Source organism: Calonectris borealis, chromosome 7 (genome assembly GCF_964195595.1).
Source record: "Calonectris borealis chromosome 7, bCalBor7.hap1.2, whole genome shotgun sequence".
Taxonomy (NCBI): Eukaryota; Metazoa; Chordata; class Aves; order Procellariiformes; family Procellariidae; genus Calonectris; species Calonectris borealis.
In genome coordinates this window covers 22,176,881-22,321,059 of record NC_134318.1, presented here as the reverse complement: position 1 = coordinate 22,321,059, position 144,179 = coordinate 22,176,881, and the positions used below count along the sequence as shown (strand labels likewise).

Here is a 144,179-nt window from a genome sequence, read left to right as displayed (position 1 = left end):
CAACATCCAAAATCCTCCGTGCCCCGTGCAGCACGACAGCCGATTACAGCAGTAGGGCCTGTTTTGCCTGGATGAGCAGTGCCTGCTCACACTCTCTCCCCTTTCGTACCCTGTGCTCGCTTTCCTGGCCGCACACCTCTGTGCCGCCAGCTCCCAGGCAAACACACCCAGCCTTCCTCTCCAGACTCACCAGCGGGCACCCGGTTCTCACCAGCCTCCACAGAGAGCGACGGCGCGGTGCAGGCAGACCTGTGCAAGCGCCGAAACCAGCAGCAGCGCAGCCGTGACAATGCGAAGCTCAGTACGAGCTGTGAAACCCTCCCGAGAAGTGAAGCAGGTATTCAGCACAGAGTCCAGCTTGGACTAATTATGGACTACGAACAATACCCAAATTAGCAAGTTTAAAGTGAGACCAGGCACATCCACATGACATAATGCTCTCTGACACACATTTACATCGCCAACACAATCACTGATGTGAATTTGAATTTTCACCTGCTTAGAAGTATGTTTTCTCTCTCCAAAGCTGCTAGTTCCTCAGTTCTGATCTTTCCAATGGGAATTTTTCATACCATTTTTGAAAATAAATTTTCTTCAGAAGTCAGTGATCTGCTAGTAGTGGAAAAACTACATGTATGAACATATTTGTTTCAGAATTACATCTTTTCTTTCCCTAACCCTGTCCCTGAGAAGTGTGAGACACTATCTAAGTCCAAAACTGCTGGAACTTGCACAGAACACACTTCGGCAGATCTGCCTCAAAATCGCTTCAGCAGGCATGGGCTCACTTCAAACTGAGTGTGAACGTTTTCATAACAGAAGCAGTGGGTTTGAGGAAAAAGAAAATAATTAAGTGGAAAAACTCCCCACTGTAGTTCACTTGTTAAAATGAAGGAATTCAAGTTAACGTTGCATTGCACGCCAATAGCAAATGCGTGGGGGCTACTGTCCCAGGCTAAGAGAACACTACATTTAGAGACAAGCAAATTTTCATACAGGGTTGTGGGCACGAGGGCTTACAAGAGAGCAAGCGTGGTTGTACAAGAAAAGCATCCAGCAATGCATTCTCAGAGTATTCTCCCAGGCTGCAGGAATAAATGGTGCTGGCACTAAGAGATCCTAACATATATGTTAAATGGGAGAGGAGAGAGTAAAAAGAAGTTTAAGGCCTCTATAAGGAATAAACAGAGACTACAAAGGTTTTGACTGAAAAAAAAGCATAGTAGCTGAAGAGGGAAGGAGCAGGTGAAAGGAACTGTTCTTAATGTCACCATCTGGTTTTGTCTGATCTAGAAGCCTCCACGGACCCTAGAAAATGGTTTTGAAATATTGATTTCACAGACAGCAGAAGTTAAGAGGGACAGGTGCCCACCACCACCTCACAAAACATTAAACTCTTACCTTGCGAGTATTTGTTGAGCTCTGATGGTGAGCAAACACTGAGCAGTACGGGCTTTTGGCTAATCCTTTGACTTCTTGACTGCAGCCGAGGCATGAATAAAGAGCAGAAAGAACCCCAAATAACACCTCAACAGTGCCTTCAGACCTCTGTTTGCAAGATCACCTCTCAAGAACAAGAGTAAACCTGAACAGGAAGCGCAAAGCGCTGCAGCAGCTCTGTCGGACAAGCGGAAGCGTCTGTCGGGGAACAACACGGGCCAGCTGCCCCCTCGGGGAGGACAAGCCAGGGGTCGAGGGCAGCCCCAGCGCAGGCAGGCGGTGGTGGGGCAGGGTCGCACAGTGCCTGAGCCCAGCAGGCCCCACCAACAGACCCAAGTAAAGCAAGCAATGAGCCAGCTCCAGGGTCCATCCAGGGGAGCCCAGTCAGGAGCAAAAGGAGACAGGATCAGACAGGACTGAAGAACACACTGTAAAATGCACGGGTCCAGAGACCATGCAAAAGTCACAGCTAAAAGACGTGACTGGAGACAAACTGCAACATAGGTACGAAGCGGGCATCCAGGAGGCAAGCTACCTACAATGCAAGCCCAAAGCCCATCCAAAGGGCCAAGGGGAGAGGTACACCTACAGCATAGCCAAAGCAAGGCGCAGGTCTGAGCTTAAATGGAGCTCCTGGGCCCCAGCCCATGGGCCAGTGGGTGTGGGGTGTGTGGAGGCTTCAGGTGAGGCTGGTCGAGGCCATTAAGGCCTATTGGGGCTTTCAGGGCCATTTCCTTGGGAGAAGGTAATTTGTCCAAAAAGGATGAGACCAGCATAACACCCAAGCTCCGCTCAAAACAGAGCGCTGCGTAGCCCATGCTGCTCCAGAGACATCCCGAGGAAGAGTATCCAGAGACCACCGGAGCACTTCTGCAAAGAGGAGCTGAAGAAGACTCTGGGTGGGATTCAGGAAGGCTGATGCAACCTCCTGGTCTTTGGACAAGAAGATCAAATCTGCTCTTGATTTTGTCCAGGCCTCAGGGGACAGCTTAGACATTTTGTTTAATAGTCCTTCACTATGACCTGGTTCCCAGCTCTGCTGCTGTTTTTCTTTGTGTCTTCCATCTACTTTTGCCTTTGCTCCTCACCAGTAACATGGAAATACTATTATCCGTTTTTCCTACTTATCTGCTCTGTACTAACTCTGAAAAACATTTCTGAAAAGCATCCCATGAGGTTCTCAGATAGGTGCTTTGAAGAATAATAATTCTTTCCTAAATCAAGATTTTAGAGAAAAGACTAGTTTGTATTATGTCTTTGCTTTACAAGATGACACCAGAGTATTAACTAATTAAATAATAACATTTCTATTAAAATAATTTAACTCCCCTGCATCATTTCACTTTTTTTTAGAGAAACTTGTGCCTATTGGACCTGTTCACCTTACAAAAAAAAAAAAACAACAACATGGGGAAGCAATACCAGTGAAGTTATAGTACTTGTTTTAAATAGCATTAGTGAAAAATAAAAAATTCTGTTGCTTTGTGTCTGTATGTTTTAGTTTCAGATTATTCTTTAACCCTGGACCGTATGATTTAATATGATTGCCCAGTTGTAGACTTCTAAGGGAGGAAAATGATCTTTATACTCTGAAATTACTCTGAAAGCTTGTGTGTGTTTTTAAAGAAGGAAGCTGTTTTGATTCATAAAATATACAAGAATCCCATTGTCATCCCCAAACATTGTATCAATGATGAATCAGTTACAGTTTGAGATATGAGCAAATTAACAATTAACTTTACATCCTTCTCATTTGATGGCTGAGGTTTGAGCTAAACTTTTCCTTCCAACTATATTAGGCTAAAAAGACACTTTTTTAAACACATGAAAGCTGAGGGTTGCATAAAATCACTTGACTCCAGGAGCTGAGACCGAGAGAAACTGCTGTTAGGATAATCTTGGGACAATATCTCAAGAGCTGTCCGGGCAGCTTCCGGGAGGTAGCTGGTAGATGAGGTTGAGGCAGCCCTCGCCCATGCCCTGCAAGGAATACACAACCCCCTCCAATATTTCATTCACGCAACACTCAGGCTGAGCCTGAGAACAAAGTTCTTAAATGCTAACAACGACCAAGGGAAATAACAACATCCAATCCATGTTCAAAACACACTCCCTCGGCTAAAGGGCACTCAGTTCATTACTGCCATATGATTCCTTTTGCTGCTGGGTGTTGATCATTTGTGCTTGCAAGTCTAATTCATTTGTAAGGGCATCTAGAGGTTGGGGAGTTTGGCGGGGGCAGGGGGCTGATTTCCAGACTTATTTACATCTACAGGGATATATTTTATTAAAGGTCCACCTGAGTACATCTCCTGCATATGTACCTCTTTGAGATCCACCTCAGAGCACCCAGCAAAACAAACTGCTAGGACCTAGGCCCCTCCAGCCCAGCTGAGGTCAACAGAAACCAGAGGGCGAGCCGAGCTCGGCCGAATGACGCCGGCAGGACTTGCTCTAAGGGTGCTGCCCTGTGGAGCATCTCAGTCAACCCACAGACAGAATTAGAGAAGAAAGAAAATAAGTGCCTAACTTTCCCTTCTGGTGGGCACTGAGAAGGCTGCCGGCTCATGTCCGCAGCACAGCCAGCTTCCAGGCTGTCAGCAGAAAGCAGCAGCAAAGGCTGGGGGGGCAGAGGGACTAGGCTGTGCCCCCCATCCCCAGTGGAGTGACCAGGGCTGGGCAAGCCCCATCCCTGGCCCACTTCTGGCTCTGCCAGAGGCACACACACCCCAGGGGTGCAGCATGGGGCAGGGGGCTGGAGACTCCAGGGGTGTCACCCCCTCCCCAAAAAGGGAAGCTGAAATAAAAGGCAGAGGGAGCCTGTGTGTGTTTTTATTATTATTATTTCTGATTAAAGAGGAATTCATTTCATCTTTGCCTCCTGCCAGGGGCTGAGGTGCCGCCATTGAGGTTAACGGTGCGGAAGAATACAAAAAAATTTCATTGAGGAGGATTATAAAAGTTACTAGCTGGAACATTAACAGAAGAGTAACTTGTAAAAAATGCAATATTACAATATTCACAAGGACGGTAGAGCGTGGTAAAGCTATAAAATTCAACATTAAAATCTTCTACAGCCTAGATAACCTAGTTAACAAACATTGTATTGGAACTACTTTTTTCCGCGGTGCTGAAGGGTGCGCGGGGCCGGGGGGCGGCGGGGCCGGAGCCGGGGGCGGCGGGGGGGGCAGAGCCCCTCTGCGGCTGGTGGTCCCTCCCCGGGAGAAGCGCGATCTTAAAAGGGGATAAATAAAGGCGTGGAGCCGGCGCCGCTCCAGCCCCTGATTCAGCGCTGATGAACTTTTTGTCATTAGCAAAGCGTGGGAAGCGATTTGTCTCATCCAAACCCGCAAACAGGAAGCACCGATTCGTGTCATTTGTCACCAGCACCAAGTGCCCATATAAATAACAGCCAATATATTTCGCTGCGCCGGTTGAATTCTGCAAGGCAAAACACCGGCAGCGGTTTCAAAAAAAAAAGATGGAACGGAATCAGACATTACTATTACTATTACTATTATTATTATCATTATCATTATTATTGTTATTATTATTATTATTACCATTATCGCTGCTCCTAATAATAATGTTCTCACGCAAAGACGTCAGCCCTAAAGACAAACCGGTGCCACCCTTCCAAAACCGGCACGGAGAGCCGGTTGGCTTTAAAGTCTCGCTGCACCCGGCGAAACTTACTCCCCTTGCAAGAGGTGGGGATGGCATTTCGCCTTGCTGTGTGTTATTTTAATGTTGTTTGTCGCCGCATTCCCCCCCCCCCCCCCCCCCCGCGGCCTCGCTCCCTCTGTTCTGGGGGCTGCGGAGCCGCAGGAAGCAGGGAGTGTGAAAGGGCCGGGAGAGAGGAGAGGGAGCGAGAATTGCTCTGAGCGACTGCGGAGTGGAATTCAGTTCCCTGGGGAGTTAGCAGACAGTTTGTGGAGATGTTACTCCAGAGTTTCAGACTATGATAAATATGATAATTTGTATAAAATTTGAATGGGTTCTTGTTTTCAGGGAGAATGCCTCCGATGATGAATGTTCATGATTTTCAGATAGATGGCTGATAAAAAGTGTATTGAATTGTTGAAAGCGATTTTAATTTTAATTCTCTACCTGCAGATGTCTGATAATAATAATGTCTCCTAATAAAATAGGAAGGTGTCAGTTTAAGCAGCAGTATTTCGCTTCACTTCATCCTTCCCATCCCCAGACTGTGGCAACATTAACCTCTTCTTATAAAAAGGCACATAAAATTATTATAATTACAGAGTTATTAATTTTAAAAAGAGGGTTAGCAGGATTTTTTATTATTATTAATAGAGCTCGCACAGTACCCCTGCAAGTAAATCCCCGTGTGAAATGATGGATCCGATTGCTAATTCTATTATTAGATATTGCCTAGGAATTGCCTTTCGGGTTTTTAATTAGAGTAATTGAAACTAGAAGAGGCGGGGCTAATTATTTTTATTTTCCCCCTTTGTTATTATTTAAAAGTCATTGATAATGCTCCCTGCATTCAGATCTCGGCTTCAGAAGGAGACTTACAACAAAGCAACAAAGGGAAAAGAGACACATCCCCGGGTCTGGAGGTTGAAACTCCCCAGCCAGCAGTGTGCGTGTATTAGGTTAACTGGGTTTTGTGGGTTTGGGGGATCTCATAGGAGACCATTCTCAACCCAGCTCCCACTGCCTCTGATCTGGGTTGATATTTCATGTCACAAAAAAAAAAAAAAAAAAAAAAAGGAAAAAAAAAAACCCAACAACAACAACTCTGGTAACATGAAATCAATGACCTGGCAGTTACACTCTAATTAGCGCCTCCTGCGAAGCAGCCCAAAGCCAGCCCAGGAAAATCACGCACACGCACACCCGGGGGGAGCGGCAGGCAGATGAGGCGCGGAGGCACACGCACCCTCGGCGGGCTGCGCGGCTCCCCTCGCCGGGGGAAGCTCTCCGATGCCTCTCCCACCCGCGGCCGCATCTCAGCGACCCGCGGCGGGGAACCGCGGGGAGAAACACGGGGGGCGACTCGGCCGCTGCCCCCGCGCCCGGCAAAGGGGGGACCGGACCCGCTCGGCTCCCTGCGGGGCAGCCACCGAGCAGCCCCCGGCTTCGGTCGCGTTTGCCTGAGCTATTTTTCTCTCGCCCTGAAAGGAGCAGACAATATTGTCCATTCATCAGAAAGGCAGGAATTTGGTGCTTCTGGTTGACTCCGAGCCGCGTAATTCAGGGAGAAAAGCAAGCTGGATAAATGACTCGGTAGTGTAAATTAGTGTGGAGGGTGCAAACCGCCTCGCAGAGAAGTGTGATTTTATAAACAACAGCATCATCTGGCAAAAGGGGAAAGAACTGTGCAGAGCTCGCAGCTTTTCTAAAGCATCACGTTGATATTTTATACATGCACAAGAGGGGGGAGAGAGAGATACATATGATGTACGTGCATAAACACAGGCTATGCAAGCACACAGGAGCGTTCCCTTTCAAATCTCTGCACAGGTGCATCTCTCCACATATTAAATGTTCCCTAGCTGTCTCCAAAAGAAATGGTTATATACAATAAAATATATATAAATTAAAGTCCCTTCATTTTGATATAGAGATTCGGTTTTATATTATACCTTTCGTATATATTGCCACGTATTCTTCTCCACAGACGAATGTATTTCGGGTATATGCGCGTAGTTGTGAATATAACCTATATACTTAGAGTTACGCAGGGAATCTGAGAATTGGCAATACGTCGAGCAATAAGAGAACTCGTTAGATATATAGTTGCATAAAGGACCATGTACAGTTACATTAAGTCCCATTAAGAGAGTGAATGCCGGTCTGCGCCGTTTCGCACACGAAATTACAATTATAAGTTCCTGACTACAGAGCAGGAAGAAATTGCCAGAACCTGGGGTGGTCCGATCCCCCCGCCTGGTGCCTGCGACCTCCTTCCCACCGGGGTGCTGAGGAATTTAGGAAGCCGGAGATGGGGAAAAGGCATTTATTCAGGGCAATTAGAAAGCAGGTACCGCTTCAAAAAATGGATTTATTAAGGGGGAAAGGAGTTGAAATTATTGTTAAAAAAAATTGCGCATAAACGAGTTTAACAAAGTAGGGAAGCAGAAGCAGCTTGGCGTGTAAGGTATCACACTGGAACTGCTTCTGCTTCAGACCTCGGGATTAATCAAAGAAATCGGTGCGGCTGATGAGGAGTTATTCAGCAGCTGAGCTCTGGAAAACTGCATCCCTGCTTTCTTTATACATTTTATTATTTTCAATTGGGTTGAAAAATTAGGAGTGTTTAGAGAAAAGAAATACACATTTCTTCTTCCAGCGGGCTGGAAAGCTGTGATTTTATTTTTCCCCCTCTCCTCTTATCTTTCCTTCCCTTTCTATTTTTCCTTCCTCCGAAGTTTGCGGTGGGGCCGCCGGGAAGGATGCGTTTGAGAAAGTCAGAAATTGAAGCGCTTTTTTGGAGGGGACTGTTCTCCTTCGCCCCTCCCTCGACATTCATGACTCTTGTTTCCACCGACGATCCCAGCCCTGGAAGCCAGCAGTCCGGGCGTTTTGCACCCTCCGATGCCAGGCAGGGAAAAGGGACAGATCTGGGCTCTTCCTGGCAGTTCTCCTTCATTGTGCCTTTAAACCTCTCCCTGGCAGGGCTCCGCCAATGCTCCTTTGTCCGCTCACGGGTGGCCGTGGCGGGGGGCGGCGGGTGCCCCCCCTTTACATGAGACATTCGTCGACGACAAAACTTTCTTGGGAAACTTGCGGAAAGACGCAACTCCTGGCAATCGGGAAAGATGGCAGCTGCCGGAGACGCCCGTTGCCAGCAGCCCTCCGCAACTGTCCCCGCTTCCAAAATAAACGTGAATACGCCTGGTTCCAGGCTGGCCATCTCCTCCCGCAGTTATTTTTAAGTGCAGATCTTTAATGCTGTTGAATCTCCGACCCTCGGCCGGCTCGGAGGCAAAGCTGATAACCTAAGGGGATGGTGAGGAGGGAAAGTTACTGACACGCGTGGGACAAGGCAGGAGTGGCCGCAGCCCTCCGCACGCACTCGCTGGAGTGTCACGGCCGGCCGTGTCCACGCACACAGGGACCGCTGGGGAAATAATCCCCCGAGAGCGTTTCCTATTGATCGCCGGACGACAAGCAGCGGATTGCATCTCTCCCCTGACGGCCGGCGGTGTGTGATGGTGGAACGGGCAGGGCGGGGGGGAAGGAGTTCTTGGGCCAATTTATCAGTTATTAAAGGACCCTTCCTGGACCTACAGAGCTCAGGGGCATTTCTCATCTCAACTCCAAATAGGAAAAAAAAATGTAGTCAGCTATCTTTAATCATTGACTCGAGGGCACATTTCACATCATCTCTCAAATCTGCATTTTTTATGAAGTGGCCAAAACGTGTGCTGTGTGCCTAATTTTCTCTCCCTTATAGGCGTTAAGAAGAGTAATGAGAAATCGGCTGGAAATTAACTTGCTTCTGCCCCTGCAGCCTTCTCCCCTCATGAGAGACTGGAACTTTTATCCCCCTCGCATACACTTTTATATCAACTGGTTCAGAGCCCGGGGGCTGCCGGGGGTGGCGGGGCAGGCTGGGGGAGGCGGGGGGGAGCTGGCCGCAGCGGAGTTAGGAGACAGACCTGCAAACTTCCCTTTTCTCTGCAGCTCCCAGACCATAACAGAGATTCTTGTCACAAGGACAATGGTTGTGTTCCCGGGATAAGGTGAAAGAAAGGCACACGAGTTACATCTCCCCCGGCTTTTACTCTTCCCGTCAATATTCCTCTCCCAAACCTACCCCAGTCCCCGAAACACTCTGAAAACTCCGCGCGTCCCAGAGATCCGGGGACCGGGGAGGCAGCGAGTGTAGGAGGACATTTATTTCCTAGGTTTTAATATACGGAAACGCATTATCATTGTTGTCATTATTGTTCCTCTTATCATTATTAATGCCTGGGGTATTGGCGTTTTCCACCGAGGTTTGGAGTTTTCCACCGACGTGGAAGCGGCGTGTACGGCCAGGCTGCATGGGAAGGGAGAGCCACTTCGTTTCCTCACTTCTCCGCACCTTGAGGTCTTTCTTTTGTTGTTCCCGTAGCCGTTCCCCAAACCTCGCCCCTCCGCCCGGCAAAACCTCCCCCGTGCCGCCGCCCCGCCGCGGGGCCGGCTTTCGCCCTCCCCAGCCCTGGGAAAGCCGTGCCCCGGGGGGAAGAACCGGTCCTTCCCCTCCCTCGACGTGCCGGGGAACTGTTGATTCTGCCCACCGGCCCACCCCGGCCCCTGCGGGGCCTCCGGGAGCCACCCCTGCTGCTGCCCCGCGGGACCCCCGGGCTGCCGAGGGACGCCGGGGAGGGAGGGCCGGGAGCTCCGTGTTCGCCCCCGGGCGCGAAGGGGCGAGCGCCCGCTGCCCGCCGGCCCGGCGGGAGGCACTTGCTCTCGGGGCGGGGTGCGGAGCGCCGGGGTGCGCCTGCTCCCCCTGCTCCGGGAGCCCGGAGCCCCGCGATGGAAGCTGGAAGTGAACCTAAAAAGAAAAGTGCGGGGGGGGGGGGGATAATTCTTACAGCTCAAAACTGCGTTAAGCTGAGATTTAGGAGTTCCATAAAATGCCAATGGGGAAATCGCCTCAGCGCGGGCTGCCATAAACGTTTCTACTTTTCTGTTCTACCGCTGTCTACCAACTGTTTGACGGCTCCTAAAAACCTCTTTTCTCTTCTCTTTACTCTTTTCTTTTCTTTTTTTCTTTTCTTTTTTTCTTTTCTTACTTCTTTTTCTCTCTTCTTCCCTTTCCTTTCCTCTCTTATCCTTTCTCTTCCTCTGCCCCCTCACTCCCTTCTTTCTGTCCACAAACGCTAGAAGGGTTTTTTTCCTCTCATTTTCTGTTTCCCTCTTCTCATATTTTCTATTCTTCGCATTAAAATTTTATATCTATTATATTTATCCATCCATCCTCCTTTCATCTTCAAATTAAACGTCCCCTTCTTTTATTCAGCCCTTTTTTCTCTAATAGTAGTAAAAATCAATGTCTGTCTCTCTGTCTATCCATCCATCCTGATTTCCATCTTCTCACTTAGTTCCATCCTTCTTTTATTTCCCCTTCTTTTGCACATTAATACAGGGAGAGCTCTATGTCTCCAGCCTCCCAGGTTTTTTTACGTGATCTTCCAGTTTTCCCTTCCTTTTCTTCAGCTCTGGCAACGGCGAGCGGGTGTCCCCCGGCTGCGTGTCCCTCTCCCTCGTTCCTCCCCTAATCCACGCAGCGACTCCCCACGCTCCCCGAGCCCTGGGGCAGCCCCTGCTAGCCCAGGCTGTCCCTAAGCGCAGGGCACCCGCAGACCACCGGGCTGCCGAGTCACTCTCCTCGGCCTAGAAACTTGTGTTGAGCTACCTGGGGAAGGAAGAACCGATCACACCGACATCTCCCAAAACCCCGGGAGAGCGCTCCCGCCCGCCCACGGCCCCGAGCCGGCCCCGCGCGGGGGAGGCGGTAGCCCGGAGCCCGGCAGACTTCGCTCGGTGTCACCAGCCGCCGCCTCCGGCCGGGGGGGGACGGGATGGGACGGGAGCGTGGAAACATTTCGGGAAGCGCTCTTGAATCTGAGCCTCACCACAGCGCAGCGAGGGGTTAAAGCTCCCCCTCCCCCGCCGGGGCTGGGGCAGAAGCCCCCTCCCCTGCCCGGGCCGAGGCCGGACCCCCGTGCCCGGCGGGGGCCGGAGCGGGGCCCGGCACCGCCGATCTGCACTGCCCCCTCTGGCGGGACGTGCGGCCCGGCCGCCCCGCCGGGGAACGGTGCGCGGGGCCGCCCCGCCGCGGGGGCGCCGGGAGCCCCGGGCCAGCGGGGGTGCCCCCCGCCCGGCTCCCTCCGGGCCAGTACCGGAGCTCCCGGCCTGACCCCGGCCCGGGAGTCGGCTTCCCGCAGCCGGCCAGGTTTGGTGCCCTGGGGCGGCACTAGGACGCCCGCCCGCCCGCCCCGCTCCTCCCCGCGCCACGTCCCGGCTCCGGTCTCAGCCGGCAACTTCACGTCAAGGCCGCGGTACTGCCGTCGCCTGCCGTAGCTCCGCCGGCTCCCACCCGTCCGTCCTCCCCGCAGCACCCCGACACCCCGCCGGAGACACCCGAAGGCAGCGGGTGCGTCCCGCGGGCAGGCGGGCGGGTCCCAGCCCACGGCAGCCCCAACCCGCCGCCTCCCCAGGTGCTCACCCCCGCCCCGCACCTCTCGCAAACCCCTTCCCACTCCACTGCTGTGCCACCAGCCCAGCCCCCAGCAGGGCAGCCTCTCTCCGCGCCAGCACCATCCCTCCAACTTTGGTAGCTCAAAGTGTTCCTGCACATCCCACAGCCTCTACAGAGAGTCCCGAACCGGAGCGGAGGCCGATTCCGTCCTCTGCTCCTCTCCCCTTTCCTTGTGTCCTCCCAGCACCACCATCACGGCCAAAAGGTACCAGGTGGCCCAGCACTAAGGCAACCGTGCGGGGCACAGCGCCAGCGACACGGACATCCCCGCACCTCTGAAGTCACACCGAAACTCTCGGGGAGGGGCCGGCTCTGCCTGGGCTCGGCTGCCGCCCGGGCGGACCCCAGGCAGCGGCCTCCGAGCGCCGCAGCCCCCCGGCCGGGGTCGAGCCTCGCCTCTGCCCCTGCTCCTCCCTCGCAGGTTCCCCAGCAGGTTCCCTCCTTAATACCCTCTCTATCCTTCAGAGCACACCCTGCCTCAGAGAAAGGGAGAGGAGAGGCCAGACAAAGGGAAAGGCACCCATTTCCTTACGATGCTCTCAAGCCAAACAGGCAAGCAGTGTGCATCTCCCCTCGCCACTGAAAAGCCCCCCGGCTCCCCGTGTCGCTGGTGCCTGCTCTATTACCTGTTGCAGTCACTTTATGTCTCGGTCTATGGGGAAAGAGACTGCTCCCCTCCCGCATCCCATACCCTCATCAGGAGTTTACTCCCTAAAACACTCAGTCCCGGTTTCTTTCCTAAAATGCGCGGGCAGCCGGAGCCCCGAGCCCGCGGCGGAGGAGCCGGGAGATCTTCCCGGGGGGGTGATGAACAGCCGCGCACCGCGGCCGGGGGCAAGAGCCGACCGGTGCTCGCTGAGAGCCCGGAGAGCCGCTCTCCCTCTGCCTCCGCATTTCCCTGGGAACTTTCTATTCCGGAGTTAACTATTAACCGCAGGAAAGCAGGCAATTTTCTTCGGAATGTGAACTATTTCCTTTATCCAGCAGATAGATGGGGTGATTGATTAATATGGAAATTGATATTAAAATATGGGTCGTAGGCAGGAACCCTTTCCCTGTAGTCACAGCCGCACGGCTACAGCCGCACGGAGGAACAGGCGTCCAGGGCAGGCAGTGCACCAAGCTATTGCCGAGGGTTTTCCTGGTTCGCCAAGAAATGCTTTAATTGTGAAATACAGGCGGATATAATTATAATAGCTCACATTAATGCATTCTGAACGGTGCTGAGTGAAAGAGCACACGGAGGGGGCACAGGAGCACTCACACGGGGGGAGAAGCGCCGGGGGTCCCGCCGCAGAAGAGGGAGGTGTTGGAATAATGCACGGTGGTCACCTCAGGAGAAAAGGCGCGGGGGGGTCCCACGTGCTGGCAGGGCCGGTGGGTAAAGAGCAGAGATTCACGTATATAAAGATGGCGTATAGCCAAACAGGTACCCTATACCCATTTGTAGGGTACCAGCAAGGAAGAAATGAGAGATTACAGCAGGGAAGTCTGTAATTCTAGACTCGAGTTAGGTGATACTTCAGCACGGCTTTAAGGTAGGAAGAGACGTGTGTCCGTAAACGTACCCGCGAGTCTCCCGTCCTTAATCGTTCGCTCCTTTTATTTGCAGTAGCACGTGTGCTCTTCGGTTAAGGGTCGCAGTTTGATACCAAGGGGAACCGTTACACCCCGGAAAGCCGGGACAAGCCCGGTCCCCGTCTATCCCGGCCCCACCATGTGTTGCTGTTCTTCCCCGGCCAGCCCCGTACTAATTAACTGGTGCCTCTTTTAATTAAGAGGAGGACTCGCTCGGCGGCGACCCCCGCTCTGCGCGGCGGCGCGCAGCCCCACGCCGCCCCTGCCGCCCCCCGGCCGGGCGGGACCCTCGGGCGGCTCCGGGCAGCCCCGGCCCGGTTGCCCAGCCCGGCCCGCGCCTCCGGGCCGCCCGCCTGTCCCCCCGCCCCGCAGGGGTGCCTGGCACGGGCACCTTCTCCTCCCGGCCCGCTCGGCTCAGCCTCCTGCCGATGTTTTTCATCCTCCTTTCCCCCCTCCCTCTCTCTGCCGAGTCACATTCCCTCCCCCCCCCTTCCCCTCTCTTTATGCCGGGGAGGGAGGAATTTTCCAGCCTCCTTTGCTGCTTTTTCCTCTTTCCCGGGTTTGCCCCTCTCCCCCTCGCCCCCTTCCCCTCCGTTTCCCTGCCCCTCGCCCCCCCGCCGTTTGTTTGTCCCGGTGCCCGGACGATCATCGCGGTGTATGAAGTTCTAACTGGTTTGTGTCAGGCAGCTCTCTCTAAGCAGCCTGGCGTGACGGATTAAACATCAACTAGTTAAATAAAAATTAATATCAACTGCCTCCTAACTTCTAATGTCATGTTGTTTATAACTAATGAACTGATTAGGGGATAAACACATCAGGAAGACATTTCTGCTTCCCTGCTCTTTCGAGAGAGATTTGCAGAATTCAAAGTAAATCTCCCAGAGTCCCTCCTGGGTTTTCCCCACACCAGTTTGGGGAGGGAGGAGGGGGATTCCGTGGGGTTTGTTGGGGCTAGGTCGGAGGAATCTGGTGCGTGTGTGAGGGTTAGCTGGACTTATTTAAACATCTCTCCGTGGAAGCACGTTTCAGAGCGGCAGGAGCGTGCGAGCAGGGCTCAGGCTGCAGCGAGGTGAGGAACCGCTCCAGACAGATCTGGCGGCTTCTGCAAACCGGGCTGGAGACGACGTCTTAGAAAAATACTCATTGCTGCCATTATTGACTTTTGGCGTCCCATTTTAATATTTAAAATGAAACTTTTTTTTCCTTGCTTGAAGCGACAATCGATGTTTTTTAAGTGTTATGAAGGAAAGCGCTCCCTCCACCTTCTTTATTTTGACAATGATCCAGTGGTCTGGGGCATGCCTTTCGCCAGTCCGCGTTGTTAACATTTTCCTAAACACTTTAGAAAAAGAAACACATGCACACACAAAACCCCCAACAGCCTCATCTTGGAGAGGTCCCAAGCTTTTAAATACTGTTTGCCCAGCACTGCCGGCTCTGACAAGACAATAATAACAGGGGAAGCTTTTTAAAACCAATTTAGCAAATGCAGAAATGTAATTTTAATGAAGAATCGATAGCAGAATGGTTCATTTTTCCTGGGACTCCTTGTTGGAGCTGAGAGAGACTTTCAATCAATGGGGAGATGGAAGAGGGGGGGCAGAAAGAGAGAAAGAAAAATATTCGCTCAGTGATGTCTTTAGCACTGGGAATTTTTCTTCTTTTCTTTGGAGCTTTGTTTTATTTATGATTTATTTTCAGTCGCGAAGCCTTTACCAAAACGCGGCCGTAGCAGCAAGAAAGACACGAGTGGACAGATAAATGGATGGACGGGCAAACAGATAATCTCTCAGAAGCACAAAGCCAGGCGCTCACAAGGGCAGACTTCACAGGACTGCCTTCCGCCGCCTCCAAAGCAAACGGCGGAGTCCCCGGCCCCGTCCCCCGCCACCCCACCTGGAGGCTGCCCGGGCCCCTGAGCTGAGCGCTGCCAGCTCCCAGGGGGGCTGCGCCGCTGCACGGATCCCCCCTCCTGCCCCGGCCCCGGCGCGCTCCCCCCGCCCCCCCTGCAGCCAGAGCCCACCGCCTTCCTTTTCAACTTGGAGGAAGTTCCTCCTCTGTCCCGCGTCCCCCGCTCCCTGCCAGTCCCTCTCCGAGCACATTTTTATGGTAATAAGACAACAAATTAATCTGCTGTTGCAACAAGACTTCCCTACAGGTAGCCAGTTTGCGGGAGGGGGGCAAGGGGAAGCAGATTCAAAGTCCAGGCGCTGCCTCCCCGCAGGACCCCCCCCAGCCCCTTTCCTCCCCGGCTGCACAGCCCTGCTACACTGGAGCAGGTGAGTCCCTCTCCACTTTTATAAGGAGCAGCGCTGCGTTTGCTTTGATTGTTATTTATTTTCCCCTCCTTTTAGCCTGTCCCGGCTCAGTAGAGCGGCGTTTCTTTCTCTGTGGCTGGCTATTTTTTTTTTTTTTTTTTTGTGGTGGTGGTGGTGGTGCTCTGGTGTGTGTGTGTGTGTGTTGTTATCTAAACCGTTTAGTTTTGGGTGGTTGCGCCTAGATCTCGAAAGTCAGCGGGGGAAAGCAAGACACCCAAGCGGGGAGGAGAGAAGCGAAGAAAAGGCCGCGGCGGATCTACTGGTTTGCAGCCGTCCCGGGGAGACGGGCCATTAGGCAGAGGAGCCATGGCTCAGAGCTCAGGGAGAGCAGGTAAGGGGGGGGGGGGGCGCTGAATATTCAGCAGGGAGGGATGAGACCGTCACCCCCAACTCCCTCCTTTGGCAGGAGGCAGCCTGCCTCTGCTCTCCTCCACACACACCCTCCTTGCCTCGCCAGATTCCCCCCTAACACTTGCCATCGCACCTGCTAAATGCCCCCTTTTCCTAATGGGTTCCCGCTCCGGCCCCCCTCGAAGGGCTGCTTTCCCACCGTATTTACCGCGCGAGCTTTGCCAGGACCCGCAGCGGAGCCTCCAGACGCGAGAGAGAGCCGGGCCATGCCCCGTGCCCCCCCGCCCGGCCCGGCCCGGCCGCCAGCGGCCCCCGCCGGCCGCTCTGCCCCGCCGGCCCCCCCGGCGCCCAGGCCGGCCGTGCAAGCCCCCGCCACCCGCTCTCAGCCCCCGGCCTATTTTACACTCCGGTTTTGGCGACTTGTCCCAGCCCGGAGTTTCCTCCCGTCCGCAGAAAGTTCAGGGCATCGCCTAAACTCTTTCCCCACCGACTCTCTCCCACCCCGTGAAACTGCCCGCTGTGCCGGCTCTTTTGCTTCTGGACCTGCACTGCCCGCGCCTCGGGGCTCTCCGGCAGCCCAGCGCCTCGCCGGTCCCTGTGGAGCCGGGGCGCGGAGCAGCTGCGCCCCGGGAGCGGGGCCGGGGCCGGGGCAGCATAGCCCCCGCGCGGGGCTGGGGTGGGGGCCGCGACGACGGCTCTGCGCCCCCCGAAACCTACCCCGCCGACGCACGGGTCTCCGGATCGCCCCCCCTTTCCCCGTCGTCAATTTTATGATTTGCAAACAAAGCTTCAAACAAACCCCGCCGGAGAGGAGAGGTTTTCCTCGGCGCTGCCGCTCGCCGTAAAAGCACAATTACGCGGCTTGCTTCTCTCAAAGCACGTATATAAACGGAGCTTTCAATTTAAGGGTTTTGGGGGAAAAAAAGGACAGAAACCTAAACGGAGGTTTGAAACGCAAACCTCGCCGACTGTCAGCACCGAGCCGCGCTGCTGCCCCGGCTGCCAGCCCCTTGCTGCAGGGGAGGCTCGGGAAGAACGGCTGCGGCGGGCACGGGGAACCGGGACTCGCAGCTCCGGTTTCCTTTTGTCGTTTCTGGTGGAGTTGCCGGGTGGAATATCCCCCGTCTAGAGAGTGATTCAAGTGCACAAAGAGAGAGACAGATACGGGAGGCAAATAAAAACGCTCGCCCTTCAGAAAACCACATCTCTTTTCTGTCGATAGATTCCCCGTATATAAATGTATGTACACCACCTCTGTAAATCTTAATATTAAATACGTTGTATGTATGTATATATGCATACATACACACATACACGTGCGAGCATGTATTTTCATAATCGAACCAATTAAATCTATTATGTGTTGTATATTACATGTAAATATGACAAAGATTCACCAAAACATAAAGGAAAAATATAAAGGCAACGAAAAAGGCCTCCTAAAAGAAAAGGCCACAGCGGCTTTTTTTCGCTGTTCTGCACCGAAAATCCTCTAAGTCGAAACCGAAAAAATCTTCAGAAAGTTTGCATCCTCCTCTATTCCTTTTCCCTTCTGTGTTTTTAAAGGATCTGCCGAAGTCCCTTTGCATCTGAGGTTTAAATAGGGAGATCAATAGAAAACAGTTGTAATGATCTAATTAATTATGGCAAAATTAAAAGCGAGTAGAAAATCAATCTCTGATGGTGTTGAAGATGGAATTAAATTGATAGTCCATCTGTTCACCTCCTAGACCGTATAAATATGCAACCCAAGGACGGAGCTAATGGGATCAAGCTGCCTGGGAGACTCTCTCTCAATCTCTCCCTCTTCTTTTTACTTCTTTCCTCCCCGAAGTTCAGCCCTGCAAACCCAGCCTGCCCGTGCTCCCACCCGCAGCCCCGTGTTTGCCCAGGGTTACTCCGCTCGCCGGAGACATTCACAAGACGTTTGTGCCGAGCAACTCAAACCGACAACGGCAGCCCGCAAATCTGGGGGTAAAAAGCCGTATGGTTGGGGGGGGCAAAAAAAGGGAAGCTGAGGAGATAGCGCTCAGTGACAGCGTGTTCCCTATCGTGCTGTTTTTAAATCAAACGGACAGGCTTGATGATGATGACGATGATGATGATGGCTACGGAGTAGTTTGAGGGTGCTCTCCCTCCCTCTCAGCGTCTTTTTTACATCGGTCGGGGTTTCAGAAAAGTCATCCGTTTCTTTAGCCGGATTTCTATAAAATACCGTGCGTGCGCTGGCCGGGAGAGGCGACACATTGAATTAGTTTTGTTTGTCGGGGTTTTCTGACCCTGTGAAGCTCTAAGGGCAGAGACCCAACGGGAGGACCTCGGTGCCGCCCTGTCCCAACGCCGGTCCCCTCCACATACCTGCCTGTCCCCGCTGGGCCAGCGCCGGGCTTTCCTCGGGGTTCCCATAGCCACCCGCCTGCCCACCGCCGTGGTACTCTCCTGAACTACCAGCGCCACTTAAAAAGAAAGGAGAAGTGGTGTCATTGCTAAATTAGAGAGCGACCACGGAATTCCTATATTTGCCCGTTAAAAAAAAATAATACTAATAAAGAAATACCCTTTTCCCCCCATTTCCCCGCTGATTTGTAGGTGCGGAGCTAACAGCAGAGAGAGCTAGGACGAGCTGTCAGGCTGGAGGAGTTCCCTACCATCCCGGCCCCTTTTTAATTGTGAAAAATGAAAGCTAGGTGCTGCGGTTCCGCTGGAAAACAACCGAACAAAACGATGATGTTTATTGCCCGGGTTAGAGCTGCGTGGGGTGGGACGGAGCGCGGGGAGGGGGTGTCGTTTAGATAAGCGAAGTCTAAATATAAATCAGCTAAGACGGGGGGGTCCCAGGCCCAGCTCTTACCGCGTGTGCACACCCCCACTGCCGCGCCGTGTCTCTGGCGCGCGTGGGGGGGGGGGGCGAAAAAAATCGACCGTGTCTCACCAGGTTGTGCTAATTTAGCTCTGCCAGACCCCGAGAGCCGACGGGGAGAGTCCCGCCGGCTTCGCCCGCCGTCCACAGCGCCGCGCCGGGCCGGGCCGGGCCGGGCCGGGCCGCCGGGGCTGGAGCCGGTCCCGGAGCCCAGCGCAGGGCCGGAGGCGAGGGGGGGCAGGGCCGGGCCGGGCCGGGCGCTGCCTGCGGGGACAACCCTGCCAAAGTTTGCCTTCTCCTCACACTTCCCCATCCGGCCAGAAAGAGGGCCTGGGGGGAGCAGCCCTCAGCACCAATCGGATTTATTAATTGATGTATTGAAAAGAAGGATTGATTGACATCTCCTAATGGAAATTACAGCCCCGCTTTCCTGCTGCACGCTGCCCTCCCGGCTATCCCTTCATAAAGAAACCCTTGAGGCGAAAGGTAGATTTTCATTTAAAGTGCCCCCGTCCTCAATTTCACAGATTAGATACATTTTAAACACAGACACACATATTGCAAATTAGAAGCTAATTTAATTATAAATCAAAACTGGGCATAAATCTGCACTCACCACAAAGGATCCATTTAGCAGAATGCAACCACCTCCCCTAACCCTGGAAAACTGCCTTGCAGAAATAACACTGTATATACATTGCCAAAGTTATGGATTGTGCATAGTTCAAAGAGATCCACGGGAGATATTTTTTCCCCACGCTGGGGGAGGGGTAAAGCCCCCTGTGTCAGAAATTAGCCGATCACATGGTGACAATTTCTTTTTCTCCTAGAGAAACGAATTCTCCGATAAATAAAAGTTTGCATAGATGTAGAAGGTTGTAATTCTGAACTTACAGGCTGGGAGGGAGTCGGAAGCGGCAGATTTTTGAAGTCCAGCAGGTCGGGATCAACAAACGCGCTCACACACGCACACACACGCACACACGCACCCACAGAGCCGGGGTTCGTATTGATTGGTGACGTTTGGTTTGCAAACCTCAGAGAGGAGAGGAAGGAGGGAAGGGATCAGGGTGCAAGAGAGGAGAAGGCAAGACAGGCAGCTAAGAAAAGCGCTCCGCGGCTCGAAGAGCTCCATCGCTCCATCCCTCCATCCCGGATCCGCTCGTCCCCTCTCCTCTGCTGCGCGCCGCTCTCCCTCGCCTGCACATTTGCTCCCTGACTCCGTTCCTCTCCGGAGCCTGCCCAGCTGAGGCAGCCAGGGGAGCTGGAGGGGAGATTTGGTGTCGGCTCACAGTTCAGTCCTTCCCCGCCCCCTCCACCTTCCAGGTCCTCTTTTTAAGTTAAAATTCTCCCTTTCTCTCCTTCTTTTATTCTCCCCTTCTCTTCCTCCACCACGCTTAGAGATCTCCCTTCTTTCAGCCCCTCTGTTTTCCCCGCATACTCCATCCCGCTGCCTCTCGCCCTGTGTCTTCCTCCTCAGATGCGCTAAACTCCGAGGCCATTAACAGCTGATGTTAAAGAGGAATGACTCTTCCTGCCACTCTTTTTAATTAGGCGCCGAACTTGGGCTTTCGCGGCTCGCAGTCAGGGGAAGGGAAGGAGCGAGCCCCCCTATGCGAACGGGACAGGCGGAGAGAGAACTGAAATCGCCCGGTGTCCCGGCTTTCCCAGAAAGAGGGGAGGGGGGGAAAGTTTCCCCACCAACTTACGACCAGTTTCTCCTTAAGCCCTGCAGACCCCCGCCTTCCCCCCCCGCCGATTTAAGCCCTGCTTCGCAAGTAGGACCCCCCGCGCCCGGCTGGGCAAGCCCCAGCCCTCACCTGCGGCTCTCGCACCGGGCGGAGGGGCCGCGCCAGGTCCTTTGTTGGTGCGTTTCCAGCCTTTGTTTAGCGGTGGAAACCAGCCTGCCTTCCCCTCGGACCAGAGAGGGGTCCGTCCGTGGCGGAGGGAAGCGGGGGCAGAGGCAGGGCGCACAACGGGGCTTGGGAAGCGCTGCCAGAAAGGCGACCGGGGCAACTTTCTCTGGGGAGGTGGATTCGTGTGTGTATAGAAATTGTCCGGGCTCAGCTTGGCTGGGAAGGAAAAGAAGACGGGAAGGGAAGAGGGAAAGGAAGAAAGACGGTGAGAGAAAGGGAGAGAAAGGGGGAGAAAGGAAGGAAGGAAGAAAGAGAAAGAAAGAAAGAGAGCGCGAAAGAGCGAAAGAGAAAGAGATGGAAGGAAAGAAAGAAAGAAAAAGAGAGATTGAAAGAAAGAGGGAAAGAAATAGGGAAAGGGAGGAGGAGGGGAGAGAGAAGGAAAGAAAGAGAGGAAGAAGGAAAGAAGAAATAAAGTCTGGAGCGATATCTATCACTTTTTAATGCATGTGGGAAGAAGTCTGCTTCCAACTTCCCCCGCCGGCCCTGCGGAGGGAGCGGAGCGCAGCGGCCGCCCCTCTCCCCGGCAGGTCTCTTTGTGCGATCGTTTTTGGAGATGTGAATCCCAGGCAGTCATTACCACACTTTGGCCCCTCTGACTGCTGGAATTACCCTTTCCGGGGACTTTAATGGGCAAGCCATAGGGTTTTTCGCTGATCCGCAGCAGTTTTCGCTCCCTCCCCGTTTTTATGGGTGTATTATAGTTAGGGGTTATATAAATGTTTTTGCGTGTGATAACTGTAAATCCTAACATTTGCAAATGGCCCGGAGGCAAACTAACCTTGGACGCGCAGAGAGAGGGAGGGAGGGAGGGTCTCCCATTACTGCTGATTAAAAGGAGACTTTAATAAGCGTCTAATTCACTCATCGGGAGTTTTATGGAGAAATTAGAGGAGGACAAAAAAAAAGACATCTCCAGCGTGGGGGAAGGAGGTAGCAGAGGGGGGCTCCCACGCCTCTACCCCAGCGGCAGCCCGGGGCAAAGGGAAGAGGCAGCTGGGCCTCGACGGTGCCACAGCCTCCCACCACGAGAGAGGCAGGAGGGTTCACATCTGGGCCAGCTCCTTTGGGTCGGAGGAGCAGCACGGACACCCCTGCCCCCCACCCCCACCCCCGCTCCGCCGCTCGGGGGCAAAGAAATGAGCAGGCAGAGGAGCGCAGGGGCTCCGGGACAAAAGGAGAGATACGTGGCAGGGGTTTTGTGGCGAGCGGGCCATGCCGGCCCGCGGAGGCCCCCTCGCTGGGACCCGGGTCCGGGGACCCCGCTTGCAAACGAGGGCTCCCCCAGCCCGGGGCCGGGTGCGAGGCTCGGGGGGGCAGGGGATGGACCGAGGCCCAAGCCCGGCGCCGGGAGCCGTGCGCCCGCTCCCCGCCTACCTGCCTGGGGAGGGAGGGGGCAGGCTCGGGCGGTCAGCGCCGAGGCTGTCCCCGACCCCATATGTCTGTGGCCCGGGAGGCTTGGACACTCGCCCCAGCTCCGGCCGGCCCGGTGCGCTAAGAGGCGGCTTTGTTGCAGAAGTGTCTCTTCACATTGTTGGCTTTTTTCCCCCCTCTTTCTTTCTTTCTTTTTTTTGTCCCCCCTCAATGAGGCTGTAAAAGGTCTCCGGCTTGTCTCGTTTTTGTGGCAAACGCTCTCTTGTAAAGAGGAGAGGTTAAAGTGTCGGTGACTGAATAAAGAGCAGCACACGTGGGCTATTACCATTCAGGGCAAACAAATGCAGAGAAGGGAAAAGCCAGCAGCAGGCAGGGCGAGGGGGGAGCGCAGCCCCCCCCCGGCGCACACACGCACCCGCCCCGCTGGCAGGGCCCGTCCGCCGGCCTCCTCGCGGCCCCGGCGTCCCCCAGACATGCAACCCACCCATGGCTCACAAAAGAGCGAGAGAAAGAGAGAGGGGGAGACATGAGGGGGTCTTAGATGGGAAAAAAAGAAAGTAGCTTTAGGGGGAATGTGCTGTGGAGTGTGAAATTGCAGCCCGTGGTGCTCCATATTGTACCAGAAGCTCTCCAAAAACTCATCCTCCAACGTGACCAGAGGTGCTTAGAGGGGGAGAGAGAGAGAAAGAGGGAGAGGGGGAGAGGGCTCGGAGACACAGGGGGAGGGGAAGGATGGGGGTCTTTTATTCTTTTCGCGCTCTCTTTCTTATTAATTGTTCGTTTAAAACCTAACTTTGTGTTTATTTGTTAAACTCGGCCACCAAGAGCAATATCGGTTCTCCTGGGCAGAGCGGCTGGGGGGGCGGGGCGGCAGGGCCCTGTCTGCCTCCCCTCGTCTGGCCCGGCCCGGCCCGGTCCGGGGAAAACCTCCCAGGCAGCTTTGATCCTTCTCCCACATCTCCATGCTGCTGCCCGGCACCTCGGCCTTGCCCCATCACCCTCTCCCCCCCGGGGAAGATCAGACCCCCAGCACCCCTGCAGCGATCCCTGGTCTGGACACCCCTTTCTCCTGGGTGCTGGCTGGGGAGAAGGCCAGAAATCACTCTGTCCTCAGACAAAGCACCCCAAAAGTCGCCCGGGGAGGTTTTCTCAAAACGCCCCCTTCCCTGAAGACCCCTCTCACACTCACGCTGACTCCTTCCCTTAAACGCTCACATCCCTGGGCTGGTTTTTTTCTTTATCGTTTCACAGCCAGGGATTTCGCCCCCGACTTTCCCACGCGCGGTTAAATTAGTTGTCGCAGGTTAGAAAAATACATATAGACGGTCAGCGCAGATTTATCCTGTAAATTCGTAAATACGGTGCTGGAGACTATTAAGGATAGAGCTAAACCACCTCCAAACTACCCACATTTAGGCTGGAAGCGCTCGCACACTTGGCAAGGGGAAGAAGACAGGCGGTGTGTTGAGCCGAGGAGTTGGCGGCATCTCGAGGTGGTACAAATACAAAACTTCTGCCCCCGCAGCACGCCGTCCCGCTCGCCATAGGTCGCGTTTAACTGGTTTCCAGCGTAATCAGCGACAGACAACGCGTAGAAAAACGGGAGCCAACGTGGGCGCAAGTCCTGGCTCTGGAGACAATGACGATGGCAGACACGACAATTTTGCCCCAGGCCCGACTTTTCCAAGGGGCTCCCCCCGCCGCCCGACCCCTATTGTTCCCGGGCGGAGCGCCCTTCCCGGCGGGCAGCGGAGGAGAGGAGGCAATTGCCGAGAAGAGCGTTTGTTTAACCCGCTTCCCAGGGACAAGGCGAGCTCGGCAAGTTGGCGAAGCCAAGGCAGCACAGGGGAACTAAAAGGGCTTCGGAGGGGAGCTGGCAGGGCCCTCGCAGGGCCCTCGCGGTTATGTGTATTGGGGCCGGGGTGGGAAATAGGATCAATGGAGAAGATTTCGGCTTGATCAGCTGGAGAAAGCCGGCTAATGAAGCAGATCGAAAGATAGCTATCGCCGCAACTCCCCCCAAAAGTTTATTTTTCTTGAAATTTCCGCAGAGAGGCGGGCGCCTCTTTTGAAGTGTAAATGTTTCTAGCTGGGGGGGGGAGGGGGGGTTAGCGAAGAAGGGGGAGATCCTCAGATCCTCTTTGAGAAAGAGTAAAAGAAATAAAAGGGAGGGGAGGAAGGAAAAGAAAGAAAAGAGGAAAAGAAAAAAGAAAAGAGAAAGGAAAAAGAAAAGAAAAAAGAAAGAAAATAAAAAATAAAAGAAAAGAAAGAAAAGAAAAGAAAAGAAAAGAAAAGAAAAGAAAAGAAAAGAAAAGAAAAAAGAAAAGAAAAGAAAAGAAAAGAAAAGAAAAGAAAAGAAAAGAAAAGAAAAGAAAAGAAAAGAAAAGAAAAGAAAAGAAAAGAAAAGAGGAAAGGAAAGGAAAGGAAAGAAAAAAGAAAAGGAAAGGAAAGGAAAGGGAAAAAAAAAGAGAAAAAAGAGGCGGAAACGTTCATTTAAAGTGGGACGGGGAAAAAAGCACCCAGGGCTGGGGAAGTGGGAATAGGTTGGGGAGATGCGTGCGGAGCCGTGGGAGTGGGAAGAGGCCCGTGGTCCCGGCCTCGCCCGGTCCCGCAGGGCACACGGCCGTGCCCGGGGCCGCGGGGACAGGCCGTATTTTTAATCTGGGCAGACAGAAATTGTTCGGTGGATTTAAATGTTGACAAAGCAATTCGTCCAGGAAGTCTGGTGTGGGAAGGGGCACCAGGTGATATTGTGGTATGTGTGGTGGGGGAAGGAGACAGCGAGCGGGGGAGCTTTTTCCTTCTTCTTTTCCCTTTTCTTTTCTTTTCTTTTTTTCTTTCTTTTCCTTCTCCTTTCCTTTCTTTTCCCCTTTCCTTTCTTCTTTCCTTTCCCTTCTCCTTCCCTTTTTTTCTCGAGAAAGCGGTCTTGTTCTACCAGGCTCGGGGCTCCCCCGTTTACACGGGTTACCTCCACGCTGTGGGACTCAAGCTTCGTCTCGCAGAACGCTCACGTTGTGTATTTCTCGAGTCTCTTATTCCTGCCTTTCTCCTCACCGAGATAGGGAAACAGTAACAGGGAGTGAGGAAACTATGGCAAAATACATTCTGGAGGGATGCAGATTTGAGGTCCGCCAGCTCCCCCCGCCCTGGCCCACCACCAGGCTGTTATCTCCTCACCCTACAATCAACAGTTATAAAGGTCCAGAGCATCTCTGTGACAGACAAAATGAACTCCCCAAGAGTTAATGACGGCACAGGGCGGGAGGCGATGAGGAAGGTCCCTGAAAGCAGAGGCCCTGGGGATGGGGCGGTTAGGTGGGGCAGATACATCGCCGGAGGATGTGCCCTTCTACCCGGCATCGCTGGGGGCTCCTACCCTCGCCTCCCAGCCGCTGCCTTCGGGCTTGGCCGCATGCCTGAGCCCGGCCTGAAGGGCGCGGGGCGATGGCGGCTGGTTAGGGTGGAAGGGAGGAAGGGAGGGGGAGCTGCGGGAAGACGAGAAGCGACCTAGACCGCTCGGCGGAGGAGAGCGAAACAAGGGCCGTTTCCAGCCACAGACAGCGCGGGAGCAGCTGGGTGGCGGAAGGGGTTAACGGCAGCGGCGATGAGCGCACTCCCAGCCCCGCCGCGAACGGCAGTCGTTGTTGTTGGGGCAGCCAGTGACCGCCGGGCCCGCGCCACCCCGCCGCAGGTGCGTGTGCGGAGCCGGGGGTCGCGGCGGCCCCGCTGCTGGCCCGCGCCCGCTGCCACCGCCCCTTCCCGCGCCGCCAAGCCGACCGGAGGGCGCCATCTAGGGGCCGCGGCGGGGAGCGCCGCCGCCGCCCCGCACCTGCGCCCGGCCGCCGCCGCCCGGCTGCCCCCTCCGCCCCCGCGCGGGGGCGGCCCCGCCGCGGGCCGTGGACCCGGCTGCCGGCGGGGAGCGGCTGATAAAGGGAGCCCGCGGGCAGGCGGGGGGCGCTGTGGGCCGGGCGCGGTCGCGGGTGGGCGAGCTGCGGCCGGCGGGGCAGAGCCGGGGGCGCCCGGCCCGGCCCGGCCCGGCCCGGCGGCGGGGCTGCCCGCGGAGCGCAGCGGCCGCTCGCAAACTTGGCGCCCGGCGGGAGTTCCCCGGGCGGGGCGGAGAGGCGCCTTCTCCAGCCGGGCGGCAGCGAACACCGCTCCCGACCGGGCAGCGGAGAGCCCCCACGCCTGTGGAAAATTCACGCTGCGTGGGGGTGCTGCCAGGGTCTGGCACTTGCGTTTCAGCTGTGCCCGCCGTGCCTCCCCGCAGCGCAGACCGGGAGCTGAGCGCTGTCCTACGTTACATTTAACCGTCGGTGGTGTCAAAAACAAAAAAAAAAATTTTTTTTTTTTCAAATCATCCTCTTTGCACACAAGGGGAAGAGAGAAGGGAGTGGGGGGAGAGAAAGATAAAACATCAGCTGAAGTGCCAAAATGATTTATGAGACGGTGGAAAATATTTCATAAAGATCTCCCAGAGATTCTTTACTTAAACCAGTTAGAAAACAAAGGGACTGTTTCGTAACAAATAAGCAGAGGGATGGGGAAGGATGAAGGAGGAAAAGAGGAGGAGAAGAAAGTACATTTCAGGTGATGATAAACTCGCCGTCTGAAAATAAAAATTGAGCTCCCAGCAATTTCTACCTTGTCTTTTTACCCCTGGTTATTACCCTAGGAAGGCATTTCTCCTTGCTCTCTGCTGCTCTGCTAGGTCAAAGCCACGTCTATTTTAGCCATAGACTTATTTGTGAAATAATTTTTAAATCCCACTCTAGCATTAAAAAATGTAAAAACGTGGCAGAGGTCTGGAAAGTGGGTTTGCTGTTATTTTCGCAAATGCCCGTGGGGGGAAACTTTGCAATGACTAAAGTGGGCCCAATCTATTGATTCAAAGAAGTGTAAGAAGCTCGCTCCTTCCTTCCTTCTTTCCTTCCTTCTTTCTTTCGTTCTCTCTTTCTCGCTCTTTCTTTCTTGCTTTCTCTCGTTCCCTCTCTCTACCCCCCTTCTCTCGTTCTTTCTCCCCCTCTCTCTCTCGGTGTCTCTCTAGCTTCTATTTAGTTTTCTTTCTTTTTCTTCTTTATGTCTTTCTCTCTTGAGCTCCCTCTTCTCTCCGTGTCTCTCTCTTTCCCCCTTTCCGCTCTCTCTCCCCTCCACCTCCTTTCTCCCTTTCTCTCCCCGTCCGTCTCCCACTCCCAGCCGCACACCACGGAAGCCTTCTTGTGTATCGAATCCCCGTCTCCCCTTTCCCCCCGAGTAAAGTCTCCGGTAAAAAAGAGCGGGCGGCGAGGAGGGAGATGAAACTACCAAGCCGTGTGTGCGTGCGTGTGCGCCTGTGTTAAACAAGGGAGTTAAAGACCCAGAGCCGCAAGTGACAACAAAGCGGGTCTCAAGCCCCTTCCCGCGGGCCGGGCAGGGGCGCCGCCGCCCCGCACACGCGTGGCCCGGGGCGCTCGGAGCGCGCGGCCGGGGCTCCCCCGCTGCCGGGTCCCGAAGGCGGCGGCCCCCCCGCGCCGAGCGCCGCCGGCCCGGCCCTCCTCTCTCCGCTCCCCTCTCCTCTCCTCTCCCCTCCTGGCCGCGCTCGGCTCGGCGCGCTGGCGAATCAGAGAGTGTCGGAATCTATTGCCTTTGTCTGACAAGTCATCCATCTCCGGGGAGGCGGGCGGGGGGCTGAGGGCGCTGCGGCTTTTAGAGAGACACACACCGGGAGCGGAGGCTCCAGTCTCCGGCCCCGGCTCCTCGCAAGCACTTCCCACCTCGGGCGAAAGTCCGCCGGGCGCCGGATCCTCCGCCCGGCCGAGAGGAGGGGGCGCGCCCGCCCGCCCGCCCGCCGCTCGCAGCTTTCCCGGGGATTGCTACTCCGCTTTGAACTTAAATGAACTAGCCCCGGACCGCGGGAGGAGGAGGAGGAGGAGGAGGAGGAGGGAGAGCCGCGTCCTCCTGCGCCTTCTGCCGCCCGGTCGCCGGCCGCACCTTGCTCCGGCACCCCCTCCCCGCCGCCGGGGATGCTCTGAGCCCTCCCAGCCATGACACCCACCTGCCCCCCGGCGCCGCTAGCCCCTCACTCCCACGGACTCTGCTGACTCCGCCGGCCTCGCCGCCCGGGCCCCCCAGAGCCGGCGCAGCCCTCCCGCCCCCCGGAAAGTACTTCGCTCCCCGCTCCGCCGGGCAGGGGGGCCAGCGCATCCCGCCGCTCCCCTCCTCTCCTCCCCTTGTGTGTTTTTTTGTTTTGGTTTGGTTTGTTTTTTTGTTATTTTTTTTCTCCCCTAAGTCTTGAAGTTGAGTTTTAGAGGCGACACGGCGGCTTCAGCCGATTTCTTCCCCTTCCTTTGCCTCCCCATGGATATGCACTGCAAGGCAGACCCCTTCTCAGCAATGCACCGTGAGTACTGGAGCCCGGCTCCTTCCGCTGCTCTCCCTCTTTCTCATCCCTCCATTCCTCCTTCCCCAACCATTCTTCCTCACCTGATCCTCCTCCGGGTCCATCCGTTCACCGCCAGCCTCTCCTCCCCTGGCCGAACCCAGGCTTAGAGAGCCGTTCAGAAGGCAGGACGGGCACCGCCGGCCCCGGCGGCAGAACGGGGGTCCCGGGCAGCCCTGGGCCCGGGAGGAGCAGGGCTCCGTGCCGGCGGCGGGGCGGGGGCCAGGACCCCCAGCCCAGGGGGGCAGGGGGCTGTGTGCGGCTGTGCCTGTGCTGCGTGCCGTGTGTGTGCGAAAGAAAACAACCCCCGAACCAGACCTTTCCTCCGCAAAGGCACTTTCCCCATCGCCCCGCAGACAGCACGAGTTTATTCCGACTCATGTCAGCCCCCGGGCTGGACCCTGTCCCTGCCCCGCCGGGCCAGGGCTCCCCGCAACCCTGCGTGGCTCTAAACCCCCAGTTTCCCCCGCGATCTGTTGCTGTTTGCTTTGATTTCGGATTTCAGTGGCAGAGAGGGGAGACGCCAGTTTCAAATTAATGGCGGGTTGGTCGCTGGCTGTTCCGTGCTTCGGTTTGGTGAAGGGTTGGACTGCGGGAAAAATAGGACAATTGTATGGCTGGGAGATCTGGCGGCTTCGGAGGTTCCCAAGAAGTCACGATCCCTCCTGGTTTATTTACCAGATCCCCGGTGTGCATTTTGAATGCATTCCTGGCACAGAGAAAAGTGCATTCGTGATATATTTTCACTTTAAAGAACCTTTCTATAAGAGGGGGACGAAGGAAAGCGAAAAGACCCCTTTGCCAGGGACTGTAACACGGAATTTTCAGGGATTTTAATTTCACCGCACGGACACAAAATAATTCCGAGATCTAAATTAAAGAAAGAAAGACAAATAGGAAGCCGAGATTGAGAGCATCTTGAGTCAGGAAATGAATAATTAAGAACAATTTGTAACTTTTGACACCGAAACTTTTGAGGACACGCCCTGCCCGCTGCATAAAAACAAACCGAAAAGATATAAAATGGAAATGCTTGAAGTTTAAAAAATCCCAATTTTTCCGTGAGAAGGAAGGCGCAGAAATACAAACCCATGATCAGATCCCCAAATGTGGATGTAGGTAACTGTCTTCCTGTTTCTGAATTAATGATTTCCAGGATACATTGCTTAAAATGTGGGTTTTAATTTTCGAAGACCTTTAACAGAAAATAGTCCGTGCATTAGACATTATTTTTAGTTTTCAGCCGTGCGACCTGCTTTCAGACGCGATTGCAGTAATTCTGCCTCCGGTACATGTAGGCAGCCGAAAGAGGCATTTTACCATCTCTGATTTTTAAAGAACTCCAATAAGATTCGTGAACAATTTTGGCTTCCGATTAAAAAAATAAATAAATAAAATCAACACTTGATTTGTTCCCTAAAATGTATTTCCAGATCTGCAGACCTAGATATTAGTAACCAATTAAAACACATACGGGCGCGGGCTTCTGACACACAGACAGAGACAGCAAAACACGATACGCACGAAAGCGGTACCGCTGGCTGGGTGTATGTATATACAGACGCCGGCACTTACAGGCAGATAAATACATGTAAATACCTTACTGCTCTGATAGAAATAACCTTAGAAAAGCACGGGCAGAGCAAAACAAACTCGTGTGAAAAATATCCGGGCTGCAATAATTTGAATTATTAATTTTTAATCTTTTTTGCATCTGTTGCCTTTTAATACTTTGTAATGCGAGTTATAAAAGGTGCTGTGAATTATTTATCATGGAGTTGCCGAGGAAATTGCTGTCTTGTAACTTTAGAGGCAACATGTGCAGAAGGGCTTCTGCACAAATGAAGAAAACACACAGCAACATATACCCGCGGGTTTTAGTGGGAAAAGATAAATATCCCCCCTCCCCTCTGAAAGCCTAAATATGTTTTAAGAAAGACTAACAAAAGAATGCAACAAATAACCCCGGCTCATCGGGGAAGGGACGGGGAAGCCAGCCGGCGCCCTGGCCGAGGCGGCTGGGAGGGGATATGTGGAGGTGTTACTGAAAGGGTGGGGGAGATGGAAAAAACTCTATTTGTGCGAAAGGACTTGGATCGATCGCAGGGCAATGAGAGTTTCCACTAAGTTCAGAGCCAATAAGTCAGTGTCAGAAGCAGGGGAGAAAAAAACCTCAGCGAAAATACAAACAGATCATTTTTCAGCAAACTGCAAAACGAACTAAGATCTCTTGGCGAGGAAGATACAGAAGGTTAGGGTTGTGTGAAAGGAAAGCTTTAATACAGTGTGCACTCCACAGCTATATCAGCTGGGTATTCCGGAGATAGAGACACCCAGGTAGCAGCGCCCGCGAAGCTGCACCGCCTGCGAGCCTGCATCTCCCCAGACGCCCGGGCAAAGGCGAACTGCTCCCGTCGCTAATGCAGACCACCCCAGGTGCAAGCGGCTCACAACCGCCTGTCTTGCCGAGTCCCAAAAGGAGATATTTCGCTTTATTCCCGTCACTCCGTTCCTCCTGCCCATGCTTAGCAGGTGCATACTTATTTTTTCCCCAAGTTATTTCTGGAAATGGAGAAAGATCGGGTAAAAAAGCGATCCTAGCAGTCCTATCTGAGAGAGAGCGGTGTTTTGCCTGCAAAGGGGGGAACAGAGGAAATCGGAGCATTTTAAATTCTCCCTGAATTAGATTGGGGGGGGGGGGGGGGAAGACGAAACCGTGCGAGTCTCTTCGATTTTTTTTTTTTACTGGACGATTTTTCCTTTAAAGATCGAAAGCTGAGGAGAGAGAGGGTCTGTCTGTAAACGAACACCGGCCGCGGGACACAAAATATTTTCTTTCTCTTTCCTTCCCTCTCCCTACATTTCTTTCCCTTTCTCTTTTTCTCTCTGAACCCCTTCAACTCGCATCCGAAAATAACGGGAGAGGACGCGTTGCATGGGGGACATGCCGCGGGGTGAGGAGGGCGGGGTTCGCGAGTAACTGTAATCGACAGTGTGATAGAAAATCGTGTACAGAAAATGAAAGGAGAGAGGAAAAGCCCGAGAGTAGAGAGAAGGGGGACTGCGGCAGGGTCCGCCCGGAGTCGCGAAGCAGCTGAGCTCCGGAGTTTGGGAGCGCATCTCTCCCCAACTCTTGGGAGAGGAGCCGAAGCAGACACTGCCTCCATCCTCGCCCCGCCACAATGACCCTGAGGAGCCGCCGCTCCGGCGTCCCGGGCGGGGACCGCGGGAGGGAGAGGTGCTCCCCGGCCCAGGGAGGGGAGACGGCGAATGGGGGGGACAGTCCTCGGCTAGCCTCCGGCTCGGGAAAATTCACTCTGCCTTCTCTTTCCTTCACATCTTCTCTCCTCTCTCTTTCTTTCTTCCTTTCTCTTTTCTTTCTTTCTCTTTCTTTCTCTCTTGCTCTTTCCCCCCTTCCTTCCTTTTTCTTTTCTTTATCTTTCCTTCTCTTTTTATCTTTCTTTCTCTCATTCTTTTTCTCTCATTCTCCCTGTTTTTTCCTCTTACTTTTTCTCTTTCTCCCTTTTTCTCTTCTTCTCTCTCTCCCCCACGTGTTGTTCCCCCCTCTCGACCCCCCGCCATCACCTCCATCCATCTGTAGTGATTGGAGATTTTGCAGTACGAGTGGCGAAGAATCCACGACTAACGGTGTATTTCTGGTGTGCGTGGGTTGTTGTGTTTTTTTTATTTCTCTTTCCCCAGCAGGGCACGGGGGTGTGAACCAGCTCGGGGGGGTGTTTGTGAACGGCAGGCCCCTACCTGACGTGGTGAGACAAAGGATAGTGGAGCTGGCTCACCAGGGTGTGCGACCCTGTGACATTTCCAGGCAGCTGCGGGTCAGCCACGGTTGTGTCAGCAAGATCCTGGGCAGGTAAGGAAAGAGGCAGCTCCTTCCCCTCCCCTGGGACGGCGCCGGTGCATCCCTTCCCCGCTCCGGTGTGACCTCGCGCCCTTCCCGCGGCTCCGGGCTCTCTCCGCCACCTCCCCGCGCGGCCCCGGCACCTCCGCGCCGTGGGAGCCCGAGGCTGAGCAGGGCCCCCTCCTCCAGCCGGGAAGGGCGTGCTCCCCGCCCCTCCGGCGGTGTTTGGAAACTCCTGGGAAGACAAACAATTTGCGAGGGGTGGGCGGGAGGGCGGGAAAGAGAAGGGACGGGGGGAGAAAAAACGAAGGAACGACAAAAAAACCCCAAAACAACAACAAAAATCCCCCAACTCACAACAATCCGTGAGCGGTCTTCGGACATACACGGATAAATAAATAAACAACGGGGCAAATAAATAAATACCCGCCGCCAAATGTGGTGTGAAATATCGCCAGAGGCAAGCCGGGGGGCCCGGCACCCCCGGACCCGGCCGCTCGGGTGCGGAGCGGTGTCAGCGGGCGGCAGAGCCCCGCACGCCGGTGCGGGTGGTGCGTGTGCGCTGCCGTGCCTTCTGCAAGGGACGGGTCAGAGCCGCTGCCGCCCGCAGAGCTAACCGCCAGCGGGGAGACGGGCTGGAGCTGCCCCGTACGAGCACCCGCTTCCGAGGGACCCGGGGGCGGGGGGAAGAATAAACCGCGTTCCCGCACCCACAGCCCTGCCAGCACTCCGAGCGCGGCGAGCCGAGCGCGCTGGCGGGGAGAAGCCGGCCGGGAGAGCCGGGGGCGGGGGTGTGAGCCCGGCACTGCCCGCTCCCCGCGCCCCCTCCCCGGCCGCCCGGCCCGGCCCTGCGGTCGGCGGGCTTCGCCTCCGGCCGGCCGCATCAGGGCGAGGGTTTCTGTTTTGTTTCCCGATCCCCGGGCCTGAAACGAGTGTGTGCGTGCAAGGTGGGGGAAGGGGGAGGCAGCGAGCAGCGCCCCTCGCTTCTCACACACAAAAAAAAAGGGAAAAAAAAAAGGCAAAAAAAAAAAAAAACAACCCGAGAGCGGGAGCGAGCCCTGGAGAGGAGAAGGGACTCCCCCAGCCCCAGCCCCAGCCCCAGGCGGCCCGGCGCCCCACGGAGGCCCGCCATGCGGCACCCGGGCCGCCGCGGCCCGACGCCGCGCACCGGCGGGCCGAAGCCGAGGTGGGGCGCGGGGCCGGGAGCGGGGCCGGGGGCTGCGGGGCGACCCGACTGGCAGCCGGGCACCGGGTGCTCGGGGACGGCGGGGCTGTGCCGGGCACGGCCCGTCACTGACCGTCCTCTGTGCAGGTATTACGAGACGGGGAGCATCAAGCCCGGCGTGATCGGCGGCTCCAAACCCAAAGTGGCAACCCCCAAAGTAGTGGATAAAATCGCCGAGTACAAGAGACAAAACCCGACAATGTTCGCCTGGGAGATCCGGGACAGGCTACTGGCCGAGGGCATCTGCGACAACGACACGGTCCCCAGCGTCTCCTCCATAAACAGGTAAGAGCAACCCTGCAGCCCTGCCCGCGGCCCAGTCGCCTCTTTACGGCCCGCTAAAACCCCTCTCAGCAGCGCGGACGGCCAAATCCTTCCTCGGTCAGGTTAGATCCAGCCTGCTCCAGCCCCCCGCCCGCAGCGGGACCCCTGGGCATGGCCCGCCAGTCGCCGGCCCCGCGGACGCCCCCCGGCCCCACCGTGACCCCCGAGCCCAGTCCTGGGCAGCGGGGCCGGAGCCGGCTGCCCCCCCCAGGGCCGGGCAGCGGGGGAGCGGGTCTGCCCCGGGGCTCGCTGCTGCACGCCGCAGGGCTGCAGCTTGCGCCTGCCGCCTGGCCCGGGGCGGGCAGCGCTGCTGCGAGAGGAGATGCGCTCCCCGCCGAGCAGCCCGGCGGTGCTGTTCGGGCTGGCGGGGCGACGGGCGGCCGAACCGGGTTCTCCCCTGTCCCTCCAGCACCCCTCGCGGGGTGTAAATGACCGCCAGCCTTGCCAGGGTATTAGGGCTCTGAGCCGAAAAGCTGCCGTTACCCGCTGCCAAGCCGGGCTCACAGCCCCGAGCCACCGAGCGCTGGAGGAAGGCTTCCCTTGCACCCACTGCCCCCGGTTCGCTCCCCATCGCTAGCCCGAGGGAACGGCTAAACTTGCAAGGCGGTCCCTTCCCCCGGCTGGGGAGCGCTGCGCCCTGCGGCGCCCGGCTGGGGCTGATCCCTGCCCTGGCAGGAGGCTGGAAAGCAGCAGGATCGGTTCAGCACTAGCGAACGATTTCCCTCATCTCCTTCCCCAGCTGTTAGGGTGCGACTTCTGTTGGTGGAGGGACTCGGATTTGGTCTCAGGTTTGAGGTGACAAAAATAACCATATGACAAGCAAAAAAAAGAATCGATGCAGGAGAGAAAGGCCAGTGATAGATGTAATCAAGTACTAACACACTGCAGAGCGCTCAGGCTGTTCACATGCCTGCACATTGAAACGCAACATACATCAGGTCTTCACACTTTGGCAACACACAACACGCTTACACACACAGTAAAAGTAATTACGCTGTTTTACTGTAATGTATGTACAGACACCTTGACTATGCCCACAGAAATACAACCTCTAGAAACAGAGTAACACAGGGATATTTGCAAAGGGTACATACATAGGCACAAAATACCTCACTGAGAGTAAGAATACATGAAATTTTGCACGCAATCCCAAATATACGGCACTTCCCACTCAAATAAATGTATATAGGGTATATGTAAATATGCATGCAGGCTTTTGTAGTGTCCGCATAGATAAAAACACACAAGTCAGTGAATTGGCCCTTTTGATATATAACAAGTTTAGCCAGATCTTTTTTTTTTTAAAACCTGGTGTATTTATAGCAAGGGAAGCAAAAAATAAATAGCAGGGAAAATGCAGTGCTATTTTTTGTCTTGCGCTTTTCATGGCAGATTTATCAAAATATGTCTAATAACTCAGACCGTGTATTTCTAAATCTGGCATCCTATATAAATGGGTTTTAATATTTTGCAAATGATATGGAATTATCCCAAATCATCTTGAAAACAGCAGGTAGAATTAGCTAGTGGAATGTACCTTGGCTAAGAAAGATTCCCTCAGACACACTGTCTCTGTAATATACTGCTAGGCTACCCTAGGAAATTATCCCTGTGTGTGCCATCTGTATTAAAATGGTTATTAAGTTATGAACAGGGTAACATAATACTGATCGGCTAATTATACACCCTCCTAAAAAACCTCCAGGTCTCTGTTACTCTCTCAGTCAGGTATTGAAATAATAACAGTTTGACATTCAGACACCTTACAAAGGCAGCTGCGGAAGGACAGCCAGCTATCCCTGGGAGGAATTAAGCTGGTGGTACAGAAGTCCAGAGGAACGGCTGTGGGCTTTTTGGAGGAACAGCACATACAGACCCAACACACATGTATACTTCGGCTAGCTCAAGGGATGTTAGCATCCAAATGTCACTGAAGTCTCAGCCTTATGCCTGCTGGACCTGACGCCTCGTGTCTGGGTTGCGATGTCCCGGGCAGAAGGCCGAGCGCCAGGTTTTGCTCCCACCTTTGCTACCAGTTTGCAGCAGGGCTTTGGGGGTTTTGTACCTCAGTTTCCCCACCCTGGAAATGAAAACTGATCCTTCTCAGAAGGAGGTGGGAACAGATGTCAGTCAGATTGCGCTTACAAAATGCTTTGAGAAGGACAAGTGCTTTGTAGCTGCTAAGTATTATATTAAAGAGGCTCAGCTGGGACCCACCATGTTTGATTCACACTGTGATGGCATTTGAGTGTGTAGTCACCAAGGCACAAGAGCATTTTGGCTTCATGTGATTAAGTCTTTCCCCATTCCTTTTAAAAATTCAGGCCCGACTTCCCACTGTTCACCTTTGTATGAGGCTCCCCAAAACGCACATCTGTGAGGAAGTGAGCCCTTCATATCACAGGTCATAAAATTTGCAAGTCTGTGCTAGGCAAGAACAGGACAGCGAACCGGGAAAAAATTGCAGCGGAGTAGGAAATAGCGAGTATATTAGGGCCCGATCCTGGTGCCGTGGAGAGTAGCGTGAGCTTCATCACTCCAGTGACTTTTGTGACTCCAGCTCACAAAACTCACAAAACGCAAAGAGGGGACTAAGTTCACAATTTAAATATATATTTTTCTCCCTCCCATTGTCAAAATACACATATAGAATCGGGTCAATCCTTTGTAACAGCACATCCCTTACCCGCGGTATGATCACAAATTGAAGTTAATGTAACACTCCGACTCTCTGAGCAGCTTCAGATAGATGACAATTTTAAAAACCAACCGTCTAGAAATATCTGTCTTCTTATTTTCACAAAATGTGGAGTTTCCAAAGCAAAATCTGCATTGGCCCAGTGTCGAGAACTGTTAGACCTACATCCATGAGCAGTTTAACATCTTGAGACTATAAGCAAGGCATTTACAGAAATAGAAGTTACCTATGTCCCTAGATAGACTGTGAATACTTCATTTCAAAATGGAGATCTCCTTGTACATGGAAAAAATTACTTTTGGTTATTAAAAGATTTTCTGAAAATGTATTAATTACATTTTATTTTCTTTCTTTCTGGGGATTAGTCTAACATTAATAAAGGCTTTCAGGTGAGAGACTCCAAAACAACGCAGTTTCAATTCCATTTCTAAAGTCTCCCTAAAACATTTTAAAAATCTATTTTCCATTAATTATTTTTTGTGGTAAATGAAATCTATGTGCCTACATTGCACTGATCTGTCAGTATTGTACTGAGAATATCAGGACGCGTTTGGGATGACATGTAATTCAGTATTGAGATTTATCAGAAACTTGTTCATACCAAACTCATGCAGATAAAGGCTAGATACAAACTCTGGTGAAAAACATGACTTAATGTCATGACTTTTCCTGTCAAGATTCAGGAAAAAAATTAGTGTCTTCTGCTATGCAGTAGTTTTCCTTTAATTATGGCAAAAAAGTCTAGAGAGTATACTAGTTGATAAGCAAAGTGCACCAGAACTGACAGGATCAAGACAGAGCAGTTATCTCTGCACTGTTCCCACTTCATACATTAGGTACTATACAGTATAAACCTATTGTGTATGTGTAGGTATACACGCACATATATACATATGTATATATATACATGCATATATGTAAACACACACATATACGCAGTGCATGTAATTGAGAAGCAGGCAAGTGACAGAAGCTCTTAATTCTTTGGTAAGCCATTAATGCTTACTTTAAATCACTTGAGCACCTTGCTTCTTGAGCGCCCTGCCAGCCCAAACTTTTCCGTCTATCATATGACTATAAACGACTGATCTTTGATCACTTCAGGTTAGAATATTTCAACTGGATTTAGGCACTGCTGTAAGCCTTGCAGCGATCTCCTAAGTATGAACTTAGAGGCAGATGTTAATGAGAATTTTACCTTTGTTTTGTGGCATGTACAGTCAGCCTAAGAACACAGGTTTCATGAGATAATAATCACCCCAGAAAAATCTTTTGAATTAGACAGCGTACTTCAGTAGGAACAGGACAGAACACATCACGGACACACGTTCACGGTTATGCAGCAAGTGACGCAATGGACACTGTAGTTCAAGCATTATTTCCTGCTTCTCTTAAATTAATAAATTCCTTACAGGTCCAGAAAGGCAAAGCAAAACACCCCTCCCCCCCAATTTGTTCCTCTATCCCAGCTCTCCCGTGGCTTGGGACTCCTAGTTTAGTCCTTATCCAAGGAATGCCGAAGCCAAAGCATTACAGAGTTCAGTCAGCCTTCTGGATACACTTTGGACCCTGAGTTCCTGAGAGTAGACGGAACTAATACCCCATGGCAGAGAACAGAGTTTAGTGGATATATTATCTCAGTCAAGCCATCAGATGTTTTTTCAATCTTCTCTTACGTATTGGGTATACATTAATTTCTACTGTGAAGCGCTTGGTTTGGGGAGATGTTGCCTGTTTCATTATATAATGATTGGCTAATGATTCCTAGTTAAAGTCTCCAATAATTATGTGCTTTTTAAAAATACATATGGAAAGACACACACATTAATTCAGGTTATAATGACCAGTGAAATATACTTGTACATTGAAATATTGTTGAGCATGTGGCCAATTTTAGTGGCCGTGGGCAGGCCTGTAGTTTAAAGCAAAGAATGGCATATTAGAAGATCAGATTTCTCTTACCAGTTCTGCCATTAACTTTCTGGTTGATCTTGGGCAGGTCACACGGACTCCTTATGAGGCTGCTTTGCCATCTGTAACGTGAAAATAACAGTATTCAGCTACCTTTGTAAAACTTTCACTAAAAATGCCCATGGAGTCCAACATGTAATGAGAAAAGGTTCAAAACTGGAGCTAGGTTGTTTTACATCAGCTGAAGCTTTAGCCCACGCAAGGGAGATAGAATTGAACAGAATCTCGATTGAGGTAAACGTAACGTCTCAAGACAAACAATCGAGTCTGGCAAAAGGCAGGCGTATTAGGGCAGGGGCTGTGTCATATGCGGAAGAAATCAGTGGTATGCAAACAGAGCTTTCTGAGTCACTCTCGCTAGCCTCGCTTGAGAATTTCCCCAAAGGACACCCTGGCCAAAGTCACTGCCGAATCTCTCCCTGTCTTTCCCACCGAACAAATCTGGAATTCTTGGAGGACAGGTAATGAGTCTAGGGAGAAGCTGGAAGAGTACAGAGTATCTCTAATGGCAGCTTGTTCAGAGCGACCAAAAGTAGTGACAACTGCATGTCTGCAGTGGACTCGGGGTGAATTGCACAGTTCTAACTGGCAAGCATGTGCGTCACAAACCTACCACCAGCATCAGTATTTAGTAGCCACATGTGAGTTTTCTCAACAGAGAGGCCAAGGATTAGACTGGCCACATAGACTGGATTAGCCTCTGACTGACAACGGGTTGGTGCAAAGCAGAGGTGAAGAAAACTTGTCTGACAGTACCCAACAGAGTTTACCAGGTCTCATAATCTGGCACTTCTAGCGCACACAGATCCTAGCAGGGATCCTCTCACTTAGCTGATGCTGAGTCTGAGGTTCCCATGCAATGTCTTGCATCAGGGGATGCTCTCAAGGTAGAAGACTTCTACAGCCAGTTGCTTTCAGCTGAGCAAAGAATGCAGTCAGGTCACACAGGGCTTCATTACAAGGAATATACTCCTTTAAATTCAGATTCTTTTCCATCAGACACGAACCTGGTATTATCTTCTTTTTATCATTGCAAATAAAGGACAGTCTCATAAAGCAGAGGTTACAGACAATGTTACTGCAGCTGAAAGAGTAAATGAATGCTCACAGCATTTCTCTTTGTCTTATTCGTCGTATCTGGCCACTGGAAGGTTGTATGGTGGGAACTACAATAAGCTTGCTGTATTTTTCCTAATTTTCATATTGCAGAGATACTAGCCCAAGAGAAGCAGTTAGCAAGTAAAATTGGTTGTGCCTAGGAAGTTTTGAGCTCCCTGTTCTGTGAACCTCGAAGTTCAGAACCACATCGGTCTCTCTATCATCCCAAAATCCCAACCCTTCCTTTTTGTATACATGTACAGAAAGCTTGATTTTTGTTGGAAGTTAAACATTTTCAAGCTTTTGCATCTAGTGAATAATTGCTGCATTCTGCCATAGAGGTAGCTGCATTTTGGCGCTGGGTGAATGAGTCTTATGGAGCTAAACCTCATTTACCAGAATCACTATTATGTGAAAAACTCATTTGACTTTGGGAGAAAAGAGGAGAAAGTATAAGTGGCTTGGCCAAGCAATGACGAAGTGGTGAGAACAATATAGTGATCTGAAGGGCACAATCCATCCAACAGGAAAGGAATTATTCACGTTTAAACAAAGCAGCATAGCCAGGAATGAAGGGAGGGAAATAAGAAAGGAAACATTTAAATGGTAGCAGAAAGAATCTCCTGATAGGGAGTTCCATTAAGTTGTGGAATTGCATCCCACAGGAATTCCCAATTTCTTGGAATATATATAATATATATAATATATATATTCTTGGAATATAATATAGATGGTATTCATAACAAGCAAACATACAATAAGAAATAATCTTGGCGTTGGCTAAAGAGAGAGATAATGCTGTAGCAGGCCAGCTGGACCCTTTATGATATGATGACATGATGCATACAAAACAAAGTCGTGTTTTCAGCGGTGTATCAAATATCCCAAAAAACCCATCTCTTGATTCTAAAACCCATTCAAATAAAAGATTTCCGTATTACTTGAATAAAAAGATATGACTTCAAAACAGTTGAACAAGGCTGAGCTTCACTTAGATTAACTTGCCATGGTCTTTAATTAAGGCATGTTGAAATTCAAATGGAATTTAGGCTCACTACTTACAATCAGCAAAATATTTAGGGATCCCACTTTTGGGGAAGGTCTCTATGAATGGAAAGGTAGAGGCTTTCAAAAGCATTTGTCATTGGCCTGACATCCGTGCAGCTAACTAGGGCTGTAGGAAATCCCATCTGTGTGTAGATGGCTCTGATGATGATTACTACTCCTGAAAGCATCAGAAAGGTTTGAGTTTTTCTCCCAAACAGTCATTTGTTAAACTGAGAGCTAACAGGAATGAGGATTTTTCCACTGTAATCCCAATTAATCTACTGACGCCTATATACGCACGGCCATATTTACCAGTCCCAATTGTTTAAAAATGCCAAGGCAGAGCCTAAATCATGCAACTGGCATAAAAATCATGAATAATTGTAATTCAATGCAGGTTTGTTTTTACTTGTTTTCTCTTTTCTACCCTAAATTTTTAAAGGGATTTGGATATCTGACTCCCATTAAATGACTTTAAAAACACCTTAACAATGCAGTCCTTTGAGACTTCAGAGAGTCGACAGGCCCTTTTCAAGCCCACCACAAACACTGGAAACATACTTTATTAAATGAGAACTGAAATTCTCATGCTATCACTTGACTAGAAGAGCTGGAAAACCCACAGCAAACACCGTTAGGCTTGTGATGAAATACTAGACAGTATGATATTCAGCACTAGCCTCAATTTTCTCTAGTGCCAGTAACTGAGAGCTGATTTTGTAGCACTTACATGGCTATCTACCCAGCTGAAAATCACAAATCTAATCACTTGGTTTCCAAACTCCTCAGAGTGCACTTACAAATATTCATTTCCAATCAATTTGCACCTGCTAATATTTCTCAACGCTCACATGTGATGACAGAGTCAGAAGCAATGCCGGTGCTTACTATTTCTACTGCAATAGCATAAAGAGGCTCTGTGCATAGATCACAGCCCATTGTCCAAAACAGGCACAGCGTAAATAGGAATTTCTTTCGAGAGGTTCTTTTAGAAAATCAGTACATACATGCATCTTTCTTTACGCCATCCTCTTAGTTTCTACTAGGTTTATAATTCAAGACAGTCGTCAAGGTTTCAGGGATCCTGAAACAAACATCTTTGTCTGTTATAGGAAATGAGGTATCTGGCCAGGGCTCACCCGCCAAGCCCAAGTCTAGGTAAAAGGCAGAGCAAAACCGGAGAGCCCACTTCTTTGGGCTTATAACAGACAAGACGGAGGCTGAACACTAGCTAGTCTGCGATAGCCTCCCCCCTCTTCCCCGATAAGTAGGCATATAAATAAATAAATAAACGGCATCCTAACTGCACTGAGAACTCAATAAAACAATCACATCAAATATGAGGAGGTATAAATCTCATGTCTGCACAGGTAACCCACTCAATTGCTTTTATTATGGCTCAGCCTGACTCCATTTATTACCATCCGTGGCCTGGGTGAAGGATGTTTGCATGGAGGGTGGTCTCCTGGTGAAATCCTATCCCTGGAGCAGTGACAATCAGCCCATACAGAGGTGGATTTTGGTGGGGAGACCAAAGGCAGATCCATCTGTCTGCATGAAAACCAATCAATAACCCTGTAACTAGACCCCTTGTCGCTGGGAAATGGACAACGCAATAGTTCAATCCTGGAGCCATAGGAGAGGAATAGATGTGGTTGGGGTGTGAAGAATGACAGGATGTATGCATGAAGTGGTTGAGACATATGGACAGAATATGTCTGTCCATGTAGATATTGAGGAGCAGTGATGGGATAGGAGAAGCGTAGAGGGTACATTTATATATATAGTAGGCAAATTTGAAAGGTTGATGTGTGTTCAGAGGTGGCTATGGGGAAGGAAAAAGCAGAATTATACCGCGTTTTTTTATAGGACATTTATATGGGGACTGTGAGTGCAATGCAGATAGGTCCCTTTGGGGAAATGTGCCTGCTGGTTGGATGCTACATATGAGTATAACGGTGTATGGCAGGGAACATGTATCTCCAGGCAGGCACATAGACGGTGACACAAAATGCTGGTAGGCAAAAGGAAGCCTATGTGGGAGTTCGATGTGGTCGGGGAAGGATATTCCTTTGTCCTCTGTCTGGCTTGGGATTTATGTGTGTACCAGTTTTGACAGAGAGGAGAAAGAGTGATGTGCCAAAAGCCTGAGCTAACAGACTGTGAGTTCACAGATATGCTTCCCAGAAAATGCTATGTATGAAACATTTACCCAAACCTCACTGTTAAGTCAGGAAGGGAGATTCTGGTGGCTTGTCTCTGCCTGTATGAAAAATAGAAGTAGGACATTTCTTGCTGCTGTCATCCCTTAGCTCTGCAGTTCCTGTAGTGTTTCTAAAATCTGCACAGCATATTGTTCCCCTGGCTTCTAGCAACTCCCCCCATACATGCGCACATGCATACACACACAGATATGCTGGAGTTTGCCTCTATTAATTGTTCTCTCCTGGGGGCCAATTTAGTTTTTATTCCTTTGGCTCCATTTTGAACAGTTCCTCTTCCTTCCAAGGTAAGCATCCTCCCCTCTTTGCAGCATCCAAGGCACAGGGTTAAACTTCCATCTCTGATTGGGAGGCAAATTGCATCAAGAATAGCTATCAGCTCTGCTCAAAATGCCCATCACTGTATTTCAGTTGAGAGGGGTGGTATCCATGTTTTGCAAGGCAGATTGATGTCTGTTCGTTAATTTATAAAAGGAAAAACAGAGACTGCGACCAGACGACAAAGTCACAAAAGAAACCCTCACGTATCTGTCAGACAGGGTGCCCTGCATCACCTCTAGTTTCAGCGTAGTTTGGATGGTTCTGGCAAAAATAACAGTACCCATTTCTTTGGCCAGGGAGTGTTAATATCCCAACCCTTTGATTCCTGGAACTAGTCCTCATTTTCTTCAAGCTGGGCTGAAATACGAGGGCAACCTCATTACCCCACTGCCCATTTTCAAGCTCTCACTTTAAAATTGTGATAGAGTCTTTGGGCACTAACATTTGGGCACTTCTTAAAGGGCCTATTGCCTTTCAACATACTCATGTTTCTTTAAAAACTCTTTTAAGAACAATTTTTGGTCATCTGTCTTTAGAAAGTAAGACCACAGCACAATGTAGCTATGTAACAGTGCCTGCTGTTAGTATTTGCCTAAATTTAGGCGCTTTCTCAGTTGTTTAAATTTAGACTTTTGAGCTTGAAAAATTATACATTTATACATAAATCATACATACACAAAAAATATATACACATTTATTTATAAAATCCATAGGGAAGGGAGGAGACGTAGAAGAGAAGAGGAAAGGAAGGAATAATATTTCTGAAGAAAAGGAGATCATGTCTGCATACTGAGTGCATAGGGGAAGTGTATTTCTGGGACGTGCTATGTACAAATGGGCCAAGGCTGCGCAAGCAGAGGCAGAGTGGAAAATGAATAATGTCACAAATTCCCTCTCCCTACAGAACAAACAGCAAATTTAGAGTTTTAAAGAGAGAATGTTTGTGGTGCTGTCTCTGGCAGACAAGACAGCCACAACACAAAGCTTCCAGAGCGGGTGGAGAGCACAGCTGGGTGGCGTTGGGGGAGGAAAGGGCAAGAGATAAGGATGGAGTGAAAGGCTAAGGCAGATTTGACTGGGATAGTGTCAAAACCAGACCTGCTGTGGTTTTGCAGAAGGCAGTCTTGGCCACTGTGCCAAACAAGATGCAGAGAGTCATCCAGTATTGACATCCAACTCCCTTACATGGCTTTAACAATTTCAGGCTACGTGTGTGCATATGGAGGCAGCAAGGACGGGGACAGAGGCAGTGTATCTGACCGCGTGTGGATTCTTGTGCGGTGCACAAGCTGGAGAGCAGGGAGGAACTGCATGGGTGCGTTTGTGTGCTTGCACATGAGAGAGCATGTGTAAATTTGTAAAAAGATGACTGCCATGATTCTAACCCCCTTTTGTGGATTACACGAATTTTTGTGACCTGCAAATACTTAAAGAAAAATACATGCCCATGGGTGACCCCTCTATGGGTCTTGGTGCCCGGCAGGCAAAACTGGCAGAGCTGGTGGCACAGGGAGACATGAAATGGAAGGGAGTGTGGCCCATTTCAGGTGGATGTATATACGAGGAAATGCCCCTGGCACAGTGAAAGGCAGGGGATAAAGTGATCCTGGGGAATACAGTTTTTAGAAGAGTGCAAGAGGAGGGTGCTAGCCCTGTAAATGAAGCCTTTGTACTGCTTAGAGCACCACCTTTCCAAAATGAAAGCACCTTCTGCACCATTTGAATGTGCTCCTGGATCATTCTGTGCACAGGGAAGTAATTTAAGCATGGAAACCCGGGTGCATTTGTGCAGATAGGCCACTGAGTCTCTATTGTTCCACCAGACAATCTTCTCTGTAACAGATATTTGGGTGAGACATGCCCTATACCCCATGACATGTGTATGAGGAGGAGCGTGGGCATATCACTAGGGCAACATGTCCAGCTGGGAGTATAGACTTATAGCAAGTAGGTATTACTGGTCTGTGTGAGAACTAAGAATAGTCTTATCCGTGGAAATAACATCATTAACTCCGCAGTTACATGCACAGAGTCATAGGGGCGAGCAAAGACACGGCAATACACGTCTTGGGAAGCCTGTCTAGTTTTGTGGGGCTCTGCACAGGATTCTGCGTGACTGCTTCCCAATGGCAAGGCAGCGGTGTGAATGCACTGATGAACTGTGGCTGTGAACAGATGCATGGGGGGGGCCTAGCAGTGCTCATATCGTTGTCAGCAGTTCTTTTGGGTAGACCTGGGGATAAGGTGCTATGGCAGCCATACCACCAATGCGCTGAGGAGAATGCAGCTGGTGAGATGGGCAGCGTCAGTAACACAAACAAGTGTACGAGCACGTGTACGACAGAGTGCATCTGCTGAGATGTGTGAACACAGAAGGTGTACGGCAGGGCGGGTACACATATGCATGGAGATGCCACGTACAAATGTGGGGACATGTGCCTGTTGGGGGTCCTAGTGCATCTGAGGGAATGAGGGGTGTATATGGCATGGTATATTTGTCAAGGATGTGCGCTAGTTCATCTGACACATGATGCAAGAAGGGGATACCTGGGGATAGCGGGGGCAGAGGGGGTTACGCTAACGGAGTGATTTCTAATGATAGCCATAGTTTAATGCAGTGGACTCTGCCCTCCGCTCCTCTCCCCTCCCCTCCCGGCACACTCTTCTCCTCATTACCCAGGTTATCTTGTTTGGGTTAAGAGGCCAATTTCAACAGACTATAATTGAAGAGTGAAGAGAATCTGATAAGATAAGGAAGGGACATCATTCCTCAAGGGATCAATAGAGGTTTCATGTTCCTCCTTCCCCTGCTGTGTCCCTAACACGCTAACACTCTGTGTCCATGGGCCTGGTTTATTTGCTCTGCTTGTCTGCAAGCCGGGAAAGGAAGCGTGGGAGTAGGAGGGGGCTGTAGCCCCCGTCTGTCACACAGCCAGAGCAGGGGAGGGGGCACAAGGAAGGGACAATGGGGACACCAGCAGCGATACGGTCCCCTCTGGGAGCCAGGAGGAGGCAGGGAGGTGACAAGCCTGATGCCCCCCTGGCTCTGGCAGGGACACAGGCTCACAGGGGAGGTGTTCACCTTTGGCCTTTTATCTCAGCATTGTGCTTTGCCAGGGAAGGATATTGATAATTTGTCTAGATTTAGACTTCCTTTTCCTAGTGTCCCAATGCAGACAAGCTTAAAGCTTTTTATAAGCACTCACGGGGCGACCTCTCAGGGCCCCTCAGGGTGAGAGAGGTATAATTACCCCTACCACAAGGAGGGCTGGTAGCTGTTCCTGATTAGGTTTATGTTACGATCTGAGGTTCAGACTTGATGGCCTCAGTATCTCACAAACCATTCTTAGCAGTTTTTTGGACCAAACCAGCATGAGGGGATCCCCTTAAGAAACATGGAGCTGCCTCAGCAGTGAATACAGGTCCCTTCACAGCAGGGCTGCCAGGGTTCCCATGCTGCTCAGGCAAGGTTTGTTCCACTGCTGCCTCATGCCCCTTGGCAAGAAGATGCGTATCTCACGCAAGCAATGTGAGATCCACACAAATCCATGCGGCAGGGATCAGCGCTGCCTGGCGTGCGCAGGCAGCCGGGGCAGCGCGGCGAAGTCCCTCCGAGAGGCCCAGCCTCTCGCATCAGGCGAGCGCTGCAGGCGCTTCCCTGTCCCCGCAGCCGGCATAGGGATGCTCGGGCATGGGGAGATGAGCTGAGAGGTCAGCACAGGGCAGGATCCAATCCAGATCCCATACAACAGGGCTGGGCAAGTTTCTGGAGAGCTTGACAAAGAGGGGTCTGGGGCTGAGATATCTTCTTCCAGCTGATTTCTCTTTTATTTTTAACACCCAGAGAAACAGACGCTGAGAGCAAGTCAGTCATGCAGTGAGCATGTGGCAGAGTTGGGAATACAACCCAGATCCCCTGACTCCCAACCTCAGGCTTTAACCACTAGACCATGCTTCCCTCTAAGCCACCTTGAACTTTCCTCAGTGAGGATGGGGGCTACTAAGCCTCTGTGGGCTGCAGTTTACCAAGCTGTCAGGAGTGTGCTCACTGGACCGCCTCACCAGAGACAGCCTTCCTCACGCATGCTAAAAAAGTTGAAAAGAAATTCATTTCATGGCCGGTGGTTGCTTAAAAAAGGCGATTCCAGCATATGTATGTGATAAATGTTAACTGTGCATTAATCGCATTAAAGAGGACCCTATAAACTTTTCATTTCTAATTAAATTCTGGCCGGTGATTCTGGCGAAGCCAGCACACTCCGGGCCTTTGTTTATGTGGAAAATTAAAATGCAAATACAATGGAATTTATTTCCATTACTAGAGTGATATGCTGGGCTCCTCTGTTTAACAGCCTCCAATTATTTTCAAACAGGTCTCTCTCTCTCTCTCCCTCTCTCTTCCTTCCTCACTCCCTCATTTTTTCCCTCCCCCTATTACCCTGATGCTGCTACCCCAGTGTGAGGGGTGGGAGCTGGTAAAGGAGTCGGTGGGCTGAGGATGGTGTCATCTGTTCAAGGTCAAATGCAGACAGGAATACAGAGGAGGAAGGGGGAAAAAGTGAGAGAGCACAAACACGGAGGCAGGGGAAGTAACAAGGTTTGAGCTAATGCAAGGAGGAGTAAGGAGTTACCTGTTAGCAACCTCACTGAAAAATACAAGCTAAACCCACTGGCATGCTAAATCCCAGCCATATAGATGACCTGACTGACAGAGGTCACAGGTCTTTCCCTGTTGGGATATTTTGGCGAGAGGGTACAGTTGAGAGCTTTTTTCTGGAAGTTTTCTGGATCTTTCACAGCCTTTTTCACAGACTTTGTCTGGATGTGACTGCTGCTGGGCCAAATCCTGATGGCTGAGGAAGCACAGAACAGGCCCAATGCCAGACACATTGCCTGCACAGAGCAAATAAATCCACAAGGCAATGACACATAATCATCAGCTGAAAAATAACTGAACTCTCTTGTTCATTTCCAAGGGACCAAATGTAGCTACACTGTCTTAGGGCATTAGCGCACAATATCCACACAAGTCAGAAGCCATTGCACAAACCCGGAGATTCATTGTACGTTTAAAATGTCTTAGCACGTATATTTACTGCTAAATGCTGCTGATGCAGAATCCCATTCTTTCTTACATATATAAGAGATCCAGGTCAGTTCAGACACGGGAACATCGTCAGGCAGTCACACACAGATTAGAGGCACCTGCTAACTGACACGGGTGCCCTTCTATGCGTTAATATAGAAAGTCACACAAGAAGACCCTTGCAAAGGCAAATGTGCACTTTACTGAGAAGTATGTAGTCATTTATAGATCCCTTCACAGACTCAGTCAGATCTACTCGAAACTGCACAGTATAGTCTTGCATACATTTGTGAAGAAACCTATAATATGGAGACTCATCCAAAAACATAACTGAAAAGTCTTAGCAAAACCCCTGAGTGCACCAGAAGGCGCACACACCTGTAAACGTATTCACTTAGCCTTAGAAATACGCTGACGCACACACACGGTTACTCACAAGTAAGCGGCCACAGACCTTGAAGCATGCGGCTGAGAACCAGCCAGAGGTGCCACCCCGTGTGTCACACTCACGCGAGCGGCATACCCTCGACACGCCACGCTGGCAGGGAGAGCTCGGGAGGCAAAGGGATATTCTTTAGTGCATGTGAGCATCTTAAGGAATCACCTAGTGTAAATGATCCTGCCCCAGCCGAGACAGAGAAACAGGAGAAGGACACATTCACTTACAACGCTGAAAAGAGGCCATTACCCAGTCAAACAACCCAATCCCTGACATCATTATTCAATACACAGGAGCCCTGAAATGCACACTAACTCAATCACAGAGACACACGATTACAAAATAATACTGATGGAATCAATGAGACAGACATGCGGTCATACAAAGCACACCCACCCCGGTGTTAATAACAGCCGCCCAACAAACGAATACAAAACAGCCATTCACGACCACAATGGCAAAACACGGGGCCTGCATCCTCAAAGGAGACATGAAAACTCCGGCAAAACCCACCCTTGCCAAAGGGGGTTAGAGCAAAACTTAGGGTGTGGGCAAAACCTGGCTGCTAGCGAGTAACAAACAGTAAAATCATAGAATCATAGAATAGTTTGGGTTGGAAGGGACCTTTAAAGGTCATCTAGTCCAACCCCCCTGCTGTGGGCAGGGACATCAAAGCCTCAGCAAGGAGCGTGCCGAGCACGTTCATATCCTAGTGAGGCTGGTGGACCCCCAGGGCACTCAGGACCGTGCAGGACGGCACCCACAGCCATCAAAATAGACTGATCCAGTGAAGTGACACCTTTGCTCAATGACCAAAAGCATCAAGGGGTCACTCTTAATACAAGCAGGGATGCATGACATCCAAGACTCACTGTAACACAAGCCAACATAAGGAAGCAAAACCTACTGAATATCAGAAATGCAACGCATTCACACTATGAACGGATGCAAACGCTGTTCAGCACCCAAAGCCACAGAATCATCTCATAGACATGCCCCCACAAAACAGCCCAATCCTCTTCCCAAACCACAGCAGCACACCCAAATCTATCACTGCATTAGTATCCTTCCCCTTCAGAGAGGAAAAAAGTGCCCACATAAAACATGCTCATAATGCCACAAATAATCAACCTTCCTTGCGCGTTGCAGACTGTGCCAGAGCATGCTAACCCAAGTGCTTAACACAATGCCGGAACGGCTGGCTTTTGCAAATCCTGCATGATCTTCTCAGGAGGGAGGCAGGGGAACCGGGCTCTAAGTCCTTTCCCTGGCACAGCAGGCATCAGCTCATACCAGGTTGCGTGCACAAGAATATGCCGTTACTGAAAACGCCAGCAAGGCCGGGGGAAGACTGCTGTCGGTTGTGTGTGCCTGCATGCGTTGTGTGTACAGGAATTCCCCTTCCTCTACTGAGTGCCACTGCTTGTAGCCATTAAAAAGCCCAGGTCCTCATGCTGGGTGTTCAGTGAGTATTGATTCAGTCTGCAAGCAATTTTAATATTTCTTCAGGGACTTTCCAGCAACAGCACAAGTCATTAATTCACCCTCCCAAATTGCTTATTCAATAGCAGGAACATGGCTCCTGAATAAAGTCCCAGAATTTATGTGACTCGCATGAGTCAGGAGGTCAAACAACTGTTATGGAGCGAAGTTAAAAATCCAAATAAAATATTGACACTTTTTTGGGGAGTGGGAGGAGGGGGAAGGGGGGAAGGGAAAGAAAAGGTATTTAAAATAGGGTTTTGTTGCAATGCCCTCAGGATAAAGAACGGAAAGAGATTGAAGACAAGTTGGAGTTTGTAAAATCAATGGGATTTATTGCATATCCGCTTGGCATTTAATAACTCCTTCCTTTCCACCTCCCCCTGCTCTGTATGTACATGGGGGAGATAAACTCTTCAACAAAACTACAAATAGCCAGCCACAAAGTACACATTTGGATACCCAAACACAACACACGAAGGCAGGCACGTGCAGGGATGAATATTACTGTAAGGCAGAGGCATAGCATCAGAAGATCCTCTCAGGACCCATGGTCTTGACTGGGCTAGACGGAACCCATCACATATGGCATTACATATGCCCATGTAGTAGCAGACAGCTATGTCCACAGTCTTTGTAAAAAAAAGATAGGAGGGGAAACTGAAGCACAGAGTGAATTAAAAGAGCCTGCTCAGTCACAGAGCCCATCAACAGGGCGGCTGGATCAGGATCCAGGGCTCCTGTTGCCCAGTTAGTGTTTTGCTGCTGAAGGATGCTGCCTTTTGCAGGAATGAAAGCACACAGTGACTGAGATCAGACCGCAAGAAGGCATCCATCTCACAGGAGGGACACACAAACCACACAAGAGGAAATGCATCCACAGACACCACACAAGCCCATCCATATGCAGACAGATGCACACACAGATATAAATACATACATGCTTTTACTGAGCTCATTGCTATTCAAAAAGCACCGCAGCCAGATTACACACAGAAGTAGAAACATACCTGCAGACAGACATACATGCAAACGAATGTGCATGCAAATACACAAGCACACACTGATACATCAGTGTACCTTGTACAGCTGTATATCCACACCGAAAAAGTCACGCAAACTGATGTTGCTACAAACCTAGATTTTACTTACAGTGGTATCTTTTTAGCTAGCTGCACACAAATGGATGCCCACACACACTTAAATGCATTCTGCACAAGTGTATTAATATATAGGACTGTCTCCTTATCATATTATACTGGTAACTGTTTCAGTGAAACTATGCTAATTCTCTACCAGTCAAAGATCTGAGACTGTAGTAGCCGTCAAACAACATTTATTCATTAGCACTAACTTCATAAAAAACAAGCACACAAAAATACAGCCTTACCATCTAATCAAATAGTACTTGATGGCTTGGGATATTTAAGTGGGCTTTCTTTGCTTTGGTTGGTTTTTTGTTTGTCTGGTTGACTTTTTAGCAAAGATTTAGGGCAGGTGGTTTCTCTGAGTCGAGATTTTCCAAAAGGCAATTTTTCAAGGGCTTTTTTGCATTGTGATAAAAATAATGTTTGACAACATTTTCCTCCTGAGATGCCTTTTGACCAAATATACAGTGCGGTTTTAAAATTAAGCAAAGTAATGAAAAGTTTGAAATTTCCATAACGATGCTTTAAAAAGATGAATAATTTCGCATCAAAAATATGCTTCTGTGTTATTTCTAAGATTGTTTTGTTCATGATAGATTTTGCAACTGCCCTTTAAAAATGGCAAGATAGAATCTTTGGACCACCTATGCTACCTCCTGTCTTCTTAGACTACAATGTATTCAAGAAAAAATGTAAAACTAGTATAGTTTTTTAAATACCATCGCCTATGTTCCTCTGTACTCCTGTACCTATGAATCCTCATTGCATCTGATCTTGTCCAATCTAAGATAGATCAAAAAATGAAATACATGCTAAATTACAGCTGGAGGTATTCCGATTCATTAGGTGAACAAGTACTTAATTCAGACTAAGGGGACCATGTTTTGACATAATGGAACTGGATAAAATCACTAAAATTCTCTAGAATATCCTGATTTTCAGAAAGAATATCTTGTAATTTGCAATACAGTATTCCACTGCAAAAGCCTAAACGGTAAAATTTGAATAATTAAATATTCATAACTCAAGTCTTCAGATAGTATTAAACAATTGCTCCCCTTCTATGTTTACCCTAGCTAGTGCCTGGCTCAGTGTGTCAAGCTCTGGACAAATCAGTCTTAGAGATCACTAGAGCTCACGGGGAGAGAAGTTGCCTGCATGGGGATGAGGAAACACTTGTGCGTGTGGGAGGATCATTTAAGCTGCTGCTCTTGGGAGGTTGTTTGTCAATTTGGAGCTGTTGAAGGAGTCTCAGCTGAGATGGTTTCATTGACAGGGAATAGGCAACAGGCTTGTTTACACAGGGGCAAACGAGAAAATTAATCTGAATTAACTTTACAAGTGCATTGGTTAAAAGCATTAAAACATTGTTCGGATGCTCATTCAAAATTTGAGTGTCCTAAATTGAATTTAGTTTACTTCATTTCCAAAGTGAATCAAGCTAAACTAAATTAAAGCTGCCTTAATTCTAAACAAGGGAGTCAGAGGTGTAATGTAGTTTAACTAGACCACTTTAATTTCACACATTCAGTTAATTCAAATCAGTTATTTTGCATAGCCGTATGTAAGTAAATCCTTAGACTGCTGACTCCTGTGGACAGAGACTGTATTTATACAGGGGCCAGGAAAAGGGGACCCAAAAGTCCAGTGCACTCTCTGTCGGCCATCGTGACTGAAACAGAAAAGGACAGAACGAAGAGGTTGCTGAAGGCCCACAGAAACCCATAGCTCTGCAGTTAATCGGATGGATGACAGATATATGATTTAGAAATAAAGCAGATCTGCACTCACAAACTGACACAACTATGCAAATGCACACACCGGTATGGGCCTTATAATACAGCAAGGTTCCACATTAATTATATATCAGTATTCACACATGTTAGATATTACATGTATTCAGACATGTTAGATATTACATAATGGATATTATATTCTTGTTATGGATGAGTTCTAGGTGGTTATGACTGGTTATGACACAGTTATTTGTAGTAACTGTGCTTGGTGCTGTACAAAAACATCCATATATCTAGCTGTTGACGGTTACAAGCCGCAGATCTCAACAGCCTATTTGCCCGTTAAACTCTGTTAAAAACTGTATTGGTTGAATAAGTGTTTATTAACTCTTCGTGGGGTCTGAATATATAATATGTGACCCAAATGTCTAACTCCATATAGCCACACTTATAAATACAGACCTATACGCAAAGATAAACAAGTACGCACATTGTATGATAAATTAAAACATACTGAGACAAATGCTAGTGCATTTGCAAACACAGTGTAGGTACATAAACAAACATATAGCTCGTATTCTCTAAACATCAGACCTGATAGTGACTTACATGAGCCAGGCAGACTGGCTACAGATTTGTCCTTTCATTATAAAAAGATGGCTTTGTCCTATAAATATGAAAACTAGACTACCTTCTTTGGAGATGGGCACCAACTTTATGCTGAGAGCCTATGTAGCACCCACACCCTGAAGTGCTTGCCTATACCTGGCTGCTTTGGGCAGCATGATAAAGCAAGGAATAGATAATACCAAGAGCAGTGAGGACTCGAAAAGGAAAGGAAAGATTCAGGTTCTCTGTGGAAATTTTCAACTTTTCGATGTGGTTTTCATTTTGAATAAGAACTTTAATAAAATTCTACAGCTACATTTCAGTGCAGTTGGAACCTGCTGTTTCAATAAAATCTAAATCTATTATTCTAATTTTTTTTTTTAGCATAGTCTCTCATTCACCCTAAAGAAGTCATTTTAAAGGGAAAAAAACAATTTTTCCATTCTGACAAGGCTGAAATTCTTCTCACAATTTTGTTCATTTCTTTAAAACCCAAGGTAAAAATAACATTAGATCTAAAGTGACGCATTCCCAGCATTGTTTTTGTTTTGATTTTGGGCAAACATCTTCTATCGGTAAGGGCTCCACTATGAAATTTTCACCAGTTCTGACAAATGTTAAGGGAGGAATGCACAATGACACCCCTGTAAAGGGAATCATTTACTTACCCAACACATGGAAACACATACTGCGGTGGAGCACTCTACAGGATATAGGGACAATACACAGCCAATACACAATGCTGCCAAGCCCAGAAGTTAAAAAGTCCTGAGTCAATACCCTCCAAACCAAGAGACTGGCATAAAATTCACAAGGCTGTAAATAAGAATGTATTTGTTTTTTTTTCCTTTGCCTCCAGTTCTGGCCCCTTGGGAGGCAGCCAGGTCCCACTTCCACCTGGTCTTTGCAGCCATGAAAGCCAGAAATACCTTGGTATTAAATGAAAGCTGAAATAATTGCTTATCTTCAAGATCTGAGGTTTTACACAAAATACCACGTATGGCATTAACTTGCAAGAGAGTTGAGAATGTTATCTACATTTATCTGATTCTTCTCAGTTCAAGACTCCTTTCCTAGTACACACGTGTCTTCTGTTAATCAAAATGAATGTCCACAAGGAATTCAGTACAGACTCCTGAATTTTAATAACTGGAAATGGGCTCAAAGCAAAGCTTTCAATTAAAAGTTCCCATGCTCCAGATTAAGATATTTAACCTTGGCAAGCCCATGTGTTTCTGTAGGTCTTCTTAACTCACCTGCTGGCACAGCCGCTGTTCTGACAGCTCCAGCCCGTGCTGCGTGGCAGTCACCGGTGTGCTGGCAGCTCGTGGGGCTGTACCCTACGCCAGCTCCATGCTGCTGCAGCAACGCTGCTGGCAGGACCCAAGCCGGCCAGTCTGTAGGTAACAGAAGATGCCGCTTTGAACTGCAGTTATTGCAGTGTAGGTGTACTCTTAGAAAATGATTAATTCCTAAGAGCTCAAAAATTTCTGGGCATTTTCATGGCAGAAATCTCTTGCTAGTGAAGGGGACCTAGCCACTTGCAATGCTTCTCTCCTGCTCTCTTCCTGTGGCTTGTTGTCATTTTTGAAGCTTTTGGTCTTTTGTTGCAGAGATTACGAGTTTGTTGAGGAGGAGTGGTAGGCCTGTAGCTGCAGGGACGGATACTCTCGTGAGTGCTGTGAGTTGAATGTCTGGCCCATGGTTGTCTATGACATTGGAATTTGGGCTTGATGACCCAAGTGGTTCCTCCCAGGCCTGTGTTTCTATGTCCAAGACCAGCAGAACCCTTTTTGTCCTTTAAGATTTCCTTAATTCACCTTAAACCCAGGATGTCAAACATCTACACCCAGAATCAAGCTTGCTTCCAATATTTTGTAAACTGTATGACATCTTCTAGATGTTTCGATTTTAATGAATTTCTGGCTTTCCTGCCTGCAAAGAAAGCCTTCCAAACGTGAACTGAGTATAATAAAAGTAGAAACACCTGCCTGAGGACATTTCTATGCTGCAGTCACTGCTTGACTGCAGCTCATGTAGATACACTTTAGCCAGCTTTAAGCCAGCCAGCCCAGGTCCTGATGGCTCTGTAGCCACAGCTTTGCGCAACACAGCAACTATTCAAGCACACCTTCTGTCTCCCAGGTGGGTTTTGCACCCTGACACAGATCCACATGGATAAATGGGAAAATGTTTCTTAAAGCCTAATGCAGCAATTTATTCTGAGAGGTCAGGCTAGGCAACCTATACACATGGGGCTGACCGCTGTCAACCCCACCCGTTCCACTGGCATGAAGTTGTGTGTTACCGCTCAGCAGGATGAGTTGGCAGGCCGACCCCCTGCCTGGCAGATCTTCCCCCCTCCCAGAAGGCTGGCATCTTCACCTTTCTCTCCTTCCACCCCTCTTCCTTACGTCTTGTACCACGTAGCACAGCAGAACTGGAATGGGCAGAGGTCTGCTAGACGCTGAACGCTAATGCTCTGCTCAAATTAAATGAAATAAAACCATATGGTGTCATCATGGGTCACTGGTTTAAAACAACAAAAAAATCCTAGCTCCTCTCTAAGCCCTTCAGATAGTAAAACTGCTTCTATGAATTCTGCCTCTCCTCAGAGTGCAGCCAAGAAATGCAGTGAGAGAAAAGGGCAGGATTGGGCTTTCTCTTGTGTTTGGAGTGAGCAGGCTAACCTGGAACAAAGTGGCACTTTTTTCCCCATGTCTTCAGGCATGATGTCAGTGCAGCTCCAGAGAAGTTGATGGACCTACACAGATTAACAGCAGATAAGGAGTCAAATCTTCTCAGGGAGGGCTGGGATTGTGTTTTGAGATATGTAAGGCATCTCCATTTCGACCTCACATCTATTTGGAAGCTTCAGGAAAATAGATAATCTTCAGGCACCTTTTAGGATTATCAATCTATCTATCTAATCAATCTAATTAATTTGTCACACCTGTGCTTATATACTAATGTAGTACATGATCACCCTTCTTCTCTTTCCCTTTCCAAAAGGTAGGGAGAAGGAAATGTAATTTTCATGACAGGAGAGAGTTTGAATGTGTGAATATTGCTCGTGGCCCCTGAATATGGCAGAGTTTGAAGGCATTCTGCTGTCTTGGCAGGGAGCGCCAGAGCCTCAGGCCAGCTAGCAAGGAAGCCGAGTCTGCCGTTCCTGCCAATGTCAGCTGTTGTTCTGAGGGTTGCAAGTGTTGCGGTAGATTTTGAGAGCAGTAGGAGAAGCTACTGCCACCCCCACATCCTAATGGAAATTATGTTGTGGCTTTTGGGGGGCAACTGCAGCTCTGTTCTTCTCAACTACATCTGCTGCTGCAAATTCAAATGCGACCACCAAAGCCAGTGCAGCTGAAATGCAGCTCCTGTTGCCTTTGCCTACCTCCCTTCCCTTCACGTATAGCCACTGTCAGCAGGGTACATGTCACTTCTGCTTCAAGCAGGGGAATGAAGCCAATACTGTGCTACAGCTCGCTGAAGCACTTACTTGGCCCCCGTTATTAGAGAGTCTGAGCCCTTCACTCCTCCTTCCAGCTGTCCTCACTGTGCCCCAGGTGGCACGGCAATGCTCCTATCTTCACACTTCAGGCAGGAAACAGAGCACAGAGAGAAATGCCATTTGTCCAAAGTCTTGATGAGGGGTGCATGACAGGGCAAGGAACTGAAGCCCTTTCCCTAAGTCGGATTAGGCTCTAACTATCAGACTTTCTCTTTCCCTTCCTTCACCCCCCAAATCCCTTGGTTGTTTTTCCTCACCATGCTATGAAGCTTACTTTCCATTTTGAACTTTGTGCAGACAAGACTCCCCGCCCCCCTTCTTTTGCTCAACTGTTAATTCAGCTGTGTCTCGATCCATGCACAGAAACATAAGACTCTCTCCTATTCGAACCAAAGCCATGTTCAGAGCTCTTTATGCCTGCGCAGCACCAATCTGCAGGTGGGATATTGTTGGCTCCATGGGGGCTGTCACCAAGGAGCCCAGAGCTGCCTCCTCCCATCCCATGTTCTCCCTCTTTTCCTCAGGCATGCTTTGACACCAGCATCATTGGGATGGTCACGAGCCCTTTCGTAGGAAGCAATCTGACGCGGAGAAGGCATCACTGTCTCACTTAGCCCTGCACCAAGTCCCCTGCAGGCTGCCTCGTCTCTACTGCCGGCACAGCCCGTAGCTTAGCAGTCCAGCCCTGCGCTAATTAAGCAGTGCGGCACAGCAGGGTGTGTGTTCCTTGGCCATCACAGCCTCCCTTGGACACACTGCAGAGAAAAGGCTGAAGCTTTGCAATGTTAGCCTTCCAAGAACCGCTTTAATTGCCCAGTAATGCACACCCTGGGGTCTTGTAATGTGCTTCTAATATGGAGCATTTAAAATACGAATACTCCAAAACAATTACAAGGAGTTTGGTGCTCTGCTGAGTGTATCGTTCCACTCTGAAAAATAATCCATGACAAAGGAATATGATCAAAGTGAGGATACCAGTGCTTTCTGAAATCTGTCAGGGTCTCCTTGGGGCAGCAGGACACATCACTCTCCCCCTTAGTGCAACTTCACTCTGTTTTTCCAGGATTAAAAGAATTGCTAGATTGGGACTCCAGATGATTCAGACCTACCTCATCTGCCTCTGTATGATTTTTTTGTTTGAGATACTGTCTAAAGATTCTGCCAGCAAGAGTAAGAGAGGAGAAACCACGGAGTCCGTCAGGCTATAAGAGAGTTTGGATAGAAATGTCAGAGAAGCGAGGGACGTTTCCTATGATCTGTCATTCTTTTAGCAAATAATTTCTGGACAGGTTTAGAACTGATTTTTTACTTGCTTATTTACAAGGAGTGAAAAAAAGTTCTGCTTCTCAGAAAGGACTATGGCTTAGCTAATTTTAACTTCTAATATTTCTTTCTACATTCTTGACCAGATTTGATTAGTGCTTGTTACAACTGCCACACTAGGAGAGAGGATTTTTGTCCGTCCATCTGTATTCAGAATCAGCAAAAGGAATTGCATTAAAACTGCTGAAAATAACGAAACAGAAATCAAACATTGGGAATTCATGATCTAACGCTGAACGTTTAAGAAAGTCAAAGGCATTTGGAAACAGGCAGTTGGTTTCAGCTGGAGCTGTATGCAGGATTAAGTCTAGAAAGAGTTACTATAGGCCAACTATGGTAACTCATGAATTTCAGGAAGGGATATATAATTCACAGTATGATACTATGTACTATAATGACATTATATGCCATTACTTAAGATAATATCGCATATTAAATTCAGATTGTGAAATGAAGTTCAGTTGCTTTACTGCAATCAAAGATCTATAAATGTCCTGTTGCTGAAACTTCAGAAGGTTATGTATTAAATCTGTGTATATTCTCTGAAACTCAAAGTAGACTTGTGCAAAAACCTCCCACTGGAAAATGAAAAATGGGAATTTACAGTAAGTACCAGTTTTGCCCCTAATTAAACACAAATGCTGTTACTGGAGTCACTGACTGTGATGGAATTACAGCAGGGATGAATTTAGTCCAATGTGACAATTTCTTTTGGAGAAAAGAAAGACGTTTGAAAGTATTGGCATTCACTTCAAGAAATCAGCACTGCTGACTGGTGTGTCAGGATTTGTGTCCCTTCTGCTTTTGGGAAGGGCTGAGGAAGTGTTCTGCAAAAAGGCTTGTCTTTCTCCAGTGTCTAGAGGCATCAAAGGCAGCAAGAGGTGATCAAGGTTTTGCTCCCTCTTACACAGCAGTAATCCAGAAATCCTAGGTTTGAGGCAGCAGAGCTGGCTTAGTGAGTATTTCAGTCTCTGGTAAGAGTGAGAAGCTTTCAGCAATCCCGAAGTTTAAAGACAGCATTATTATGCTGCATCTGTTGCTACAGGACCAGGTCAGCTCTCTTCATCTTTCATCTGCTGTTTCATTAAGTGGTCTCATGTAGGACAGACTCACTCGAAGCCTCTTAAAGCAACAGCGGTGATGCCCTGCTATCCTGCTGTATATCACTGTCCCTAAATGAATTGACCTAGGGGGATGCACTGCCGTATTCTGTACTGAACGTTAGGGTCCTGAAATTTCTCCTCTTTCCTTACAAGACTAGAGTTTGGTCATGACTGTAGGGCAAAGGAGCACTGCTGGGGAGAGCCTCTGCATGACTTGCCTCTTCTTTTAGCCATAGGAAATACCTTCTACCTGACACCTCATTAGATTTGCTCTGCATTTGATGCCAAGAATTATTTGATCCAAGCCACTGGATGTTGCACAACCAGAACGGCTCCCCTTTGCTCACTGTTTCCAGACACTTTCTCTTGACACAAACCCAGTTTCATTCGTAGGAGGGGAACGTTTTTGAACAGAGCCTTTCACCTCTGGGTCACTAGCTGAAATCTGGCCCTGGTTGGTAGTGACCGAAAATCATTACCAGCTGACGGCTACTTGGTGAAATGAGCTGGTGAGTCTCATTCCAGTTCCTAATGGACACATCTCAGTAAACACAGTCACAACTGGCACTAACTGGCATTCTCAGCCGAGAGATCACGAACTGAACAGGGAAGGAAATTGAACCTTCCGCTTTGTCCCCTGCCTGGGTTTTTGAAGCATTATGGACAGGCATTTTATACCACCGTTTCACAGGCTGTTTTTACTCTAAATGGCTTTTCAAAACTTTACAATTTTCATGCAGCATGATTCAGCACAGCCTGATCGGCCACCTCAGTATAATTAGGCTCATCTTATGGTTCCCTCAGTAGAAGTCGAGCTGTCTGATGCCACCTCCCAGTACAAATGGCGAATCTGATGTCATATCTCAGTATGAATGGAACCGCCTGATGTCACCGCAGTGCTAACAGGACGTTTTATAATATGTCATCTAAGGCTGCAGGGGAAATCTTCTAATCCATTCACTATGCTACACTACAGTAGAACATAACACAGTATAATGTGTAGGTTAACTTAGACACCCTCAGGCAGATTTTGGGTAGACGGATGGATGGATGGATGGATAGATACATTTATACAAAGTATACATACATTATATCACTCTATTGATTTTTAAAAAGTTCCAGGTCTGCCTGGCTATAATGAGATTTTTGAACTTTGTGTTGCGATCAATGAGGGGAATATTATTGGCCTGGAGAATTGATATACCCGCTCTCTGTGGCTTGTTCTGCTCCTGGACTGCCCCTGCCCCCAAGGTGTACGATTCCATCAGACACTTAACCTCTTTTACAGTGTCATCAGGCTAAAAGGAATCTAATAGTGACACGGGACTTGTGCTCAGCACTCTGGCACTATTGCTTTCCTGTCACAAATAATTTATAGCTTTCTATTTCCATCCCTTTGCCTGCACCCCATCCCTTCTTTCTGTTTCTCTGGGCTGGGGGAAATCAATAAACTCACACAACCAGAGTGGCACTTCAGGGGGTTTTAGGGGGAATGTGAGAGAAGAGAAAAGAAAAGAAAAAAACAGAAAAGAAGAAAAAAAGTTATATTATTTGCCCTAGCACAGACTTCTCAGATCAGCTCCTCAGCTACTGCAAATCAGCATGACCTCAGAATCTGGCCCTGAGGCCCTCAGACACCTTCTGTACAGGTCCTCAGCAGCTATAGATTAGGGCCTCTGGTTCCACTGACATATATGGGGTGAGGATCTGCATCTCCACCCCCAGCTAGAACCCTGACATTCCCTGTCTCCAGCTACGTCCCAGGCAGCCTCCCTGCCGCTCCAGCTACTGCCCAGGCTTCGTCATGCGTGTATCCGAGTTTCCTAACATGCTGGGGTAATACGCTCTGAAATACCTTTCTTTTCCTAAGAAGGTTTCACTCTCAGGAGTTGTGCTTTTTCAAAAATGCCCTCTCAACGTCTCTGCCTATCTCTGTCCATGCCATCCCAGCCACTAGACACACATTTGCTCTTTGAAGTTTTGCCAACTTACTCTTTAGAACAAATCTTTAAGGGAAGCTCTCGGGTGGGCAGGAAGAATGTGTTATTTGTTTTCACTTTCCGGAGAGATTTTTGGAGAGAGGTTAAAGCTCTCAGCAGGGCTGAGAGTTCCAGAAACTCAGGCTGAAGAGCATCTGCAGCCTTCACCCTAAATTGGAGGGGCTTGTTTTAATCTCAGAAAGGAATTTGGTCTCCATGGCCTCCACAGGTCATGGCTTATTTGCCGAGTTCCTTGGTGAGACAGTCGTTCCTGAGTCACAGATACCCAGCATCTGCCAATAGGCAGGGACCCTGCCCATCACGTACTAGGTGCTAGCGATTTTCTTTCACCACTGACCTCAGCTGGATTTAAACCAGTGACCTAGAGGTGAAAGATTTCATGTAACAAGAAACGGAGCACTGACAATTACAGTTCAGTTTATTTTCATTCTGAGTGCGTTATGAGCTTTGTGGCATTTACTGAGGCATCTTTTTGACTTCCCATGCTGTGTTAATTCACCACCTGATAAACACCAATTTTCACCCTCTTTGCTGGAGCTTCTTTTTCCTAGTGATCTATATCCCATCACCACTTCCTACAGATGTGTTCTGCTCCCACCTTCTCATTTAGGAAGGGCAAGGGCTTTGGGCAAGCCTTCCATCAGTTCAAAGCATTCAGTTCTATTGCCAGAAAGGTATTTTTTCGGTACATAATAAAACTAAATCTACACCATTTGTAAATCCAGCAGTGGCTCTGTTAGCTGCAAAGACTGCCTTGTGATCATGCTGACAGATCAGGTCATAAATGATAATGCAATTGCTACCACACAGGAGACCCTAGCTCACTCCCTGAGCACCATAGTTATGCAGTGGATACCCAAATTTGGGGACAAGATGACAGAGCAGAGCAAGGACGATTCTCTGGGAACTGGACCATTAAAGCAGTAGAATCAGGACCACAAGAAGGCAGATGAAGCCACTCTGCTGCTCAGATCAGGCCTTCAGGTTCTGACAGCTGGGATCGCGGGTACACAAAGGCACAGAGAAGTTGCAGTTGAGTTCTGAACATGTTTTACTCTTTTCCAGGATCATCAGAACCAAAGTTCAGCAACCTTTTCACCCAACACCAGACGGGAGCGGGACAGGTGTGACTGCACCAGGACATACAATTGGTAAGAAGACTGGCATGAGGGTTGGTGACAGGACAAGTGGAAATGAGGATGAAGCTTAGTTGAGGGAACAGTCTGACAGGCAGATGCTAAGCAGAGCAAAAGGGAGGAGGGGGTGGGGGGAAAGAAACCTCAATGGAAATCAGAGGTTTCTGTTCTTTGTTTCCCTCATTGCATCACAGAGAAGGGAATCATGGCAGTGAAACCAGCCCAAGAGAGCGGTTTGCCCAAAGTGATTCTGCCTTAACATCCATTTCACGTTCACACTCTCTCCTTCGCCTCCCTAAAGAGAAGTATTTACCGTGATCCTATCTAAGCACCAGTCTTCACCTTTTGTCTTCTTACTCTGACTCACTTTTCCTCTCTCTCTCCCAATTTCTCTTCTTTCCCTTTGCTGGAACTGGTCCATTTCTTAGAGCTAGTAATACACAGACATGGGCAAGATATTCCTGATGCCTCACAACTGAGTTCTTCATTGTTCTAGCTCTGCCGTCAGGTATCCCATGGGTGTATTTCACTGAGAAAATGCATTTTCTGCTGGGGGAGATGGGTTTATTGAGGTGAGCAGAAGATGGAGACTGTAATAAAGTGACCAAAGTCTGTTGTGTTTAAAGGTACTGTGCTAGATGTGCTGAGGTACTTTTCACTCTGTAGGCTGGATGGTGCATATGTCTGCTGTTGCTAGCATGGCTTTATCCAGTAACAATTCAGAGCAGGAAAAAACATGCAGTATTCTGGGATACTGTGAAATACAGTGGCTTGTTCATGGCCTAAGACAATGTCTTAGATACTGTTGGTTACTGAGAATCAGCTGCTATACAAGGATTTACTTGAAAGTGCTGGTCTACATGGGACAGAGCTGGCAGATATAATCCTGTACACAAATTGTGTTCAGGAGCACAATGACATTAATGGGCCAGTATGGAAGAGCATTTCTGGATGCCCTTTTAATCTGGACTTGCTCACTGGACTGGGAACCACTGACCACAACAGATGGAGTTGGCAGATATTATTCCTTCTTGGAAAAGTAGTGCAATGTCTAGGGAATGCATTGGCTGAGCTGGGACAGTGATTGTGAGTGCTGCTACTGGAGTCTCTCATTGCTCTGGGATGTACTGGGAAGTGTGGGTCCACATCTGATAGTGTTGACAGGTTCTGCTCCATCGTGGAAGGCGTGTATTGGAGGCATTGATTGCTTCAGGTCAGTGCTTTATGAGCTGAATGATGGGTAGTGGCCTGTAAGAGAACTGGGATATTCTCCCCATTACTGGGACATGCTGGGACATAATGGGCATGCCTACTGGATGCATAGCTCTACTTCTTCTATTCTCTAAAGCCCTGATTATCATGAAGTGATCATTTCTAATCTGGATGACTTGTCATTTCTAATATATTGGAAACTCATGAGCAATCTTGGACAGCCCTGAGTGGCAAGAGGAGTCTGCCAGTTGACATTGGTCAGTGCAAAAGGAAGACACTAGATTTTTGTTAATCTGGGTTGGAGCATGTATCACCAACTCACCATTTGTTCTAGTAGGGAACTGAATTTACTGGCCCAACTGAAGTGCTTCTAACCTATGCTAAGAAGGTAATTTTTCAATGAGTGTTTTGGGTGGACACGTAAGAGGCTGGTCTGGCTAAGACAGAACATGTGCTGTCCTAGTGGGAAAATGCTTAGAGGAAATGATCTGGCAAAATACAGATAGACTAGGAAGTCACTAGAGAATGTGGTCTATGCCGCATTGCACTCAGTTACCATGGCATTCACTGGAAAGCCTGCTCTGAATTGGGATATAACAACAAGGTCTAGCTTCTTGATGGAATACACTTGCTTGTTATTAATGGCCCTGTACTGGAAGGCTGTGGAGCTACGGTATAGGAACGGACTGGCAAAGCTGGGATGCAGCAACATTAGCAGTAGAGCGAGTATGAGTCCTTCAGTGTGAGGGACTGGGGGTCTGCTTAGTGCCCAGGCTTTCCTATGAGACTGGTGGCATGCGTACTTTCCGCTGGGGGATCCCTGAGTGCTGTGCTGCTCTCCTCATGGCCCTTTTTCCCTTTTCCTTTTGTCCAGTGCCCAGCACAGCATCCCCTCCCGTCTCCAGTGCCTCCAATGATCCAGTGGGCTCTTACTCCATTAACGGGATCCTGGGGATTCCTCGGTCGAATGGCGAGAAGAGGAAACGTGATGAAGGTAGGGGGAGGGGAGAAGCTCATCCTCCCTTTTATATTCTTTGTCCCCATGTACAGGCTCCAATTTCAGGCCAAGGTTTGCAGCTGCTCCAGGGGCTAGATCAGTTTTAGCAACAGAGACCAGTTCCCCGCCACTGCCCTGCTGGCTTGGAATGCTCTTCTTCCGAGGCCCTTTCATGACAGGCTGCGTCTCCAGACATCTGCTCAGCAGGCAGAGAGCCGTCTCCATTGCTGGAGCTGATCCCAAGTTCATTCACTGCTGGAAACGGCTGGAACTGAACTCCCCAGGTGCCAGCAGGTACCCGGACTTTGAACTGCGGGTAAACATGGTTTCCCCGACTCACTCATTTTCAAACAAAATGCCATCTCGGAGAAGCACCAGCAATGTGGGAGTTATCTTTCATTCCCCTTGCAAACAAGTTCCTGCCCTGTGACGTGCCATGAGCTACATTAGGCATCATAAGGGCCCAGTTTTCAATGGCTAGCATCTACCACAGCAGAACTGCCATGCTTGCCACAGTCTGAAAGCAGAACAGGAGGTCTTCTGAGTACTGTGGCCCCAAGGTTGTTACATAAGCCTTTCGCTAGGGCTCTAAGGAATTAGGAATAATCTATTTCCTTTTCCTTCCTACCTGCTGGGAAGGACTCAGGGCAAAGTGAATCCTGAAATGAGCCAAAAGCTGGAGCCTCAGGTCTTGATAGACTGAGTCAGGAGGGGTGGGTAAGGTCTTGGTGCTCTTATGGTGGCTTTGTAAACTTTTTTCCTTAAATCTTGCTCTTTTAATTTGATGCATTCAGAAATTGAGGGCCAGGAGGTGAACTTTTCTAAGAGTAGTGCCCGACCACTTTGTTTCATTCAGCCCTGCCTTCAGTATGTTGTTTTCCACTGTTGCCTGTTGCGTGGGGAGACCTCTTAGCAGTACAGGTGGCCCAGTGTGCTGCATGTGCTGTAACCCCAAGGCGGTGCGGTGCAAGAGAACATGAGCGTTCTCTGTGATACGCGGTGAGAAGAGAAAGCTCTCCTGAGAGAAATGCAGCATTTTGGGGTTTGGCTAGTGATTTTCTCAGCATTGGTTCTGGTGAGGTTGACCTCTGTAAGTTTTTAATCCAAATAAACACAATAATCGCAAGAAAAAAAGGCAGTCATCGTGACCGCCTTTCTCCCTAATACAAAGTAAAACTAGAGGCAAGGACCAATCCATCTCCTATTAAAGCAAATGGGAAGATTTTTGCTGATGTCATTGGAAATTGGATCAGGCCCCAGAGGAAGATCCATTTCCCAGCTAGATGGCAGTAGGGCCCAGCTAAGAGAAAAGCGTAGCAATGGAAGGGCTGAGTCAATGCCTCAAAGTCAAAAAATGTCAGAGAGAGAGACTGCAAACATTGCAAACGCCTCCAGCATTTCTCATCATTACATATACAGGAAATAGTGACATTTCAAACTGAGTGACAAGTGGTTGTGCAAATCTCTTGGCAGTTATTTGGGGGTTTTGTGAACCCCTGTTCTCATACAGTCCAGCGTGGTGATCACCAGCTCTCAACATGGTGCCTCCATATCTCATGTTGAAATGAAGCAGTTCAATCTGCCTTTAGCGGCTATTCTTTCCAAATACCTGGAAAGATCATCCCACTTTAGATGCAGCCACGCAGTCACTTCCAGCCTCAGAACCTGAGCTTTTTTGGAGCAGTACGATTAAACACAGAAACAACCAAGCAGCCATCTAAGACTATGACACTTCACAATGATACACTGACAGCAAGAACAACTCTCTGTGTCTGTCCTTAATTCATTCCAGATTTGATTTATGAAGGGCAAGCAACACTCTGCAACTTCCTGCTGTTGGCCAAGAGCACGCATATCCCGCTAGGAATCAAAAAGGTACCAGACAATCCTGGAGACGTTGCTTGTCTTTAGCTCTCAGAGTTTTAGGCAGCAGTTACATGACACAGCTGCAACTGCCTTAGAGAACAGCCTTCATCCAGCCATCCCAGACATCTGCTGCAGGGAGATGTTGTGCTCCTATCCCAGAGAAACCTCGCATAGGACCCCCTGCCAGCTGCTGAACACCCCTAGCCAAGAGTTGAGTTATCTGGGCTCCCACTCGCTGCCTTGAGAAAAGCTGAAAGACATCATCACTTTGCAGGGTTGGGTCCTAAGGCTAGAAGGGCCCAAGGGGAGGTTTTGCACAGCCAGTGACCTGCACTCACTCCTGGGCAATCTCCCATGTAGCTCTGAGGGCTCTGATTGTTCCTAGCTGAGATGAGGATTAGGAAAGCCTAGCAAGAAATCCGGTGCAGGTATTTCTTTCATGCTTATGCTGGATGCATACACCTTCTCAGTATTTCCCAGAGCTGCTGAGCACTGTTTTGTTGCAGTTTCTTAACTGCAGGGTTTATTCTCGCATTGAAAAGCCCTTACAAGCTCCCAATGCACATCTACTCTCCCAGCATTTTGGGGGTGGCTCTTCCTTAAAGGAGGCAGAAAAAGCACCACTGCTCACTCTTTCTTTCTGCTCTGTTGGACCAGCTCTGCTGCAAGGATTCCTCTGTGAGGAATGCAGTTCAGCAGAAAGGGGGGGAAGTACCAAGCTGCTCCCAAATCCCCGGTTCTGAAAACCTTGTTAGCAACCTCTGTGATGGCTGGGGGGGAACAGGGTGGGAAAAAGACAGAGGAGCCTCTATCTGAGCACACCCCCTCCCCCAGGTCCTCGTTGCTGCAGCTGGTGCCTGCATTAGAGAGTAGCACAGTTGATTAAGAAGAGGAGAGATAATTATGTGTCAAGATGATGTAGCAGAACTCCTGAGTTGGACAGAAGGAGCCACTCGGATGCATGAGGTGGGCTCAGCGATGGACGCTGACAGCCAGGTGTGTCCCTCACAGGGAGTTAGAGGGAAGAGGGAAAATCCAAACCTACCAAATGTGCTGGTTGCAGCTGCAAGGGTAGTCTGGGAAGACTATGGCATTGAGAGAGAGAGCGCTAGCAGGGAGGTAGCTCTGAGTGTCTGCTAGTCACAACAAGGAACTGTCAGATCACAAGTCTTCCCTCAAAACTCAGTGTGTCTTCCTCAGGTGAGTGCCTAGGAAGGATGGTCAGGATTTGCCCTGTTAAGACCATGTATTCCTTTCGTTTCAGTTTTTGACCAGTGATTATAAACCCTCTGCCTTCTGTGACAGGTTAGACAAAGCATAGAGTTGCTCTTGATTTTTTAAATAATTTGGCTAAAAAAGTTCACCACCACTTGTGTAGCACAGCATGTGCCATTTCTTGCAGCCTATGGGCACAGCCAATGTTGCTGTAATTTCCCTCTGACCTTCCCTACCGCTTACACCCATCATCTTTCAGAGGCAGAAATGGCCCTGCAGCATGTAATGACTTTCTTAAGACCACTGAGGGTCTTGCAGTATCAAGCTGCAGCTGGAAACAGGAATTCCTGGCTCTTCACGATCCCAATGTTGTACTATGCTGTGATGGCAGGCCAAGCTCAGCAGGGTCATTGTCAGACTACGGAGCAGCAATAAGAAGTCCAGAAGGATAAAGGGGAAAAATACTATGCAAATATTTCTGTTGTTCCATAACCCCTGGATTGATAGCTAAAAGGATGAGACCCAGAGGCACTAACAAAAAATTAGTATCACTCATACTATAGTCTTGAGCACTGTATAAGGAGAAGAAGGGAGAGATGTGGAGAAAGGGAAGGACGGATAGATAGATGGATGGATAGATGGATAGATAGACAGATAATCCGATAATATGAAAACAATATTTCAAACTGTTCCCTGCATACCACAGCATCTCCAGCTGGGTGAAACTTTTGGGATCTTTACAAAACCACTCTTACTAGAGAGAGCTCTTTCTCTCCATAGCAGGCCACAAACAGACTTCCTCTGTAGACCCAAATTCTCCTTTGGGATTCGTCTTCCAGTGAGGCTGGTGCTGTAAAATTCTTAGCATTATTAATCTTGGTCCCTGACAATATCTGTAGTATTTGACAGCATTACTGGCAATAATATCTGCAGTGCCCACAATGGCAGAGATAATATCCCCCAGTATTATCAGCATTAGCAGGGATCATATCTGCAGCCCGTTATTGGCGGGAGCAGACGTAATGTGTCCAGTATTATTAGTATCAGTAGTAATAAAACCCACAGGCTTGTTAGTATGATCAGTGCTAATATCAGCAGTAGGTTTGTGGGAGAGGAGGGGCCGGAGTGATTGCTCCTGTAAATGGCAATAATACTCAGGCTGTTTGCAGTAAAGGAATCCCCAGCAGAGATGCGGGAGCAAACCTAAGAAGGCAGAAGTTCCTCCTTTCCTTTCTTCACCTGTCATTTTGATGATTAGAGTGATTTACATTGAAGTAGGCAGTGCAGGGCTGTGTCAGTGCAGGGGGACAGTAAAGGGTCATCAACATTTTGGCAGGTCTGGTGGTGTTTTCCAAAGAGTGTTAGCTGTATCAGTACAGGTGGTTCACCGTACTCTTCAAAATGGGGTTGAGCTATGCAGAACAGGGTGCTGCCTACTAGCAGCAGGAGCACTTGCACTGTTGGTCCTGCAGCTGCAGGATGGGCAGTGTCACTGCACTTCTCTTTGGTGCTGCACGCGTAATTTTCTGACTGTTATTACCACAACACCCCCTACTGAGAAGCATTGCTTTTGTTACAGGTGGTTTTCTTTTCCCTCACTCCAAATGGGAGGACTGACTGCAGAACAGGGTTTTGACAGTGTTCAGCTTGGGGGTTTTCCCACCCGGTCATGATCTCATTTTCCTACTGGGAAAATAGAAATGCCTCCTTCAGGTGGAGTGTGAGGCAGGGAGATCTGCAACAGTCCCAGTCCTGAAAGCTGTTTTTTTAGATATTGCCCCAGGACATAGCCTGTCTTGAAGAAAATTTTGAACTCAATTGTTTAAGTGGAAAGTAGTGCAGAGAGGAGAGATGTGTAATGTGTTTAAGAAGGTCTGAGTTTTTGAGCAGATACACAGCAGCTGAGTGTGGCACTGCAAGTATGATCCCATTTGTGTTGTTCAAAGTGGCAATGATAATATAATTTGGGAGACGTAGTTGTGACATTTCAGGCAACTTTGTGTCATTGTCAGTGACATCAATGTGTGTTTGCAGGCAGTGTGGCTGTGGTTATCATGTTGTTGTAACTGTATCACTATAGGTTGCGGGTTTGTGACACTAATGATGAGATTAACTGTATCACTGCTTGCTACGCTGCCCCATTACACTCAAGGCCGTTACACTCTTCACAGAAGCGGCTGTGAATTATTTCTGGTGGTATGTCTGCATCATTGCATGCAGTAAGGTTGTTTCAATGTGGTAATTGTTGGTACACTGGTGCAGGCTGTACTGTACTGTCACTGCAATTCGTATAGTTGTTACTGCAGCTGATGTAATACGTTGACTGACAACCAGACTGTCACCTGGCCATAAGAGTGAAGTCAATACGGCTGTCACTGCAGCACTGCGTTGAGAATTGTCTGTTTTCATGAAGTATGACTGTATTGTTGCACAGCATACTGGGGTTGTTTCAGGACATACAGCATGCTTATGCTGTCATCTGCAGTATGATGATGCTTTACCAGTGCTGTAGCTGTACCCAGTGCAGAGAGGTCTAGCCCTTAACTGTCCTGTAGGGAAATAATTTTCCTATGCTGCCTCCATACATTTGCAAAGAGTATGAGTGAGTCATTCCACTTGACTATGTCATGGCACCTGATGTATGTTCATCTCTGGGCATATTAGGTGTATTTCTGTTCTCCCAAACCTGTTGTATTGTTGAAGACAACAGGGTGTGTTTGGACCCCCGCAGCTGACACAACAGCACTGCTGCCTGTGGTGTGGCTGCATTGTTTCCTGCTGTGATTTCTTGTCACCACAGCTGATGTGTTTGCGTTATTTTATATGATTGCTTTATTGCAGGTCAGCAATAGTCTTAATGACATTGGAGACACATGCAGTTACATTGCCTCAGGTGCTAACCCCACGTTCCAACCATCACACACAGTTGTGGGGTGTGCACCCAGCAGTTTATGGCTGTGCATACGGAGTGAGAGTTTCTGGAGTGTTTCACACTCTCACAGGGTCTTCCTCCTACTTTCCCTGGGACTGTGTTGTTTCATGCAGTGTGGCTGAGTTTCCAGTGGCTATCAGCTTGCAGCGATGGTGTATCACTGCAAACAGCAGTGGTCACAGGGGACGTCCAGACTCATTGTGTCTATACATACAAGAATAGGTAACGCTCCCTTCCATTCTAGGTGAAAATGTACATTGAAGAGGGAGTTTATTCTCAGCAGCCACCGACTTCTCCCTCCTGAGGGTCTTTGGCTGGTGAGACACCTAGGAGGACTTAAGAAAGGCGCCTGCTACTCATCCTGCACCTCTCTAAATAAACTGCAGGAGGATGGTCAGAAAAGGGAGAGTATGTGTGGAAAAAGAAAGGAGGGGAAAACTGGATAAAGGAGAGGACAATGAATAAGCAGCACAGCACTGTCAGAAATGTGGGCTGTTGCACCATGAATCTGGAGGTCAGTCTGTAAGCAAGAGAGACAGCATATGTGTGTGCGTGTCTGTCTGTCTGTCTGCACACACCCTGAGGGTTTGGGGGGTACGCATTGCTCGGGAGGACTTCAGGTAAGGGAGAGTTAACAGCTTACATCACAGAAAGCAGTTTGGACAGAATGCTCTGCTTCTAAAGCTTATAGTGCTGCTTAGTTTGGCAGGGTTTGGTACTATCTGAAGACAAGCTGGTCTGGCTTCAGCCGTATTTGTGTGTGTCTCTGCTTGTGTATTTGTGTCTCTGGGAATGCACGCCTGTTTGGTTTTTGTATTTCTGTGTTAGGATCACTGGTTTCTACTTATCTGTGCTTATGTACTGGGGTGAGTGGCAGGTTGGACCCGTATTTTTGTGCATGCCTATGGAGACCTGGAAAATGTGTATGTTAAGCTGTGTATAATATTGCCTAGTAGGAGAATGCTTACTGTGGATCATATGGATGTCTGGGCATGTATGGCTCAGTATTAGTGCTATGTATTTCTATGAATGCCAGGTATTTGTATTCACATTTTGAACATATATGTGAATGTTGTATATTTGTATGTATATTCTGTGTGTATGTGTTGTTACATACTTGGAGTATCACTGTATCTTTGTGGTTGCTGGATATGAATATGTAGCCTGTTAGTGCTGTGCACTTCTGTATATAGTTTCTACAGATGTGTATTTGCATTGGGGTTATATATTTGTGTGTATGTTTTATATATATATCTCGGTTGTTCTTGCCTGTGTGAAGGTGGTTTATTTATGTAAATAGTTTGTATTTGTTTACATTATTTAATTTTGTATATGTGAATTTAAGGAAATTACTTTGAGTTCCAGGTTTTCATTTAGTTAGTGTATGTATATTTTTGTAAGTTATTTGTTTATTCAGAAATTACATTTAACTGACATGCACCTGCATTAGTACCTCCTTGTGTCCCAGTTTGCATTCTTGTGTCTTTAAATGTTATTGGCTATGTTTTGTGAGTCTTACTTATGCATAGATCTTTTCTTTATTTGTGAGTGCCGTGAATGTGTGCTTGTCTGACTGTTTATTTAGTTTGTGGTTAGATCTTCTCCTTCCACTTTTTGACTCATTCCTGGGAGGGGTTGTTGCAGCTGATGTGTCAGCAGGAGTCAGGCAGCTACAACTCCTCCTGGCGTCTCTGCCTGCTCTGCGTGTCCACCTGTGCAGAGGCTGCTCCCTAGCTTTGCTGGTGCCTGTCTCTCTCTGGATCTTCTTGCTCACTCTAGATGAGTTGTACACTGGGTCTGCCGGCATTCACTGACTGTTACATTTTTTTCATGGATGTAAAGACTATGGGAGTCAGACGGAGCATGGCGCCTGGATCCACGAGGATGCCAGGTTAATGCACAGTGGATGACAGAATAAACTCCAAAAGGGACTGGGAATAGCTGGCAATGTGCAGGCAAATGGTATTTTAGAGGGTTGTTGGTGACTGGTATAACAGTAGATCAGGATGCCATGACAGTGGGAGATAGGGATGACACTGTTTTGGGGTCAAGTGACATGGCAATGAGACATAAGGGCAATACTGCTATGGCATCAAGGTGACGTGGCACTGAGGCACAACAGGGATCAAGGTGACATGCCAGTGACCCAGGCTGCTCTATCAGAACAGGGAGGGCTGGGAAACCAAATCAAGAATCAGGTGAATAAGGCAAAGGAGAACAGGAGGAGCAGGGTGAAGAAGATCAGAGACAAATCAATGGACCTGTACCATAGGAGCCAGGTCACCGGCAGTGTGGGACATGCAGTGTCTCCACGACGAGATCAGTTGCATCCTTGTGTGAAGGGCTGCGGCAGTCTGTTAGCAGTGGCTGTTTGCATCACAGTGATGGAGAGCAGGGATACCACAGTGATGACATCAGGTGATGGACATATCCTGTGACGGTAGCCATGGACCATAGGGACTGTGTGGGCAGGGGCACTATTCCCAGTTGCTGGAAAAACAAAGAACCTAACGGGCAGTAAAACAAAAACAAAGGAGACTTGGAAGCACCTGACAGCCCTAATTCATCACAGCCCAAGATTTTTTTTTCCCCCTCATGTTCCCATTATATTTGTTTGTAAAAGTGGAAATCAATTTTGAAGGTAATTTTCTGGAAAGAATGGAAGGGAGGTGGGAGGGACGGATAAGGCAGAGATGGCAAGAGGAAAAAAAAATTTAGGCCAGGCACAGCCCAGGGGCAGCTCTTGGCAAGGTGAAAGAAAATTGCATATTCAATCTCCATCCATGAATCTCCCTTGCTGCTGCCCGCCTCCTGCTCGAAAACAATGAAGGCTTTCTCCCCTACGCTGCACAACGCCTGAGTATCAGCGCTCACTTTAACTTCAGGGTCATTAATTCACCTGATTATTGCAGGAGAGGAGAGGGTTGCAGAGGCATCCGTTTTAAAGAGCCCTCCCTTAGCTCATCCTTTGATTAGTTTGGGGTGGGGGGAGTTCAGATAATGTGTTGTCTTGGACTCAGTTTAAAATGGGAGGGGTTGGAAGGAGGTAGAGGTGGAAAGGGAAAGATGTGGCCCGGCTTGTTGTGGAAGGGAGGGTCGGAAAGCAGTCATTCTTGCATCCCTCTGCTGTGGTGTTATTGCAAATTAAAAGTAGCATGTTCCACTCCGTAGCTATCTTTCAGGGAGGGGAGGGGCATGGCTGTATGTCGGCATGGGGATGGGGGGGATCTTATCATTGCTTCTTCAGCAGCCCAGCGTAGTGTCACCCTGTGAGGTGACATTTGAATTTACAATTCCGCTGAGAAAAGCCATTAATTCACAAATTAACATTTCTCCCTCTCTCTCTCTAGCTCTCTCTCTTCCCCCCCCTCTCTCTCTCACATGGATGTGCAAGCAATTGAAAAGACAAAGGAAATAGCCTTAAGGAAGAGACTTTACTGCTACTCTGTCTGTGCAGAGATTGCTACTACTGCTTCTAGATAGATAAACCAATTACCTGAGCTGCTCTGTTCATGGCAGCCTGCTATTACCTCCTTTTGTAGAGCTGACTCTGTTGCTGGATTACACTGTGTGTATCTCATTAATGTAAACCAGCACGATACTGGGCACTGTCCCTGACCCTTCTTGCCAGAGCCCATTCCTCTGCAGTGGAAGAGGGAACTGGGAGAGGAGTCAAGAGCAGAGGTGATGGTAGGCACAACGTACTTCCTAATGCATAGGGACCAGGCCACACACAGAACCTGCTTAGAATACCTGCACTGAGCTTAGAGGAGACGGGGGGCTTCCCTTTTACGGGAAGAGGAGATTGCATGACATTAACCCTGATCTCTTCCATGTCTTGGTGAGCACTGAGAGTGCTGCACAAGAGGCCTCATGTATGCGCAGCAGGTAGGGGCAGCCCCTTGCAGCTCTGTTCTCAGCATTACCCTGAGTTTCCTCCAGGTGTAGAAATGTGCGTGGTAGGCAGATGCAGAGGTGTGAGTACGAAAGCTACGTATACATAACTATAGGCAGATGTAGCTGACTGCACCCAGGAGCTAACTGACTCACAGAGGTACATGACAATCCTCAGAATAAGCAGCAAAAATAAGCACTCTAGCTTATGGACTGAGAGGGCCAGATTTCTCTGTAGTGCAACTCCACTGAAAGCCAGTCAATGATGCCTGTAGAGACGTTCTTGTCAAAGACAAACACTGGACACTACTACCACACAGCCCTCAGTACTCCTCTGATTCCCTTTTGTTGCTCTCTCCTGCCATGCTCTTTCTCACGTCCTTTCTCACTGCTGCTATGGATGCTTGGACTGCACATGTGTACAGTATACACACACACACACACGTAGGCACTCAGCCACACGCTGGTGCCACCTCAGGCACACGTCTGTGACACTAGCAGCCTGCCTGTGCATACTCACACCCCTGCAGACATGACTTCTCCCCACGTGCTCTGATGAGGTCCCTTTCAGTGGCTCCAAGCCTGCCTGCTGGGGTGCACACTGGCAGGCAGCTTTCTGAGCACCTTCTGGTGCTCTCTGCAGACAACCTTGTAGGAACACACCTGGTTACCCCTGTGCTTTAGCCTGGTCACACCCTACATGCGTTTGGGGAGAAAATGTCCTAGCAGTGTGGTTTACATAAAGACTCGCACGTTAGTATTTGCTCACTAAGCATTCTACCTATATAGAATTGGACAGAAAACTTCACCGACAGGTTTTTCACCCCATAAGGGTTTGATAGGCCCCATTCAAGCCATTCTCCTAACTTTCATGAAAGGTAGAAGCTTGCAGGGGGCAGTTCTCCAGGTAAAAGAAAAACGGATCAGAACTGCTGTTTCTGGAAGCCTGGTCTCCATGTGCTTAGCGCATGGTTCGGCATTGCCTTGGCTCCTTAAATCTTCCTAAAAACTTATCCTCTTAACAAGAGCATCTGCCTCACTGACACTCCCTGTGCCCCACGCCGAGCGCAGCACATGGCCGGGGAGCAGCACCCAGCAGCCGGCGCTGGAAGACGGATCACGATCAGTGGAGGAATCGGCAGGCAGTGCCAGTAATTCAAACCATCCTGACCGTTCAGTGAACCCGAACCTGCTGACCTTGACAGCACTAGACAGCAGCGGCCTCAGGAATCCCAACCTTTAGAGAGGCGTCGGCGGAGGACGGCTCCTGCTCTCTCCCTTTCTTTCTCTCTCTCTCTCTTTCCGATCACATCCCAGCAGCCAAGGGGGCCCAACAGTCAATCCCCAGTGCACCAATTAGCTCCTAATTTGGCTATGTCTGCACTCCCAAGTCTACGTCAATGTAATGTTAAGCATCGCTTGCCGATCATAGATGGAAATCATTCCTATAGAGGGGTGTCGTCTTGTGCTAAAGGAAAACACTAAGCACCTTGTTCTCAGTCAGGGCCAGAGAGAAACCCCTCCTCCTCCCAAAATGGGGGCTGCTGCTGTTTGGAAGGAAAGGAGGAGTCCTTTGCTTCCCTAAGTGACAGCATCAGATTCTCCAGCCTTGTTTCACTGGATCCCAGGGGCAAGCAACAAGATCTCACCAAGTGATTAGCCTGTGAGAATCCTGGCAGGACAGATGAGGGGCAGGGAGGTGACTAGAGTGGAGGGGAGAGAGAGAAAAAAACCAGTGTGCTCAATTTTGCCACAAGAACTTGCATTAAAGAAAAAATGCAGCTTGTGAACATTTTAAGACCCTTTCAGGGAATATTGGATTTCCTCCAGCTACCCCTGTGGCTGCCAAGCAAGACTTGAAACGAACAGCATTTTGTGCTGGCCTGCAGAGGCTACGCTAAGCTGTAAGACCTTGCATATGGAGGACAATTCTGTTAACAGTAGATGGCCTGAAAGAAGCAGTTACAGATACCTATCTATCGAGACACAGCAGATATGTTGTCTCCTCTCCTTCTCCATCCATAATTCTTTGAAGGTGATTTTTCCATGCATTAATCAGATAAAATAAAGGACATTTTGAATAGGTGTCAAATGCAATACATGCCCATTTTAAGGCCCTTTAAAATGTCAGAATTTTGTCAAGGGGCCTAAAAATAATGCCTAGGTCCACATTTCTTCTTTGCTTTTCCTTCATCCATCCAAGCACCCTACTGCTTACATCCCATCAGGTTCAAAGAACAAAGTCCTCTTCCCACAACTCCACTTCCTTCCTTCCTACAAAGTCCTCTTCCCCCACTACTCTTCCTGTAGTCAACAGCTACAGGAAAACACACAGGAGCACAGTGCCAGAACAGGAGCCAGGTCATGGGTATCACTGTTTCCATTTGGATGTGGAGTAGGTCAAGATTTCTTTCTCTCACTGGCTCTGCCTTTTTGAGGAGCTTAGAGGTGTTATTCTGCTTTTAAGCTAGGTGATCTGCATCGGAACAGGTCTGTAGTCATCTGATTAAGCCTTAATGAGATTGTTATTGTGTATAAAATGTCCATCAAGTCTTGAGTGCCTTCTAGTCCTCTCTTAGATGCTTTAGAAAAGGCTGTTATAAAGGACAGGTACACTTCCATGCTTAGTTTCCCAAAGGAGCTGTTGTTTTTTTGCTTTGGCTTTTGGCATCTAGTGTGGGAAGAGGTAGGCCTTGAACAGAAGAGTTGATCTTGCAAGCAGATCAGAACTATCCTAGAGTTTGGAACAATTTTACTAAATCCCAGCGAATTAAAAAAATACCGCACTAGCTAATCCTCAAAGATACTTACGGCTTTTGTCTGCACAGCCCTCTCTTGTTTGTGAAACTGATTGCTACCCATGACTGGGCCCCCTCTTGTTTGGGGACTACCTCTTACAGTTTGGAACGTATCTCCGAAATATATCTTACAGAGGTCATATCAGTATAGGATCCTTGATATATCAGTAAGGGCCTTTACATGAGTTCATGCAGAAAGATTCCAAATTACTCTACTAATGCTTTACAGTTATTATAGGAACAAGCATTTCAAAGAAAGAGTTTGCATGGTGACAGTCCAAGCAGATTGCAGCATATCGCAAGCCTGTAGCTCTTTCATTGCATGGCATTTCACAATTACCCATCCTGTATAATACATTGTTTATTAACCTTCCCATTCTGAAGATCTCATTCACTACTGAAATGTGGCTGACTCTCAGGTGGACCATGGCAGACGTTGAACAATACAGAGCATCAACAGTGAAATTTTGCTGTGCCATGTCCAAATGAAACCACAGGAGAATTAAGATATGCTGTGGGTAATCACTCAGGCTGGATTTTGTTCAGGACAGCCAGGTTAATGTCTGCACTCTTGCAAAAAATGCCATGGGAATTTTAATGACTCTGAGTGATTGGAGCCTTTGTTTTATGGCACGTCAAAAATGGCAGCTCTAAAAACACTCTGCTTGAGCACTGGTTTAGTGCTGACTCAGAAGGGCTTCCAACAACATGATTCACTAGCATCTGGCTCAGGGGCAGGCACAGCCTTCTTTGACTTGCGAGGTTAAGGTAAAAGTGTGTATGAGGGGAAAATAAGGTGGAATGAAAGGGAGAGTCTGGAGCAAGGGAAATGGAAGAAAAGGAGGTATTAAGAGGCATGTTAGTGGGAGACCAAGCCAACGGAACCCAGCAGGCTAAAGAGGAATTCATATTTTCCACACTGTGCATTAGAGGTGTCCGTGGCCTGATCCAGATCTGCTGAGCCCTAGCGCTGGTGGCCCCTCAGATGGCAGTGTGCTCCACTGGAATCTCAGGGATCTCCCAGAAACTGGGAGGTGAGGCTGGATGGGGACAGCCCAGCTCTGTGCTCCCTCCCTTGTCTCTAGCGGTCCTGATAGCAGTGTTGATTTGCATGTCAGGCAAAGCACTGCTTGAGAAAAAAAAAACCCTCCGAGTGTGGCGGTGTCAGCGCTCGCTGTTGTTCGACAGTGTAAAATTAAATTAATAAAGCCCCCAACACAGGAAAACATAACAGGAAATTAATGGCCTTTACTGTCGCTCTGATGCAGTCATTTGCAACCCTGCTTTCCGCACCAAAGACTTCATAAATGCAAGCAGTTTCTCTAAACAAGCATAGTTAGGGCTGCATGCGATGTAATTTTTTGCGTTGCTTCTGTCTTTTGGAGCTAACAAAAGCCACCCTTTTTTATGTGCTCACCAAGGGGGATCCTGCCAAGAAGTAGCTCCCCAACAAATGGGCTTAGGAAGATGAGAGGAGGGAGCTAAGTCATGCCGATGATGCTAAGAATATCTTCTGCCCTGGCAGAGGGAACAGCATAGCTCCTGGTGCCCCGCTTTCCTGCGGCAGCAGCTCTCCCCGAGGGCTCTGCACTAAAGGCAATGTTGTGGACACCTCACCAGCATAAATCAGGATAACCCTTCTGATAACTTCCAGGATGTGTAAATCAGTATAACCACTGAATGCCAGAGACTTACAGATTTACACTATCTAGAGGATCTGGCCCACCGTGTGATAGTGCTGCTTGCTACTGCGCCAACATAAACAAAGCAAGGGTACTGGGTCCTGGAGGCAGCTGCATTTCTATCTGGCTAACAGTCAAGCCTAATAGTGCTAGTAAGAGATATTGGACTTACACTCTGTCCCTCATTACAACGGTGTAAATCCCCAGTGGCTCTTCTGAGGTAAGGGAATTGTTGTGGATTTGCAACAACCTGACTGAGAGCAGAATATGTCCACTCACCTCCAGCATACCCAAAGGTCACAAAGCTGCAGTGACTGCTCGCACAGAAGCCACCAGTTTTGGCTACCCAGGCTAACACGCCTCATCTGCACGCCCACACGTCTGAGGCAGCCTTTTGCAGCCTATCACCTGGAAGGGCCTTTACCGGTGTATTCAATAAGGATGGATGTGCTGATTATTACTATCTAACGCACAAACCTAAGTCTGTGCAGACTTAGTTTCTCAGATGCTCTGGGCCGAATTTGCAATCATACACTTAGATGCTGTAGTAAATACATATGATTTTCATACGCATACACACACTCACTTCCTTAAATGCACATTTGCATGCTTCCATGATAATCCAAGACAGATCTGAGTACACAGTTCATTACACATTTGCACACACAATTCATTTCATTTACATTCTCATTGAGCATTGCCATTTTGCTCATGTAAGCCCTGCATTAAAGCTGCACTGCCCATCCTGCTCCATCTGAGGTACTCTGTCATACCCAACCCCTGTGTTAAAAGCACTGCAGCCCCCCAGCTGTCAGGCACCGGCACACATCTCACTCTTCCTCGGTCAGGCATGCTCACTTCCCTGCATGAGCAGCCTTCCTTGCTCGCCGATTCCTCATCTGAGCTATACTCTCATTTCAAAACATAAAATCCCTTTGTTTTCGAGCCTTTCTGCTCTGAGCCTGAGCACGTAAGTAACAAATACACACAGTTTATGTGTCGCTGACACACTTCAATTACAGAGACACATGGACCAGCACAGTACCATCAATTAGCATACTCAGATTCAGGCTTGTGGATTCCCTTGAGGCAAATGGACACAGGAATCTGAACAACTGCAGAGTTCACGAAGGCTGATACAATTCCTTGAGGGGATATTCCTCCAGCACTCATCTCCCACTGTCCCTATTTCTGCAGGATACTGTACATAACCTGAACTTGTACCATCTCTTCTTTCACTATCACAGTGTAGATCCCTGATAACATTCCTTCTCTATGCACTGCTGGACCTTGTCAGCCCCTTCCATGCTCTGTCATGTCTACCCTGCACCCAGTTGGGATCCTTTCCACCTCAATTTGAGGTTCATCTTTCTCCCCACCAGTTCAGTTATCATAATCAAAGCCCTGACAATTCTCGCAGCACTACTACGTGCTGAAATACAGAACCGACCCATCTAGAGATTACGCCTTTTTTCACACAGCCCAAAAGGCTGCAAAAATTATTCTGGAAGGAAATGTAAACCAAATTTTACAGCCTTCCTTTTCCAAACCCTACTGAGTAAGGCAAGAAAGTTACACAGGTGAAAAGATCGCCAGATTAGGGCTGCCAGTCCTTGCTCTTGTCCCTACTGTGGGGAGTACAGTATTAGTTTAATAATCATGGAGGATGCAAACGGAGTCTCTAGAAACATCATGATAGCCAGACTGGATCAGCTGTGCAGACCAGGACCAGTACCAGACACTTCTGACCCTGTGAAAATGGGTGATCCGCTCCCTCAGCCCAGGTCTTTGTCCCTGATCTCTCCCTTGGTTGGGGGTCAGCTCCGACACAGATGCAGGAGGTCTGTCACTCCCAGCAGAAGCTCGATGCCAGGCTTTGAAGCCCAGGTCTGATAGCACTGGGCTCCTTCCTGGACCCATGCCGAATGCAACGTGAGGGTCTGCGCAGGGCTGGCTGCCGTGAATGACAAGCGCTGGGTATCGATCGCGTTCTGAACTCGGCCCAGCCGATAGAAGGTAATTAATGACTCCATTTGCCTCAGTACCGAGGAGAACAATTGAGTTTGAAACTGCAACAACTGGCAGTGCAGGGAAAGGCCCCCCGGGACGTCCAGGAAAGCTGCCTGACAGGCCTGGGCTGCGCAGGGACACAGGAACACATCAGAGGAGGAAAAAAGAGAAGGGAAATCGGATAAAGGGAAAGGGCAGTCTTACCACAAAGGGTGACTTGGGAAAGGGCAGCACATGTAGCTGCGAGTGCCTGGAGAGTGGGACGGGGCTGCTCTGGGTTAAGCACCCCAGCGGGGATGGTGACAAAGGCAGGCTGCAGGAGAGGACAGGGTCGCCTTGCTGGTGCAGAGGGATGGCATTTCAGCAGCCGGCTCAGCACCACTGCGTTAGACAGATGCGTTTCCCTCGGAGGCTTTGACAATTAGATGGGTTCTGCTGTGTCACCTGGCTGGCAGTTCTCATGCCAGTCACATTCGCTTTTATTATGACTGTGATTTTTATTGGTAGTGCTGCGAGGCCCCAGCTGAGATCGGGGCCCCACGAGGCAGCGGGCAGACATGTCACGGGGCCGGTAATAGCCCCTGCCCCAAAAGAGAACAGTATCTCCATGTTTGTGTGCCAGCTGCACAGCTTCTCATGACCCTCCTATGTGTTTCTGTGCTACAAAGGTCTTCCTTCAGCAATACTTCTGAATTGTTTGTTGAGATGGCCCAGTCCTACCCTGAGCAAGGGTGCTCTCTGTCACCTGTACCCAGGGAAGTAACCGTATTACGCTGCGTTGTGCTACTTGTACGTGATGGTGTCTTTGTGGCGTCCAGACCTGGGAATGTCTCTTTGGTTTGGAGCTATTTAATGGGCATATCCCCTGTGTCAGATGTAGTTAAGATTGTTCCCGTGTCCTCTGGCACAGCATTTCCTTGTTATCTGTCAGGATACTTCTGTGACACCCGTGGAGCATTTCGGTGTCTTGTGTCAAAGGTTTACGCTGAACATTGGCTGTGCGTGCTCCCTCGGCAGCCCCTCGGGAGGAGAGATGTTTCCTGTCTCATGTGCAAGGCCAGTCCTGATCACGCTGACCACAACTGTGTGCTCTTGTGAGGGACACAGTGACCGAGGCCATGGTTCACCTCTCAAGCTGTTTGTTAAGATCCTTTTGATTAAAGAGAGAGGTGTCCCTGTGTCACAGTACCACAGAGTTTCCCTTGCCAGTAAACGGGAACCGGGAAAGGTGATGATGCTTCCTAATGGTACAGCTAGTGCAGTTACTTAGGTGGCATCCCCAGACTCATCCTGCAGCTGAAGCCTTGCTTCACCACAGCACCCCTTCCAAGAGCTGCTTTCTTGGCAAATCCCCATCCCTTAACCTTTTACTCCTAGCACTGTTCTTCATCAGTTAAAGCGACTGTTGCCCACCACAGTGCCATTCCTCATGGGATCTGCTAGTCTTTCCCAACTCAAATTTTCCCCATGAGCCCTCCCTTTGCTTTCACCCACAGCCCTTTGATGGACCCCATCTCCTCCCCAAAGTTCTCTCTGCTCCTTACTGCCACGTTTGCTCATACCCATGCAATTGTCAGTTCCCATACAGTATTTGAGGCTTTTCCTGATAGTCCAGCTCACAGAGTCATATGCTTAGATGAGAATTGCAACTTTGATCTAAAACCAGAGATAAGTGTCTGTCCCTTGCAGTTTCAGGGAAAAAATGAAAATGCATCCTCTATAGGTTTTGACACCAGAAAACAAACACAGGGGATTTACAATCCTTTGGTTTTGAAGAAAATATAATGATCCGTGACTGTGAATGTCTCAGTGTTAGCAACACAGACATCTAAATCTGTCTTTCAGGATCATCTCTGTGAAACTTTTTCCACTTCATAAGTAAAATCCATATGCACAGCTCATATTATTGCTCTGAGAAGTTTGGGATTTGTGTGCCCTACCATTATTAAGTCCAATACTACTGCAAGCTGTTTAGACAAGGTCCACCTCAAGGTAGCCTAGAGGCCTCTGTCAAAAGATTCTTTTATTTTGTAGATTTTAAAGCCTAGGCCATGGCAGAGTGCTCTCCCCCCCATATCAAGAACTCCGACCTAAACTAAAGCATTGCCTTTCTCCTTACAACTTTTCCACCTCTCCCTATCTACTTGCTTGCTTTGATCATTCTGATTTCTTATCTAACACTCTTCCTTCCCTTTCTCCTCCCATCATCTTCTTCTTTCATTTCCCACTGACTATACAGGTCCTTTCTTGTCAGCTGGTCCTGAGTTTCCCAAATACACATATGCACTTACATGCGTGCACACACACACACGCTGACACAAATAAATAAATAAATAAAAAGGTCAGTGAGCAGAGCAGCAATAACCCCTAAAACAGTACTATCAGAGGGACATGATTGATCAATTGAATTCCATAGCGGCTGAAAAATGTGGGATTAAGTAGTGTATTATACGCACAATGAGTTGAGGCATGATGTTCATTTCAAGTTCATTTCGCCAGCCCTCTGCCACCAGATCAGGCAATCAATAGGGGCAGCAGATATCATATATCACCTCTCTCCATGCTAGGGAGAGAGCGCCATAATCTCTCGCAAATTTAGAGTGACAGATTTGTCAAGATCTGAAGGGCCCCTGAATAAATGAAGGAAAAGAGACTCCTACAGTGACTTGGGAAAGCTGTGGTTTCAGCTTCTTCACACAAAGGCATGGCCTGTGCACGCGGGAGACAACGCATGCACAGGGCTCTGCAGGTAGACAGGAACTGCAAAAACATGTGCATGTGTGCACTAATCTGTGTAACCACCCAGGGCAACTCACTAGGAGTAAAATCCGCTTTAATGGCAATCAATGGAAGTTTTACCGTATACGTGAACACCCGTCCACTCACACCAAACACCACGCACAGTGTATGGCTGCCATCCTTGAAAATCAAATATAGCCCAAACCAGCCGCCGCAGACAATCGGCTGCTCAGGCATGTACGGTGATGCAGAATCTAAAGAATACCAGAATAATGATCTACTGCAAAGATACCCATGTGTATTAGCATCATGGTGTACACAGTCATGCACACTGACTGACACATGTGGAAAAATCCTCAAATCTGCAGCTTCCCCTGCAGACAAGTTGAGACAAGCGCTGATACAGAAACACACATCTTTTTTTCCGAGCCTGGACCCAGGAGTTCTGTGCCAGCTTTCTGCAGGGAGAACCAGAGAGAAGTGCCTGCTGGAATTGGGAACATGAGCCTCGAGCTACCCTAGTCCTCCTGAAAGGCACCCCCTGCAGTAACAGCCCAGTCCATCTAAAACACGAAGACTGCACTGACACACAGTATGCAGTCCACCAAGCCTGGCCTTTGCTTTGTTTTCTCTTAGTCAAATCTGTCATGAACTCCAGCTTTCAGGAACTTGAGAATTCTCCCTTGTGCGAAAAAGCCCGAGGAGAGGAGAAAATGCCAGGGATCAGTGCCAGTAAACAGCCCTGCTCTGGCTAGGGGTGGAAAAGAAAGAGAGAAGGGGCTGCTCGAGGGAAGGCTGCTGGCTGGGACAAATCAATATGTAATATTTTCTATGGTCTTGCGAGTCGTACTGTACTACGTTACTGTATATAATGTACTATTGATTATATCATATCGTATAATCACCTATAAACGGATATATCTCATAGCCAGAAAGCAGCAGGCTCAGTTATAACTCTGGGCCACCAGTTGGGCATTAACTGTGCCAGGAAAATACCCATCCTGGCACCATCCACGAGCTAAAAGACGAAGCAGCAGAGTGGCATGGTTCTGGCTGTTGCACAGTGAATGCCACTCCAGGCTCCTGGGAGCATCATCTGCCTGTGAGCACACTCACAGTCGCATGGAAGAGGGAAAAGGTCTACACAGATCCCTCAATCACTTTCTTGACAGACAGCAAGTTTCTGAGATTCACAGACTGGAAGGAAGCCACCAAGAAACGCTGAAGTATGAGGAATAAGAGTGAAAAAGCAGGAAGGTAATCACAGCCTAAAAGGGAAAACCTGATCTTAGGTTAGACAGGGTGATAAGACAGTCAGACTTGTGTCTGATGAAGCACAGTAGGTAGAGATTCAGCACGGAGGGTATGGAGGTATATCAGCATGGATGAGACAAGGGATTATAACCAGTCTCACCAAAGTTAGGCTGAGAGGTGACAGCAGAAAGATACTCAGCACAGTTGGAGAAGATTATAATGAGCAGACTTGCCTCAGATGAGATGAGGTATTATGACAAAGGAAGATTCACTTTAGCTGGGACAGGAGGTTATAACAGACAGACTCACCTTGGATGTGACAGATGCTAATAGCAGGAGACTCACTCACTTCAGATAAAAAGGGGTTATAACCGAGATAAATGCACCTCATTTGAGTTGGGGGATAACAGGGAAAAAAAAAAACAAAAACAGGTGGGTGATAAGATGGTTTATCACAGGGAAAGATTCACTTTGGATGGGGCAGAGCCTTTATAATGGACTCACCTCAGAGGGGATGAGTGAGCTGTGAGAGACGTGGGATGGCACAACAGAGATAGAGACACCTGGAATGTGGCAGGAGGCACTGCATGAGATTGGACTACGTCAGAGGGCTGCTGCAGGGACAGAGATGTACTGCTGGTGATGCTTCTACCAGAAAAAGTTAGTAAGAACAAAGGATTACCAGGAAGGCCGATTCCCACTGAGTAGGACTAGGTTTTGTAATACAGTAATTCATTTTGGATAGGAAGAAGGACCAATACAGACAAAGATTCATCTCATTTTGGAGGGAGTTTTATAACAGAGATATGGGTTGTGATAAATCACGAGCTACATGTAGGAGAATGGGACAGAGATCATAACAGACACCAACGTATGTTGGACGGGACAGACACTCCACAGGGAGAGACTTGTCTCTGGTCAAACATGGAGTCAGAAACAGGATCATTCCTGTTATCTGAGGAGGATGAAAGACTCATCTGGGGTATGACAGGACAAGATCAGATGAGAAGGAAATTATAGCAGAAATATAACTTCTCTTGGGACCGGGGAGCTACAACAGAGACTGACTCCCTTCCAAGCTGTAAGAGAGCCCTTTCTCCATTCCAGGCTTCCTCAGCCCTCTCCAGTACAGGTCCATCCTCATCACTCTGGTTTCTCCATGAGCTACCTCTCCAGCAGCCTTCTAGCGATGCTAATCGCTGTGCTTTGCTCCCATTTTATGCTCAGCAATGGAGATTCAGCAATTTTGAACAGTGAAAATCAGCGGAACCGAAACTCATCTCTGAGCCGAGCACCATTCTTCACAGCCTCACTCACCCTGGGCAGGAGAGTCCCACAGAGCCCACGGGAGCAGCCCCCAGCTCCAGCAGACAGGAGGGGGCTTCTCTCAGGTCCCCGCAGCCTCCCCTTCCCGCAGGAGTGGCACAGCTCCCTGGTTGGAGGCAGAGGGCCCCACTCTGTCCTTGTCCCGCATCCCTTGCTGACCCGAGCCAGGGTGGTGCTAACTCCCTGTTTTCTCTGTCTGTGCCCTGCAGATGTATCCGAGGGCTCAGTTCCCAATGGAGATTCCCAGAGCAGCGTGGACAGTTTGCGGAAGCACCTTCGTGGCGACACTTTCACCCAGCAGCAGCTGGAAGCTTTAGATCGAGTTTTTGAGCGTCCTTCTTACCCTGACGTCTTTCAAACATCAGAACACATCAAATCTGAGCAGGTGAGGGCCCAGCCTGGTAATGGGGACCCACAGGCGCCCACAGGATGATGGCAGGGAGATTCCCTCACCAAAATCACTCTCCCCCTCTTCACCCCTTGTTCTGACACTGACCTGTTATTGCATATACATCACATTTACATTTTACAGCACTTCATAGCTGTAAATATATCACTGTGCTGATGCACATGTATATACAAGCTCTACCTCCGCTTGTGAACTTGCCGTATACATGCAAACTGTGCTCTCCCTAAATCCCCATGTTCGCCTTTTCCTCTGCACACACACCTGCAAGTATGCGGGCATGTTCTTGCCATGAACACGCAAACACTGCATGCATGTTCACTGGCACACAGCACTGCACAGAAACTCCTGCACTCTCAGATCACGCTGGTGACCAGCGAGCCACAGGGTCGGACTTTGACGGAGCATTTCCCTTCATGGCCCAAAGCTGAGACTTGACTCCCATCTCCAACCTAGTTTTCCGCACTTCTGCAGCTCTGCCCCCCTTTCCCTTTCTCCCCCACTCCCTCGGCCTTTTATCCCAAAAGCTGTTTGTCTTAATAAAATGAAAATCAAAAGTCTTTTTAAACCGCCCCAAGCCATAAACCAACAAAGGAAGAGAAGGAGAGGCTGGCTGTGGACTCCCTTCATCCCAGAGTCCCTGGGTTTATTACAATGAATAACCTTTATTTACTTTCATTAGACTATTAAGCACCAGCACAGTCATTTTTCCCCCTGAAACTCTGAGCAGGGCCCATAAAGCAAATCCGAAGCCTAATTGAGTTCATTTTAATTTCTCTCCGATCACAGCGAATTACTCTGGTGATAAATCAGGGGGCAGGCTCACCCCCAGTAGAAGGCCTAATTTGCAGCTAATTACAAAACTGATTTCTACAGGAAGATCAATACGAGAAGGAATTGGAAATGACTAGGCAGTCCTCGCCAAGCAGGGACAGGGGCGGGGAGGGGGCAGCGTACGGGGAGCCTGCTGGAGGAGGGGGAGATGTGGGGAGGGGGTTGGGGAAGCACATGGAAAAAAACGGAGCAGAAAGAGCAGAAAATCAGTTTTAATTTAACGTAATATTAATCAGAGCAACTTTTCCTGCTGTTTTGTAGCCTTCCCGGTTTCTCCAGCTCCCGCATCTGGTCCAGAGGCTGCTACAATAAAAAGGCAATTACCAGAGCCTTTCGGACAGGACACCCTTTCAGATTCAATGGCTCTCCCCCTCCCACCCTTCTGTTAGCCATGTGGCTCCCCCCTCCCCAATTTCATACCCCAATGCACAGAGTGACAGAGGCAGGGGATGAGGCTTCTTTGTTTGTTTTTAAAGAGCTAGGACAGAGGTAACAGCGGAGAGGAGGCAGACAACTCAGCAGAGAGCCTGGCTACAGTGGGCCAACGCTGGCTGCTTCCTACAGCCCGCCTGTCCCAGTCATGTCATTGCAGTCCTCTGCCCCAGCTGTCCTTGTCACCAGGGCAAACACCTCCCGCCTCCGCTCAGCCAAGAGGAGGGGATGTGGATTTCCCCTTTCTTCTCCCCTGGGCTGGCACAGGCAGCCATCCCTATCCCCACAGCACTGAACGAAGGCTCAGTCATACCAGATAACGGGACAGACCCTGTGCCTGGCCTCACCCCTCTTCCCCTTCACAGCGGCACACAGGAGGGTGGGACAGCTCATCCTAGGAACGCCCCCGCAACCCTCTTGTCACTTCATCTTCTCCGTTTCCTCCTCCTCCTCCGCTTCCATCTGTGCAGGGGTTTGCATCTCTCCTCTTCCTCCCCCCCATCTGTACACCCTTCCCTTTCTCCCGGCGCATCAATAGCGAGCTGTCTTTCTCCTCTCTTCCCCAGGGTAATGAGTACTCCCTCCCAGCTCTGACCCCTGGTCTCGATGAAGTCAAATCAAGTCTATCCACCTCTGCTAACCCAGACCTGGGGACAAATGTGTCAGGACCCCAGACGTACCCTGTGGTGACCGGTAAGCTGCCTGACCAAACAGCAGAACCAAGCTTTTTATTTATTTCCCTCATCACCATTAGCTTCTGCTTTTTCTGCTAATGCAAGATACCCCTCTGTGGCAAACATGGAAAGAGACAGAAAGACTGTGGAGGATGTAAGGGCTCAAGAGAAGCTTGAAATTCAGAGTATTGGCAGTTTTGGGTACACCCAGAGGTGCCCAGGTGTGACTCAAAGACAGGCAAACCCAGGCGTGAATCGGGAACTTGCGCGCCCAGATGGGGCTTAGGGATGGGTATGGGTGGAGGATGGGTATGTCCAAATACACGCTGCGATTTTTTCCTTTGTGTCTGAGAACAAGAGGGTCGTGGCTTACCCATGATCCACACTTTGTTATCTCGGGGAGAACTCATTTAAGATTTATTCAGTCCTGGCATTTGGAAGGGGCATTTGCAAACTAAATGCTGAGGTCTGCTGAACTGTGACTGTTAAACTTCCTCTTCCTTAAGCCCATGAATCTCTAACATTGCAGCTGGCAAAAGAAATTTGTTCACAGCCTTCCTCCTTCCCTCACGTGTGGGCGCATTGAACTTAGGTGTGACTGGGAGAATAGGAAATGAGAGCAAGTGCAAGACAGTGGAGGAACAGGGATGCACAGAAGTAGAAGGCAATTTCTGCAGCAGCTGCTCCACAGAAAGCTCCTCTTTGCTGGTGGCACGTGCAGGACCCGAGTGGCATGGGGTTGTCCTGGGGCCGCGGGGCACACCATCTGATACTAGTGTTAGACTGCCTGCCCTGTGCGTGCCTGGAGCCATGAGGAGAGATTCTGGTGCCACAGCCGCCTTCTCAGGCCTCACCCCTCTCACCACTGCTCCCTGCTCACACAGCTACCTCAGGTTTGCACATCTCCTCCTGGGTGGCTGGAGCAGCTGGCAAGGCCCGAGTGACTCGCCCCAGTTTCGTATATCCCCCTTACCCTACAACTGCTGTGGCCCTTCTAGAAACCTCGCAGTGTAAGTTGAGAAATAACTCATGACAAAAAGGTCTGAGTCCTGTTAGCAAGGGAAGGAGCTGTTGCCTCTTGGCCAAAAAGCTGTCCTCTAATGGCACAGAATCAAGAGCACTGGAGTTTGTATCTCAACTTTTTCTTGCAGAAGCCCCAGCTAATAGCCCTTGAGGTCAATGCAGCTCATGGCTGAGGCAGGCAGTCGTTACTTGTTCAGCAAACACTGAGCAAAGCCATTTTATTACATGCAACTTTTGGCTACCAGAACTTTGGGACCGGGCAGGATTAGTACAGTTACCCCAAATACAGAGGAGATCCAGTGTGAGCTCTGCAAAATGCCATGGAGAACCATGGGGAGGCGAACTGCATATTTAGGGAGCGTCTACAAAGTGTGACATCCCCAGACTTTTTTCATGGCTTTTACTGCTATTGGGCTTGATCCCAGGATCCTTGTAGCCATGCAGTTTCTTAGCCAACCAGAAAAAAATGACTCAGGTGTGGCAAAATTGTTCCACCTTTCTTTGTATTTGCATATGCAAGACAAAACTCATCTGGTGACCATCTACCATTTAGCAGATCTATACCTCTCTCAGGAAATTCCCATCTTTGGGAGGCAAAGCCAGTAGGAGAGCAGTACTGTCCTTCCTTCATGGAAGGCAAATCCCCATAGCTGGATGCAAAGGTGAGACACCTAAAATCAGAGTTTAAGATTCAAAGGAGCCATTAAAATAATTCTTTTTAGTCCTTCTGCCTAAGTGAAGGTGGTGAATTCCAGCCTGTTAACATGAGAGCAAAATCCAAAGGCTAGGGACACTGCACAAGCTTTGGACATGACTTTCACAAGGGGACAACAGGAGACAGATTTGGCCTCACGGAAGAGGCTGTGGGCTGAGGCAGAAAATCTTCTTCATGTCCCCCCAACCCTGTGCCATCCCCACTCTGTTCCCTGCAACACTCCCAGCTCAGATCGAGAACATCCCCATCTGATCCATCTGGATCCAAGAGTGAGAAAAGTTCATTTCAGACCCAGCTTGACATTCCCAGGTGGCAACTTAGCACTAACATCTCAATCTGTATGCGACATTTCAATCAGCGCAGAGTAACAAAAGCAGAACTATTAGCGTTGGGAGCTGTTCACTGGTGGTAATGACGGGGAAACTCAGAAACTGGAAATGAAAAGGGAAAAAAACCCCTCAACACCCTGAAAGGCAGCAGGGGAAGAGAGGTGGAGAATTTTTCCTCTACACTTAGGCCAGGATCCAATGTTTGGATTAATGGTGCCATTACCCAAGAAAGGACTTCAGATAATGCTCATTCTTAAAATGTTTTTGCTGGCAATTAAATGGTTGCAGTTATTGATCTTCATTGATCTGATGTCCTCAATTTGCATAATCTATTAAAGATGAATGATTCATGATATGTTTGCTATGGGGCTGGGCAATGCTTTCAGGAAGGACCAGAAAGGTGAGGAACTCAGTGCTGCCTCCTGATCTACCCTCGCCAGGAAATTAAGAAAGAGGAAGCATGCAGATTTCTTTGGTATCACCCAGATCCCTCTCCCAAGAAGGGATATTGGACTAACAGCAAGAACTGAATTGCTGGCTGCCTGTTTTGCTGCCATAGTGTCATCTTTGGAATGCCTCTTTGCTCTTGTCCCAGGGCAGTCTGTGAGCCCAGGCAATACCTGAAATAAATGTGAAACAAATCCTCCCATGCAGGGTACAAACTCTGCGTGCAGTCACGTCAGGATGTAAGATTTAGCTTCAGTCTACAAGAAAGTCTCCCCAGCTCAGTCTTCCCAGACAGAAAAAAGTATCACTAGCTCTTTCCAAACCAAAGTTGTCTGACATTGGATTCTTGCATTTTCTGAAGACTTCAGAGAAAGTCCTTCTCCTCTCTCTGGCTCATGACTAGCTTTCCTCAGCAAGCTCTCCCAGCTCACACCATTCTGAGAATACACCCCTCCAAAAGCCATCAGTATGTAACTACCTAAAATCTTGGAAGGTAGTGAGATAGTTAACTTCAGACGTTGCTGAAGTCCCTTTGTCTGTGAGCTTCCTAGAATTGAAGAGCTAGAAATGCTGCAAAACAGGCAGCCACCTCCCCAACATGTAGGAAGGCCTTCCCCAAGTCCTGGGCATCTATTCAAAGACACAGCTTAGCACCACAGTTACATACAGCACAGCCTTGCCTAGTACTGCCAAAATCAAACACGGCCTTTCAGGCAATTATTCTATCTAACACATCTTAGATGGTCCATTTATTACTCACATCTCCTAAAGCAAGTAAACAAAAACATTTGTTTACTATGGAGCAGACAGGTCACCCTTATTTCTCCCCATTAAGTATCTGCAAGGAATTTCTATGAATGAGCTGACACTTAGGGGCTAGCTGGGCACTAGGCTAGGAAACATGCTCCTGCTGTCCTTTATATAGAACAGACAATGTAGAAATTTTCAACTTCCTTATGAAGTATGAGAGAGAGAAAGCTCTTCAGAGCTGCCTGAGAACGCCACCTCACCTCTTCCTTCTCACACAGGCCAGTGGGCCAGCTACATCTTGCCTCTGTTTTGCATGGCCATCATAGCTAGATTGGCACAGATCCCTGACAGTTTCTTGGACAGTGTCTTTGGACACCAATCAGATTTCCTAGAAGCAAAGATCCAAGCTTGAACATACCAAGATAAGGCGAGTATATGCAGTTGAAGACCAAGACAAGAATTCTGTTGTTCAGAGATGTTCTACTTCAATTATTTCTATCGAAGGTAAACAGCCCAGGCAGATGAGTATAAAACTGTACAGGGCTAAGTAAACACAGAAAACCTCAATAGCTTTCTTTTATTCAGTAGTTTCCACACGTCTTTGATTTTGGAAGGTACTCAGTAGCTAACACCCGAGAGGTGAGCAGAGGAGAACCTCAAGACTTTGGCACTAGCAACAGGAGTACTTTAAAAGCACAAGGTTGTTCACATAAGCCTTTGAGAACAAAGGATAAGATCCTTCTTTAAGTGCCATCAAAAGTCTTATCTTTTGGAATAGGCATGCATGAAAGTAGTGCTGTGTCTTCAAACCAGGTTCTGAGTTCTGGGGACTTGGATTAATAGTTTGGGAGCAGAGTCCCTTCCAACTCAATTATCTAGTCCAGAAGTTACGCAGCAGAGAGGCAGCACTATGGGAAATAAAACACAATGGACTTTTCACATATGGCTTGAAACTTGTTTATTAACAGACTACTAAAGGGGAGGATTTATCTACTAGATGGATTGTAAAATTACAGCAAAGGTAAAGAAAAAGTTCCCTTAATTGAACCCCAGCAGTTTTAACTAACTAGACCTTGTTTGCCAGCCCACTACAATCAGTGAGATCTATAAAGAAAAAAAGTAAAAGACAAGCCCAAGAAAAACAGGGCAAAAAAACCACGTAGAAACTTCTACCGTTGACTGAAATGGGAGTATGTGTCCCCTTCTCTTCCTGTGAGGAGGTTTCTGAGTGATTCTGTGCTATGGTTAGCACCTATTAATAGGAATAGGTAACTTTAAAAATCATCATCACCCACTAAAACAGCTACCAGGTCCTGTATAGAAAATGTTTCCTTCTCTCTGGGAAAAAAAATTTTTCCCTAAAGCAACAAATATCATCCAGGGTGAGAAATCCTGATGACAGCTCACAATGTGTCAAACAAAGGCACCAAAAAAGCACAAACCCCATCGATCTCACTTTACTCCAGACCTCCCCTCTCTGGCAAGGGGTCAGATTTTTTTTCAGTTTAAGTTAATTTTAAAAATTCATACATGAATGTATGAAAAAAAAATTATAATTACTGACAGTAAGGCTACTTGCTATGTCTGAAAGACATACAAAAATAGTACTTAAACAGCATCTGATTTCTATGAAAGTTTTCAAGAAAGCTGTGATGCTAAGCACAGAGAAATCACTGGCTAGACACCTGGATCCAAAGTTTTTCTGAAATGATAAACAATCTTTTGAGAACTTTAGCCTCTGCAAGGTGAAAAGATATTATTTCCTTCGTTTCAGCTTAGTGAGTGAACTGAAGAGAATTTTGTTCAGTTCAATAACCAGGTCATTCAAAACTAAGAAATAAACTAGGATTTGAAAAAGCAGGAACATTTGTTTTCCTCTGTCAGTGAGTGAATTAAGCTTGGTGTGAAAGGATGAGATCTATTAGTTTTAAAATCAGGTTCTAAAATCAGTTCAATTTCCTCCTTATATATCCTTTCCTTCATTTAATAAGTCGTTTTAATGCAAAACCTGCTTAGAATAGCTTGCTTTTTCTGTTCTAGCATATTTAGGAAGTCAGGGAACTTGTGGTCATTTTATTTAATTAGCACGAATAATTACAAATACTGTTTTTAATTTAATTCTAATTTCCATCCAAATATAACTTGACACAGATCACAAGTAAAAACTTAATAATCTAATAAAATAATAATATGGACTCATCGTTCACTATTTTCTCATATAATAATATGTAAAGACAAATTATATTAAACAACATAATTGCTTAAATAAATGTGCACAGATGCAGTTCATCTACCTAGCAAAAATTGAAAAAACTACGTTTAGTGTAAATTTTGTATTTGTCAAAATATTTGTTACCACCCGTAAAATTCAACCTTTTAGAAAACAGCCTCATAGTGCAAATGTAAAACGAGTTGATCCAGCTTCCTGCTTTTAATCATGATTAAAACTGACCATTACATTCAGTTGTACTTAGATCATTATGCTGAGAGGGGGAGCATTTCCTTCCCCTTTTCCTTGTTTGTACTGGTGAAAATTTCCTCTCTTGCTCCAATCTGCTTTAGCCTCTGACACCAGTGAGCAATGGCCCTGGTCAGGGCTTGACTGAGCTGACTTAAGAAAACCTCTTTAACAAACTGCTAGGGGCCCCAAATTCGCTTTGGTGACAGCAAATCCTACATATGCAGACCCACACTTTGTGGCACAACATCACAGCTGCAGCCGCCAGCAGTCACGCAGCCCGTTGGGCACATCTCTGGATGCCCCAATGCCCTGAAAATGGAATATGATAATCATTCACGTGGCTGCTACAAGGTTGTTACTACCCTGCCTCATCAAAATGAAGGAGGTATTTTCTGTGAGCAAGCCTCTCCTCTGTTTAAGATGAAGAATCAGCCAACGTAGAAGTCCACAGGACCTCCAAATTTTATCAACTATTTCCCATTCCTAAGAATAGATAATATCTTATCTAGTCAAGGAATTTGGAAAGGCAAAAGGTGTTACTACTCTTCTCCAGGACCAAATGGCTGAAGGTGATAGATGGTCAGATGAATGATCCCTGGAACAGACAGGAATAGCGGGGGGGAAAGGAATCACATAAACTATTTCCATGCATCCAATGGAAGTTTCACTGACAATAACTTTATGACGCTGAAGAAGGCAGCTTGTGGGCTTGAAAGGCATACTGAAGTGAAGAACCCAGAAATGGATGGACCTGAAAGAAATCATGTCTTCGCCTTCCTTAAATTAGCATTTAAGTGAACTGGGTAATGACAATAGCAGTGAATTGGCATTCCCAGTCCGATTTTCTTCATCAAGGGGACAGCATTGCAGGCTGCCACACTATGCTGCGGACACAAAGGGACTTTTTTTAGAGAAAAGAATTATATAGTCTTCCCAACAATTAAGTTTTTGCCTTTTCTTTTGAGGCTAAATGAAGGATCCAGTAAGTATGGCTATGATGAAAAATTTTGTGATGTAGATATTTGCCCACTGACAGCAAAGACTGTGCTTTATACCTGAGTTAAGCAACACCTGTCAGCAGGTGTTAATAACTTTTGATGTCCATCAGCTGTACTGGATTTAACCGGGCCAGCTGCTTGTACAATTGAAATTGCCCACTGCAGTCTTTCAGAGAAATGGAGAGCTTACGGCAATCTTTGGCCCTTCTTTGTAGCTTTAGGATTGCTGTGGGCTACCCAGGAAGATCTATCCTATCTTATGATCAGTAGAATATCATTGTGATGAAACCTTGGAGATACCTATAATGGGGACTGTGTGAAAAACCAACGTGTTCTGTTCTAATTACATTTCCCAGCATATATTTCAAAAGCATCTTGTTTAAGAGGTAACATTGAAGTCCCAAGTCACCAAGGAATAAGCATATGCTACTCTTTAAGGCAGGAAGTAATTGCCCAACCTGATGGGCTGGGACTCAAGAAAGGGGACAAGAATACGAACTCCACTGAACTTCTCTGTTTGCCAAGTGCACAAGTTGCACATCTTTTTTCCCCCCAAGACTAAAGCACATCTTCCTTCATCAGCTCCATCTGCAAACAAATGTACTTAGAGCCAACATGAAGTTGACTTCAGTGGAGTTCTCAAGTGATTAACACTAACAGTACTCAACTAACTTCAAAGAGTAAGTCCAGATCACAGCTCTACCGGAAGCTCCATGTTTTACTCTGTACGAAGACTATAAAACTTTTTCTCTCCAAAGTAACAGAAAGAGTTAGCAAGTCAGTTTACTTGGACAGCAGCAGTTAATTAGATCAGACACAAAATCTAGATTTATAAAATCCAGTTTTACAAAAAATGGGGTAATAGATTTCAAAACTTGACATCAGTGATGTCACAACAGTTTTGACTCTCAGGGGAAAGCAATCCAAGGTTGTTTCTTGAAACATGTATTTCAACAACCCACAGATAAAGTATTGGGCTAGGAACATGGATGGATCTGTGCAGAAACAGAAACTAAACCTGAACACGCAAGGCTCATTCTCCAGTCAGCAGGAACACAAAGAGAAGACAAGAAAGGTACAACGAGAAGCAGATTAGTCTTTGCACACTCTTCAGTTGTTCTAGCAAAGGTCTGTTACGATCACAGAGAAGGGAAGAAAAATAGGATGATCTTTATCTTCAGTGCAACTTGCATAATGCTCTTGCAAAAGAAAAGCTAGAAAACTAAGAAATGAAAGAAAAAGTGGTTTTTCTGACATGATAGAAAGCAGAAGTGAAAGATATTCTGTGTCAGTCCAGTTTGGTCTTCTGCATGACTTCTAGAATTTCTGAGGCAAGATTCTCATATGGGATAAAGCAATGTGACTCCACTGGCTGTAGTGTAAACTCACCAGTTTACGAATGCTGAGGACCCAGTCCCATTCTGTTTGCCACAATGAAACCTTTCTAGGGAATGGAGAACGCAAATACAGAAAAAGATGTTTCAATGGTGGGTACAAGCATAGGACTCAAAACACCTGAGATAAGATTCAGCTTTGCACAGGGTTCCTACACGAACTTGGGTACATCTTCTTTGGCCTCAGTTCCTCACAGATAAAACTGTGATCCCTAAGGAATGCTGCAAGAATATGTGTTCTAAAGAGTGAGGCACTGGGGTCATACAAATATTTGATGGAGAGCCCAGGAAAAGATGAAGAACGCTAAACATTGTCAGGATGGTGAGCAGTGTTGTTAAGTGGGTGTGCACAAGCCATCCCTTACACAGGGATGTGCCATCTTGATATTCTTTGTTTACTGAAAAGAAAAGGAGCACTGGATGCAGGTAGCTTATCCTCCAGGAAGCCAGCAATGAAAAACAAGCAGCTTATCTAGCCCTGCAAACCCCCCTGCTTCCCTTCCCTTCAGCAGCAGAGAGCACGATAAAAGCTGAGACGAGTCTCTGTAGGAACCCAAAGCTGTGAATCTTCCTCTCACCCTGTCTGGCCAAAATCCCTTCATTTGCAGGGGGAATTTAGGCCAGAGATCGCCAGTTCTAGCTCTCCGCCAGAATAACAGAGGAGAGGGTTAGAAAGGAAGAAAAACAGCCATAACTCAGCAAATACAGTCAGAAAGAGAGGAGCAGGAGATGCAGAAAATATGTAGTCCTCTGCTGTGTTTCCAGCCGTATCCCCACACTGCTGACCCTTTCAAATTTCCCCCACCATGACATTGGGTGGTATTTTTTTGTCACTTATAAACAAGGATATCATTTGCCATTTAGAAGAAGAAAGGAGCCTGGGACAGGAATAGATTTCTGCTGCTTTGGGGGGTTGCAAACTCATTCTACCCCCCATTTGATTACACATCAGTATTCCAGCCTTAGGAATAGGACACTGACAGATACCTTGGGGTTCCCTGATGCAGCCTTACTGAGGGACACCCCCCAAGACACAGACAAGCCAGTACAGCACTGCTCCACAGCTTGCTGGCACTAGCAGGACTTGGGATGGAAAGGGACACGTTCTCCATCGCAAATACAAAAGAATTAGAGAATGGAGAAAATCAGAATTGAAAACAAAAAAGGTGCAGCTGAAGTTTGAGGTGGTTAAAATGAAAAATGGGACTGTGCCGTTCGCAGGTGGATAGATAGATCAATCAATTGATCTCATCTACACTGACACACTTTGGAGCTATAATTCACTGGTGGGGCAATTATTCCAGCATAGCAGTGGCAGGAGTTATATCGGAGACAGAATTCAGGTGCTTTTAGTCAGGGGAGAGTTGGACAACAAAGGAGTAAAAATTGGTAAATGCCATCCACCAGTAAAGATACATGGGATATAAGTTATGTCTGTGCAGTTGCAGAGCGTAGAGGGAAAGATAGACAGGTAGATAAATAGACACATAAAAGTCTGAGTTTTGGTTGTGCAATCATTCGCTGTCTGACCTTATCCTTGCCTCCCCTCCGCTACTCTTAGAGAGAAGAGTGTTTAGCATTATTGTGTCCCAGTCTCTTTGCCATGTTACTGTTGACTTCTTTATCCCCCCGCATTGAGTAAGTGGTGATGCCTCTGGAAGGTACGAGGAATTTTTCTTCATAAGCCTTGATGTGTTCAAGAGAGGGCTGGGCTCATCTCTGCTGTGAGTCTGACAGGGGCTTTAACAGCCTCACAACACCAGGACAAATAGCTCCTGGTCCCTTAACCCTTCTCAGCTTTGCAAGGCAAGGCCTGGCACTGTTGTTCCCATTGCAAGGGCTTTAGACAGTCTTTCAGGCTGAAATCCTCTCTCTGGTGGCTGGGCAGAGCGGAAATCCAGAGGCTGGATCAGATTGGCCTAATGCTACAGCAGCTTAAGCGGGCTGTTTTACCAGAGATTATGGTTTCACTTACACAGAGCGCCTGAAAAATGCTGCGGTTTAGGAAGGATTATAGCTGAAAATTCCATGCTTTAAAAGAGAAATAAAGCAGGGGAGGGACTAGGAAACCCAACGTGCCTGGGGGCTGTGCAAACAGGATTAACCTCTGCCCATAGCACCTCTTGCTTCTGCCCACCCACGCTTCCTGTGTCCATCCTCTTTTCTGCCCTTTCCTCCCCAGCGGCTTCCCACACCTGCTCTCTCTTGCACAGTACGGAGAGCTGAAAAAGGAGCCCGGAAAATGCCCAGAACCAAAGTGTCCCTAGTTTATTTAGGTATGATTGTCAAATGGCTTCCTTGAAAAATATCACTTCACTTGCAGCTCCTGAAAGCCAGGGGAACTTTTGGCCTTCTGCCTGCAGACAGATCTATTCATCCAAATTATCTAGTATCAACACTGTTTGGATGAAGGCTTCAGCACTCCCAAACTGCTGGTGGTGACTCTGCCTGTCTGGCCTGAAGGTAAATCTGTGCACTCCTTGCCATCTGATGACAGAGGATGCAGGGGTTCTCCATCTACAGAGACTGGCACTGGCACGTGAAGGCTCACTGGTAGGATTGTAGACTAGTATATAGCTGTAAAAAGCAGGAGCTGGGCAGTGATGTGCTGCCTACTCTGGTGACTTTAATTAACTGTGCAACAAGAACCAGATACTCCAGCTTCTATTCCCCATATCCTCCACAAAAGGTCCTTGCCAAACAGAGCTTTCTATAGCAAAAAGGGAGAAGAAATTACAATCCTCACTTAGCATACCAGAGACTTCACATAAGTAAACTAAATAAAGAGGAACTGTACATCTTTTGGCCAGGACTGATCCTTCCCAATCAACTGAACCAGGAACATATGTCTTTGCTGCAAAGGAGTCTCAGTGATCTGAGACCTTTGCTGGCCATCCAGGTTAGAGGTACCAGGAGGAGAACACAGATGGCAAACTACCATTTTTGCCAGGTAGCAAACCTTTAGGAAACAAATGTCTCAGGATAAACAGCATTCACAGATAGAAACTGCCCAGCCCTTTATTGTCTAGGTGAGCATTGCAGCCTCACAATAAGGTGCCTGGAGTTAATTAAGCCAGTTCTACATTAATGAAGTCAGATTTATGACCTAATTATATGTCACATTTATATTTCTCTGTATAAATCAAAACCACCAGAACTAACTTATTTCATGGCCATTGGCAACACTTGCCATCACGGCAGAGAGATGGCTTTCATTTATTGGCTTTAATTTGTTTACCTGAGGGTGGATGGTTTGCTAGATTATTTGGATCAGATCTGATCACATCATCCATACTTCTCTTTCAGGTGTTCAAATACAGGACTCTATTACTGCTGACCCAACAACAGTGGGTGTTCTGGAGTACCCATGCTTTAGGTCACAGAGTTCTCCAATTCCCAAACCTCTTACTTGGCAGCCAAGTTAGGAGCAGTTTCAAAGCTGTATCTATCGTGCCTATGCAAGTCTGCACATCAGAAATGGAGGTCCAATGCAAACAACAATGAAAATGAGACCTTTTATAAGTCCCCCACATTTCCTCTCCTCCATTTTATCTCTCTGCCAAGGTATCTGTCTGGCAACACTCTACTCTGGGAACAACCAGAGTCAGTACTGACTGTTTTTACGGTCAAAGCCCCAAAGCGTGCCACTGTGAATAATATCAATTGATAAATCTAAATATCTATCTCTCTACCCACCTATTAATTGCACAGTCCCATTTTTTCATTTTAACCACCTCAAATTGCAGCTGCACCTTTTCTGTCAAAGCTTTTACAGAGTTTGGCTTGACAAGCTTTGGCCATTACACCGAGCATCCTGTTTAATAGATGCTCATAACCATGCTGTTCTCCTGGGGTAGGTTACCTTGAGTTTGAAGAGACAAAGTGGTGTAATTCCCTGGGCCTAAGTGGGCTACACTGTGGAAGTGTAGCATCTTCATACGCCCTCGGCCAGCAAGAGAAAGCAGCAGGAAAGGGAACACAGAAGCTTCAGAGCATTCTTCCCCTTCCCAACACTATGCTTCTTCCTGTCCTCCCTCTCCTGCATGTTCCCTCCCTCACCTCTCCTTTTCCTGCATCCCATTTCTCCCATCTGCCACCGCACTCCATTCTCCTCATCTCCTGCTGCCCCTGCAGAGGCATCCCTGCAGTCAGAGCCTAGCCCCCGAGTGCGTTTACTGCTGTTGTCTCAGCACTGGCTCCTCTGATCTACTCCTAACCTTTTTATTTTTATTTTTGTTTTTAAATTAATTTCCCTGTAGATTTTAACCACTCCATTTTCATTTACCCATTTTGTTCTTCCTCTCCTCCCTTCCCCACCCTCCTCTTCCTCCCCCTGTTCCCCTTGTCTGTCTGTGTCCGTCCCTTACCCTACCACAGAAAACCTCTCCTCTCCCCTCAGTATAAAGCAAGAGCCTCATGGAGCCTCTCTCACCCCTTTCACCCCCACCACGCCGGTCGGCTCTGGGCAGGCTGATCTTCAGCCCTTCCACATGGCCCTTTCAGACGATGCGTCCACGCCTTGCTACAGTGCCTTCCTTCATCATGGTGCCCACTTTGGGCAGTCCAGCAGCCAGCCTCTGATAGCAGGTAACCGGCCTTGGCCACAAACTCAGTGGGGATGCTGCAGGCAAGGGGTTCAGTCTCGTCTGATGGGGAGACCAGTAAATGCTGCAAGCTCTTTGAGTGCAAGTGGGAACCAAAGCAATCACGTTCCAGTTCTGTGTATGCAGCACGTGTTCTCAGCTCCATGGAGAGTCACAAAAAGACTTCATGCCTGTCCTTCACTTTTTAGAATAAAATGGGAAAAGAAGCTGTAACTACCTAGAAGTGACTGGGTGTCCCAGTTGGATGGGTTTGGGACTTAGTACAGAAACATTTGTACAGCAAAATCCTGTGTTGCCTCAATAGCCATAATGCCCCTGAGTACTGTCGGCCCAGCAAGGGTACTGTGTGCTAGCCTAAGGTGGGTGACTGCAGCTTGAATAACCTAGCCAGCTCTAGGACTGTTAGCAGGGTTGTTCAGCATGGGTTGTACAAACTACTAAGTTAGATAAATACATAGGCAGTTGGTGAGCACTACCATAGCTATGTTGTGAGCAATATTTGAGTCACCTGGTTTGGGAGTGTCAATGTGAGCTGGTGTCTTCACACAGCAGACCAAGTAGTTAAGAAACAGGGCATCACGTCTGAATGTAAAGACCAGGAAGGGTGGGTAAGAGACTATAATGTTTTACAGCCAAAGGAATACAGAGCTGAGGTAGATGGCCTTTAAGGGAAGGACAGAAGTGAAGAAATAGGTTGCAGAAGATGACAGCACTTAGGGGCAGCAGGCTGGAGGGGAGGAAGGAGAAGTTTCAAGTAGGTACTAGGGGAAACTCCTGTGCAAGGTGACTGAAGCAACATTGTTGCAGAAGCTCAGGGGTGGCTTGGATGAAATAGTGGGAATCATTTTAGGTGACCACTGAGGCTGTTATCACTCTACTGTCAAAGAACGTAATTTGGGCTTTTTCAGAACAAAGTCTTAGTGCAGACCACAGTTTCTAATGCTCAAGAAACACATCTTACCTCTGCCTCCTTCATGTTCCTATATTATTTTTCTCTTTTAACCTAACATCCTCCCTTTGTCTTGTCAGGTGAGATTTGCATTTCTAAACCTCCCTGTAGGAAAGCAGCAAGTAACAGCAGAGAAGACTTCTGTGTTCATAACACTGTCTTGGTCCAATCTTACTGCAGCCAAAAGAGCCTCTGAACCCTGGGCACTTCCTAAGCCAAGGAGTCTCCTGACAGACTCTCTCCAACACATAGTTCTCTGGGGATGCAGTCATATATGACCACCCGCTAGCCTAGAAGGCACTGTGTTTCAGGAGAGGCACCTGCCTTAGGACCCTTATGGAGAATTAGACATGGGAGAAAGTTCTCAAAAGCTCAATGTCACAGTGATGGATGTGCTGTTCCTCACTCAGAAGGCTCTGGGAGGAGGGAGAATGGCTGGAGTTGGAAGCATGTTATGAGCAGGATAGGTGCTAGCTTTGCCATAGCCCTGCAGTACAAGAATTTAATAATCCTGTCTACCTGTTGGTAATGAGAGGAGGTAATGGAAGCGGCCTGCTTGTATGTAACAGCATTTTAACAGTCTCTCTGTGGGACTCTTATTCATGTTGCTGATACTGTACTTGTTTGTTATTTTCTTTTTCAAGATTGGAATTTTGACAGATTATCACTTCCCAACGAATTTTCCATACTGAGTCTTGAACATCAGTCTCTCTGCACTCATGTCTGAATAAAAACACAGGGGCATATGTGCATAGATAGAGTAGTAGAGTGAGCGTGTATGCGTTCCCACTTGAATGGAAGTGTCAAAATGAATTAATTTTGCCTGCTGCTACATAATGTTCTCCCTCACTTTTCAGTGACACTGTTTTCTCATTCATCACCTGTTGTTATTTCTCAGGCTAGTCACTATATGAAACCAAAAGGACAAGAATTTTAAGCATAAAACTTTCTTGCCTTAAAAGGATGTGAGGGGAAAAAAACAGAACTGTATCTAGTAAGTGTTCATCATACAGCTTAACACACAGCTACAAATCACTAAAGGAATGATGGTGATAAAAGAGTAGAAGAGTATAGAATATAAATCCCTGAGGCATTATATATTTATTTTTATCAATATTGGGGAGTGGCTGGAAAATGACTCAGCTGTTGTCTGGTAGTTCTGTGCCATTATCTAAGAGGAGGTGAGCTAGGAACATCAGTTACCGATCAGGAACCTCTTCAGGGAGAAAGAATGAACTTACATTTCTTTTTTTCTTGAGCAAATCACCTCAGCAATCTTTAGTCAAGACCTATGAAAGCAATGACACTGGTTTAGCCTACCTCATCCCAGAGAAACTTCCTCCCTTCAGGTTAATGCTCCATGTTGATTAGTTTTTGCTTTGCTGTGTAACTGTTATTTATTTCTGATTCCCCAGCCAAGGTTCGTGTTTGTTCCAGGGCCTGCTTTATCAGTTATCACTCTGCCACTAGTAGATCTGAACAAACTCTTATTCTTCTTTCACTGGCATATCCCAGCACAGTTCCAGTGACTCCAGTGGTGTTAATGGGCCATACTTAACCTGTCACTTCTAAAGGCGAATCAGGCTCCAGCCCTCCAGTTAGAACAGACAGGAGAGACAAAATTTTACAAAGGAACAACAAATAGCACAAACTTCTTGGTGAGCTACAGTTCACCTAGGGAATGTGAAAGGCTTTGGATGCCTGGAACAGCCTGAGATCTCAGTAGGCAGTGTTGGAGGTTGAGCTGTAAATCTCCCAGCAGCTGTGGGGGAAAGATTATCTTAATTTATTTAGCCTTTTTTTTTTTTTTGGTTTTGGCTTGAAACTCCCAGCAGCTTCTGAGATGATTTTAGTTCATTTAAATGCAATAAGCACTAACAGCAAAATGCCCTTCTGGCTGGCCCATTTTCAGGCTAACCAGTCCAAATGAGGAAATGCCTCTGGCATCAACCAAGAAGCCTCCAGCTGCACTTCCTAAGAGATGAAAAATAAACTACAATCACCCACCCAGTCCACACCCCTCTCTACTTCTTTGGTGGAGAAAAGATATCACGACTTGAAGTATTACTAACAAAAACTTGTACCTGTGATAAAAATGAAGTGGGACTCAAACTAATTCACATGATCCTATTATTATATATGTTACACCAGCACCTGGAAGGAGTCCAACCAGTATAGATCTCATGCTAAGCACTGTGCAAATGTACTATAAGTGTGCCCTTGCACCAAAGAGTTTGCAGCATAAAAAGAAGCACAGAGAGGTGAAGTGACTTGGCTAAAACCATCAGCAAGTGAATGGCAGAGGTGGGAAGAGAGACAGGCACAGAAAACTCTCGGATCACTTTCCAATGCCTTGCACATTGATCATGCCCTAAAGCAACATCACCATAGTTTTGGAACTGCATCCACTGCATATAGACAGGACCTCAGCTACTCTGGCAATGAATATGCTGCCATTCTCTGTGCAGCTTAAGACCATTTTGATTTAGTTAAAATAGATCCAAAATCTACAATGAAACAAAACAAATTCTTTTGAGCCTCACAAAGCTAGGTTTTAACATCCATCCTTACCATGTGAGATCAAAAGTGCCACAGTCTTCCGCTAAAATTTTCAGTGGGTGGACAGCACTTATGTAAGAGAAGGCTGCACAGCACTTGCCTACCAAGCTGCTGGTCATGTGATGGTGGGACAAAGGTGGTATCAAATCAGTATTGAAAGATCTTATCCCTATTGATCACTTGTCCTGATTCTTTCCCTTTCCAGGTCGTGACATGGCAAGCACCACCTTGCCTGGCTACCCACCCCATGTTCCCCCAACTGGACAAGGCAGCTACCCAACCTCAACACTTGCAGGAATGGTTCCTGGTAAGTCAGCCTCCAGACTTCAGTAATGGTGCACACATGTTTGAGTGCACACTAGCATTGTAAGAGCTTTCACAGTTGGCTTTGCTATTGCTTTGCTGATATTAGGGCCTATACTTTTCATAAAGAAATCATCAGGTGCCTATAACCAATGTAGCTAACAACACTTTCTGTAATGTATCTCTTTCCCCCTAGTAACTGATTCACTGCTGCTATGGGCAACTAGATATCTATAACCTGTGGCAATTAATTGGTAATTAATTAACCTTAGTATTCATTAACTAATGTCATTATTTTCCAATGACCCGTGCAGATTATTATGTACTGCTCGTGGCTCAGGATATTCAGCTATCCACTAACTTAGGGTAACAACTTACCTTCTATCTAAATCCAGGGCATCAAACTGAAAATCATCAATGGTAATTTAAGACCTGCAGGTTTTGGAGACCTAGTGTCCATAGCCTGAACTAGCTAAGAACTCAGCAATGATTAACAGCATTTCAGGAGAAACAAACTATTCACTTTCAACAACCAACTGCTTACCCACCTCCTGTTTGTAAGATAGTTTTTTGGATTGGCGGCACTATCTACCTAATCCCACATCCAAAGGCAAACTGTTTCTTTGCTACCCAATGCCTTTGGAGAAATACCTTCTCTTGGCAAATGGATTCTCCCGCTGTTTAGGGAGAACATTTCACCATTTGCCCTGGGGCAACTGAAGAGTTTATTTTCCCAGGCTCTGTTCCCCACTCCTCTGATGACAATTATCCCCAGATAAAAAGCAGGATTTTCCTTTCTCAGCCACGGTAGCTCAGAACTTCATCTGCCACTGATTTCTGTTTATGTTACTGCCCTGGGTTGCATGTCGTGATGACTAATGAGCAGGTACACCGTCCATTCTGCAACCTCTTCTACTGGAGGGATAACTCCAGAACTGAAGCAGCAGAAAGCTTGAAGACAGAAAGCTCTTAAAAAACGATGATATGATTTGCCAGGGCTTATGAGTGAAAAGCCTAACTTAACTCTCATCCAAATCTCAGAACAGCTAGCTAAACAAACCTACACTGCAGCGAGGACAGTGAAAATATCACTGATAGGAAATGTTTGCAGGTCAAAGTCTTAACATCTTTAAATGACAAATCACTGCTTACATACCATGAAGTACTGGCTAATACCTACGGTCACATTCCAGAGCCAACAAGCTACATACAGCTTATGATCCTAAGGCACAACAAAATCTCGGGCTATGCTGTGAAGATGATGTGATTGACCTCCAGATCAGGAAAAGATAGTGGATTGGTCCCCTCCTCACCCCCACTTTAGTCCCTTGGTATAGTTGAGCAGCTTGCTGAACTTCTGGGGTGGTTCAGAGTTGGCAAATTTTAGGAAATCTCCTTCTGCACTAAATTTTTCAGGGAGATGGTTTGGTTCCAGGATCAGAGGAGCACTAAGGCGATATCAATCAATTAAAAACCCACACACAGTAACAGTAGGTAGACTCAGTTGTCAACATTTAAGTCAATTATAGGTCAAAACTTACAGAAGGTCATGGCATATAGAAATGATTAATAACACCAAAATAGCTGGCTCTTTGAATAGGTACTTCTAAAAACCAGCCTCTTCTCAACTTCTAACTGTTCTCAACTTCTCAACTGTTCAGTGACTGCTATGTAAGTTTAACATCCTCATCACAAGGATGATAGTTACATCTAAACTGGGACAAAGATTTTAAGACCCCTGATCATAGGGGTCACTTATCCAAGAATAGGTTATTTCAGCTCCTTGATGTGGTGGCTTCTTATCCACGTCCCCCAAAACACACAAATACCCCCCAAAAGAAAAGGAACAGGATGAGAAAGAAAAAAGTTGAGTTATACTTCAAAGAAAAAAAAGATTATTCAAGTCAAATGGGTATCTTTACATTAAATCTGATGTAACATTCAGTTATAGGAAGTTTTTCTGGTGGCCTACTGGGGCATCCTGCAGTAGTTACTGCATGTGTCCACAGAGCATCAAGTTCTGGCTGTTTCAGTCATACCCTACTGGTCAGACCCAGCCTGGCAGCCCTTCTATTCCTGTCTTCTAATGTGACTGAAGCCAACAAGCTGGAGATAAAGAGGCTTCCTGGGAAGGAACATAAGACTTGACTTTAATGGGTCACACTGCAGATCTCTGCAGCCACTACTCTCTGTCAGGGGCCAAAAGTGAACGCCTAGGGAAGGGTATAAGAGTAGAGCAAGCACGTATCGGCATTTTCTCAAAAGATCTCCCATCCTCCAGCAAGTTCCAGCTCAGAGACTTCCTAAGCCAAACTTAGTATCTTTCTATTTAATATTAAACACCCTCGATAGGTTTCCCCTCCACAAACTTAAACAATGTCTCTTGAACCCATATAAGCCTTTAACATCTGTAGGAACCTACGGCAAGAAGTTCTGTAGCTTAACTACATATTGTGTGAAAACTACCTCCCTTATTTGTTCTGAACCTGCCACCTGCTAGGCTCACTTCATGCCTCATGGTTTCTGTATTAGAAGACTAAACATGCCAAGATTTAAATACAGATACCAAGAAATACTGTTAGTAAAGGTTCCCAGAGCACAGATTGCACAGAATATAGGCCTCATGAGATCGATCCTCTGTGCTTGCTTGCAACCTCTGTTAAGAGTCCAGGTTAAACAGAGAGAACAAATATGATGTCGCCAATAGTTGGTTACACGCCCCCAGGCCAAGAAAGATCAGGGGCCAGTGCTTTAACTACACTGGAAACAAGAGGCCAGCAAGATGTCCACTCAAGGAGTATCTTTAAGAAAGGTACTGACACACAAACCAACCTTATTGTCCAGATGTGAGTGAATATGAAAAAGAGGCTCTGTCTTCTCTAAATAAAGGTGCAGAGCTAAAAATAGAACTAGTCAGAAAGCAGAACTTCCAACCCATGCAAAACTCTGATTTTTTGACATTTGTTTTCATCTTGCATTGGGATGAGGAATCAGAATCTTGAAATCGTTCAATTTGCAAATATCAGGATGAAACATTTCAATAAAGTCAACATGTTCTAGATGTCAAGACTTATTAAAATAATAAAAGAGTTGAAAGGAAATTAAATGAGATGAGAAAGGCAAAATGAAACAAAACAAGAAAGTTGAAACATAATACTTTGTTTCAATTTGCAGTCATTTCAGAACTTTTCTTTCCAAAACTCCATTGAAGCTGACAAGCTCGTGCAAAACATTTCCATTTCAATGAGACAGCATTTTCCACTGGAAAACTGTTTCTGAGAAGATTGTTTGACCAGTGCTATCCAAAGCTGCTCTGTTCTATCCGTGACAACCTTTCACTAGACTTCTACTTGTATAGTCTAGAGAAGAGCTTGTCTTCAGTAGCAGTACATCCATGCAACATGGTCAGTCATGCATGAAAATATCTCTGAGGTTTATGCAGATGGTGTGGTAAGATACTTATCCTGCATTTGCCGTTGCCTGTAACTTCAGGTCCCAGGCTGTAGACGTGGATCAAAGCCAGTAGTCTCTGAGCACACACTTGAAAAAGCAGGGGTTAGTCACTCAAAGAAGGGTAAATCGGGTATTGTGCTACACTTAACCTGTGCGTCTGAGAGATGTTTCCTGCACAGATAACAGAGCACCTTTGATCCCTGCCTCAATTCTTCCTCTTTCCCAGAAAGGCCATCAAGTTTCTGCAAACTGTTTCGGTGAAGCGAGCATCCGCTGAAGGGAGCTGCAGTTTACACAGAGCAGCGCAGAGCCTGCAGAGGGCTGGTGATGGCAACGGCAGGGAGTCGTTAAACAGAATCCAATGTTGATGAGGAAATTACACTTGTTTCATTAGTGATCGGGGAAGGCGATAGCTCAGTTCCTCTTGGTCACAGTTGAGCTCAAAAGCTCATTATCCTGCTGCATGCATGCTTTCACTCCTCGTCAATAAACACTGTTTCCAGTGGCTGCCCTCCCTCCTCCCCAACTCTCCGTAGCTGGGGCTCTTTCTCCTCTACTTAACGCGTGCTTTAGGAACACTAGAAACAGTTTAGGGTGACAACTCAGAAGAGGGTGACAGAGAAGCTTTGAAATATCAGAACTAATTCTCTCCATGCAGAGAAGTGATGTTTATACGAGGCATATCAAAGCAGAAATTCTCATTTGGATAGTTTTTTTCTTTCTTTGGGGGGCAAACTCATTTCAGTATATGCCACAGATAAGTCACTTCAGTAGAGATAAATCTGGACTATGCATTGCTTTTTGCCTTTGTATCCTATCCCGCAGCATCTTGGTCACCTTAGCAGGTTTCACCCATTCCTTCTCAGCTAGCTGTCAGGATTTTCAGTGCAGAATGTTTCTAGATACTGAAACATGCTGAGTTATATCATTAAAACAGTATTTAGCAAGGTCTGTCACACAAAATGAGGTTTTATGCTGAAACTAAAAGCTACTGTGACTAAAATACCTTTGGATGGTGATTGCTTTTGATACATACACATTTTCGTACTGACTACTGTGGTTATTACCCTGAATGTCTTTAAAAAACCTAGCTGGACAGATTCTCCTCAAGTTTAAACCAGTGCAAACCCCCTGACTTCAACAGACTTCATTTCCACCATCTGAGAATCTGTGGTTTTGGCTTTAACCCTCTGGTAGAGGGGAGATTTGCAGAGATTACAGTAAAATTAATTGACATTTCTTTGGTAATTGTATCACAGGCGTCTTGCATTGCCTTCTTTTCCTATTCCATGGTATCTAGCAGGAACCCCAGGTGCTTTCTGAACACTTCTGCTGTAACAACTCCACCCCCGCTTCAGGGCAGACCAGAAGCTAATAGTCACGCTGTTCTTTCACTGTCTTTTAAGCGCATAATGCCTTTCAGATGGCACTAATCGTCCCCAGCCTGTTGGTACTGCATTAAATTGAGGTTATGATCAGATAATGGCATGTTTTTACTTAACGGAATCATATATTTTTAAGTTTGGGGAGATTTATTTATTTTGAATGCAGCACCATACCTCCTCAGTTACCAAATATAATTCCCTTAGCCCTGCACAGCCTTCTATAAAACAAGGAGACCTGGCTCCTTATGCACAATAAAACGGAATATTTAAGAAGACTCTACAACATTCAAATCTTGGGTCAGAGTCTTATTAGATCACAAAGCTCATAAGTATTTTGGTTTGGGCCCATTTTACTGAATGTGAAAAAGGGAGCTGTAGCCCAGCTTGCCTTTCAGATTCAGAATAGCACCTAAAGAACTAATAATTAGAAAATTATTTTCTGGAACCGGAACTCAGCAAGTTTTCTCTGTAACTCACTAACTAAGCATAAAGGTGTGGTTCATCATATATGAATCACTTTTCTGACTAACACCATCACATAGAGTAAGAAAGAAAAAGCGATTTGTATGTTTTTCATTTTGTTTTATATTTAAGTCCACCCTACTCTCAGAACATTTCTAATAACAAACGATACTCTTCTCCACAAATATGTCATCACCCTCAGCACCTTAAGAACAAAGTTAGCAATACATATTGCCATCAACAGCACTGCTGGTTCCAAAGAGTTTTATGAGCTTGTCCCATCAAACTGCCATGCCTATTGTCTTGATACTAGTGGAGAACCTTAGATTTTATTTAAAAGAAAGCTGACAGTTAATTGCAGAAAAAGCTTGCATATGCAATCCTACTGCAACCTGAGAATCAGAAGTCAGAAAGCAATGGAAAATATACCAGTTTAATTATTTTTTTGTATTATTGAATTTCATTATTTTAAACTAATTTCTTGATTCTGAAGAGGTCAATCTTATGGTTTTTAATTGTGTGGGTAAGCAACATTGCACTGAACAAACACTAGTGTCCTGAAGGGCACAGTCCCAGCTGGGCAAGGAAGCTACCTACATAGACCAGTTTTCCTGCTGGTGTACGGATTCAACATGAACACTGGCTTGATGGAATAGCAGACATAAATCTTCATTCTCAACTGTATTTCACACCTTCCTTGTTTTCTTCCAGGGAGCGAATTCTCAGGGAACCCCTACAGCCACCCTCAGTACACAACCTACAACGAGGCCTGGCGGTTCAGCAACCCTGCATTACTAAGTGAGTACCTCTTTCCCACAGCACACCCCCAGCCTCGCGCTCCTTCTGTTTGTCTCTTTGTTTTCTTTTCTTTGTTTTTTTTTTTTTTGTTTCTGAAGAGGACTTTCAAGTATTTGGCCAGGGGAGAGGCCTTTTTCATCACGCTCCAGTCCAGTGTCTAGATGGGTATACAACTCATGTGTGTTTTGTATCTGTTCTGAAGCCGATTCCTCTTCCTTGATACGGTTCAGAATTCCAGTTCAGCTCTGTCTTCCCCATGGCCTGCATCCACAGTTTCTTCCAGATGAGATCAGAAGTTAAATTCAGGTTCTACTACTCTCTCAGGCTGCAAGCAGCATGCATTCAAGGTCTGATTAAAAATCCAGATGACGTTTCACTCCTTTCCCAAGCTACATCCCCATCAGTTCCTGGGGATCTGGAAATCCAGTAGAAGTTCTTTCTATCGGACCAGTTGGAACAGTGTCCAGAGTGGGAGACAGGCTGCATCACTAGGTTTATAATAGCCAGTAGACTTTCCTTGCAGGGATATATCCATCTCCAGTGACCCTAATATGCCCAGAAATAGTTTTTTTCAGAGGGGAAAAAATCTCCCATAAGACCATATCTTCTAACACAATATTTCTTTGCAAGGCAATAGGAAGAGATTTATTATATGTAAAATAAATCAGCTGTGACTATTACCGACGTATTTACTGAGGTTTAACAACGGGATAATAGATGCACATTTTGTTCCAGTGTTGTTAAACCTCAGTAAATGTGATCTTAATAATCAATCAGTATTTAACACACATTCAATAACCATCTAGTGAGCTTTCATGCCAAATGTGACCAAAATCCCAAGCAATAAAACATTGTAATTTTGTTTCATTTCTCCCCTCCTCGTTTTAAAAGTGTCTCACTATACTTTGTCAGGTGTGCTCAGAACATCTGGCCCTGACACTTTCCTTGTGGCTGCAGATCAGGAGTAGCGTACTTGTGCTGCAATGCTCACAGGCTTCCCTCTCAGCAACTTATTGATGGTCAGAAGGAGCAAAAGGATCTCCTTCCTGTCGAGGGGCTTCAGAGCCAGAGGCCACGGTAGTATCTATCCACCAAAATGTGGCTCTTGGCTGGCTTCTGCAATTGCCTTTCCCTAATCCCATCAAGAGCTGAGTCCCCAAGTTCGTTCTTTTGGTTACTTTCCTTTCCTTTCTTCCTTTCCTTTTCTTTTCAGTTCTCCTTTGTTTCTTTTCTTTGTTTGATTGCTTTTTTGTTTGTTTGTTTGGTTTGGTTTGGTTTTTTTTTTGTTTGTTTTTTTTTTTTACTGTTTGTCCTTTCAACCAGTCCATTCTTCTCCTGTGTTAACTTTCAGGTTCCCCTTATTATTATAGTGCCACATCCCGGGGCTCCGCACCTCCCACTGCTGCCGCTGCCTATGACCGCCACTAGTTACCATGGAAACCACATGAAACTGCAGGGCGACAGCTTAGGCCTCCACATTGTACCTGTCTGATCACCTCCCTCCATCCCTGGGAAGGGTGAAGAGACCTTCTCCGTTCCTCCCCACAGTCCAGTTTCTCCCCTTTTGCAACGAAGGCGCCGGACCAAGTGCTCACCACACGAGACTGAGACCCCCCCGCCCTCCCCCTGCCCTCCGCCCCGACCGCTCCCCCCACGCGGGAAGAGCCTGCGGCCAAGTGGCTTCTCCTGCGGGAGCCCTCCACCGCGCCCGGGCAAAGCTCAGCCACGCGAAGTCCCCTCGGCTTCCAGGACTTGAGGGGGACTGGGAAGCAATGCAGCTGGCAACCATTGCCTTACAGGACCCCCTTCTTCTGGGAGCGGTAGGGGCCGGGGGAAGCAGGAGAGAACGCCGCCCATGAAACACTGTTCCCCAAAGATATGCTCTTCTGTGGTGGACTCGTCAACATGTGTCACCCGTGATGCTCACCCTGTTCCCCAGGACAGAGGGAACAGTCTGGCTAGAGCAGAGATGGCAGTACAGATACCTGGCTCATCTGGCAATGAAGAAAAGGACCAAGTAACTATCTGCACCCCACGAGGGGTTCTCTGTGCACCTCATCCCCACTCTCCAGCGTGGCTTCCCCCATAGTTGGCTGCACCTCATGCGTGGTGACTTTGCAGGCCAGAGTTGGGAGGAACCTCACATACACCCACAATTTCTGTGACACACAATCAGCTCAGACAGGAGGATGGAGCAACATTTACAAACCAACCGACGAAATGAAGAAATATATAAATAGATATATAAATATAACTGTGTTTTTATGCTTTGTCATGAAGGTCTGTAAAAAGGAAAAAAAAAAGAACAAATCCCCAATTTTCTAAAAAACCCAAGCAAACAAAAACAACAAAAAAACCAAAATAATAATTAAAAAACCCTACAAAAATAAAACTCCAAGTCCCATCTCTCCCCGCCACCTGAATGGCAGACGAGTTCCTCTGACGTTTGATGCTCCTCTTTCACTCTAGGGTTTTGTTTCCTTTCTGTTTTGCACTACAATGGGATGGTGGTATTGGAGAGGATTGGATGCCAGCTCCACCCCCGTCGCCTCCTCCCCTTTCCCAAATCCTGTCTCTGGGGAGCAGTGTGGACAAGTCACATCTGACAAAGTTACCAAACACATCAGTCGACAAAAAAGCACTCTGAGTCAACAAACGTTTTCCATGTCACTGGTTGGCAAACAAAGAAAACAAGCCCAGCTGCGCTCTAACTGCGCTGTGTGGTGGAAAGTGTGGGGCTTCACGTGGGCCCATCTGATTGCCCTCTGGACAGCTGAGACTGAGATGGACAAATTCAGGATTGGCTGGGATTATTGCTTGGTTCCCTAGCCCTTAGCCGCCGCTCCTTTTACCTTAATCCCTGTACCCGTGATGACCACATCCCAACTTTCGCAATTTTAGATATGTCCAACACCCATTCTCCAGATCCCCACAGCCAGTGACAACAGCCTCATTATCTGTGCCCAACACCTAATTTCCTAACCGCTATAGCCTTGCTATATGGGCCCCCTTCGATTCCCAGTCCATCTGCTCATACACCTACTAATTTATAGGCCTCCATTCAAATCCATATGCCTGCATCCTACCAGCCAGTCCCAACATACAGCCCCATTTTTTCATCTTCAATCCTATATTGTGCACCCTAATATTTACCCCTTATCCCAAATGCTCACCTGATGATTCTCTAGGGATTCTCTGGTCTTTTCGGTTCCCAAGTGACTGGCAAACACTGTTCTGCAAAAGGCTAACTGTCAATAGAAATGCTTATTACTCCTGTATTGTTAGCAAACTCATAAACTGTTCCTTGCACTGACACTTCCTAAAAAATACTCAAAAAAAACATGAAGGCAGCTATAGCCTGTCCCCAGGGCATCAAGTCTGCCAAAGTAGATCCTTGTTGTTTTAGAGAGGTTTCAGATAAAACTCGTGGGCTACTGTACATGGACAAAGACAGGATTGAGAATCAAACCCCCGAAGGGCATAAAAGTGAACAGCGGAGCAATCTGTACAGCCAACATTATGTATAAAATCCAAAGTTCCCAGCCTCAGAGGAGATGTGGTTGTGGACTCGGTATTCTGTCTCCAAGTTTAACTTGTATGTATGAAATCCATCATCAGTAAACAGCTGTGTTGATCCCAAAGGCCCCTTTCACCTAACACTTTTAGCCCTTGCATGGCTCTAGCTGATTATAGGTCTGTGTCTTCTTTAACGGGATGCCCAAATGATAAGGGTATTTGGGGGGGGATGTTTACATAGAAGATATAGAGCTAAAATCTGTTCCTGTACAGAATAAAATCAAAGAGGTTACTCCTGACCTATTAAAAGTGTTATCCTGCACATCTTACCTCTGAGTAACCTGCTGCAAATGGCAGAGTTGTTACACTGTCACCAAGACCAGAATTTGGCCCGTTATCTCATCTTATTCTACATAAGAAGAAAATTCTGAGTAATTTCTAAAAATTTACTTTCACCACTCCTTCTGTTTTCCTCCACAGACACCAGATAAATGCTGGACCCTGTTAGTAAAGTCTCCGATTTAGTCTCTCAGTACAGCCTTTGCTCTACTCGTGCGCCGCCCAGTTTCACTCAGCAGGTGGTTGGGGCAGAGGCAGTAAATCCCAGGACCAGCAAGGAGAACCTCCTGAGGAGGCTAGAGAAAAGGAGGCTGTCACACCTCACACTTGGCAACCTGCAGCCCAGGGGCCACCTCAAGAGAAGCTAGCAGCTCAGAAATGCTTATTTTTAAAATGGTGTTTCGCTAAACTTGAGACATGAGCTAGGGTATGAAAGCAGGATTTGGTTGGCTCACTCATGGCTGGCTTGATTTGACCCTCAGAGGGCCAAATCCATTGTTGGTGTAACTCCACTGATAAAAGAGGATTTCCACCAGGCATTGGATTGGTCTGGAAAGTTCATAAGTACGGCATGTAGTTTGACCAGGAAAATTAAAAGGAAAGCAGAATTATGCAAAGGACTGGGCTAATCCTCTTCCACCACCATCTGTAGACCCCCATGCGAATGTACTGAATTACATTTGCCAAAGAGTTTCTTGTGTTGGTTGTTTTGATTTACAGTCGGTGGATGCATTGTAAAGCAGTATTATAGCTAAAGTCTAGTAGCTGACATGGGGATTTATGTGGTGATATTATGCAGAAGAAAACCATCAATATTCATATAGATTCCATTAGACTGGACTATGCAGGAAACGCAAAAATTCTACCAATTATTTAATATTATGTTATTTGCAAAAACAATTGCTGCTTTGTAGGAAGATAATGTGTGTAATGTGAAGGCAATTCCTCTTGTATATAAGTTCATCTCCATCTTCATCATGGTAGTTATTAAAACAGCCTCGTCTCATCCTGTAGATAAGGAACACGCTGTCTGTACTGTGCAAGTCTCGTTGTGCTCACCGAAAACAAAACGATGTGTTCAATAAAGCACAGCACAAATCCAGAACCTGAGGGAACAGCCAAACCTTGGAAGGACCCCTTCCCCAACAGGCCAAAAGTTGCTTTGTTATAGGTGGATTTTTTTTTTCATTTTTCTTTAAAAAGTTTTACAGGAAAAAATGAAAAAGAATTGGAGGAAGAAATCACTATGCAAAATCCAGTGAAGTCTATGACTCACATCTCTCTCCTCCATTCTGCTGTCTCTTCCCATTCTCCCATTTCTTTCTCACACTCTCTTGCCATTCCATTTCTATCTCTCTCTTTTATTATTCTTCATTCCCAATGCACTCTTCTATCCAGAGAGGGAACAGCATTACTGATATGAGAGCAGGCATCTGGGAACTCAAACTCCCCAATTCTTCTCGTGGCTCTAGAGAACCCTTGTCAAGTCCCATTTCCCCCTTATGCCTCAATTCCAATCTTCTGTAAAATGGGGATAACAATAGTTCCTAGTTCACAGGGGATTGCGCAGCTGAATTAATTAGCACCAGCTCAGTGCTTTGAGATCCTGGAAAGAAAATTCTATCGAAGTGTTAAGTATTATTCTGAATAGTAATGAATGTTTCCATTACATTTCTCTCTTTTCCTTTTTCTCACAAATCATTCTTCGTTTCTTCATTCTTCTTCCTTAGCTCTCTCTTCACTTCTTTTCCTCCTATCATTCTTAGCTCTGCTGCTATGTTTGCTTTATCTAACGGACCAAGCAGAAATGTTGTGTGACTGGATCTCCTTCTGTCACCATTTTTTCGCGGGGGAGGAATCTCATGAGTTCTCAAATGCCATGCTTCGCTGGAAGCAACAGGGACCATGGCATTTAACACTGGGCAGCACTTTCAAGTCCTGTTCTCTGAAGCTCCCACGTCCTTTTGGCTCCATGGGATGTGGGGCAAGAAGGAGGGAGGTTTGCGCAGGGCGGATGCATTAAAGCTGACGTGTAGATCTGTTGGGAAGGGTTGGTGGCAATGAGCCCTGCTGTGGAAATAGGGAGAAGTCTGCATGCTTTCTGACCCATTGGTAGCGATGACTCAAATTCAGAGTAAGACTTCAGAATTAATCACGACATGAATATGAGGATGTTAAACAAACAACAAAAGGAAAACAAAAAACCCTGCACCTCTTTCTCCTCTTGAGTATATAATTATATATGCACATAAACATTTTCCTAAAGGAATTTTTGGTTTGCTGATGGAAAAAACCCACCCCTTTGTCCCTAAAGAAAAGCAGCCCTCTGGGAAAAGAAATAAGAATCATAGCTGCCCCCTTTGGCACTGACAGAATGAGGGCTTCTGAGGGACCCCACAAATACCACAGTGTGCTCCTTGGCTGGGCCCAGGACAGTGGCAAACATGCAAAGCAGGAAGGAGGGACCAAACAATGACAATTACAGAACTGACGGCAAATGCAACCGCAAGCAGCTCTGCTGATGCTCTCCAGGCTAAGCTAGACATGAGACTGTGGAGGGGAGGGGGCCAGTGCCAGGTGCAGGGTCATATCCATTCTCGGCTGCTGCAGCCACTCTTGGCTTTTCCTCATCGCTTCAGTTCTGTTTGACTCTTTTCTTTTCTCTTTTTGTGCACATGAGAAATAAAAACAATTTTTTTTTGTATGTCATTTTTGTGGCTTCTGGCTTGTTTCTCTTTCTCTCTCCTTCTGTCTCTCCCCCCCTCCACCCCGCTTCTCTCTCCAGTGGATTCCCCTTGAGGTCTCCAGGATGTTACCTTTGTTGCACATAGCACCCTTCAGGCATGTAAACAGCACCATGATTGCTAACAACCACCACACCGCGTAATGGAAGGCACCGCACATGCTTGCAACACCCTACAGCGCAATCCAGTCTCCGAGCCCCCACCAGCCCCCACCCCGCTCCTATTCATTGCCAGCAGGACTCCTCCTCCTATTGATCTCACTCAACTGACTCCCAATGATCCATAACACATCAGGTGTCCCCGGGTAGTTCAGAAAATCAAAATGCTGTTGGGTAGCCACAACATCTGGGGTAACCCAGAGTCCCCTTGCCCTCTATGCCTGTTTCCTCATAGCCCCAACTGGGGATGAGCAACAACTGCTCAGCATGTCTCTAGGAGGGTTTTAAGTCTTCCAGAATCAGCCCTGATGCTCCATCAGAGCACTGTGGGGGCTCTGTGCGAGGATTCGGTAAAGGGAGGGTGGCTGACAGCTCTCAGGTCTTACTCCCACTTCTCTGCTATCCCAGTTTTAGTTTCATGAGAGGAGTTCTGTTAGCTTGATGTTTTATTATAGCTTGCTCTCTCTTAATCTCTATCTGTCTTGGTCAACTGGGGGGCAAAACGAAATGCAAAGTCATTAATAACCCATTCTCCAAGCTATTCATCGTCCGCCTAACAAAGAGCTAGACATTATATTAAGGTATGCTATAAACATACCAAATACTGAGGTATTCACTCAATTTTTCCTCAGTCAAGCATTAATTCTCCAGGAAGTCAGATGCAGTTTAAGGTCACAGAGGCGGAGTAAAAATGTAGCAAGAAGTCAGGCTAGGCTAAATCAATTTTGCTTCTACAATTTTTAGTCATCTAAAAATATTTTCACAACAGCTCATGAAAGCCAGTGGGCCAGATTTTCTGCTGGTGTGTGTGTATCTTAAGGAAAGCCTGTGCAGAAATGCTGTCACAAAATCAAATGTTTTCATGAAGCTTTTGCTCGTCAGGAGAGTTAAAACACCTCCTTTTTTTTCAGTTTATATTTTTCCCTTGCAGTATTAATAGAATAGGCTGAAAATCCTCCAACAAGGCATTTTCCATAAGTGAAAGTCAATTTGTTGAAATCCAAACAGTCTGTAAAAGCAATTCAGTTTTCACAACACTGCAGCAAAACTGCCTGGCAACTATCTTGAAGTAGGAGACCCCAGGTTTCCAGAGTCTGCTGCCTGTGAGACAGACAGACCTGCAATGTGATGCAGGGATAGGCTTGTGCTCAAAATCAGAACAAAACTGGATTCCAAAATTCTGAAATCTTTTATGCATCAGAATTATCTTTCTCGACCAAAGTTTAGGTGATAAGAATCAAACAGTGGATTAATAGATGAGATCCTGGATGTCAAACTGACTGGAATCAAAGGAAATTACTAATGTACATTCGCTGTCAGAGGTGAAAGACAGGCTAAGAATCAAGAGACAGATGTGCCAGAAGAAAGCAAAATGGATTTTCAAAATTCATCCCGGTAAAATAATCTTAGAAGAAAGATTTAGAAGCTAGCATGACCATCTCATTTGTATCGCACTTAATACAGCCCAGAGAACTGCACCCTGACATCCTGCGTAAATCTCCCTAACTGATAGATGAACTATAGCAAAACTTTTGCAACTTCCAAGAACTTATATATCTTGCAAAAAGAAATACTTGCATGAAAGAGCTATTTCTACCATTCCAATTAGTATTATGTTCCTTTAATAATCCTGCATAATCAATGGGAGTTTTCAGTGTGAAAATGTTGTGTGATAAAACTAAAAACAGCACCACAGTCTGTCTCCTAATGAGGAAAATTATATTGTAAGAGATTATGCAACACTAAGTAAAGAAATCCTCTTTATAATTACTCTGACAGGAAAAATAAAAAAAAGTTTGAACATTCTGAGATTATGACAACCTTCTTTAAAAATAAATATGTTCTTTAATGAGGTGTAGGCAAGGAAAGCTAATACACATCTGAAGGTATTAATCAAGGTAGCAGATGAATTTGCTGGACACGCAATCAGTACTGAAAAACTGTAAGGACCTGGGGAATGGCAGAAATGGAAGAACAATAAACAGGTCACCAAAAAATTGATCCTGAAAATTATCATCTAGTAAATCTACACAATGATACTTGTATCCAAAGGAAAATATTTTAAAATATTAAGGGAAGGATCAGCTCACTAAACAAGTAGCGGTTAATGAAGATATGCATAGTAAACAGTCTGTACATAAATTCTTGTCTGCTTCAGAAAAAAAGCTGGGAATGTCCTCAGGACAGTTAATTTACGTGATTCAGGAGCTGTCTGCAGTGAAGCAAAGGAATTTTGTTAAAGCCTCTATTGCCAGCCCCTCGTACTTGAAAATCATGAACCAAGTACACACAAAAATCACAAGATTGACTGGAAATCATGTAATTTGTATATAACACCAGATACCATTTTGTATATATGTATATTTATATACATGTATATAAAATTTTAAAAAAAGAATTTTTATTTGACTGCTAATTTTAGTGTTCTCAAGATGTCTATAGCTACATTATTTATTGTGCCTCTTCCACTGCTCAGAAGTCAGAAATTAACTTCTTTTAGTGAAAAGTGAGCATCTCACCGCATCACAGGGACCCTGTGGTCTAGTGCTTTAGGAAGCAGCTCAAAGATCACAAGACCTGGAAATGGTCGTGTAACTTCTGGCAAGGCTGACAGACCTGGTTTGATACCAAAGCTTGTCAAAGGCTTGGGTTTTTTCCTGCCTTCTGCTGTGTGACATTTTGGTGGAAGATGCTCACCCAAAGCATGTTTGAACATTTCAGGTTCAAAACTCTATCTGCAAATTCATTCCATAGCAGCTGCTTGGAGAGGACCTTCTTCCACTGTTCCTTATCCCCATAGCAGGAGAACCCCCTTGTCAACCCTGGCTGCTTCTTGCAACCCCTGCCTCCTGCCACCTATTCCACCCTTTCCTCCAATATCCCTTTCAGTGCCTTGCCAGTTCTCCTGCCCCAGGCATGTTGTCCCTCGGTGTTGCTCCTTATGTGGAAAACATGGATTGTCTGTAATCCCCCTTCCTCATTCTCTGCCCCTACCCTTTCAGATATAAACCCTCCCCATGTGCCTTGTCGTACACACTGGGGAGACCATCCTGCACCCCACACTCCTGGCTCAGGCACTACTGGCTTCACACACCCCTTTCCCCCACACTTCTCTATCCTTACTGTTTTCTGCTGCTCTCCACAGTCCCTTTTACTACTCTGATAGGAACACCAGGTTTCAGGACAGAGGCAACATCCATCTTTACCACAGGCAGCCTAACTTTCTGCTGCCAGAGTGTTAAGTAAATGCTGACCATCTGAAACTGAAACCGCCTGTAGCTTCCATGCCCAGGAGAAAAACTGTAAGAGACTGTCTTGACACAATGCAACGCATGGCCATGGTTTCACCAAGAACTATGCACTAGTCTTTGCTGAAGGATAAGCTTTCCGTTATGAAACATAACAAAAATGGCTTCACTTCTAAATTGTCTCCTTTCAAAACATATTGTTTGCATCAGAATTACTCTGGCTTTGCCCCTGTGCCTGTCCAAAAGCAGATGAATCATTCTGTTTTAAAGAGACACACCAACAATGAAATATTACAATGACTTTCTGCCTGAGACCAATTTCAAACATACCCTGTTGAACACTTACGAAAGGAAGACAAACAAAACCTACACAGAAAACCCAAAGGGTATAAGACTGAACAGTGTGAAATTTCACACAGATATAGTACCTCTGTGTATAGAAGAAAGAAGCATTTTTCCTCCATGTCAGCCTCCATCAGAATGCAGTTTTAACTACAGACCTGCATTTGGCACCTCCTTAACACCAGCAATGGTTAGTAACAGTGCCTAGCTAATAAGGCAGCTTCCACATATGCACTTTTGAGACTCATATATGAAAGTCAAATCATCATTAACACGCAAATCAATCCAGAGCTCTTTATTTTCATGCCCCTTTCTCTAACATCAAGATCCGTAGTTTTTAACTTATGTTTTTAAAATCTTTGGTTTATTTTTAAGGGAAGTGCTTTTAATGTAACTGGGAAAAGTGAGCTTATGGACCTAGATGCACTATACTGGCAGCTATTCTTCTACTGATTGTTTTTTGTTCTTACTGTTTGCTAATTGAAGAAGATTGAAAATCACTTCTCTAGATACGCTTCAAATCTCAGAGCATGACATAAAATCCAAGAATCCAAATTTCTACCAAGCAACGTCTAGCTAACAAACAGTTAGCTGTCTAACCCATCGGGAAAGTTTATATATCCTATCCCCCTGTTAAAGCCAAGTAGAAATAGGATAATAGCTTGCTAACGCTATCAGCTGAGACAACCTTTTATCTCAAGCAGACACGGTCCACACTCAGAAGTCCCAGACAGACTCCGCACAGAATCCTTCTTCTTAAATGTCATGGATTGCCTGTTTTAAATTGAAAAGTCCTACAGAAAAAAATAGCAGTAAAAGAATTAAGCCAAGGCTGCAAAGCTGGGTACCCAAAAGTTAGCAAGTGCCATAACACAGGCACACTGGACGGAACTTTGCAGGCAACGTGCCAGAGTGAACAGGAGAGAGATTACATGAACTTGTCATACTTTTTGCTCTCTAACTTTGTAGAGTCTATTAGTAACACAGTGGAAGATTATCACAAGAGGTTCGCACCACCACGAACAGAAACCCATCATACACTTGCACTCCCTGTGCACTGGTCTCCCCTACCACCCACTTTTGTCCAGCAATCCATTTACATCACGCAAGTGTAATACTCTAGTAGGTTAAATTTGCTAATAAACCAGGATGTGAGCATGTTATACCTTCTTAGTATTCAGTTTGCTCTTTTATAAATGATTTGGTAAAGAATCAGGCCCTCCTCTCCCTCTCCAGCGGATCCTCATCTGATTCTAATTCAATTTCTCTGCCTATTGTTTATTTCACCGCTCCCCTGTGAAGTGTCAAATGCTGATGTTCCGTCAGCCTAGAACTGTCGTTTATATTTGTCATTCAGTCCTTGTTAAAAAATAAAACAGGACTGCGCCTGCCTTGGCGCGCTCTGCCTGGGAATTCCCTGTGGTAAAATTAGTCCATTTAGATGGAAAGTTTTGTGTCACTCCCCTGTCTAAATTGGCAGATCTGGCTCTTTTGCAAAAACCAATAAACTGTGAACCTTGATGCATCTGTCAATCAAACTCATCTTTCGTGAGCAAAGCCAGATGACAACAAAAGCTGGGCAGGCTCCTCCGATTGGTTCTTCTCATTTAGGCATATCAGGAGGCACCTGTCACTCCTCTGGCTCAGCATCGTGCTCAGAGGGACTCCATTCACGGAGAGATGAAGCCTTATTGGGGGCTGGGTTGGGGCTGGGATGGGAAAGGAGGAAGGGGGAGTTTACCCTCCTCACTTTCAATACAATCTGCAGCTTGGCTCTTTCCTCACAGCTCTGGGGAGAGCTAAGGAAATGGCATCACCTTTTGTTCTGGACATGTTTTTTTCACACCTTAAGCTTTCATTTCTTAGGCTATCCAGGTATTCTGGTGGCTAAAAGGATGTAGCAGGAGCAGTAAAGGTGACATGCTACGTCCCTGGGGCTCTGGGGCCTGAGCCACGATCACAGAGGAGAGAGAGGACATATTCCAAACCCTTTTCCAAAGCTGCTGTATGCACCTACCTATCTGGTCACCCACTGAGGAGAAGCAGAGAGGTATTTCTACCCCTCTGCTAGGAAAGGAGGGGATTGCAGACTGATTGAACAAGGCCTTACATGTCAGGGGAAGCATTTTTTATAAAGGCATAAAAGGGGAAGAAAAATGGCAGCAAAGAGCAATAGCTCACACCATGGTGCTTGAGAGGAGCTGGGGCACTTAGGAGCTGACGATACCTGTGGGAATGATCCCCAGAGAGAGCAGACTTCAGGGAACATCTAAACTTGTCCAGTTTTCACTGGAAAATTCTGAACTCTGCTGTCTGCCCCAAAGAAGGGTGCCAAACCTTTATTAATTGTTTCTTTTGCATTCAAAAAGAGAATTTAACCTAATTTTTCAAAGTGTAATCATTTCCATATTTGCATTAGGTGGCCACTGAACCATTCAAGAATGGTTCTTCCACAGAGCTGCTGCTTGATGATGGATTTATGTTGCCTCTTAAGCATCCCATCACAAACCTCATCTCAGGCACCTGTATTTTCTCTTTCTACTTTGTTTTGCTCAGAACAGCTCTGCCATCATATGTCACTTACATTGTTTGCAGGTATCAATGTAATTGTCTTGGCAGTGCAGCAGCCAGCCAGTTCTCTCAAAACCAGAATATGGTACATGACTAATTCTCACAGCTGCCTCACAAGTGTCATGAAAGTTTTGTGCTTTTGCTCCAGTTACAGGATATATGATACAAGATGAAAATCTCAGCCTTTCTACAACAGTTGTGAGTTCATTTGGTTCTACTGTCCAGTTTCAATTACAGGCTCAAAAAGACAAGACAAATTGCTTAAAAACAAACAGCAAGAAAGCTCTTTATGACATTTAAGCTCATGTCATTATTCTTGCAGGTGGAGGAAAGCAATTCTTGCTTACTGAGTGTTTGAGACTTGCCAAACTGGGCATACAAAGTACCGATTTTCATGTGAGAGATGAATCTGGTAAAACATTGACCAGATGATGTTAGTTAGCATTCATATGCACGTTTGCTGGGCTACACGTATAAGGTCAAAATACAATCTGTACATCATTATTTGGGGTCTTGAAAAGACTGCTAAAAGATTGCTCATAGCAGGCAGCTTAAGGGGTATTAAATGAGTACACAAAGTAGCATAGCCACAGGCTACAGCCACAGAAAGAAACACTACAGTCCCTATGTATTGTGATTATGAACCATATTACAACATCACCTAGAGATACCAAGACGACGACTCTGTGCATTATGTACTGTACAAAGTAAGACATCATTCCTGTCCTGACCAACCTACTTATCATTAGACAAAATAGAGAGGGGAAGCAAGTCATTCAATGCTGCTCACCTGATCATTGACAGAAAGGGAATAACACACAAATCTCACCAGCCATGCCAGCACGCTGGATCCTCCTGCCCTTTATGCAGGTATGAATAAAAGCAAAGGGGGCCACCACCAAACAGCCCTAGCAAAAGGATGCTGGGAAGCAATCACGTTCTGGGAAGAGACCCACCTCACTGACGTACTTTGAAAGGTTTGCCAGATTCTTGAGAAAGTAAATGAAAGAAAAGATAATGAATCTTCAACACAGGTTTTCTACCTGCTGCATCCTTTTCTGGCAGGGGAATACGTACACATAATGTAAAGAATGTCTAAGCAAATGAGTTGGAAAATGCTGTGACAAAATAGAAGAGAAACTTTAGGATGTTTCATAATGGAAAGAAAGTGCTAACAGATAGCTCACAGAAGCACACCGAGAAGCACACACAAAGAACGGCCATAAAGCTATTAATATAGGCAGATGCTTGGCCAAGATTCCCAAAAGCAGCTCTCTAAAATGTAGCCCATATTCAGGGATCTAACCAAACACCACAACTTTCCCAAATCACCGACAGCCCAGCACTTTCCCAGTTCATGAGCATCTGTGCTTGTTGCACACGCACTCAGGAGTGGAGTGAGATTTCCCTCCATGATTTATTCCCATCCCAGTACTCTACTTTGAGGATTCACTGGCCAGTAACCATAAGAAACTGGCCAGTATTCTGAACTGTATAATCTTTTGTTATTCAGTTTTACCTTTGTCAGGATATTCCAAAGACTCAGTTTCTACAGTTGTGACCAGCTCCTCAAACGGGTCCAAATGTGAGCTAGGCATGTAAATATGTACAGCTCAGTATTTTTACTAGAAGACACTGAGGAGTGTTTGGGACACTCAGCTGTACATTACAAACAGAGCTTTTTTGAAAATTTTTGTAACAACAGTTGCTAAAGATCCCTGAAAATCTATCTATCCTTTTTTCTGTGTCTAATCAGACCTGAGCTTTAATTAATGAATTTATTTTTAACTTGCCGTTCTTTGAAAATTCTCTTAACTTGCCCTTCTTCGAAAATTCTCTTCTCTAAGTTCATTAAAAAAAATCTTCCCCTGTTCTTCTAGCAGCTAGAATACATATTCACCATCCAACTTCTTTTTAAGTTTTACTATAAATCAGACAGGACTTAAATTATACCCTCTGCTCCAACTATTTCATTGTGCTCCCCCTTCTGTCTATATCAGGTGATCACTCTCACTAGGTTAAGGTTATTACTGTCTGTCGCAGGAATTCTCTAACTGCTTTGTGTTTGCACAGCAGGTAACATAGCGGGCTCCTAGCCCACGCCAGAGGTCTCAAAGAGCTACCACAAAATAAACTGTAAACAGCAAAATATTTTTTGGGGAAAGGTCACAAAATACCATTCCTGGGAAACAAACATCCTGGTGATGTCGAACATTTCGTCTTCTTGGAGGCAACTTCTCTGCCATTACTGACTTCCCAGAAAATCCTGCTCTGGGTCAAGGTGCCACATAAGAAGTTCCCACCAAAAGGAAGGGAGAGAGAGTGGAAACAAAACTAAACGGAACTCAGAACAGTCTTTGATTCTGGAAACCTGGCACAGACTTTATCGTTATATCCAATACTTTCCTGTACGTCTGTCTATTTTTATCTTTGAGTGTGGATTGCCTATTTTGACCCGTTATTGTTTGTTTATTCACATGCTTTACCTCTTCATATGTATTTTGCTTGGCTGATACAGCAAAAGCAAAAAATCAGTAACATTTTGATTTGCTCTGAGACCTGTTTTCTTTCACAAACCAGGACTGAGCACAGACATCACCTGTTCTCTCAGAAGAGAGGGAGACACCACAACATTTTGGACCCATGGTGAAGGATATGGCAGGGGAAGGCAGATGCTTATGTGGTTATATCACAGGGCTGGGCTTTATCATTTTTGTGTTCCATTCAAAGGTGACTGGGAGGAAAGGAGGCAAGGCTTTTTGGAGCCCTTCCTTCTGAGTGAGTCATGTATCAGCAAAGTACTAGATTTGTGTCACCTCTGAACTACAAGAGCTTTAATACACGAAAAGCAAAAGCTTTAATGCATCTCCTCCCTTGCACAGCCACTCAGAATACAGAGAAGTCAAGCCTGGATTATTTGGTTACATACACAGAGAACTGCATGTGTGTTTTTTGTGCAATACATATCTGTGTACTATAACAGTGAGCATCAGAGCCCACATTAAATGGCTGACCAAAAGCCTCAAAAGGCAGCTGGAATCTTGCTACTGAGCATGGTTTATGCTCCAGAACAGCAGAAGGGTTCTCATGCTCTTAATTTGCCAAAACAGACAATTCTCAGTTTGAAATTCCCCATGCTGCTAACAGAGGAGATATATACTGGCAAAAATACAGCTGCAAACTTCCTTATGCTCCTCTTCAGACGTAAGTGTTGTGATTGCAGGTCCTCTCACTTTGTCCCATTAACCCAATTTCAAAGTGACAAAAGTGTGGTGAATCTGTAAGCCACTGATCATCTGGTTTGCTTAGCAAAGATGGAGAATGGTTCTCCTGACACTGTTTCTTCCTAGGCACCAAAACTAGCCAGTGGTCTGTCTAATGTGGCTTGCTCCTAAACTGATCAACCTTGCAAAAAAACCTAGCTTTGGTTAACAGGGCCAAAATAATAACAACTATTGTTTCTGCATCTATCCTCATTGTATTGTATTTTTCCCCCCACAAGTGAGCTTTTCTCACCTATCTCTTATTCAAATGCTGAACAAATCACCCAAGATACAGCCCAGACTGAAGAGGCCAAAGAGAGAAGAAAATGGTCATTAGAAGGAGAGATGGAAACAGTCTGAAAACAAAAGCACTAGTCATCACCTTTTTGTGAACATGACCCATACCTCCTCCATGAAGGATTTCACATCCCTGGAATAAACATGGTGCAAAAGAACTCCTTCATGCTACTCTCTGAGCTGCCAAAGTAGTAGACTATTACTCATAGTAGTTTCTGCTGTGAATTCCAGCGTGACTCCAGTGTTTGAAAATACACAACACCAATAACAAACAACTTGTTTATGCAATTGATTATGGTCCTCAACTCGAGCAATGAGATTTTACCTTTCTGTCCAAGGTCACTACGTTTTCTCAGTCCTACAGCCAGGTGGATGTTTATCTACATTGAGGTTAAGTCCTTCAGACTCATTGGAGAGCTCCTACCTAGCTCAGTTAATGCTACAATATTGGTATTACAAGTTACTTGTGCCGTGCTGAAGACAGAGATCGACTCTACAAATATCAGTGAGAATCTGTCAGTTCTGCTTATGACAGAGTATCTACTTGGCTGGGCGGTTAGTCCCCTGAATTTCCTTTTACTAGCCATCGATAGAGTTGGTTAAAGACAAATTGCTATGCAGACTAGTGCCATCTCTAGCAACATATCGAGGTCTCCTGCTTCTTTTCCAAGATCAGACACTGGTGTTGTGTCATAGAACACCTCTGTTAGGACCTTTAGGAGCAACAGACTTCCCACAGCTTCAACTGGAATCACGAGCACACAGAAGACACTCAGGGATCTCTCATCTTCAAGCGACCACAATAATTCTTCCTTACATGTCTCACATGGCTACAGAAAGCTCTTGTTTCTGATCAGACCAGCTACAATTTTCTGTAAACTTCCATTCCAAATTAATCACTACATAACAAGGCAAAGCATTATTATCACTGTTATTCTCTCCACCCAGTATACAAGAATCTTTATCAAATTCTTCTGGGCTCCAGGCAAAAATCTTAGCTGAACCATTCACTCAAAGATCCTTTCAAATTCAAATCCCTTTCATGTCTGCAGGAATTTTCTGTTCTGTTTTACAATTATGTCGTTTTCTTACCTTTATCTGTGCTCCATGTGGTCTGCTACTGTGCTGCTCAGGGCATTCTTTGACCTCTGCATCCTCTGGTGTCAGGAAGACTCTTAATTGGAATTCATCAAAATGGTTCCTGAACACTCCCCAGAAGGCAAGCTAGAGGCTTCCTTAGCAAAACCAGACCCTGCAGGTCACAAGAACACAAGAAAAAGATGACACTTGATTAGATTTCAAAGTAGCAAATTCAAAGCTGATTAAAATTTTTCCCCAGCAGTTTGTGTTTTGACCAACTGAATTTGTAACCACACAGAGTTACCAAGATTCCAGAAAAGTCTGGACAGTTTTATAGATTAAAAAAAAAAAAAATCCAGAGTTATGAGCATTCAACAAGCATTCTGGAAAGATATGAACATTTCTGGGATTAAGCCAACCTGCAGATTACTTGAGCTCCCAACAAACTGCAGATGCTTCCTATGCCTGCCCATTGCACAGTTCTTCTGCCTTCCTCTTAAGAATTTGTTGAGACTACCTCTAGAGATGGTAGGCCAGACAAAACATGAGCCTGGCCCAGTCTTACAAATCCTATACTCCTAAATCCACAGATTTAACATTAAAAGTGAGGAAACTCAGCCTGCAACTCTGGCTTACATTTCTAATCATAACCACCACTGCAGGAGCTGCATATTGAATAATTTTTAAGTCGTCTGCCTTGCCATCTTAGCTAGCTACCTATTGTATCCTTGTTAGTTCTAAATGTAACCTGCTTGGAGCTTATTTTGTCTCCACTATTTTATGTAGACTTCAGTTTTGAATCATTACCTTTTCAACCACATGAGTTTTTTCATCTCCATTTCACAATACAGAAACATTTGTATTGTTTCAGGTTTTACTCTATGTTTTCAATTTTTAGGGATAATTTTTTTATAAAAATGTTTGTGTTTCTGTCCCAAAGGTTCAATGACATAAGTGAAAACATGCCCATTTACTCCATTAATGTGCTCTATGTCATGTTCATCTGACTGGCTCAGGGCAGCCTGATCATAACCATTTTTCTCAGAAGCTTTATTTGCCTTCTGTGTTCACCACTGTCAATCAGAAGACTGAAGTCAAAAGAGTTACACTCATGTAAACAGTGCGTAAGTGAAACTGGAATCAGGCATTGACTTTTAAGATAGCTGTTTTCAAGTTCATTGCCACAGATACCCCAGAGGAGACTCCTAGTGCTCTGTGATCATCTTGTCTGGGCTCTGATATGAGATACCCACAGGGCTGCTTTGAATTAATTCCTGCTGTGGGCCCAATAGCTGGGGTTGAGCTAAGGGAATCTGTTTCTGAGGAGCATTTGCTACCGAGTATAAAGGTTCAAGTGTTGGAAAATACAGTGAACCCTAGCTAAAATATTTTGACAGGTGATTACCTGCACTGGTTGGAAATACGCACATTATTTCTGGTTGAATTTACTTACTACCATCTTATAGCTACTGGAGATTGTCAGATCTTTGTATGCTATGCTGCAGAGCCTTTGCTATCAAACTTTATGTTCTTCATTTTAGTTCATATTTATAAACAATAATATACTAATCTTGTTTTTAATGAGGAAAAAAACCCCTTTATAAATAACCTGTATTTAGGCTTCATATCTCTGTGTGAAGGCCTTCTTTATAAAAAGACACTCAACTCCTGTACAAGCACCTTCTCATTAGCAATCAATGATGTTTTTGTACTGTGGGATTGTAACCAACCAGGTTCTCCCTTCACAGATACCCACAGTTCAGACTGGTCCTTTCCAAGTACCACAGACATCTCCCGAGTTTTCTGATTAAGCTCTGTCTGTTTGCATGACTTCTATGCAGAAAAATCACCGCTCAGTTATTATTGCCACCATTGTCAATTTGCATATGTTAGTTCCCATACGTATTTTTGTTTGTTGTCTTAAACTACAACAAAGAGCAGGTCCTCACCCCAAACAACTTACACTGGTACACCAGGTAGGATGCAGGCTAGAGGTTTGACCCAACCCAGGGTAAAAACAATAACGTAAAGACAACCATAAACAAGCAGTCAGTCTCCTCTACGCTCAGTTGCACCATTTTTACCAGATGAGAATTATATTTGCATTTGCGTTATATCTGACTGAACAAAATAAAAGAGAGACCATCTACCACCACACTACTCGTGTTTCACCACCCGCAGTTTGGGACTTGCCACTCCAATTCAGTTCTGTCTCCACACTGTTTACGATATGGGCACTTGTTTTGTCAGCTGGATTGATGAAACCTTTGGTCCAAGACAAAGATGATGACTGAATGCTGGTAAACTGAGCCACAGTGCTCTGAGAAACAAAGGCAGGTCCCACTAGCCGGCAGCCAAAGGCCCCGGATGGCAATTTCAGAAACACTGAGCTCTGACTTAATGCTGCTCCCAGTGAGATCAGCAGGCAAGCTACTGGTAACTCTTCCACTGATCTCAGCATTGAGTACTTTGGAACATCCCACTCGCAGTGTAGGGAAGGCTGGGGGAGGAGACAGAGGTGAAGATGACACTAATGGAGCCTATCCTCTGCATGTGCATCCAACCAACATTTCACAGACATACCTCCCTTTGATCGAGTCTTTAGTATACATCTTTAGGTCACTCAAAGATTCCTAGAAAAGACATAATTTTAAAAATTTATTTAATCTTTATTCAAATACTTTTGTTTCATCCAAATTGAATTTCTTTCTGGCTTTGGTTGGTTTTAAAATTATCCATGCTGTAGCACGTGCATGTGCACACATACCCACACTTCTGCTTTCAGAAGTTGTGAAGCCAGAGGGACTAAAATGATCATCTAGATTGTGCTGACTAGAAACTGAATCCATAAGCCAGAGTCACGACATTTTAATGACAATCTAATTGCAATGTAATTTTAATTATATTGGGAAGTCCCTCACTGTCCCTACCTTGGACGATGTGAAATGACGTAACCTGAGATTGTCAAGGGCACATATGGGACCAGGCACCCCTTTCTGACCTATACTGAGGGGAAACTGGGGACCCAAATCACTGATGTTGTTTTGTAAGATACGATTCCTTCTTGGATGTCCCTGACTAGAGACACAATGGCAGATACCAATGCATTGCGAGGTGCTGGACACCACTCAGTACCTACTGAAAGAATATTTGGGCACATATCAGCATTTTGTGGGTTAACCAGATTTGTCCCTAGCTTCCCACTCACTTTGGTATGAGGGAGAAGTAGAGGTGTGGGCATTACATATGGAGGCTTCTGGCTGAGCCCCAGTGATGCCACACACCAACTACGAGCTTTTACTGTTGGGTTTTTTTTTCTTTTTTTTCCCCCAAGCCATGGTGCAAATTGTGGAAAAGCAGCATCCTGACTCTCGTCATGAGTCAAGTGTCACTCCCTTCCTCCCCCCTTCTTCTCCCCATCCCTCTTGTGCATTATCCATCGCACTGAGTTGGACTGGAGGGAGCCAAAGAGGAACAGAATTTTTCCTCTCTCTTTAATTTTTTTTTTTAAAACAATCTCCTCCTCCACCTCCCCTTTCTTCTACTCCTCCTCTTCTTCATCCTCCCACTACCCCCACCCTGTCCATCTCCCCTCATCCCACTCACACACCACTCCCCCCCTTTACCGGTATCCAACACTGTCAACCCAAACACATGATAAATTGCCCTGTCAACAGAATTCATTCAGGGACCAATTAATTCCACAGAAATGAACCAGGAGCCATCAGTTGCTGAAAAACTCCAAGTGCAGGGAGCGAGGAAGCTAGCTTTGTGAGTGAGAGAGAGAGAGAGAGAGAGAGGCTTGGGAAGTTAGTCTGACAGAAATTGGTCATTTAATGCTTAAGTGCACCGTAGACAGCCCTGTCATAGCAGCCGGCATGGCAAAAACTCCCCCAGTGCTTTATTTATTAATTATGTGGAGCAGCATGGGGGTCACTTCACTGTCTCGATACAGACTCATCAACTTTACTTCTTGTCACTGGAAGAGATCCCACAGCATGTGGGATAGAGGGCCAGGCCTTATCCTGGCTCTGCCTCCTGCCATCCTGCCACAATACAGGCTAGAAGCAAGTTTGCAAGAGCACCACCTGTGCCCTCAGCCAGGGTGGGCAGCGGCGGGCAGGGACACAGGAACAGCCAGAAGTGGGAGGCAAACCATTACCCTGCCGCTGCCCAGTGCTGGAGCAGAGGTGGTGGGAGCCTGGAGATTTCATTTGCAAAGCTTCCTCATTATCCTCCTTCAAATTCTCCTTAGCCATGATGCCTGCAAGAATCTGACAGCAGTTAGGCTGCTGATATATTATGAGTACTGCCTATCCTGCTGATCAATAGCATCTCATTGCTCCTTACTGTATTCCCTCAGCTGTCCATACTAGCCGTTGCTTCTTGACTCATACTTGTAAGCTCTCTGAGGGCAGGACCATCTTTCTCCAGCATGCGAGTACAGGACCAGGCAATGCCAGATTCATATTACAAGCTAATTCTCTCAAGTTACAGCTAATATTCAGAATAGAACATTCAATTTTCACTAGATTAAAACTTCTTTGTAACAGGAACCATGAATGCCTAGAAACCACAAGTAATGCTGAGGTCGCTCAGATATTGTAGTGATACTATAAATAACCAAAACAACAGATAAATAAGTATTTTAAAATGTTCCTATTTGGTGCTAGAAATAAACTACAGCTTCACAGAGCAGGCATGACAGAAGAAATCAAATATGAAATAGATTTGATAGTGGAGGACCTAATAATAATCAGGTCATAAAATTTACTTTTGTCGTGGGACAGACTTTCTTAGGGAGATGCTGATCACCTTTATTGTCTAAAAAGATAGGAAATAAAGATAAAACCCACTCTGTGGAATGGAAGGGTATTTTGGGCTTCTGTTTGCTTACCCCAAGAGACTTCCCCATTACAGAAGCACCTTGTATTTTGCTGTTACAAGTTTGTTCAATACTTTGTCCTCAAAGAGCTCACTCTGCGGGCCTAGGAACTCAGTTAGCAGGTCCCTGCACTGCAGCTCTGCTGTGGCCATCGTTCCGTATAATCACGTCCTCTCTGAAGCATGCATATTTCTCAAAGCATCATCTCCTGGCAGTATGTGGCAACTTACCTGCCTAAGCTAGAACGCAACAGGTCATCAGTTCCCAGTGTGAAATTGTCAAACCACTTCACTGTCTATTGGGGAGTTATTCTCTGATGCAGCTGATCATGATTTATGAGGGGAGATCTGGGGGGTTTCAGTGGGAACAGACCACCATCATCCACAGTTATGCAGATCAAGGACACAGGCCTTGCAATATAACTAGTACTGACAAGCAGGAAAAAATGTCACGTGATTCTAGAAGATCAACGTGCAGTGTTGCTGGTACCTTTTCTTGGAAGAACAGCCTGCCTCTGTAAATCTGTAGGCTGTTAACTTAGTCAACAACAGAGGATGAAAATTGGATTTGGGTGATGAACCTTCTAATAATAGGGGCTGCTAGCTGCAAGTGTTCAACAACTCAGAAGACAGCCTTAAAAGCTCAGAAGCAAAAAACGTTGGGGATGATTGAGGGTTTCCTTCTCCTTTTTAATCCTTTCACCTTCTCAGCTACATAGCTAGTAAAGCACCATTCTAAAAATGAAAGTTACTTTTTAATGTAATAATTTGTCTCCTGGCACTGGCGTTTAAAAGAAAACACGCAACTAAAATATTACAAAGACACCATAGTTGATAATGCTGGACTGAGTAATCCCAGCCTTGGATATGCAGAGGGCTTAATATGCAGAAAGTGGTAAGACAACTGGGGCGAACGTTGCCACCAAGGACGAGGATAAGGCTGAAGTACTTAACGCCTTCTTTGCCTCAGTCTTTAATAGTCAGAGCAGTTATCCTCAGGCTGCTCAGCCCCCTGAGCTGGAAGACAGGGATGGAGAGCAGGATAAACACCCCATAATCCAAGAGGAAGCAGTTAATGACCTGCTACGCCACCTGGACGCTCACAAGTCTATGGGGCCGGATGGGATCCACCCGAGGGTACTGAGGGAGCTGGCGGAGGAGCTTGCCAAGCCACTCTACATCATTTACCAGCAGTCCTGGTTAACTGGGGAGGTCCCGGACGACTGGAGGCTCGCCAATGTGACGCTGATCTATAAGAAGGGCCGGAAGGAGGATCCGGGGAACCACAGGCTGGTCAGCCTGACCTCGGTGCCGGGGAAGATCATGGAGCGGTTCGTTTTGAGGGCACTCACGAGCCATGTCCAGGACAACCAGGGGATCAGGCCCAGCCAGCACGGGTTCATGGAAGGCAGGTCCTGCTTGACCAACCTGATCTCCTTCTATGACCAAGTGACCCACCTAGTGGATGAGGGAAAGGCTGTGGATGTGGTCTACCTGGACTTCAGTAAAGCCTTTGACACTGTCTCCCACAGCATTCTCCTAGAGAAGCTGGCGGCTCACGGCCTAAACAGGTGCACTCTTCGCTGGGTAAAAAACTGGCTGGACGGCCGAGCCCAGAGAGTTGTGGTCAACGGAGTTAAATCCAGTTGGCGGCCGGTCACAAGCGGTGTTCCTCAGGGCTCAGTACTGGGGCCGGTCCTGTTCAATATCTTTATCAACGATCTGGACGAGGGGATCGAGTGCTCCCTCAGTAAGTTTGCAGACGACACCAAGTTGGGTGGGAGTGTTGATCTGCTGGAGGGTAGGAAGGCTCTGCAGAGGGACCTGGACAGGCTGGATCGATGGGCCGAGGCCAACTGTATGAGGTTCAACAAGGCCAAGTGCCGGGTCCTGCGCTTCGGCCACAACAACCCCAGGCAACGCTACAGGCTTGGGGAAGAGTGGCTGGAAAGCTGCCCAGAGGAAAAGGACCTGGGGGTGCTGGTCGACAGCCGGCTGAACATGAGCTGGCAGTGTGCCCTGGTGGCCAAGAAGGCCAACGGCATCCTGGCCTGTATCAGAAATAGTGTGGCCAGCAGGAGCAGGGAGGTGATCGTGCCCCTGTACTTGGCACTGGTGAGGCCACACCTCGAATACTGTGTTCAGCTTTGGGCCCCTTGCTACAAGAAGGACGTTGACGTGCTGGAGCATGTCCAGAGAAGGGCAACGAAGCTGGTGAAGGGCCTGGAGCACAAGTCTTATGAGGAGCAGCTGAGGGAACTGGGGTTCTTTAGTCTGGAGAAAAGGAGGCTGTGAGGAGACTTCATCGTGCTCTACAACTACCTGAAAGGAGGTTGTAGTGAGGTGGGTGTTGGTCTCTTCTCCCAAGTAACAAGCGATAGGACGAGAGGAAATGGCCTCAAGTTGCGCCAAGGGAGATTTAGGCTGGACATTAGGAGAAATTTCTTTACTGAAAGAGTGGTCAGGCCTTGGAACAGGCTGCCCAGGGAAGTGGTTGAGTCACCATCCCTGGAAGTATTTAAAAGACGTGTAGATGTGGCGCTTAGGGACATGGTGTAGTGGGCATGGTGGTGTTGGGTTGACGGTTGGACTCGATGATCTTAGAGGTCTTTTCCAAGCTTAATGATTCTATGATTCTATGTAGTCTCCTTGTAAGACAGCTGCATCTGCCCATGATACCAAAACAACTCTTCTAACGTGGGGATTGCTGGACTCACTCCCCAGAAGAGGAAGTTATTGGTAGCTTAAAGCACAGCAGAGAGCTCTGACTCTGCCTCACTTACCCTTCTCAGGCCATTTTTTTCTTTTACGCTGCTGTGTGGCACTGCCTGCTGTGCGCCGCTGCTCTCAGAGTGTGGGGGTCAGTGCTGGGGCCCCGTCACTTCAACAGAGTGATTGCAGCATCATGGCACAAAAGAGGGCACATTGCCCTCGCCTTCCTGGAAATCTCAAGTTTGTACTATCTTATTTGATTCTTTTAGGCTGAACTGAATGTTCTTCCCATTGATCCAGATGGAACTACTCAACACCATCCAGATGGGTTTGCCAGTAGTTGTTCTTAAGTTTCCCTATATCCACATGCCCCAAACGCTGGGGAAGACGGCATCAACGCACCAGTGCAGGACTGCAAGGATGGGCCCAATTAGATGCAAAGTACCTACTGAAGCCCATAAGGACTGAAGGTCCACACATTCGAGGCCTACATATGAGAATCCGGTGTAACAAGAAGAGAGAACTCCTGCCATAAAGGTGGCAGGAGCTGCTGTCACTGTGTGAGCAGAGGAGCCTTGGTTTGGCCCTGAAGCTTACAATGAGTGCTTGTTTTCCAGCAGGTAAAGCCAAGTTGCCTTCACTTTCTGCATGATGAGAGTTTTCAAAGAGCGCCTGAATAATTCAGGGAGGCTTTGATCTGAGTGCAGACGGACACAGGCATAAACTGTTTCCAGAGCCAGCTGGGAAGCAGTATTCCTGGCACTTCTCACCTCCTGCCACTTCTCCTTGACATCTGATCCTAGGCCAGCAGCAATCCCAGCTCTCATTGTATTAGCAACTTAGTGACGTGTTTGGTGTCAGTGGAGACCCGACAGCTCTCAGCCCCCACAGTCTCTCTCTCAGTGTGTGATACTCATTTACCACTTGAGAAGCATGGTGGGGCATGAGAGCACACGCTGCTCCACAGCTCTCTTTTCAAGGATGCATGAGATTGCCCTTTGGGAAGAGAAGTTCAGTACATCCACATCACTGCTTGGCTGAAATCACCTCCGATCCAGAGGCAAAGGTCTCTGCAAGGGACACTTGGGGGCTATTTCTGGGTTGGGACAGAGTCAAAGTTGGGGTAGACCTTTTGCATGCAGCCATGAGAGAAGATGATGACAAGAGCTTTTACTAAGCCTCTGTGGTCTCCCTGTTGCTCCCTTCCTTTTTCAGGTAATTCTGTATCTTGAGTCAGGCTTTATTCAGCCTGTCAGGGTTCACCCTGACCTGAACAGGATCATTTGTGATTTACAACAACCCAACCAAAAAAAGAATCTGGTCCTTTAACGCTACAAAGTATATGCCTTTCATAGAGCATTTACAGTTTCTGATGTAGCAGTGACTTGATGTTACAGCAATGACTTGATTTTGTCCAAGTACATGGAAAACGTACGTGAAAATTAATTTATTCATGTTGACTTTAACAAACCAGTTCTGGATTTACACCATCATGAGGAAAGTGAGAATCAGCGTGAGTGTGTGAGCAGATGCATTCAGCGAAACGGAGCTTTTTTTTTTTTTTTTACAGTCACTTTCCTATGACCACTCTTTAAAGTATGCTTTTCTCTCTCTTTCTCTGACTAAACTATAACCTACTATATGAGCCATGAAAGTTTTTCTGATGTCGATATATCTCCCTATATTGATTTGTACGCCTGGACCTTCACAGTGCTAAGGAGCCAGTCTGCAGTTCTACCTTCCACTGGACTGTATTCATGTTCTGACCCAAAGGGATGGGGATGAACAGAAAAAAGCAGAAGTTAATATAACTAGAGGGTCCCTGTGCAGTTCTTGTGTCGTGTAAAAGCTTGGCTCTGTCATACAAACACGACACAATACAATCCTTCCCACTCACAGTAACTGCCTTTCTAGCAGCTTTCTAAGGACATGTTAGAATGGATCCCACCACCACAGTTTCTCAGCTCTGCGCAGACATTGCTCACTTTGGCCTCAGACTAACACAGGACTTCCCGGGAACTCAGAACCATGCCCATTTTACAGCTGGGGAGCTGAGGCATAGGAATTAATTACTGCGTGCATGGTCACACTGCAAGTCATAGCTCAGCAGAGAATCGAAGTAATGTCATTTAGATGCCACTTAATGTCACTTAGTATTTGATCCGCTAGACTGTTCTTCCCACAGCTGATCACCTTTTTGTATGTAAATCAGCCACTAGAGCTGGAAGAAAGGCACTGTAAACTTAGATATTGAGAGAGGGAAAGAAACTGCTGGGAAAAAAGGTAACAAAAAGAACAACGAATCTGGCAGGATTTGCAAAGGGAAAAAATACGCTGTGATTATCAGTTGAATGTGCAGAGGTATGGAAACTTTCCCTTGTAATGCTGATGGCTCTGCTCCCTAGAATTTTCTATCACCTTTCAGCCAAGCAGTGACGTGTGTCTGTGAGTCCAGAAATGGGCTCTTTCTCCCAAGACGAACTGAATGTCCTTCAGGACCAGGACTGTATTTTTGTTGTGTGTTGCGCATTGCTTGTGCAGCAGGGCTCTGGTCCTTGCTTTTTCAGGAATACCAGAAGTGATAACTTGGAGTGCAGGTGGACAGGTTGGGTATATCCAGTCCTGCAATTCCCAAGCCTCTTTTCTGCTCCTTGATTTACCCATCGAGGAATGACAAGGTTCATAGCACAAGGACAAGAATTAGACTCTGCGCCCTGAGGAGAAGAGAGAAAAGGTACAAGTAGGAGTTAAGGGATGGAATTAAAGAAGATAAATAGTCCTGGAGTGCAAAGGCGCTGGCAAGCAGTGTTATCTGAATGTGTTGTCCCAATCAAGCCCATAAGTCTATTCAAAGGAGTAACCATTACATACACAGTGTTCGCAAACTCAGGCCATGATTAAACACCAATGACATGTAGCAGCCTATGAAGGAAAGCAGCGGGTGCTAAAATGCTTAGCTGTTTTTCTTTTGAGAAATCAAGTGTGCTTCAAAGATAACAGGCCATGAAGATTAAGCTGCTACCGCACCAAAGGAGAAAAGCAGATGGAGCCACCAGCACTGCCACAGATGAGTACACAGAGATGTTTAAAGGCTGGAGATTTTATCAGTCCCTGCTCAAGGAGGACTGTAGGTTTCAGCTGTGGAAGGTGAAGAGAGGCAAAGAGGAAAGGAAGGGGAGGAACGTGAGGTAGAAGGATTTCATTAATTAAAAGAGATTAATTAGCACCATAAAAGCAGGCACCATGGATTACAGCAACTGTCAGCAAAGAGAGGTGACAGCTGCAGCAGAGCTGGCCGGCCACTCCTGTCCCCAGCCACTGGCCATCTCCCCACCTCAAGCCGTCAGGGCAGTAAAGCGGGCCAGCTCGGAAATCATGGGGGGCTCCCAAAATGAGGGGTAACTTGAAGGATGGATCTCACCTGGACAGTGGAACAAGCTGGTGCTGTTTTTTTTATACTTTCCATGTCACCTTGAGCAAATCACTGATCTTGCTATGCTCCAGTTCCTGAAATAGGGAGATATTTCTTCTGAACTGCCAATTTAAATTGTAAGACCTTTGGGGCAGAGAGTAGAGCACACCTTCTATTATATTTATACGGGATCAGTAAGCATTGAAGAAGTGCTGCAGTAAAGAGCTAGTCAGCTGGTAACCAGAGTCTAGATGCATATAGCTAAAGTTAGAAAAAACGCTCATGCACTCCCTCCCCACCACAATGTACCTTTCATATCAATAAAGTATTTCATAATTTCACTATGTCAGAGATGTTTTCAAACTAAAAATCTGGAAGCAAATATTATCAGTTTATTTTCTGATATATGTTTGTACTTTTATTGAAAACATTTTCACTTCAACATTTTCTTCTATTTGTAAAAGATCAGAATACAGAAAGGCTCTAAAAATCATACCATCTTGATTTTGCCAAACTGAAATATTTACATTGCTCTTAAAATTACTTCATTCTGTTTAGTCAAACTTCTCAAAAACTATTCTTGTTCTGGATCACAGCACGCTTTTTGGCTGTCTTAAAATTCCTAAGAAACTCTGTATTTACAACCATCTTTATAACCACCTCCAGCATGTTCCACTGCAGCACCACCAGTAACATATACGGTTCACATGTGAAGCATCTTTGTATTTGCTATTCAGCATCTATTAATCCTATAAAAACGTATTTATTTGGAAGCCAAATAAAGTGTGCTATGGGTGCAGTTCAATTACATACATGCACAGCACTGGAAGATCTGATCTCCAGTAAAGGTCCCATTTGTTCCTTAAAACCACAGTAGGTACTTCCATGTATGTCAGAAACAGAGACTAGAAATCGCAGGGGAGAGCACTCTGGAAAGACTCCTGCTCTCAACTTTCTAACTCTCAAAGCCACAAAAGTGTCCTTGCAGAAATTTCTTAGCTTCTCATTGCCTCAGTTTCTCCACATACAAACTGAAGATAATATCTAATCCAGCTTCACAATATGTTGTAAGGCAAACATATTTGTCTGTATCTATGGGGCTGTGAGAGGCTTGGGAGGGAAGCACAAAGCAACTGAAACAGAGTTGGTACCTCCTAGTACAGAAACAAACTCAGTTCCTCTCCAAAAACCTGAATGTCCCAGGCAGACTGAGAATCTTCAAAGACAGAAAACTAAACCCCATCAATAAGCTAGGGTTTTTTTCTGCGCTCTCAACTGCCACTGCAAGTCACACACGTCATCTGGACTCTAACAAGGGGGAAAGAAAATGTGAAAACTGCTGGTCCACTGCTGTTCACGCTGCCATTTGGATTGTAACTTGTGAGGGACCTGTTCTTGGCTCCAAGCACAGGGTGCAGAACTAGGAGGTGAAGCTGTAGATTTGCTATGTGACACTGGTGAGTCTCTTTCCCCACGTCTCAGCTTCCCCAATAGCAAGAGAGGGAGGGAGGCAAATGACCTACCTCTTGGGACATTGGAAGGATGCAGTTCACCCTCATCCCAAGCACACAGTGTCTGCCAAAAAGATGGGTCTTCTGACCCAGACCCTCTACTAACTGTGAGAGCTCCCTGCTCCTTTAAGGTGCTGGAGCCAGCGGTCCTGTAAGGCTCTATACCTGCCTGCTATGCTCACAGCAGCCATCTCAGCACAGAGTCAGACTCTGGGCTGCTCCAGTCTATTTTATCACAATTTACTTGGTAACAGGTTACAAATGTGGCATCTGATGAAAATAATGAGCCTTGATGTCACTTAGTGCACGAGGCTCCCTGCGTGTGTGCAGGGAATAGCAAACAAGAGCCAGCCTGGCCTCCTCGCAGGTGCCAGCACAATTGGTCCCACGGCAGCATCCTCCCGCTGTGCTCTGCCTCGGCGAGCCTCACCCACCAGCCACATTCAGGCACTGTCAGACTCACTGCAGCATCAAGGTCAAGCCCAGGCAACCCACAGCAGGGCCACTCTCTACTGTGACCAGTCAATGTCCCTTGGGAACTCACCCAGTGGCCAGCAGGCCAGGTCTCAAGGACCCTAGTTATGCCCCCAGGTGCATCTATGTCCCACTTCCAGAGGCATAGCCAAGGGCAGGGACCTTCCCACTTCCACAGCCAAGGGCAGGGAGCAGCCCACCCTAAGGAGATGGTCCCTGTTCTTGTCTTAGCACTGTTAGTATGATAAGAAGAATTTTCCATGAAAAAAATCTCACTGAAAATCTAGAGGAAGGTTACCCAGCTCTTAAGTGGCTAAGTACTCTCGGTCTTAGGGGCTGGTCAAACCAAGCTGTACCAAAGACTTGCTAGGTGGCCCTGATCAAAGTTCCCTTCTCTTCTGAGTCTTCTTTTTTCTGCTGCTGAATGGAGATGAAAGCACTCCTATACTCCATGGGATGGCTTTGAGGGTAAATCTGATAAAGACAGCCTGGGGCTATGGACAAAGATAAAGGACCTAGTGGCTGGTGGGGAAGGGTACAAGCAGATGTGATACAGAGCAGAGAGAGAAGGGTCAGAGAAGATGGGATAACCATGGAAGAGAGCATGAAACAAAGGCTAAAGCAGATATAGAAATGGAAAGTAAAAAATGAAAAGGGAAGGGCTGTGGAACAGAGCCAGGACACAGCTCTTCATTCATACTCCAAAGTTTTGCCCTTTTTTTTTTTTTAAGCTGGGATTTACCAGAGATTTTCAAAGTTTCTACTTAAAGCAAAAAAATAAACAAACCCGCAACCCACGCCTTTAGATAGAGAAGTAGGCAAGAAACCATTCTCTTGGACTCAGTATTTTTGGATGCTTTGGCTAGGCATCCTGACCAGATACTGTGTCTGGAATGGGCCAGATTTAAATGGTTGAAAATCCCCTAGAGGACTTACCTGCTCAGAGGAAAGGAGCCTTGTAGCCCCTAACATTTACTGTTATCACTATTTAAGTTTTATTTCAATATATAGAAATACACCACAGCTACATGCAGACTCCTAGTCTCTTGGGAATAGGAGACAATATAGGGGGGAAGGGAAAAAGAAAAAAAAAAAACACAAAAATCACTGTTTCACTCTTTTTCTGCACAGCAATACCAATTTAAAAAGTTACCCAAGATGCAGGAGGCTCTTACAATACCAGTGCTGGACTAAGGGGCAAGAGGTGAGGATTGCAGTCCTCATTTTGCAGAACTCTGTGGGTTCAAAATCCAGATCTTGATTCCCCATGTGTGAGGATACAGTCCTCCCGAATTCCAGACCATTTGGATTATAAAGCCTCTGGGATATAATCTGCTTGCTTTTTGTTTTTTCTTTTAAAAAAAGACAAAACAAAACACAAAACCTATCATGTCAAGGGCTCTGATCTCATGAGAGCCTTTCATTGCTACTGTAATATAAACACTAACCCCACTCCTCTCATTAAAATCTCATCCTCTTCCCCAGAGCTTCAACACTGCTCATAGTCAGGTCACTGCACATAGCCCATGTATAAAGGGAAAGGCAGCAGGACAAGAGAGGGTGGATGAGGACATGCCGAGTACTTACATTTGTTGAGCTGGTCACAGTGACACCTAGCTTTTTTTTCCTGAGTTGACAACATAAGGCATACAAGAAATGCAAATCGTAGCTTTTGGTGTGCATTATCTTGCACTGTGTCTAACACAGAAGTATCTGAACGGAGAAAATGTAAGGTATAAAAGGGCTTTTTTAATCTAGCAGAGAAAGACTTAACAAGAACCAGTGGCTTGGAAGTTAGAACACAGACAAATTCAGATGAAAAATACAGCCCACAGTTTTAATTTACAGTGATTAGCTACTGGAACAAAGTGCCAGCTGAAATAGTGAGTTATTTCTCTCTTAATGTCATCTGTAC

General features: G+C 47.0%; 1 protein-coding gene across 7 annotated transcripts; it reads left to right on the top strand.

Moving 5' to 3' along the window:
* Positions 1–27,773: 27,773 nt before the first annotated feature.
* PAX2 (paired box 2) lies at positions 27,774–114,415 on the top strand. Of its 7 annotated transcripts, none has more exons than XM_075154519.1 (10): positions 27,774–28,435; positions 32,180–32,345; positions 33,646–33,843; positions 62,742–62,800; positions 64,899–65,018; positions 86,947–87,122; positions 88,976–89,102; positions 105,518–105,619; positions 111,627–111,713; positions 113,065–114,415. In XM_075154519.1, exons 1-10 carry the CDS (start codon positions 28,393–28,395, stop codon positions 113,139–113,141), a joined length of 1,155 nt encoding a protein of 384 aa, XP_075010620.1. In that variant the 5' UTR covers positions 27,774–28,392; the 3' UTR covers positions 113,142–114,415. The 7 variants fall into 7 exon arrangements, with proteins under 7 accessions (XP_075010620.1, XP_075010618.1, XP_075010619.1 ...); XM_075154517.1 differs by having other exon boundaries at positions 32,177–32,345; positions 62,742–62,827; positions 113,084–114,415; XM_075154518.1 differs by having other exon boundaries at positions 32,177–32,345; positions 62,742–62,827.
* The last annotated feature ends 29,764 nt before the right edge of the window (positions 114,416–144,179 follow it).

Coding starts and splice junctions, on each gene's coding strand:
- PAX2 (XM_075154514.1), top strand. CDS start 31,657: ATGACCCTGAGGAGCCGCCGCTCCGGCGTCCCGGGCGGGGACCGCGGG. Junction 65,019..86,946: donor GAAGAGGAAACGTGATGAAG/GTAGGGGGAGGG, acceptor TGTGCCCTGCAG/ATGTATCCGAGGGCTCAGTT. Junction 89,103..105,517: donor GACGTACCCTGTGGTGACCG/GTAAGCTGCCTG, acceptor TTCCCTTTCCAG/GTCGTGACATGGCAAGCACC.